The 138,754-nt window shown below is 53.0% G+C and overlaps 5 protein-coding genes across 8 annotated transcripts; 1 reads left to right on the top strand and 4 right to left on the bottom strand.

Moving 5' to 3' along the window:
- The first annotated feature begins 20,974 nt into the window (after positions 1–20,974).
- NPR2 (natriuretic peptide receptor 2) lies at positions 20,975–51,647 on the top strand. Of its 3 annotated transcripts, XM_063295945.1 has the most exons (22): positions 20,976–22,017; positions 35,868–36,070; positions 37,391–37,504; positions 41,861–41,996; positions 42,261–42,355; positions 42,546–42,672; positions 43,007–43,091; positions 43,589–43,709; positions 43,892–43,966; positions 44,060–44,137; positions 44,323–44,427; positions 44,539–44,610; positions 44,847–45,006; positions 45,169–45,330; positions 46,167–46,335; positions 47,313–47,459; positions 47,590–47,713; positions 48,710–48,778; positions 48,890–49,064; positions 49,168–49,266; positions 49,675–49,766; positions 49,915–51,647. In XM_063295945.1, exons 1-22 carry the CDS (start codon positions 21,264–21,266, stop codon positions 49,972–49,974), a joined length of 3,222 nt encoding a protein of 1,073 aa, XP_063152015.1. In that variant the 5' UTR covers positions 20,976–21,263; the 3' UTR covers positions 49,975–51,647. The 3 variants fall into 3 exon arrangements, with proteins under 3 accessions (XP_063152016.1, XP_063152015.1, XP_063152017.1); XM_063295946.1 differs by lacking the exon at positions 43,892–43,966 and having other exon boundaries at positions 20,975–22,017; XM_063295947.1 differs by lacking the exon at positions 37,391–37,504.
- On the bottom strand, positions 50,948–55,033 carry SPAG8 (sperm associated antigen 8). Its single transcript, XM_063295957.1, has 4 exons — positions 54,674–55,033; positions 54,128–54,302; positions 52,787–52,832; positions 50,948–51,242 (listed from the first exon to the last, which is right to left on the bottom strand). Exons 1-4 carry the CDS (start codon positions 55,013–55,015, stop codon positions 50,948–50,950), a joined length of 858 nt encoding a protein of 285 aa, XP_063152027.1. The 5' UTR covers positions 55,016–55,033.
- An 18,415-nt stretch (positions 55,034–73,448) lies between these two features.
- HINT2 (histidine triad nucleotide binding protein 2) lies at positions 73,449–75,455 on the bottom strand. The gene is made up of 5 exons (XM_063291146.1): positions 75,202–75,455; positions 74,837–74,971; positions 74,640–74,744; positions 74,210–74,282; positions 73,449–73,792 (listed from the first exon to the last, which is right to left on the bottom strand). Exons 1-5 carry the CDS (start codon positions 75,259–75,261, stop codon positions 73,701–73,703), a joined length of 465 nt encoding a protein of 154 aa, XP_063147216.1. The 5' UTR covers positions 75,262–75,455; the 3' UTR covers positions 73,449–73,700.
- A 108-nt stretch (positions 75,456–75,563) lies between these two features.
- TAF1C (TATA-box binding protein associated factor, RNA polymerase I subunit C) lies at positions 75,564–80,076 on the bottom strand. Of its 2 annotated transcripts, XM_063295923.1 has the most exons (12): positions 79,953–80,076; positions 79,605–79,700; positions 79,433–79,503; positions 78,971–79,224; positions 78,720–78,848; positions 78,522–78,639; positions 78,217–78,288; positions 77,690–77,825; positions 77,407–77,535; positions 77,109–77,286; positions 76,839–76,976; positions 75,564–76,658 (listed from the first exon to the last, which is right to left on the bottom strand). In XM_063295923.1, the coding sequence occupies exons 1-12, from the start codon at positions 80,061–80,063 to the stop codon at positions 75,628–75,630; spliced, it is 2,463 nt and encodes an 820-aa protein (XP_063151993.1). In that variant the 5' UTR covers positions 80,064–80,076; the 3' UTR covers positions 75,564–75,627. The 2 variants fall into 2 exon arrangements, with proteins under 2 accessions (XP_063151993.1, XP_063151994.1); XM_063295924.1 differs by lacking the exon at positions 79,605–79,700.
- Positions 80,077–96,699: 16,623 nt separating this feature from the next.
- On the bottom strand, positions 96,700–111,506 carry FAM221B (family with sequence similarity 221 member B). Its single transcript, XM_063293203.1, has 6 exons — positions 110,827–111,506; positions 110,233–110,399; positions 109,780–109,890; positions 105,804–106,007; positions 97,803–97,922; positions 96,700–96,985 (listed from the first exon to the last, which is right to left on the bottom strand). The coding sequence occupies exons 1-6, from the start codon at positions 111,504–111,506 to the stop codon at positions 96,786–96,788; spliced, it is 1,482 nt and encodes a 493-aa protein (XP_063149273.1). The 3' UTR covers positions 96,700–96,785.
- Positions 111,507–138,754: the final 27,248 nt, after the last annotated feature.

The following is a 138,754-nucleotide window of genomic DNA, read 5'->3' as shown; positions in this document are numbered from 1 at the left end:
AAAACAAAATTCTGCAGTTTTTCATCTAATTTTTGGTTCCAAGATTTAGCAGCCTGTTTTAATCCATAGATTGACTTTTGCAGTTCACAGACCAGATTCTCCCCTTTTTCATAACCAGGGGGCTGCTCCATGTATAATTTGTGGTCTAAATCACCATAGAGAAACGCAGTTTGAATGTCATAGTGATGAACTTTGAGTGCAGCAATTTTTAACAGTAATCAAATTGATTCACCTTTAGTAACTGGTGCAAAAGTCTTGTCAAAGTCTAAATCTTTCCTTTGATTGAACCCTTTTGCAACCAAAATCTCAGGTGGCAAAGCATTTACTTGTTCTAAGGACTCAGGTCCTGTGAATATGTGAAAAGCCTTTACTGTTTCAGCCTGAAAACATGATGGAGGAACACCTTTATTACTCCTCTGAGATCTGTGAGGTAATATAGGGCTTAAATTTTGACTCCTATCACTTTCTTGAGAAGAATCTGTCTCATCAGACAGATCTTCAGTTTGCTTTTCTGGTTTAATGTCCTCACTAGGCAAAAGATCACTATCAGCAAGTCCTTGCTGTTCTGTTGTGGTTAGATCAACTGGAGAGCTAGAATTTAATCTCCCCCAGTTTTGCTCAGCAAAAGTAGCGCTTTTGCTAATTATCAGTTTCTCTCCCATTATGAACCTGTAGCTCCTTTGGTTTTGTTCATAGCCAACAAAGGTGGCTTTCTTTGTTGTGGGGCCGCCTTTCCTTCTCTGCTGTTTTGGAATATAAACCCATGCAGTGCTACCAAACACTCTAAGGTGGTTTACCTTTGGTTTCACACCATAAAACAAATGGAATGGAGTGTCCTGGATCACAGAGTGGATCCCTTTTCCCCCTTTTCTCCATGCAGCCCTTATGTTAGAATAGAGACTGAGTTGGAGGATGAATGGGACAGCCGGGAAAAACAGCTAAGCCAAGCCGAGGAAAAAACTGAAGAAGACTCACAATTAAAGAAAAGCCTCGAGTGGGAAGAAGCAGAACAGCTGAAGGAGCGAGGAAGTGAATCGGGTTCGCCACCACCAATCAGCGCTCGAGAGCGGCATGCGGCAAGGAGGGCCGAGCAAGGAGAAGCCCAATTGGCTCCTATGCGAAAAAGGCGGGAAAGCCGAAGATATAAAGAGCGCCAGAAGCCAAAGCCAGTTATCGGAGACAATCGTTCCTCTCTGCAGCCTCACGAATTCTCCTCAGCGTGTTCAGAGCCGTCTTTGAATTCAGAAAGCACTCTTGATCTTGATAACCCCGATCCTCCTGTAGAGCCTGTCATTCTTCCACCTGCCTCTCCATTTGTCTTGGCTCCTAATTCCGCATTTCCTTAAGGACTTAATTACCTCAGCAGTCACTGCCCTTTCTCTGCCTTAGAATGCCTTGTGCAGTGGGGCTTCAACTGTCAGCCTCTGACACCATCATTCAACTGTCAGCTCCTGAATTCAGCCCTGTTGTAATTATATCTATGCCTTTCGCCCCAGCATTGTATACTTACCTTTGATTCCTTCAAAAAGCCACTGTCACCGCCTCACCTTAGTCTGTCTCAGTTCTCCAGTTCTACCATCGATTCATCTTGCTAAATACTCAGATCACCAGATTCCTCTGCCTCAGCTTCTGTGTTAATTCTACTCCCTCGGAACTGCCCTGTTTAACGCCTCAGAGTCAACGGCTTCCACAATCTTCAACCAATCAGTAAAATAGTACAGTGCAAACAATCCATTTACTCCTGAACTGTATTCTGTCTGTTGCCTGTGACTTTCTCTGTTTATACCTTAATTTTAAGAATCAATTTTCCTCAGAGTTAATTACCTTGTACGTAGAAGCCATTCTTTTCCTATTCAGAATTCCATACTGAATTCAGTTCCAAAAATTTAAATAATAAATTTCTGTTAATTATTATTAGACCTTCCATGAGGTAAAATTAGCTTAATAAAGAATTGTTATTAATTAATTCAGAGTCTATCGGTTAAACAGGACACCTTAGCAGCTATGAGGGCTAAGGGTGAACTAAATTTAGGGAAAAAGAAGAACAAAGATTTCATCCTTTCTGAACAGAAATGTAACTGAACCAAGAATAAAATCAGTAAGACTCTTTTTACTTTTAAACCTACTTTGTCTAAGCGTGTGATTCTTTATGCTTGGGAGGGCTGAGTGTGTAAGATCAATAACCTGTATTTCTCTGACATGCTCATTAAAGCTATTTAAGATAATATTCTTTTTCTATGCACAGCTTCTCCACTGTGTTAAGCTCTGCTCCATCCTGTGGTCATAGCAGGCCACTAATGGCTTCATAGTATAGTGATTCTTAAAACCTATGTTAACCTGATCATACTATAAAAAACCATGTCATCCAAGCCTGAGATTGTGCTTGTAAGGACTGACACCATTAGTCCCAATATTGGCCCAACTCATATGCAGATTTCAGGTTTATTGAGATTCAGTGTACGGATCAGGAAAAAAGCCACAATTGAACGCTTTCTCCCTAAACTAGCTTATTAAAACTTTCCAGTGCCCTGCTCCCCCTCCTGTCTCTTTCCCACCTAACGGTCAGCCATACCAGGCACAGATGTCTGTGGCGGTACGACCTGGAGTGTCCCCCCTCCAGCCCAAAGAGCAAAGGTCCACACTCCTTGCAATTCCCTCCTCCCCCCTTGTTCCTGACACGCGTTGACTCATCATGGCATACGAGCACGATCGGGTGATTCGGCAGTCACTTGGTCATGGAGTCTGACAGTGCTCCGCTAAAACTCTTGTATTTCTCAGCAAAACCCACTCTTTAATCCAAACCAAGCAGCAGGCTGCAAAATACAATTTCAAGTCAGGCAATCCCAAGCCTCCTCATTCCTTTGCATCTTGAAGTAATTTATATTTAACCCTTGCTTTTTTCCCCTTGCCATACAAACTCAGATATATCTTTCTGCCATTGCTTAAATGGTACATTTAACCCTTTTCCCAAATATGCCAGCGCCTCTCCATTTCAGAAAACTTATGGGAGAGATAGGCACAAGGCTTTAAAAGTCCAGCAGAATCTCTTTGCAATAAAATAGCCCCGATAGAAAAATCAGAAGCATCAACCTGAACAACAAAAGGCCGCTCAGGGTCAGGGTGGGATAAAATGGGCTCCGTTGTAAAAAGGGTTTTTAACTGATCAAAGGCAGCCTGACAGGCAGGAGTCCAATTGAGCACGGCCCCCGGGTTTTTTACTTTACGCATCTCCCCGACCCCTTTGGTGCGCAACAAATCAGTCAGGGGCAGAGCAAACTCCGCGAACCCCTGGACAAAGGATATGTAAAAGTTAGCAAACCCCAAAAAACTTTGAAGTTGGCGATGGGTGTGCGGGCACTCCCAGTTGTGAACCGCCTGAACCTTCACAGGATCCATTTCAATGCCTTGGTCAGAAACCCTGTAGCCCAAGTAATCTAAGTGAGACTTATGGAATTCACACTTAGAAAGTTTAGCGTAAAGCTTAGCTTTCCTGAGCTTGGTGAGAACCTGTGTAAGGAGCATTTCGTGCTCCTTCTCAGTTTTGGTATAGATAAGAACATCATCCAAATAAACCAAAACCCCCTTAAACAAATGTTCATGTAACACCTCATTGATCAGCTGCATGAAAACCCCTGGGGCACCTGCTAGGCCAAAAGGAAGAACCTTATATTGAAATGAACCCAAGGGGCAATTAAAAGCCATTTTCCATTCATCCCCCTCCCGGATGCGAATGCAATAGTATGCCTCGCGAAGGTCAAGCTTGGAAAAAATCCGACCAGTGGACAAATGAGCTAACATGTCTTTTACGAGAGGCAGAGGGTATTTGTTCGAAAGTGAGGCGGAATTTAACCCACGATAGTCCATTCACAGTCTTAGGGTGCCATCCTTTTTCTCATGGAATAAAACGGGAGCCCCAACTGGGGAGTTTGCTGGTTCAATGAAACCTCTAGCCAGGTTTTTATCAATGAACTCCTGTAACGCCTCTAGTTCCTTCTTGGTCATAGGATAAATCTTTGGCTTGGGCAAGGGAACGTCTGGAAGAAGCTCAATGGCACAGTCAGTCTTGCAATGGGGGGGTAACTGGTCAGCCTCTTCCTCCCCGAAGACGTCAGCAAAGTCCGAGTACCTTGCCGGCAGTCCTTCCATGGGGAGAGCAGGAGCTCGAGTGTTGACAATTTCAGCCCTCCCCGCAGCCAAAGTGAGGGATCTCCCCACAACGGGAGCCTGGTAGAACCCATCCTCAAATGTTAGAGTATGGGTTTTCCAATTAATGTATGGGTTGTGCCTGGTTAGCCAGGGAATCCCCCAAAACAACCAAAGGATTGCCCACTGGGGTAACTATGAACTGGATCAGTTCGATGTGCGTGCCCATATGCAACGTAACCTCCCCAGTAAACTGGGTGGCCAGACCCCCTCCCGCCGTGGAACCATCGAGCTGCTGAAAAACCAGCAGTTTTAGGAGAGGGAAGCAGGGCAAGTCCAAAGCAGCGACCAGGTCGGGATGGATTAAACATCTGGAACACCCTGAATCGACCAAAGCCCAGATGTCGACAGTCTTAGATCGCCAGGCCAACTGGATCTTTACAGCTAGGATGGGGCAATCAGCATTCACCATGTTGGTATCGTGCCCATTCTCCACCACCTGCCCAGCGGCGCTGTTTAAGGCAGGTGGAAGGCATTTCCCGCTGGCTGCTCCAGTGCGGCCAAAGCGTCTCCTGTAAAATATACATCATCCTCTTCATCCGCAGTTGCCAACGCTTCCGCCAGCCGGTGAGGAGGGTTAGGTGCCTTTTGTGGTATCTTTTGGGTTGGTTTAGAGGAGTGATCCGCCATCTTAGCTTTTTGACATTCCGCTGCGCGGTGACCCGGTTTGCCACACTTGATGCACTGGCCCCAGGCGAAACGGCGTTGCCTTTCCTCAGCCCAGCTGGAGTCAGACTGCATCCTCGGCCCCTTCCCACTGGAAGGCTGCTTGTCTCCCTTCGTAGCTTGCATAAAGGTGCGCTGGGCACACTCAGCCTTCCCGGCCAGACAGATCCAATCATGCAGTGAGTCTGGATCATCTCTGCACAGCGCCCACCACAACACCTCCCGATTGAGGCCATCCTTAAATCTGTCGATCAAGGTAGCCTCCGACCATTCGGGAACTTTCCCTGCCAAAACTTTGAATTCCAGGGCATAATCAGCCACCAACTTTTGTCCCTGAACCAGTTCCTTTAGGGCATCCTTAGCCCTTTCCTTAGCAAGGGGATCCTCAAAGTACTGTTTCAAAGCGGCTAGAAAGGTATTGAAGGCAGCCAGCACTGGGGCTCTTGATTCGGATAACTGTACATACCAGTCAGCAGCTCTGCTCTTCAGTTTTGTGGCAATGGCCGTGATTTTAGCCCCTTCTGAGGTAAAACAATGTCCATATTGTTGCATATAATTTGTCGCGTTGGTAAGGAAGAATGACAAGTTTGTGGGGTCGCCATCAAACTTCACTGAAAAGTCCTTAGCTACCCCGCCGCTCAGAGGCGCCCCAACTGGTGGACGAGCCGGGGTAACTACCACTGGAGTGGAACCACAGAGAGCCAGGGAAAAGTCCCGTGGCCGGCCCCTTCCCCTCGGAGCCGGCGATGGAGTTGGTGGAATGCTGGGACCCCCTGCTGCCCCCAGACCAGTAACGACCTTTACCAGGTCACTCACTGCGGTTGAAAGGGAGCGTAGCATGTACTCCATGGATTCAATTTTGGACTCAAGGACTCTGATCCTATCTGGCGTGGTGGAGTCCTCCAGCCCCGGCACTTCAGGTTGCTGACTCCCCGACACTTTTGTGGACTCTCTTTCGGGAGTCTGTGGGCATCGTAGTTTCCATGTGGTGCGAGACATCCCCAGCCGGGGGTCTGCCAGGGCATCCCACAGGAACTGTTGGTGTTCAGCGAGCCCATCATCCGTCGGTTCCCTCTCCTCCGGCTGGAGCTTGGATCTCTAGAATGGGGTGCGGGGTGGGATGGGAGGGGGCTCGAGTCCCTGCTCGGGAACGCCGTCTCCAAGAGCTGTCTGGTTGCCTCGCCAAACCCTGTTGACTCCTTCCCCAATTCTGCCATCGCTAACTTCTTCTCTCTCAAGAAAATTTCTTGGTAGAGACTAGCGAGGTTTGTTCGTGGAATGATTCTCAGCTTTGTGTAACGATCGCCCTATTCAAATAAAATGCTCAGACTCCAAATCTAAGTTTAAGGTCTGGTTTTATTTAGAATAAGGTGCAAACAGAGAGAAAGCTGAGAATGAGAAAAGCGCGCCTAAACTCAAACTAAATAGCTCCGTTTCCAACAACGACCCCCCCCTTTGCATACAGAACAATCCCATATTCCCAGGTGCTCCTAACGAGCTCTGCTGATCGATGGGCAAAAAGACCTTGACATTTAAGAGATAACCCAAACACATTCCTTCCTGGCACAGCCCCACACATCTCCCCGTACAAGGTTTATCAGCAGCACCCTCCCAGCCAGGAACACGCATCAACACTCTGGCATGCGAACCGTTACGATGGAGCGAACATCGCAACGGTGACCAGGACACAAACCAAGCAGCAGACTGCAAAATACAATTTCAAGTCAGGCAATCCCAAGCCTCCTCATTCCTTTGCATCTTGAAGTAATTTATATTTAACCCTTGCTTTTTTCCCCTTGCCATACAAACTCAGATATATCTTTCTGCCATTGCTTAAATGGTACATCAGTTGTCAGAATAAGCATTGTTTGAAACAAAAACATCATTCTTGGCAAAACATACATTTTTATGACAGAAATTCTCCCCAACTATGACAACTGTAATTTCTCCCATCTTAACATGTCCTTAATTTCATTCCATGTCTTAACATAATTATTCCTGGCCTTTCGGAAGGGAGTAAAAGCATGGCTATGCCACCTGGCCTGGGATAAGAGGGGGGACAGCCATTCATGGGGGCGGTTGGCCCCATGAGGGTGTCAAGATTAAGAGCTTCCCATGTTGAATTGTATATTTTATCAATCGAAGCAAATGTATATTTTATATGCTATATTTTATATTTTGTATTTGTATTTTTTATGTATTTATATGGAATTGTTTTAGTGATTTGCTACTTTTAGTAGTTGTAAGCCACCCAGGGTCATCGTGCGCGAGATGGGCAGCAGAGAAATTTAATAAATAAATAGATAACCATCACCATTTTTATATCTCCATGCATCTGTTGTTGTTTATTCGTTTAGTCGCTTCCGACTCTTCGTGACTTCATGGACCAGCCCACGCCAGAGCTTCCTGTCGGTCGTCAACATCCCCAGCTCCCCCAGGGACGAGTCCGTCACCTCTAGAATATCTCCATGCATCTACAAGCTCTAAATTGTCCATCATATTAAAAAAAAACTTTTGGTAATTTACCTTGCATCATTTTAATGTTTTTCTCAGAAGTTCTATCTTTCTGTGGACAAATTACTCCATTCCAGTCACCCATTAAACACCAACTTTCATATGGCAAATCCATTAGTTTATCTACAAGGCCTTTATAAAAAATATTACTTTAGCCTCATTTGGAGCATAAATTCCCATTATCAAAATCTTGGTTCCATGCAGAGTCGCTTCAACCCCCACATATCTGCCATAATCATCAGTCAATATCAGTTCTGGTTGTAATCGGGGGTTTATATACAAATCAACTCCATCTCTCTTTTTAAATCCTCCTGAAATAAATTCTTCACCCATTTTTGCAGATCAAATATTTTGTATCCTTTTTTTCCTAATGTGTGTTTCTTGTAAATAACTATATCTTGTTTTAGATTTTTTAAATAGTAAAATAATTTTCTTTTTTGAGGAGCATTTGCTCTATTTATATTCCATGTTAGGCATTTAAAATCCATATTTATGCCAAAACCTTAGAAAAGTCTTGTCCTCAGTTTGTTGTTGTGGTTGTTGCTTAGGGCCCTTTGTCACTTGCATTTGCATTTCTTCCAATTCCCCTTTAAACTTTTCTAGAAATTCTCTTGCTTTTTGAACTGAATTCATTCTGGACCTCTGCAGTTTAAAAGTGAAGATCACTCCTTCCAATTTATCCCACCAAAATGGTATCTTTTTCTGTTTGAACTTGTCAGTAAAAAAAAGTGTTCTTTTCATTTGTGCAGTATTCTGATCAGGATTTCTTTAAGTACAATCACATCCGCATTATTAATCTTCAGTCTGGTAGTTAAATGCTACTGCAAAACTTGAACTCTGGTCTTCTTTCTGACAAAGTGCACAAGAATATCCCTTGGTACATTTCTTAATTTTGCAAATCATGCATTAATTCTATAGGCTTTGTCAGCTTCTGCCTCCATATCATTTTCATCCCATTCCAAAAAGTTTCTTAAAGATTGAACAACCTTTTCTCTGGGGTCTTTTCCAGGATCCTCTGGAATTGCTCTCTCAAGCAGAATTATTTTCTTCTCAATTCCAGTAATGCCAAAGTCCTTTTCCATCTCTCTGTTTATTATTTCTGTTTTACTTTCTAAAATTTCCACTTTGTCATTAATTTGTTTAACATCTCCCAAAACTGTCCAGAGTCGCTTCGTGTGAGATGGGAGGTGACAAAATTTGAAAAATAAATAAATAAATAAGTCACCATATAGATTCTTCAATTTTTTCCATAACTTCTTTTATCTTTACAAACCTTCCTTCCATTCTCACTTCAGAAGCAAGCAGCTCACTTTTAACATTTGACAGATTCAGATACCTGCTTTCTCATCTCTTCAAACACGTTTTGCAATATTTCTGGAGTAGGTTGTTCTAACGATCCTCTCCTTCCCTCACCATACTTTGCAGCTTTTCTGGTAGTCGCCATTCTTTTATTTGTAATCCAAAAGTAGATACGCTAAGTTAATTACAGAAGTGGAAATGAAAGGCCAGCTTCTCCTCCCCCCGCCCCCACTTCATCTTCTCGATACCCTTAAGGCTTAGTCCAGCCTGTCTTTCCGTATTTTTAATGACACAGTCCATCCCATGTTACACTTATCACCCTGTTTTGTAAATTCCACCAATTATTTTTCCCTTTGATGCCAAACAATCAACATGCCCAGGAAGGTCTGGTCTGTTTATTTGTGTTGTTTATTCGTTTAGTCGCTTCCGACTCTTCGTGACTTCATGGACCAGCCCACGCCAGAGCTTCCTGTCGGTCGTCAACACCCCCAGCTCCCCCAGGGACAAGTCCGTCACCTCTAGAATATCATCCATCCATCTTGCCCTTGGTCGGCCCCTCTTCCTTTTGCCTTCCACTCTCCCTAGCATCAGCATCTTCTCCAGGGTGTCCTGTCTTCTCATTATGTGGCCAAAGTATTTCAGTTTTGCCTTTAATATCATTCCCTCAAGTGAGCAGTCTGGCTTTATTTCCTGGAGGATGGACTGGTTGGATCTTCTTGCAGTCCAAGGCACTCTCAGAATTTTCCTCCAACACCACAGTTCAAAAGCATCGATCTTCCTTCGCTCAGCCTTCCTTATGGTCCAGCTCTCGCTGCCATATGTTACTACAGGGAACACCATTGCTTTAACTATGCGGGCCTTTGTTGTCAGTGTGATGTCTCTGCTCTTAACTATTTTATCGAGATTTGTCATTGCTCTTCTTCCAAGGATTAAGCGTCTTCTGATTTCCTGACTGCAGTCAGCATCTGCAGTAATCTTTGCACCTAGGAATACAAAGTCTTTCACTGCTTCTACATTTTCTCCCTCTATTTGCCAGTTATCAATCAAGCTGGTTGCCATAATCTTGGTTTTTTTGAGGTTTAGCTGCAAACCAGCTTTTGCACTTTCTTCTTTCACCTTCATCATAAGGCTCCTCAGTTCCTCTTCACTTTCAGCCATCAAAGTGGTATCATCTGCATATCTGAGATTGTTAATGTTTCTTCCAGAGATTTTAACTCCAGCCTTGGATTCCTCAAGTCCAGCTTGTCGCATGATGTGTTCTGCATACAAGTTGAATAGGTAGGGTGAGAGTATACAGCCCTGCCGTACTCCTTTCCCAATCTTAAACCAGTCTGTTGTTCTGTGGTCTGTTCTTACTGTTGCTACTTGGTCGTTATACAGATTCTTCAGGAGGCATACAAGATGACTTGGTATCCCCATACCACTAAGAACTTGCCACAATTTGTTATGGTCCACACAGTCAAAGGCTTTAGAATAGTCAATAAAACAGAAATAGATGTTTTTCTGAAACTCCCTGGCTTTTTCCATTATCCAGCGGATGTTGGCAATTTGGTCTCTAGTTCCTCTGCCTTTTCTAAACCCAGCTTGTACGTCTGGCAATTCTCGCTCCATGAACTGCTGAAGTCTACCTTGCAGGATCTTGAGCATTACCTTACTGGCATGTGAAATGAGTGCCACTGTTCAATAGTTTGAACATTCTTTAGTGTTTCCCTTTTTTGGTATGGGGATATAAGTTGATTTTTTCCAGTCTGATGGCCATTCTTGTGTTTTCCAAATTTGCTGGCATATAGCATGCATTACCTTGACAGTATCATCTTGCAAGATTTTGAACAGTTCAGCTGGGATGCTGTCGTCTCCTGTTGCCTTGTTATTAGCAATGCTTCTTAAGGCCCACTCAACCTCACTCTTCAGGATGTCTGGCTCTAGCTCACTGACCACACTGTCAAAGCTATCCCCGATATTGTTATCCTTCCTATACAGGTTTTCTGTATATTCTTGCCACCTTTTCTTGATCTCTTCTTCTTCTGTTAGGTCCTTGCCATCTTTGTTTTTGATCATACCCATTTTTGCCTGGAATTTACCTCCAATGTTTCTAATTTTCTGGAAGAGGTCTCTTGTCCTTCCTATTCTATTGTCTTCTTTCACTTCCGCGCATTGCTTGTTTAAAAATAATTCCTTATCTCTTCTGGCTAACCTCTGGAATTTTGCATTTAATTGGGCATATCTCCCCCTATCACTGTTGCCTTTTGCTTTCCTTCTTTCTTGGGCTACTTCTAGTGTCTCAGCAGACAGCCATTTTGCCTTCTTGGTTTTCTCTTTCTTTGGGATGTATTTTGTTGCCGCCTCCTGAACAATGCTGCCAACTTCTGTCCAGAGTTCTTCCGGGACCCTATCTACTAAGTCCAGTCCCTTAAATCGATTCTTCACCTCCACTGCATATTCCTTAGGAATATTAGTGAGCTCATATCTAGCTGATCTGTGGGTCTTCCCTAATCTCTTTAGTCTGATCCTAAATTGTGCAAGAAGAAGTTCGTGATCTGAACTACAGTCAGCTCCAGGCCTTGTTTTTACCGACTGTACAGATGTCCGCCACCTTTGGCTGCAAAGGATGTAATCAATCTGATTTCGGTGTTGTCCATCTGGTGAAGTCCATGTATAAAGCCGTCTCTTAGGTTGTTGGAAGAGAGTGTTTGTTATGCAGAGTGAATTGTCTTGGCAAAATTCTATCAGCCTGTGTCCTGCTTCATTTTGTTCTCCCAGGCCATACTTACCTGTAATTCGAGGTGTCATTTGACTGCCCACCTTAGCATTCCAGTCTCCTGTGATGAAAATAACATCTCTTTTAGGCGTGTTGTCCAGTAGGTGCTGCAGATCCTCATAGAACTGTTCTACTTCAGCTTCTTCAGCATTTGTGGTTGGGGCGTATATTTGGATCACTGTGATGTTAGATGGCTTGCCCTGAATTCGAATTGAGATCATTCTATCATTTTTTGGGGTGTATCCAAGCACTGCTTTAGCCACTTTACTATTAATTATGAAGGCTACTCCATTTCTTCTGTGGTCCTCTTGTCCGCAGTAGTAGATCTGGTGGTCATTTGATGTGAAGTGGCCCATTCCAGTCCATTTCAGTTCACTGACGCCCAGAATGTCTATCTTTAATCTTGACATCTCACCAATAACCACATCCAATTTGCCCTGGCTCATAGATCTTACATTCCAGGTTCCGATGGTGTGTTGATCCTTAGAACATCGGATTCGCCGTTCACCATCAGCACCGTCGGCTGCTAGCCGTCCTTTCGGCTTTGAGCTAGCTGCGTCATCATGTCTGGGGCTAGTTGAGCTCATCCTCTGTTCCTCCCCAGTAGCATTTTGACCATCTTCTGACCTGGGGGTCTCATCTTCCGATGGTATACCGACATATCTCTGGTTGTACTGATCCATTTAGTTTTCACGGCAAGAATACTGAGGTGGGTTGCCATTACCTTCCCCAGGGATCGCATTTAGTCTGACCTCTCTGTCATGACCTTCCTGTCTTGGGTGGCCCTTCACGGTTTAGCTCATGGCATCATTGAGGTGCTCAAGCTCCAGCACCACGACAAGGTAACGTCCTTTGCTGAAGTCTGTTTATTTAATTAATCCCAAATAACACCAAAAGCACTTTCACCAAAATATTAATCTTTCAATCTATACAGTCCCCTTTACCTGCTTATAGCTTTCTTGGTCAAAATTTGTTAAGCTGTTTGTTGTTGTTTCAGAGTTTCTTAAAGGTGTTATTTTCCTCTTTGTTTTACTTTCAGTAATTCAGAAGGAAGGCTAAGTCACTGAGAAGTTGTTTTCTTTGTCCCGCCATTTTCAAAGATCTCTTTTCAACTGTAAATTGATTTTATCAAAAAGTGACTGAGAAAGTGAGGGTTTGGCCAAACTTAGTGTCCTTTGAAAGGCTGCGCATCGCTTGTGTGAATGTGCTGTTCCTCCCTTGTCCCCCAGCCTCCCAAGAAGACCGCAGGGCTTCCATCCTGCCATCTCCTTACAAGGAGCATCTGTCTGGGGTGGAGGTGGGTGACCTCTCGGTTTCTCCTTTATCCAAAAAGACTTTTGCGGTGCCGTCTCCGCTACTTTGGAGACGTCTAGTTTGCCATAGAACCTCACTCGAAAGCCAGGAATCGGAATTTTCCTGACACCACCCAGCGTGCTTACCTGCAAGGAGACTGCAAAACCAGGCACCCAGCTGGCCAGTAGGGAAGCCTGTATTATCTGGAAATCAGGAAAGCACCCTCCAACGATGAGGGACCCAACAGCAACCTCTAAGCTGGGAGCTGCTCTTAAAGCAGCAGCAAGAATGTATCAGTTAGTAGTCATGGTTTAGATCTAAAAAGCCAGGGGGCTGTCCTTCCCACAGAAAAATCTTAATATCAGCCTATCTAAAATCACCTAGAGCCCTCAGCATAGGAATCCCCCTCAGTTTATCAGTCTTTCTGCTTTTATTGGGTTACTCCCAAGGATTCTGTTGCATTCTCTAGCATACATCTTCACAGAACCGCAGTAATTAGCGCCAAAGATAAAATCCTAGGTGCGCACGGTAAGAAAATGGAGGAGTCTGCACTTGGTACAGCCTAACACATAGCACAGTAGAGATAAGAAATTGCTTGGTGCCCATTTTTCTAACATGCATGCTTATCTCACCATGAGTTTAACTGCATCGCAGTATGGAGTGCTTGACACCCAACTTCTAATTGGTAACCTGTTTGAAATCTGAGTCTCTTTGTTCCTGTATTTGGCGGAAGGAGGGGGTCTTTCACCTCGGGAGTGTTGTCCTTTGCGTAACTGGCCAGGCTGTGCAGGCCCTTATCAATAAACTATTTGGAGACTGAGCATTGGACTCGTGGTCTTGACGAGCAAACTGGCACAAACCTCTCTGTTACAGCAGGCAAGAAGGAAGAAGTTGCCGGGCTCCTCATGAGACTTCTCTCCAAGACTGCTCAACACATGCTTAAGCCCCCCACACCTGCTTAAATAGCCAAGTTTTCAAGCTCTCCCTGAATGCTCACAGTAAGGATGTTTCAGCACTTACCTGGAGGGGAGCTGGCTCCCCAGGCGAAAAGGCTGCATGGCCTGACAGAAATTCCCAAAGGACCACCCTCAGCGGCTCCCTCCCAAGCCATGCCAGGCGCTGTGGTCAGCAGCCCCTGGAGGCACCTCTCTGGCACCCAGCTTCTTCCACCTGCTGGGATGTGGGTGCTCCTAGCAGGTGAATGTTCAGCCCGGCTGGCGAGGCCAAGGGAGGGCAGGATTGGCTTAACCAGCAGCTGGGTCCGTGCTGGGCAGAAATGGGGCTGGGGAGCTTTCTTTGCTGGGCTGGATATTTGCCCAACACACTTATCCCATTTTCTGAGTTTGCACAATACAAAGGGCTTGCACGCTATGCCACAAAAACATGTCCCACAGCTGGTGTTTAGCAACCCTGAGATGCCTCCTGTGCTGCGAATTACACACACATGGCCAGCTGCTGCTACAAACCCAATATGTTGCAGTCATAAATCCTTAACCTCAGTAACAGAAGCACACTGCAATCTTCCTGCTTACAGAGTAAAAATGGGAAAGCTCACCTTTCAGGCGTTCAGAGAGACCAACACCCTGTCACAGGTTCTTTTTGAAATCACACCAGTTAGACTGACCCAGACTCAAGGCAGATGCAAAAGCCCTGGACCTGGAACCAGGGGGTTTATTTTATGTCTCCCTCTCATGGATGGAGGAGACTTTTTATTTTGTTAAACAAAGGTGTTTTATAGAAGTGGTGTGTAAAACTTAACTATGTACATATATATACATACAAGTGCTTCCTAGTATGCTTATACTATTCCTGTTACCTGTATACTTCATTCTACTCTATTGGTGCCACTTCTATACTCATTACCATTACAATCACCTCCAGTACTATACTCAGTACTCTGTGACATAGCACTCTGGGGCTACCTACTGTACATGGATGTTTTCTTACAGAGCCTGTTCTGTCTGTCTGTCTTTTTTCCCCCTCGCGGGATTTCTCCTACTTGTCCTGCTCTGTCATTGCTTTTAATGGCCAGCAGGTGGCGCTCTCGTACCTTTCCAAGTTGTGCTTTTCCTTGCTAGGCCTCTCCCCTTTCCTCTCCCTCTCAAGGAAAGAGGTCTTCTGGCCCTTTTCTGCAGGACTTCTCCGTTCAGGAGCTGCAGAGCCCCAAAAACCTCTCCCCTCTCCTTCTGTATCAGGGTTCTGGCTTTATGGCAATTCTGCCGGGCTGACCTGGGGAAAGGCTCAAATGGGAGGGTCGGGACAGTGCACAGGTGCCAGCTACCTACTCAGGCAGCCTGTTCTTCCACCTCCCTCTCCCCTTTCAGGAAAACAAAAACAAATCAACAGAGCCTTTGATTTCCTCCCACCCCACCCCCCACCCCCACCCCCCACCACCCACCATGGGGTTACCGGAATCGCAGTACCTTTGCCATACCAGGATAAGAAGTCAGCAGTGATGTTTTTTGGCCAGCTCAGTGTATGATATTTAATTGAGATGGCTCTAGTGTCAGATACCACCTGGTTAGATGTGAATTGCTGCCCTTCATTTGTCGCAGCCAAGTCAGCCATTGATGGTTGGTTATATTCTCAACCCCACTGATACATCCGGAGAGCATCTATTGTCCATTTTAGTGCTTATTTGTTTGTTTGTTTATCATATTTACATAGCCACCCATTTCACAGAAAAGTGACTTTGGCAGTGCACAAATAAAAAACAATCATAAAATCAAAATATTAAGACACCTGCAATTAAAAGACATCAACAATATTAACAAGATACTCAAGAAAATTGTTGTTAAAAACAACACAGCCATCTCCTTCAATTGCCATTTCCTTAAGATCCCCAAGCCTGCTGACACAGCCAGGTTTTGAGGGACTTCCTGAAGGACAAGGGCAATCTCACCTTGGGTGTGGGGGAGGGAATGATGTCCCACAGGGCGGGCCCCATGGCAGAAAAGGCCCATCTCCTGGGTCTCTCCAGATGAAACTCTTTCGCAGACGGGACCCACAGCATACCTCTTCTGCCGGACCTGATGGGAGGGGCAGGTGTAACTGGGTGGAGGCAGTCCCTCAGGTAACCAGGTCCCACACCATGGAGGGCTTTAAAGGTCAAAACCAGCACCTTGAATTGCACCTGGAAGCAAACTGGCAGCCAATGCAGCTCACAGAGCAGAGCTGTAACTTGTGTCCTTCTAGGTACACCCATAACTGAAGCGTCCGGATGCTCTTCAAGGGCAGCCCCATGCAGAGTGGGTCACAGTAGTCCATCCAGAGGTGACCAGGGCATGAGTGACCCATCTCAGTCTAGTGATTCTGGGCAGCTAACAGTACAAAATACATAAAATAACTGAAAATATGCAATGGGACCCCCCAAGATTCTGTCCAGGATCAGTACTCTTCACTGTATTATTGTTGGACTCAGACCATGGACTGAGAGTGATTTCTTGGCCAGGTCAGCTGGACGGCTGCCTGCCATCTTTCCCCAGATAGGAAGCAGGCTGTTCTCATGCAACTCTTTCAGTTTCCCTGGTGCCTCCCAGCCCTCTTCCTTTTGCTTCTGTTACACACACACGCTCCCAGGTTCGGCTTATGGTCAGTCACTCACAGACTCACAGCCTGTTGAGGCACACGGATATTGTCAGCCCCCCTGGCTTTCTGCCCGGGTTTTCCAGATAGCTGCAGCTTGAGCAGACAAGATCCACAGCCCTGGTCAACAGCCGGGAAGTAATTAGGGACACACACAAAGAACTGTCCACCAAACACTGAGGCACAACAGGTTCTTTGAAATACACAGAGACCCAGTGAATTTAAAGTAACAGCAAAACTTTACTGGTTGCAAGATACATAGCTCTTTCTCACACGCACACGCACACACACACTCATCCACACTTACCCAGTCCAACTAAGCTGCCAGGCACTAGCTAGAGGGACAGAAGCCGCCAAGTCTGGATCCAAAGAGTGGGTGGGCTTTGAGACCCCTTTTATCCCCAAAAGTCCTTGCTTTGTTGATTTCACAAATTTGGTAGCTGTAGATGGGATTGGGGGTGTGGTTCTCCATGTGCTCAGGCCCAACTTCCTTTGTCTGGTTCAGGTGACATTTTTCCTTTGTCTTCTTAACAATTTGCTTCCTTCTTATCTACCTCCCCGAAGGGATCTTTTAGACAAGTTTCCTGGCTTTTGTCCTCTCTGCCTACCTGCCTGCTCCATCTTTAGATAATGGCAGTTTCAGCAGAGTCTCACACTTCCATTCCAACAGGAGCCCACCCCCCACCCCCACCCCGCCTTGGCATGCCAGCCCTCCAGCAGCCCATGTCATTTGAGGAACTGCTAACAGGTCCCCTTCCAAGGTCGGCTGAGCAGGCTGAAGCCAGTGGGGAGGCAGCACCTTGACAAGGCGGGACCAGTGGCACATTGGCCAAGGCTTCTCTGCACCTGCACTTATGGCCTTTGTGCCCAGTGAAGAACCCCTCTGGATCTGCAGGCTGGACAGGATACCCAGCAGCTCTCGAGACAAGCTGCCACTGCCAGGGATGCTGCGGTCAAGGCAGCCATCATAACTGAGGGAGGGGGGGGGTCTTCAGGCTAGAGAAGCCAAACCGGTAAGCTGTCTGTAGATCTGGGCAGTCTTTCCTCTCTTTCCATGGGGGGCCTTGGGCCGCTCAGCTCCAGCTGGGAGGGGCTGTTCCAGGCTTGAGCTGGAGGGCAAGGGCCATGAGGGAGAGTCAGGTAGGGAATCTGCATTGGTCCCCCAGCCAGGAAGATGAGGAGAAGTCGCTGTGAGGTGCAAAGCTATCTGCATGTGGCTAGCCAAGGCCATAACCCCAGGGTCTTGGCACCTAAGACCAGCTCCTCTGCCCCCTTCCAGACAAGCCACTGTTTAAGCAGAGGGGTCTACATGGCCTTTGGAGAACCCAGAATGCTGGCCAGCCTTTGTCTGGATGGGGAATGGAGGAGGTGGCATGTGAGCAAAGGCACTTGTGTCCCAAACTGCTCCAACTGCTTCTCAGTGTGTCCAGCCAGAAGTGCAAGAGGTGAAGAGGCCTCATCATGTTTCAATCCAGGTTCCAGCTGCTTCCCCAGGACAGTAGTCACCCTTCCCCAGCAAAACTGCCCTTCTCTGCACCATTGCAGAGGCCTTTCTTCATGCACCCTCAGTTCTGGGAGATCCACTTTCACTCAGCCAAGAGACACCCCAGGCGGGATCCCCTTGACAGACGTCCTCAGGTCAAAGGGAGCAAAGGTGGGTTGGGAAGCTCCTCCGAAGGAAGGGAACAGTCGTGCAATGACATGTGACCATGGTGTTCTGGATTGCTCTGTGAGAATGGAGGATTCCCATTATCTGGACATCTAACTTTGCTAGGAGTCAGAAGCCCAAAAATTCTTGCCCTTTCCTGATGACAACTTCCTGTATCAAGAGGAGGAACAAGGGGTTTGCCATCCCACCGACAGAGAGAAGCTGAAGAAATGAAGGTGACTGGAGCCCTGGGAAAACATGGGTTATGCTAATTTGTGATACCTGGAGGAGGAGGGACCAAGGAGTCAGACCTCCAAACTAGGCATCCAAAAAGCAGATTGCAATGAACTTTGCAAAAGGGAGGTTGGACCCAGTGCTTTGACCCCACTGGAGGAGGAGGACAGGAAGTTCCACAAGCTGAGATGCTGAAGGTGCAATTGCTACAATCCCCACAAGAAGGGCAGACAGGAGGCCAGGCAGAGCTCTCTAAAATGCTGGAGAGGAAAGAATGCAAGGCCATCTCTAGAAACTGTAGGAAGTCTGTCAGAAAAGCTGAAGCTCAGAATGTGAAGAGGCTTGTGAGAGATATGAAAAGGGGCAATAACAGTTCTTGGGGTATGTTGGAAAGGAAGGATGTTGATCCAATGCAAGGTGAAAGTGGTTGAATCAGTGACAAGTGATATTCAAAACACAGAACTGCTGGAAGACTGGCGAGGTCCCAGAAGACCAGAGGAGAGCAAGTGGCATCCCCGTGTTCAAAAAGGGAAAGGAACAGGATGCAGCACTGACTCTCTAATTGTCATCTATGCTCAGCAAGTCCCTCAACAAACTATCAAGCAGTGGGGTTGTAAGCAAAGCACATTTTGCATGTTTGTAGAAGCCAGGATGGGTTTGTTACAACCAATCATGCCTGGCCGGCCTCATCTCCTTCTTTGGAAGAGTTGCTAGATCAGTGGATCGCCACTGTGTGCAGAGTCTCTTACGATATTCCCCTGGAATGGTGGAATATCTGCTGGAAGACCCCACAGTTCTGGTATCTACCCCAGCTCTTTCCCTACAAGGCTTTCTGCTCCTTCTTGCACGAGCCCACCGATGTTGCAGGACCTTTGGCGACTGATTCTCCACTGACCCAGAGGGCAGGACCAGAGTTAACTCTAAGGAAGGAGGTTCAGGCTAGACACCAGGAGGAACCCATTTATTTATTAACATTTATGAAACCTGCAGTATTTATGAGGCCTCCCGACTCCAGATGACTCTGGGCAGCAAAGAGAAGCGAACACAAGAAAGAAAACCAATCAATCAAGTGACAGAGACAGTGCTTAACACAGGAGAACCGCACAGTCCCTTACAGCCTGTGACAGTCCCAGTACCAGGATCTTAACCTAAGAAAATCTCCAGACAGTCCATTAGGAAGCTTAGAGAATTCATTTTTTAAAAATCCAATTACACAGGACAGTTTCAAAGCTCTGAATAGTGTTTTGGTGCCATAGCATTCAAAGTAATTCACTCCTTCTGACATCAACCCACTTCTCTGTCTTACAAACAAGATCTTTCTCACTCCTGATCTCCCCCTCCCAGCTCTTTAGACTTAATTAGAGTCCAAGTGTCTTATCAGCCCATCCTTGGCTCTAACGGCTTGTGAAGGAATGTGCTGAAGCATTCTCTTTGTCTGCAAAGCTGCAAAGCTGACATGGGTTTGTTCTCCCTCAGCTGATGAAGTAGCAGTGCTTTACGGCAGGCGTGCAAAGGGAGCCTGACACAGCTGTCATATCCTCCAGGAGTTGCCCCCCATCCTAGCCCAGAGCCTAAAAACTGGCCTTTCTTCAGGGTTTGTATAGAGGACGGCAGGATGGGGTCCATTCTGGCCTCTGGGGGATACTATTCCAGAGGGCAGGACAGGGGCAGAGGAGGCCCACCTCTTGGGGCCCAGCAGATGGCCCGGTTTCTGGATGGGACCCGGAGCGTCCCAGCTCTGCCTGACCACACAGGACAGGACAGGCAGCAACCATGGGAGATAGGCAGTCCCCCCAGCAGCTGGGCCCTGTCCCAGGCAGGGCCTGACAGGCAGAAACCAGCCCCTCGAACATCCTGGCCATATCAGCCATCAGCCCCCGGAACTGACTGCCGCAGGAGGCAGCGTGTCCTCCTTGATAGGAGTTCCTCAGAGAGAGGCGGGATGGGCCTCTGCAAGGGGCTGGAGGAGATGACCTCTGAGTCCATTCCAATTCTATGATTCACCCTTCCACTCTATCCAGAATATTCTGGGCACCCCATTGGCATTTTAGGAAGAACAGTGGCAAAGTGGAACAGGAAGCAGGAAGAACTTCTCAGGAGAAAGAGCTGTGGAACAGACTCCAGGGAGCAGACGGATGCTCTTTCCCTGGTGATGTGCAGGCAGAGGGGCTGCTGTGGAGGTAGCTGGGCCGGTGGTAGACTAGACTAGAAGATCCTCAAGGGCTTCCAGTCCGCACATTCTGTGATTCTGTGACCCCCAGAGGATGTGGGGAAGGCTCCCTTGCCTGTATGGTGGGGCTGAACCTAATGCCAGCAAGGTGGGCCACAAAGGAACAGGGCTCGGGTGGGGAAGTGGCCCCACTTTGCAAAGGCTGCTGAGGGGCTTCTGCACTGCAACAGCAAAGTCCTGATTTGGGCCTGACAGCTTCTGATGGCTGCAGCTGATTGGGTTGACAACCATCCTTTGCCCAGTTGGCTTTTTTGGGGAAGGCTGGGCACTACCATACCTGGATCCCAGGCACTGCCCTCTGTTGAAAGGCCACAGTGTGGCTGCCAGCGTTCTTCAGAGGCCTGTAGAGCACAGAACCAAATTCAGCCCTTTCCCTGGATCTAATGGAGGGGCGCAGAGTGCACCAGTTTGCCTATAGTACTCATCTCCTCCCCCTTCCATGAACCGGGGCCTGTTACCCATCCCGGGCCTGCAACCCTCTCAAGCACCCAAGCCTTCCAGGAGTCGGGGAACGCCGACCGACTCTCCGCCGCAGAACGAGGGCCGGCCGAGACGGAGGCCAAAAGGAAAGGCGCCGCGGACGGCCCGCCTAGCCCGGGGCTGCCGGTGCCCGCGGAAGCCGCGGGAGGCACCAGGGGGCGCTGCCTGCCCACCTCCTTGCGCGGGCAGCGCATCCGGAGGGAGGCGCGGGTGGGCAGCTGGGGCGGCCTCTCCAGAGGGAGTGCAGGGCGGCCCGCCCCGCAGAGGGATCCGGCGGCGGTCGGTGAGGAGCCGTGCCGCGCCGAGCGAGCGAGCGAGCGAACGCATTCCTTCAGCCGCTGCCGGCCACCCGCATGGCCTCGCCCCTGCTGCTGCTGCTGCTGCTGCCCGCCTTGGCGAGTCTCTCGCCGTGCGCAGCCCCGCCGCCCAGCCCGGCCGGAGCCAACGGCAGCGCACCGGCCCCGGCCGTCCTGACAGTGGCCATGGTGCTGCCCGAGCACAACCCCAACTACCCCTGGGCGCTGCCGCGCGTGGGCCCCGCCGTGGACCTGGCCTTGGAGGCGCTGGAGCCTGTGCTGCGGGCCGCCGGGCTGGCGGTGAAGAAGGTGTTCGCCACGTCCGAGCTGAACGGCGCCTGCTCCGAGTCGGTGGCGCCGCTCAAGGCCGTGGACCTGAAGCTTTACGACAACCCGGACGTGCTGCTGGGCCCGGGCTGCGTCTACCCGGCGGCCGCCGTGGGGCGCTTCGCCTCGCACTGGAGCCTGCCGCTGCTCACCGCCGGCGCCGTGGCCGCGGACTTCAGCCGCAAGCAGGAGCACTTCAGCACGCTGGTGCGCGTCGGTCCGTCCGCCCCCAAGCTGGGCGCCTTCGTGGCCCACCTCCACGGGCACTTCAACTGGAGCTCCCGCGCCGCCCTGATCTACGTGGACCGCAAGACCGACGACCGCCCCTTCTACTTCACCATCGAGGGCGTCTACGAGGAGCTGCGCCACGCCAGCCTGGCCGTCGGTTACCATATCTACGCTCCCCGCGACAACGGCAGCGCCGCCGGCGACGAAGCCGGAGGCCCGGACGCGGCCGTCCAATTCATCCGAGCTAATGGGCGAGGTGAGTCCCGGGACGGAAGGCGGGGTGGGGGTGGGGGACACCGGCGGCGACAACTTCCCCAGCCCCCGCGCTCGGAGCGCAGAACGATGGCGGCCGGGGATCCTGATTCCTCCTCCTCTGGAGAGCTGGAGCTAGCTCCCCGCCGCAGGGTTGGCTGGGGAGGGGCGTCAGTCCCTCCCTGCCGAAAGCCCGAACCTGCCTCCGACGGGGCTCGGGAGGCTCGGGACGGGGGCGCCAGCAGTGCAGGGGCTGCGGCGCGGGCCGGGGCCGGGGCCGGGGAGGGGCCGGGGCCGCCAGGAGCCGGATGGGGCCAACTTTTCCATGTGCGTCGCCGCCCGGCCCCGGGGGCACTTATCGATCCGCCGGCCTGCTGCAGCTGCGCCCCTCCATCTTGGCGGCTGCTGATGGAGCTGCTGTGTCATTGGGGCGGGCAGGAAGCCCGCCCGGGACGGCCCGATGGAAAACCTGGCCGCCGCGGCCGGCCGGCCGGCCCGCCCGCCCCCGTCTTTCCGGGAGGAGGAGCGGACGGGCTCGTCCGCCGGAGGACCTCGAGCCCAGTCCGGCGGGCCACCAGGACGGCCACCGGAAGGGCCACCGGGACGTGGTGGCGACGTCGGAGTCCCCGGAGGCCGGGTGGCCGTAGGGTCCCTTGGGGCTGCCAGCTGGCAAGCCGCCCGCGGGCGTAGACTCTGAGGCGTCGGGGATAAAACACCCCCTGAAAGGCTGGGGGGTGGGCAGGGAGGCACAGTTGGTGGCCCCTATGGCTCCAGAGAGCTTGGGGGGGGCAGTCAGACTGGAACATAGGCACACTCCTCCATCAGAAGCAGGAATCCCCGACAAAGCTGGATTGGGCCCACAATGACAAGTGGGGGCTGGACCCACGGAAGGTTGCCCAGCCCAGAAATGATGGCAGAGTGCACTGTGGAAGCCCTTGGCAGGAAAGAGGCTGGGGAATCAGAGGATGTGGAATTGCTGGGGGTGGGGAATAATAATTGGGGGAGATGGGCAGTAATTAAATTTAAATAACAAATTAATTAATTAATTAATTTTAAAAAACATTGCTAGGATTGGCTTCTGTACCAGGGTGAATCTCATCCGCCCTTGCACTGTGATGAGAATGCCGGGAAGGGCAAGACCACTCAGTAAAGAACACGAGACAGGAGAGAGGAATGGAACTGTTCAATTCAGTTTCCTGGAGCATCCTTCATCCAGCTGAAGCCTTGCAAATCCTTGCTTCCCCATGTCCATCTACCACTCTGTGGACAGACTTCTGTGCCTTGCACTTCTGGCTCTGCTCTTTTTTCTAGATTTCATCAGCTCCAGCCAGCCACAACTCTCTTGAGCCGTTCACTTGGTCTTCCTGGATTTGTTTGGAAATTTCGTCCTCTTGACGATACAACCCTTTCATATGGGTTGTATTTAATCCACATTCCTCTAGCAGTGCCCTTTTGTTCACTGTCTTCTTTCCCACACATACTTTTTAACCTCCACTGCCTTCACCTGACTTGCACAATTCCCCTGACATAGAGGAAGTCCTCGCTTAACAACCACAATTGGGACTGGAATTTTGGTTGCTAAAGTGGTCATTAAGTGAATCTAACCCAATTTTACGACCTTTTTTGTGGCAGATGTTAAGCAAATTACCATGGGCATTAAGCGAACCACATGGTTGTTAAATGAATCACATGGCTCCCCACTGCTTTTGCTTGCCAGAAGCCAGCTGGAAAGGTTGAAAATGGTGATCACATGACCACGGGATGCTGCTTTGGTCATAAATGCAAACCGGTTGCCAAGTGCTCAAATCATGATCACATGACCATGGGGGCACTGTGATGGTTGTAAGTGTGAGGACCGGTCGTAATCAGTTTTTTCAGCATCACTGTAAATCTGAACCATCACTAAACAAATAGTTGTTAAGCAAGGACTACCTGTACCCAACTTTCACTTCCAAATCTTCACTTCCAGACCAAGTGGGCAATCATTTCTGCTTCTTTCAACAGACCATGTAACACCTACTGCCTTTCTACTAGCATTTGCACATCTTAAAATTACTTTGTCCATTTTCCATCTTTACTAAAACTTTACCAAGGTACACAAATTCATCTACTTGCTGTAGTTTTTCGGCATTCATATATAATGTACAGCTGTTCACCCATTTTTTCCTGTCAAATAATTACCTTGGTCTTTGATATGTAAGTGTTCAGGTCCACAGTTCTTGTTGCATCATACAAATATAACATTTACTGCTAATTTTCACCCCAAAATATGGCATCATCTGCAAACAAAAGTACATTATGTCCCCAATTGAATGTACCAACATTTTACAACATCACAAGTGTTTGTCCCTAAGTACATTAAACAACCAAGGGGACATAACACATTTTCGTCTTCCTGCCTGCTTAATGTTGAATCATTTGCTAAGTCATTTTTTACTCTGTTTACTCCCATCAGATATCTCATTCAGCAATCAACCTTCAACTCTGCATTTGCATAAGGCAACCCATAACTTTAACATTGCAACCAAATACCCTTCTTCCCATTCCCCACTAGCATCACACCCCTTTGTTACCCTGTAACACAGGTCTTTTCACTGTAATCCAAGCAATTTCCACCCCCACTTTCCTTACATCCAACCTCCATTTATTTGGTTGGGAGAATATATCTTCCAACAGTTTTTCTTCTGGCGGCTGTTCCAGCGTGTCTACTACTTTCCACGTTAGTTTTCCCAAGATCCGTTCCTGACACTACAAAGAATGGGTTGTCCCACATTCATAACCTCTCACTGCCCTTCTATCCTTCACTAATTCTTTCAGTCTTCCATCAAAAACTCTAGAATCCATTGTGCTTTCAGACTTCTCTTCATTTGGCTGCCATGTACACAGATGAGCAGATATGTGCTTGAACTCCCTGTCTGAAACAAACAGCCCTTTCCCAACAGATGCTCACCAAACAGTCACCATCCTCGTTCATTCTTGGGTCTCCAAATGGCCCCCGCCCCTTTTCAGAATTTTCTTTTGCCTCGTCCCCACCCATCCATTCAAGTCATCTAGGAGAAAATTCTTTCCCCTGGATCAGATTCATGTAGGATGTTGCTCAATTTTTTCCCAGAATGAATTTCAGGTATTCAGTGATCAGTATGCACTGAAGCGTAACCATAACCATCTTAAGGATTCCTATTTTAATACATACCTGCAACATACATGACATCACTTCCTACTTTCTGACATGTTTTAGCCCTTTCAATTCCCTGCATATATTCATTTACTTCACAAGCTTCATTCAGACGTATTGCACCCTTCTCCTTCCTCATAGTTTCACGGACCCCCATTTCTATTTTCTTTCTTTGATATCATGGTTAATTCATGCTCTTTACCATCTACTCCCCTTATATTCCAAGTCTCTTGTCTTCCATATGCTTGTTACACCAGGGTCATCACCAGATGGTTCCATAAATATTGACTTCTGCTGCCCATCCTAGCTTCGGTCAGCCAGGCTTTTACATGGCACTTGTTAGTAATATACAGAAGGTGTAGGCTGGGCTACCAGCCTTAGTTGCACCCAGACCCCAGGCCATCATTTTGTCCAGTGTCACAAGCCTGCTTTTACCCCACGCACGCTCAAGTTATCCTAGGCAACCCAGGATCACTTTCCTCAGGGATGGGTGGCTATGCAAATGTGATAGATAAATAAATCAGTCTCTAACAAGAGACCACCTTACAAGCCAACATATTGTTCCAGTAGAAGAGAATCTCTGTAGCTCAGGGTTGAACTGCAGAGTCCTTGGGGCTCTCTGAGCACCAAGCACCTGAGCACCAAGCTCAGAGAGCCCCAAGGACTCCACAACATATTGTTGCCTGTATCTTAGCAGTTTGGAGGAAAATGCAGTTAAACTAAACTATACCAGATTGAAGCGGCCAACAGAAAGTAAAATTTGAGGAGATCCAGGAAATGACAGCTTAGCTTGACATCTCAGTCAGTTAAAGTCAGGGGAAGCATCCAGTACAGAACAAACAAGCAAGTGGAAAAAGGCTTCCTAAGGAATTGGCTGAGACTGCCTTGCACACTACGTGTTTAACCCAGTTTCTGAATTATCTCATTGTCTGGGTTGGCACAATACACTGAACCATAAATGGATTAGGCTGGGCTCATGTGCCACAACTAAGTCATGCCACTTCACAAAGCACTCAAGGAGAGAACGAAACAAGCTTAGCACAGGGTGCAAAGGCAGCTCCCAGCCTTTCACTGACTGGGCTAAGTGTGAAGTGGCCTTGTCCTCTCCGCCTGTGGCTTGGGGGACCTGGCTCCAGGCTTCCTTTGGCTTGGCCTGGCCTGGCCAGGGAGCAGACTGTAGGGGGAGAATGGCCTCTCCTCACCGTGGCGTTACGTCAAAGCCAGGCCCTCCCGAGGCCGACGGGGTTTGAACCTGCTCACGAATCCCTGGGAGCTGCAAGCAAGCAGTGAACTGAACTGGCTGGCAGCCCCAAATTATTTAGGGACGACAAACCAAACTGGGAGAGCTGGCTGTGACTGGCCGGGAAAGGCCTTTTGGAATCAGAGGGGAGTGTTAATGGAAACAGTGACCCAGTGTGTGGCTGTGGCGAAGAGACAACGCTGCCAACATCACACTGGGCTTTTATGCGATGCGTGGGGTGCCCTTGGAAGGCTGTGTGCAGTGCTGCTCCTCAGACAGCTGGAGAAACGCAGAAAGGCAAGGCCAGGAGCGACTAATTCCAGCAAGAAGTGGGGCCGCGGTTGGGGCTTCGGGGTCAGACAGAAGCTGAGAACGGGGTTCTGCCAACTCCTGGAGGAGGGGGATGAGGGACTTGTATTGCTGCTCAAAATGTCACAAACCGTGGTGGGGGGCGGGCAGTAATAGCAAAGACACGGGTGGGCAGGGCTGAACTCTGCAAGATGCCTTGGAAATGGCTTTCCCAAGGGGTCAGAGGAAGTCATGGTCCTCAAAGGCTCCTAGCTGCAGCTGCAGGGGTGCCCTGGCAGCCCTCCTTCACACTGCTGGCCTGATCCAGCCCTCTCCCTGCCCATTTCACCCAGGGAGCTGAGAACTTCTGGGGTGTCTGGCTCCTTGAGGATCAGCTGGAATGCTTGGTGTCTCCTGGGCTGGGAGCTGCTGAGCACCAAGACACTCACAACAGCAGCCACTCCCCCCCCCCACAGCCGCCTCCCATCTTCCAAATGGAGTGGGGGAGAAAGAGGACACGGTCTGGGAGCTGCCACACGCCCCTCTCTTCACTCTGCAAGCAGAACCCAGACTGAGGGCTGCGGGCCACGAGCTGGGCAGGAGCAGGCGGTGGGACCCTGACACCCCTTCCCAGCCACTAAGAGGGAGAGGGAGAGGGAGAGGGAGGCCGCAATTGTGCCTTTCAGCTCTGGGGTTCTTGTTTTGTGCCTTGGCTGAGGCACGGCTAGGCAGAATGGGGAATGGCCAACTGGAGCCCGTTCAGGGGAGGGCTACCCAGATGGAGAAGGGTCTAGAAACCGAGGCCCAAGAGGAACAGTTGAAGAATTCAGCCTGCAGAAGTGGGGATGGAAGGGGGCCTGATGGCGCTTCCTATATCTGAAGCGTTCTCACAAAGAAGAGGGAGAGGGCATATTCTCTATTGCCCAGAGGATAGACTGCACCAGAACCAGTGGGTTAAAACTACAAGGAAGAAGGTTCAAGCTAAACATCAGGAGGAACATACCAGGGGTTAGTAGCCAGGGGAACAGGCTGCCACATGATGTGGTGAGTTCTCCTTCATTAGGGGTCTTCAAACAGAGACTGGATGATGGTCATCTGTCAGATACACTCTGCTGGATCCTGACTGAGCAGTGGTTGGACCAGATGATCTCCAACTTGATGGTTCCAATCGAGGCAAATATTTGTAGCTCAGGGTTGAACTGTGGAGTCCTTGGTGCTCTCTGAGCCTGGTCGTTTTCTTGCAGACATTTCATTGCCAGGCTAGGCAACAGCTTCAGTGCGAAGAGGGAGAGGGCCTTGCTCTCAGTTTATACACCATGGCTTGCCCTGCTTGTGTTGTTCTCTACCAACCCAAGCAGGGCAAGCCACAGTATATAAACTGAGAGCAAGGCCCACTCCCTCTTTTCACTGAAGCTGTTGCCTAGCCTTGAAGGTTCCATTTCTGAGTTCTTCTAGGCAGTCTTTCAAGCAGCTGAGGTCAGGCATCGGAGCCCTTTCAGGCCCTGAAACTGAATCTCAGAGCTGAGAATTTGTCAGTAGAACAGCAGCTGAGCTTCCTTCAGGCCAACAGGGCTGCCTCTGGCACAGGAGTTACGGCAGGGGAGCAGAGCGACATTGGGTGGCCCAAGATAAGAATGGTAGCCCCGCCCCACCCCCGGCCCTGTGGAAGTGCTCTGAGGCACAAAAAGGTGGCCCAAAAGAGTTTATGGGAAAGACTAGCCTTGTAGGACCAGGCGGGAAGCAGGGGTAGGAATCCTGGACCCCAAGTTCCAGGCATTACAACAAATGGCTGAAGAGGGCTTTGAAGTTTTTCATTGATCTGTAACTACACAGGGTTCTTTCTCTTAAAGGAGGTGACAAAAGATTTACAGGCAGGTGAACAATTTATTATGTTGGTTTATACGCATTACATCACCTTTTCCTGCATACCTTATTAGGAACAAACAATGGTTGATTTAGGATAACATCCTTGTCCCTCCGTGACCACCCCTTATTACATCTGACTTGCCTCTTTCCCTGGGAATTTGTACAGTCGGGACCAAGGGGGCTTGTTTCCAACACTTCCACAGCCTGTGCTCCTTATTGCTGGTCTCCTTCTCTGCCAGCACAGCTTCTCTGCTGTTGTGATGGCTTCTAGCTTATTCTGCTATGCACCTTAAGGATGGCGTTGGTTACGTCTGCTAATGTTTACCGACTTAGGGGTCCTGCAGCGGCTAGCCTGGTTCAGCCCAGCCCACAGCTGCAACAAGGGCAGCCAGCCTGGCCACAAGCTTTTCCCAGACACATGATCTGCACAAGGGCAACCAAGATGGCCTAGTGGGGATGGTGCGATGGAGCCACCCGGCCTTGTCACTCTAGCAAGAACTCCCTTCCCAGACGAAGCTGGCTGGCTTCGTGCGTTCAGATGTCAGGGCTTAGAGATCCCCTAAGATGGCCCTCTCTGGGGCAGCCATTCAAAGTTCCTGGCTTCCATCCAGATCCCCTGTGGCTCAGACTTGACCTCTCGCCCTTCCTCCTGACAGCCATTTGACTCCCCCCCCCAACTGCTGTTCTGGCAGGCGCCTGGCTTGCTTTTCCTAAGATCTCTCTAATTGCGAGAGAGGCTGGCTGGCTCTCAGCCTGCTGGGCTCAGTTTACTAAGAAAGCAGCGCTCCCTGAGAGTGCACCAAGGGGGACTGCACATGCCTGGCTCCAAGGAAGTCCACAGCTCAAGCTGGATTTGGCTCAAGGCCCTTCCCTCGCCTTCCACAGGGGCCGCATTCGCCCATTGCATGACACCCTAATGTGGCTGGTTTGCTGCTGGCTTAGTTTATTGTGAGAATGTAGTCGTGCTTTGCAAGCCATTATTTTGAAACATGAAATGCAAACTAGGAAACTAGCTTCTTCAGATAACTGTGCTTAACAAAATTGGAGTTTAGTGCATGCCAAGTAGTTGTTAACTAAGTTCTCAGATTTCAGCCACAACTTTCTTATAGGTAGCTGCTGTAAGATGGGTTGCTTTCTAAATGGACATTTACTTCCACATTCAGATGTACTAAAGTGGGTGGCAAATGTTGCCCATGCATGCTGGGCTGCACGTTTCTGGGCAGCCTCCTTGCTAGAGCAGGGCTTCTCCCATGTCTTCAGATACGCCTCATGAGTGCCTTGCTGATCAGAAATGGTGCCTCCTTTGCTGAGAGCTTCCAGGCACAGCTGAGCTGCCCATGCGGCCCCATCTTCTCTTGTAACACGAAACCTGCCTCCCTGGGGTAGAGCCAGGCCCATGCCTGCACTCCGTGGACAAGGGCAGGCAACCATGTGGCCTCAGTGGCCAGATGGCAGGGCAGTTGTCCTCATCCCGATCTGTCCAGTCCTGTCAGTGCAAGGAGGAAAAGGAGGCTTAAAACAACCCCTCCCATACCATCCTCCTACATACAGATATGCACACATCTATTGGCACACTTTGTATTCTTAGAAGCATGCGGAACCAGGGTGAATCTGGGTCTAGGCCCAGACTTTTCCACCCTGCTGCCTCCAGAGGTCAGACTGCAGATCCCATCTCACCGCCAGGCTGGCTGTGGTTGGTGGTTGGGGTAGGAGTGCTGCTGGGAGCCGCAGGTATAAAAGTGCCGGGCTCTGGGCCAGGAGGGCGAGCGGAGCAAGAGAGGCTGGCTTCCACAAGGCCTTCCTTCCCCGGGAGGCTTGACAGCAAAGGAGCCTCAGTAGGGAAGGGCGGCTGGACTTCACCGGAGCAGGTGGGGCTTTAGCCAGCTCTGCTCTGAACTTCAGCCTTTCCAGCCACCCTTTGTGCTGACCAGCTGCAGGAGGTGCACCCCAGCGAAAGTGCAGCAGTGTCCCCAGCTTCCAACTGCAGACTGAAAGGCAGCGAGGGCAAAGGCCCACCCAAAACAGAGTTCTCTCCACCTGGGGCTGGAAAGCCAATACTGTTGTTGGCAGAAACAACACAAGAAGCGATGAGGGGGTGGGATTGCTCAGCATCGCATTCCCCTCCCTTCAGAACTAGTGTGGTTGAAAGTAACAAAGCATAACTTGTGTAAACATCAAGGTGCCAGCTATGTTTGCACACATTTGCGTTTCACGTGAAGTGCTCAAGGACTGGGCCCAGCTTTAACCCTGGTGAAATTTTGGTGGGAGCCTAGTCTGGGAGTCTCCCCGCCTTAAGGCCCCTGTATGGTGTAGTGTCTTGGGTGAGCTTAGGTAACCGGTTCAGTCATCGGTTTAAGGGTGCAGGCAGCGGGGGTTCCCACCAGAAGCAGGCCCAGACACACCTAAGCAGCCTATCTAGTGTCGCCTGAAACGCCATGAAGTGCACTATCACTTGGGGCTCCTGCACAGCAGGTCGGTCGTCTGAGCCCAGGCAGCCACCCGAACAGCCTTGCCACACTGATGCAGAGGGGAGCCCAAAGGACAGGGGAGCCCTCTCTTCTGATGGGCAGCACCGACAGAGGCCTGGAGCGCCTCGCCAAGGCCGAGCTACTCTGGGAACGCCATGTCATATTTCTCACTCCTGCCCCACGGCCACACGGAGGTGGTGCAGAGTGGCACGATTCTGAATTCTAGCCAGCTGAGCCAACGTGCACTAAAGAAAAAAGAGCAAGCAGGCACTGGCCAGGGCAGCCGCAGGGGAGCTCCTCGGCTGCACAGCGACAGCTGTCCTGTATTTGTCTGCTTTGGGGAGAGCAATTCTAACTGGAGTTCTTAAGAAAAGGGAGGAAAAGGGACCCTGTGACCTTCCACAGAGCCACGAAGGGCTGGCTTTTCTCCCATGGGCCAGGCCAGCAGCTGAGCCCATCCCACCAGCACAGGGGGCTTGTCATGTCTAGCCTTTTAAACCTTAGTATCCTCAGATGAAGACAATGCCATGCCTTGGCTGGTTTACGTAGCACGCTCCACCGGATAGCAAAAGGTGGGATATCGGGGTTGGAACAGGTGGCCGACCTAGGCTTGGCTGGTCGGTTGTTCTGGATCTCAGGGGTTGGCTCTTTGTTCTTGTGGGGAGGCTCGTGGTGTGGCACAGATCCAGCCAGCTGGATTACTTTCTGCAGTGGCCAAGTATTGTGTGAACTGTTGTGGCTACCAGACCTAAAAAGAGGAAGCAGAAGAGTATTGAAGGCCCAGAAAAAGGCATCCTGTGGAAGACAAGCCAAAGGCATTGTGGAAATGATGGAAAGGGATGCATTTTGCTCCATCTTTACTAACAGGAATCCAGTGGGCTTGTCCAGTGGACCTGTGTGATGGGTGAGGCCAGACAGAAAGGAAGGGCAGACTTCTTTCCGCTGCACGTGGTCAGTCTGTGGAATCTACCACCTCAGGACGTAGTGACCACCATCGCCTGGCTAGCTTCAGAAAGCTTGGAGAAGACTGCCAGTAGGGAGCTTCTGTCTCCTACGAGTTTGAGATTAGTCCTGTTAAACAGGAGTGGGAAGGGCATACAGCCCTGAGAGGCTTGGAGCTGGATCTCTCCCTCTCCCTAAACACCAACTGGCCCTAGAGGAAGAAGGAGAACCACTGCAACACCATGCTCCCTACTCCTGATATCTGAGCTGGTTCAGGAGGATACTGTGATCAATAGTATTGAAAGTTGCTGAGAGCCAGGATGGGTGGGCCACCCAGACCCACCACAGGTCATCCACAAGCACGATTGATCTGTCTCAGGACCATACCCTGAAATTGAAGGGAGTCCAGATAATCCACTTCCTCCAGAACTCTCTGAAGCAGCAACCCTAACACCTTCTCAAGAACCTTCCTCAAGAACGAAAGGGTGGAGACAAGACAAAAGTCCAATAACTTTGGGTCCAGTGATGGCCTCTTGAGTGGATGGACCTTCTCCCTCAAGGATGAATTCCAAGCCCTGGGACTGATTATTTATTTATTTATTTATTTATTTACTTATTTATCAAACTTTATCACTGCCCATCTCCCCCACATGGGGGGACTAGGCAGTTACAGAAATATTTTAATTTCTGTCTTCTTGAGCTTAGCTGATGTTTTCATAATGACTGCCACATACTTCGTTCAAGACTATCTCTGTACCTGGCCCCAGCACACATCATCTCCCAGGAAGCCTTAGCTAACCAGGAAGAATATTGATCTGATGCACAAGTGGCCATGGTCACAGCCCTGAGGACCCTGTCCACTTCCTCAGGATCAACAGGTTCAAACTCATCCCAGATAACCAAGACAGACCATGCCTTGGTTAACTCCACAGCACCTGCCCAGCCAAACTTCTACTTGGAGCACATTCCAGTGACTTTGTCTGAGAGGTGCCTAGCACGTTCCTCACAGCAGCCCTGCAGGTGGTCCTTCACTTCTCAGAAGGGACCAGGTCCCCTTGAACAGGGCTGCCAGTTGGCTTTCTGCAGACAAGATAAATAGTTATCACCATGAGGTAGTCCTCAGTAAAGGCTGCTACTAGTGTTCAGTCAGGTTCGCTCTTTGCCTTCCTTCATCAGCTTCCCAGGTGTTTCTGCTGTTTTGTCACCCAGAGTTTCTCCAAAACCCAAGGGAAGCCCTGGGATCCCCAGGCAGAGGCTGCCTAAGTGAGGGCATTCCTTTTATTCCAAGCAGTGACCGAGGCTGCCTCGGCTGAACTGTGCAGCATAGCAGAGCTTCAGGAACAATCCCCAGCAACCTCTGAAACCCAGCCATGTCCATCCAGTGCCTCTGGTGGACCAATCAAAGGGGCCATGCCTCCCTGAGGTGAGGAGTAGCACCAGAGCACTGCAAAGCAATTGGAAGTGATCTGACTATGACAAGGGAGTGGAGATAATCTCCCCCACATCCAGATCGCATCACCACTTCCCTGAGGCAAAGAACAGATCCAGCGTGTGACCTCCACTGTCTGTTGGGACTGCAATGACCTGGATCAGGTCTCTCCCTCTTGGCTTCTGCCTTCAAAGGAAGGTAGTGAATTGCTTGGTAGCTTAGCTGCTCTACCATTCCATGGTTTGCTATGCCCCTGCTTGCAATGAATGGCTTCTGCTATGTGCATCTTGTAAGCTGTAGCCAGTGTGCACTTATGGCTAAATTCTCCAAATTCTTCCATTGAAACTTAGCTGACAACCACTTGCAGTTAGCCAGCCTTGATCTCCTGTTGCGTCTTCTGGTCCTCTTCTTTCTTTGGATATCTGCACTGGGCAGGCAGATCCCACTGTCTTTCTCCTTGTCTAGCTGACTCCCCTGGAGTGATCTTGAATCACCCTGGAGATGCATCTCCAGGACCCCGAGACTGCCGAAATCATCCTTCTGTGCTTGCCCCTTTTCTTCTTTTCCTGCTGTGAGTCCCACTCTGGTGCTCCTGTTTTTGCCAGCTCCATAGCCCATTGCAACTTGCCGTCCTGGGGTGAGATACGCCTCATCTATTCCTTTTCAGCAATTCCCCTGACTCTGGTTATCGCCCCAACTGCGGTTTGTATGTTTGGGAATCACGGGACGGGACGGCCGATCACGTTTACCTTCTCCGTTCTGTTATGTGGTTTCCAGTGCTGCCAATCCAAAGACCTGGAGCGGCTCTGTCGTTTTTCCTTCTGGAACTGATCTGAGGGGTCTCCAAATGGGCCTTTATTCTGTAGGGGCCGTCTCGTGTTCTTAGGGGGAGCAGGATGAGGCAGGAGAGCTGCCCAAGAAGAGTATTTTCTGGAAGCCCCCAAACTGCAGATGCGAAAACAAAACCAAGAAGACAGCTTTGGGGAAACAGAAATCCCTTGACCAGGATTTGCCGAGATGAAGTCCATCTGCTGGTGGGTTGCGCCCTTACCTCAGTGTGAAGGATGACAGGTGGAGTCAGATTAATGCTCTGCTCTCCATACCCAAAGGGGGCCTTCCCTTTCCCTGGGGTGGGGCCCTTTGACCTTGGGGTCTTCCTGTGGGCTTGGCACAGGGCAAGGAGGACCCATTTGTAGCTGCAGGAGGTGGGGCTCTCCGTCGCATCCATTCTTGGAGAGGTCTGAGGGGCCGCTGTTATCCCTGTGTTGCCAACCTCCCTTGGGATGATTGCAGCGTGCACTATGTGGGGAAATACTCAGAAACTGTGGAGGCCAGGTTTCTCTTGGGGCTGCACCACGGGAACATGGGCCATCAGTTCTGAGCAAGCTAATCCACTCCAGTGCTGTAGCTCTGTAGAAATCCCTAAAAGGTTTGAGTCCTGCCTATCTGAAGGAATGGCTTTCCCCGTGCGCTGCGCCCAGTGAGCTGTGGTCTTTGGCTAAAGGTTTATTTGCACATGCTCGTCCGGGAAGAGGCCCACCTGGAGCCAAGCAAGGCCCAGTCTTCTTGACGGCAGTTTAGTAATACGGAGTTCCCTCCCCCTGAACATTCAGTCTGCCTCTTCTTTGGCTTCTTTCAAGAATTGGAAGACCCGTTTTTACACTCTGGTCTGTGTCGGTTTTTATGATAATGCTCAGTATTATACAATGTTGGGTTCTTTCATTTTAAAAAAAGTTTTATATTTGGTATTCCTACTTTTGTATTTATTGTTGCTGATTAGTGGATGTGGATCAGATTTCTTTGCTGCAGTATGAATGATAAATAACTCAATGAAATGTCTTTTGCCCCAGATGCATCAATGGGGCCAGGTGGGTTCATCTGGCTCCTACAACATCCCTTTTATCCTTCGGTTGGAATCAGGCTGGGGGTTTCACCATAGTACACAACCTGCTTTCTTGGAGCGGGGGCAATGTAGCAGTTGCAGAAGGGAGTCTCATAGTCACAGAGCAACCACAGAAGAGGCCCTGACTCGCATTCCTGCATGCTGCTCCATGGTGGCCATCGCTGGCTGCAGGCACTGCCTTCCTTCTGCAGCGCAAGATGCACAGCCTTCTCAGGCTGAGACTGTGTGTGGCCTTGGAGTGCAGGGGACTACGTTCAAACAAAAGGGTTGGGACAAAGGAATAAATGTGTTTTGTTTGATTTAAATGTAAGCCATATTTCACATTTACTAAATACAATTGCATTTGATACTTCCCATGTAACATACTCTCCCCTTTTCTAACCAGAAACTTGACAATGTGGTGGTAACCTTAGAGATATCTGGGAGCCATGTGTGATCTTGGGTCCTCCCCTGAGAGCTCCAGGGAGCCTTAAATCGGTCTCTGAGGAGACAAAAAGAGCAGCTGATCAGATTGGGGTTCTGTCCTTGCCTTTCTCTTGGCAGTCATCTACATCTGTGGTCCCCTGGAGATGCTGCACCAAGTCATGCGTCGAGCCCAGTATGAGAGCATGACCAGCGGTGACTATGTCTTCTTCTACTTGGATGTCTTTGGAGAAAGCCTGCAAGGGGAAGGGAGACAGGGAGCTGCCAAGCCCTGGCAGAACAAGGAGGGCCAGGACTCCAGCGCCCTTCGAGAGGCCTTCCAGGTCAGTCCAGAAGCATGCTGGGATGGGTGGGGGGAGAGAAGAAGGAAGCCCTGGACCCATGGACTGCTCAGGCTTGGGGTGAGCTAGAGGGGCTCAGCTGTGGCTGAAGCAAACCAGTAATGAAGCCAAGGCCTTTTCGGGAGACTGAAGGGACTCACCTCTGTCATTCAGCATCTGAAATCAGGTAGAGGAGTTCCTGGTTGGGAAAGGTGGAACCACACCTGCTGCTCTCCTAGAAACCTGATGCCTCCCCCTTCCATGCAACTGGGGGAGCATTTGCACCTTCTCTGCTCTCAGATTCTCTTCCTGTGCCAGCAGCTCTGGCCTCGGGCATCTCTTGCTTAAAGGGGAAGAACTTGTGGGTCAGCCCCTCTAAGGAGGGAGCTGTGCATGCCTTTTTTCTGCCAGGGAGCAAGCCTGGCAGAACCTCAACTGCTGAAAGAGCTGAGGTCCCCTGTGTGGTGTCAAGGAGGACGTGCCATGGGGCTTCACCACTTGCTACCACTGTCTGTGCATAAACCACTGCCAACCTTTTCCTGAGTCCCCTCCAGGGGTTGCAAGGGGAGAAGCAAGGATTCAGGAGCTCTTGTGCAAAAGGAGTTTAGAGAGGGATGGGGAAAGCTCCTTCTGAGACTGGGGGTCCAACAGAGGGGGTCCGAGGTGTTCAACCTTTTGCTGAAGGGCAGTGTGGGAAGCCAACCTGGCAGTGCTATGGGTGGGCAGAGCGGAAGCATCTGGAGGGCAGGCAACCTCAGATCTTATGCAGTGTTCACTTCTTTTACTCACTCAGTGCCTCTGGCTTTGAGCATTCAGCCAGACTTCTATCTGGCTGACATCTGCCAGGCCCAACTGCTTGCTTCAAAATGTGAGAGTTGTGATGAAGCCAAAACTCACTGGAAATGCAGACTTGCTTCTCTGCACCTTCATCTCAAATACTTCCAAAGGCAGATCTTGAGCCTTGACAATGGTCTTTGCCCCTCCCTTGCACACCCCACTAAAGAAGCCAGTGTTTTGCGGAAACATTCAGGAGCAGATGGGAAGGGTGAGAGGGAGGCCGGGTGAGTGCGGAGAGGCCAACGCCTTAGGCAAGGGGAGCCATATGCAGCCCTCCAGATGTTGAAATGCACCCACACGCACATTTGCCACACTGGCAAGGGCAGATGGGAGTCCTGTTGCAGCCTGGTGTGAGATTTCCAGACAGCTACATGCAGGAAGTGGGGTGGGGCCAGGGGGTGATTGCAGAGAAGGAGAAAGCAGGCACTTCAGCTTGCAAGGGCACATGGGGTCCTGCGTCCCTTCAGCCAACGGCTTTTGTTGCAGACGGTGCTGGTGATTACCTATCATGAGCCCCAAACTTCGGAGTACCAAAGCTTCCAGAATCAGCTGATCCTGCGGGCTCGGCAGGATTATCAGGTGGAGCTCAGTGGTTCACTGGTAAGCCCCTTCCCATCAAGGCACCCTTTCCCCCCTCTCTGCTTCTAACCAGGGCGAGAGGAGTCCTCCAAGGTCAAAGCTCCCTGGCTAGTTGGAGGCCCTTGGGAATTTTCCAAGCCTTTTACATAAAGGAAGGCTGCCTGAAGGGATGCCCAGGGTAGTGGCTGTGGGTAAACATCACCCGTGGCAGAGTTTGCATCACACATGGAGCCCAAGCCAGGGAGAATGAGATGTGTGCTGGGTCCACTGCTTAGCAGGCTTTGCACAGACCAATGAACCACCTGCTGCTTCATAGAATGAGAGGTGGTGGGGTTCCCACCCCTACTCTGGGGCCCTGTCTGCAGCAGAGTGGGTCTCTGTCACAGCTGCCTTGAGAGGAGCAGTCTCTGTCCCTTGTGGTCATCAGCCTGCTGGGCCTTTGGGTTGGGAGGTCCCCCTAGTGAGTAGCAGCTCCTTGTTTTACTTAAGGCTTGGGTCAGCTAAAGTCATTCCTGGAGATATGGACTCAGCCACTGTATTATCTGCCCCTGTCATCTTTAGATCCTTGCAGTAAAGTTGACACTATATGGGGCCAACTTTAAAGAGTGTCCTAGAAATAACTCCTGGCTCTATTTCCTGGTCTTGGCTGAAGAAAGCATAGAACATGGCTGTGGAGCACACTTCCTGGAGCGTTAAGGTAGCCATGCCCTTAATACTTGGGGCGGTGCAGCTGCTTTGAGGGCCTTCCCAGAGCACGTGCTCCATTGCTGCTGGCAGTGTCAGCAAAGCTGCTGGGCATGCCAGCACGTGCACTGACAACGGGCCAGGGGCCTTGAAGCAGCTGCACCAACCTTTGAGAGGACATGGCTGCTTCAGTGCATCAAGGACAGCCCTTCACGGATGCTGACTTGCTTTGCAGATTGCCCATGCTCATCCCAGCTGCACTAGTTACCAATTAAATGTTGGCTTTCCCCAGGAAGGGCTTCAGATTCAGCCAAACAATGTGGCTGCATTGCAACACTGAATCTGAAGCCTCGCATTTGCACAATGCACTAGCCACAAAACCCAACATTTCCAGGCTTAGCTTGTGTGAATTCTTGGGTCAGTCAAGACCTTTGTATGACCACAGCTAATGCACGATTAGTTGAAGGGAAGCAGAAGGTCAGGAAAGAACTCCTCGCACCAGACTGGGAGGCCTGGGGGTAGGGGTGATGCGCTGCTTCCTTATCTGTGAGTTGGCTCTGTTTTCCTCTTTCCCTGACCGCTGCGTGATGGGGGGTGGGGGCAGATGGGCCTCCCCTCTGATTGCAGGGAGCCTTGTGGCTGGGGCCCCTCCCAGAGGATTGGAGATACCTCCGAGCACTCACCCCTCCCCCTCCCCTGCGTTGGTGGAAGTCCCCTTGGAGGGGTCCTTCCTTTGCCTTCAACAAGCGGGTGCACGAAAGAGAAGAGCCTTGAATGGCACTGCAGTGCCTTGGATCCTTCTGCAGAGCCATCAGAGACAAGGGGAAAGCCTGAGGGGTCATTTCCATATCAAAAAACTTGTGGTGGGTGAAGATGGGCTGCTCCAATTTTAGGAAATTTGATGAAAGTACTTGCTTAAACAGCAATCTTCCAAACCATAGAGATTCTCTGTTTCGCTGCACTGTTGATTGAAAGGCTCTGAGCTGCTCGGCTCCCTTCACCCTCTGCAATACTGGTCAGAAGGCGGGAGGGGGGGTAGGGTCCCCAGATTGATGGACCCCAATTGGGGAAGCCCTGTTTGTAAATATCGCTCTTTACACACAAACACACACACACACAAGTCCCCTCTGCTAGTTGTCTAATCCTGTCAAAAACCCCACAAGCTGGTGCCTTTCAAGGAGTTTGTGCCAGATCCGCCAACCTATTTCTCATGGACTCAACATTTTCCTCTCCTGACAATTGCCCACTGTTTAGTTGAGAGAATTGCATCTATTGGGACCAGTGGGAGACACACAGGCGGTGTGTTTTAACAGGCCCAAAGTTGCAGGCGAGAATTTTCCAGATGGTCCAGTCAGACCCCAAGTCTGTGTCCGCCTCTGCCTTGGACCATGAAAGCCTGGAGCATGAGAGGGACCCTCCCCCACACCACCCGCCCTTTGGAGGTCATGATGGGCTCCTGCCTTGGGAGGGATCCAAAGAGTTTCAGCTCCCGATTTGATGGGGGGGGGGGCCTCTCGGGGTTCCTCTCTGGCCTTTGTGACACCGGCAGGGGAAGCCTCTCCCAGACCAGAGCGTCCTTGCTGGTTCTTGCTGGAGCAGCCAGGTGTCCCTGCGTGGTCTTGGGAGTGCGAGGGTGGGAGGGTCTTTCTTGGCCTCCAGAGCACCTGCTTGCAGCCTGCTGGGAGGGGCTGGTACTGTGAGGACTGCAAAAGCCATAAGCCTGTGCAGCACTTAGGAAGGGGAGCCACCCAGGTTTTGGCTGCCTATAGGAGGGCCCCTCTTCTGGACCCTCTTCAGCCGCCGGAGGCCAAAGCCTGACTCCAAAGTAGTGGGCTGGGGAGCAAATTACGTGTTGGTCCAGGCAGCCAGCAGCCTGAGGGGCCAGGTGGAAGGGGGGTGCGTGTGTATCACACCCATCCTCCCAGTCCAAGGGCAGGCAGGGGGGTATCTGCCCCAACTCCTGCCTGGTGATGGCACAGGAATTATTATGGATGGTCACCTATGCTGACAAAAGAGGCCAACCACGATCCTGTTCAAAAGCAGGGGGCGTGTCCAGGCTCTGCTCAGGTGGCTTTTCCCTACTGGGCATCTGGAGCTGGCCCCAAGACAAGCTTCACTGTGCCCATCCCAGTTGGCAGAGTCGGGGGGAGTGCTCTGTTTGAAAGAGCACTCAACCCAGGCCCACCTCTGCCCTCTCTACTACCTGCAGGGAGGCTGGCAGGAGGAGCTTGCCTGCCTCTGTCCCCCCCCCAGGTGATTGGCACCTCCTAGAGAGAGGTGTTTGGCCTGGACACCCTCTGGGAGAGCAGGTGGACAGCAAGGGCCAGCCCTGGCTGTGGGGGGGAGAACATTTTGAGATGGGGAGAGGAGTCAGGAGCATGTTGCTTGCCTTGCTGAACTGAGGCCTGGCATCTGGGGCAGGGAGGCCCCTTGGATTCTCTCTGTGTGCAGTGCCTTTTGTGGGGGGGGGGGCTGTACAGTCCCCCTCTCCAAGAGGTGGGTGTGAGTAATTAACCGTTTCCTTCCCAAGGCAGAAGAAGGAGCAGGACCCCCTCTCACCGGTCTGTGGAAGCAACTCTGGGTGCAGGCAGGAAACTGCCTCCTGCCCTCCCACACACATCCTGCCCCCTCCCCTCAGGGCTGCTCCTATTTTTAGGTCCCCTTCCCCTCCCCTCCTTCTTTGCAGATTCCCAGGAATCCACACGCACAAGATAGCCTTGGGGGTCCTGGGGGAACTCAAGGGGCTGCATTCACACCTCTCCCTTAAGAGTTTACTGGGCGGACCCATTTCCGGGGCTCTTGACACACGCTGAACACTGAGCAACACACTGGCTACCTGCTCGATGCTCCGACCCACAAGAGCAGTCCGCCGGGCATTCTGGCTGCATCCATTCCCTGAGAGGGAGGCCCGCACATCTTCCAGGAGGTTTTCTGGCCAGGGTGGCAGGCAAGCGAGAGCCTTGGAGCACCCAGTCCCATTTCAGCGTGGACTAGCCTGTTGTGTGAACCGGCCGGGGAGTGGCACTGATAGCTTGTTCTCCCACCCACTGTTGCCGTGGGGGGCAGAGAGGCGGAGGCATGGAAAGGCAGCAGGCTGATGACGCTCTTTGCATCTGGGCCGTGGCCCCATGGGCAAGAGCCAAGGCTGGCAGCTTGGAGCTGTTCCCGGGCTCCTTTGGGGAAGCTTGGAGATTTCCCTCTCCTGTCCAAAACAGTTGAATGTGCCATGTTCCTGTTTCCTGCCTTGAAATGGGGGTAAAGTCCCTCTGGCCAAAGAGCCTGTGGTCACGGGCTCCTCCTGGTGCAGGGGGTGCATCAGAGGAGGAGCCCCTCTTCCCTGGGTGCACACGGGCCCCTCCATGGCAGAACAGAGACGGGCTTCTCTGTTCCGGGCTTGGACGCGTCTCCTTGTAGTGGGAAGGGAGACCAAGGGGAGTTTGGTGGTCCAAAAGGAGTGCTCCAGCAGCCAGGAGCAGCCAGACTTTCTCTTCTTTGAAGGCATGGCTGAGGTCAGGCTAAATTAGCAGGGTGCCACACCACCCACCTGCTGCCAACCCAGAGAAGGGGATCCTCCTGAGGGTCCTCCCTTCAGCTGTGCAGGTCTCCCAGGTCCCAGGAGACGCTATGAGGCTGTGCCTCGGAGGGTGCAGGGCAATGCCCCCATTGCCCTTTCTTTTGCTGCTGCCCCAACAGAAAAACCTGGTGGCCGGCTGCTTCCATGATGGCCTGGTCCTCTACACCATGGCCCTCAACGAGACCATCAGCGAGGGCGGAACCAAGTGGAACACCAGCCTCATCCTGGAGAAGATGAAGGGGCGCAATTTCCAGGGTACTGGAGGCTGGGGAGCGGGCTGCAGACAGGGACGGGGCTCCTGGGGGGAGGCTGAAGGATCACCCAGGAGAGATTTTGGGAGATCTCCATCATTAGGCGGCCATGGGGACCCAGAATGGCTGAGGGGTGGTCCGGGTCTGTGGCCTGGGCCAGCTGGGTGGCCTGCTGTGGGGGGGTGGCGTGTCCCAGCTCCATCTGCAGAGGGGGGGCTGCTCCCAGAGGGCCTGACCCAAACGCCTGGCTGGGCTTTTGCTCCTCCAGGCGTCACTGGGACCGTGAGCATGGATCAGAACAACGACCGGAACACCGACTTCAACCTGTGGGCCATGGCGGATGTGAAGAGCGGCGAGTACCAGGTATGCTGGAGTCTGGGCCACCTGGGAAAGGTGGCCAAGGGGCACCCAGCCCTGCCTGGCTAGGGAACACGGGCACTGCTTCCCCGAGATGAAGTCGGTCTGGGGCAGACACCTCTGCTCCCCTGGCCAGAGGGCCAGAGAGCAGCAGCATCGAGACACACAAGCTGGCCATTGCCTCTTCTCCCCACAGGTGGTTGGGCACTACATCGGATCGGAGAAGCAGTTGAAGTGGCTGGGGCCCATCCACTGGGTGAAGGGGGAGCCGCCTCTCGATAACCCCCCCTGTTTCGACATGGACGACCCCTCCTGTGACAAAAGTGGGTGTCTGTGGAAGCAGTAGGGTCCCTGTCTTGCTGCCCAGGTGAAAGCTGGGGGAGAGACGGACTCCCTTCACCCTAGCAGAGCTTTGGAGGATCCATGAACCCCCCCCCCCAGCTCACTTCCTCGGATGCCTGCCTGCTGTGGGCAGCTGGCTCTCTTCTGCACTGCCCTCCCGCCTCCCAGCAAGGAGAAGTGGGCTCACCCCCTAGGCTCCCTCTCCAGCATGACCCACCCCAGTGGCATCCAGCTGCCTGGCTGTGCCCCTTCAGGGTGCCTACATGGGTGTGGCTGCAAGGCAGAGCTCCTCCCCGATTTGGTGTGTCCTTTCAGGCACGCTCAGCACCCTAGCAATCATGGCCCTGGGAGCCGGACTCACCTTCATCATGTTTGGGGTTTCCAGCTTCCTGATCTTCAGGTGCGTGAATCACAGAGCAAACTCTCTTGGCGGTGGGGCATGTGTAGAATGGGTGGGGGGCAGGTGGCTAGAAGGGATGATGCCCCGGCCAGGCAGGCAGCACGCAGCCCTGGAGGGTGAGGGATGGCTGCTGGGGCTGGCCACCCCAGAGCGGAGACCCAGGCTTAACCAAGTCAACTGAAATGCCTCCACACTTGGCCCTTCCTTAGAAGGAGCTTTTGCCTTCCCCCAGCATGCTTAACCAGGAGAAGAGAAGACCTGGCTGGTGCATTTGCACAACAATGTGCAAAGCTGTTTGGGGTTAACCGATGGGCTTTTCGTGGCCTGGTCTGGCACTTGGGCTGGGTGCTGTGGGGCGCCTTGTGTGAAAGCGGAGAAGGGGTGAATTCAGGGTCTTGTATTGCACAGACTTGGATTCAGTTCAGGACCGGAGGCGGGGAGGCTTGAGGGGCTGTAGCTGTTGCATGGAGCTCACAGCAGCAGCTCGCTCTCTCTAGGAAGCTGATGCTGGAGAAGGAGCTGGCCAGCATGCTGTGGCGGATCCGCTGGGACGAGCTGCAGTTTGGGAGCTCGGAGCGTTATCACAAGGGGGCAGGCAGTCGGCTCACGCTCTCGCTGGTGGGTAACCATGGGTCCCCTTGCAGGGTCCAGGGCCCTCCAGGTGCCACAGAAACCCCAGCCCCACCCCCGCACCTGCTCCAGCCCCTCGGCTTTGATGGCGGCCCTTTCCCCCACCCACTCCACTCCCGCCCAGCCACCCGGACACCTTTGTTGGCTGTGACTCTGCACCTTTTCTCCAGCGCGGGTCAAGTTACGGCTCCCTCATGACTGCCCACGGCAAATACCAGATCTTTGCCAACACGGGACTCTTCAAGGTGAGGCCTCTTCTCTCTCTCTGGCCCTGGCTGCATCTGGAGACCAGGCGCAGCCCGCTTCACCCCCCACCCCGTTCATCTGTTGTCCTCCAGGGAAACGTGGTGGCCATTAAGCACGTCAATAAGAAACGGATCGAGCTGACGAGGCAGGTGCTCTTCGAACTGAAACACGTAGGTACCGGGGGTGGGAGGCAAGGGGGCTGGCTCCTGGGGGTCTGGATGCTCCTTGCATGCTGTGGGGGTGGCAGCCTCTACTGCGGTGACTGACGGGCAGGAGGACACAGGCGATGGCTTCCCCCCTCCACTGGTCCATGCTTGTCCACGTTTGCGGGGTGCTGCTGTCTCTGCCCTGGCAGATGCGGGATATCCAGTTCAACCATCTGACACGGTTCATCGGGGCCTGTATTGACCCGCCCAACATCTGCATCGTGACGGAGTACTGCCCCCGCGGCAGCTTGCAGGTGAGGCAGCTGTCCTGGATGGGGGGGGGGGCGGTGCTGTTCTCCCCCTGCCAGGCTGCAGCCCTGGGGTCAGCCAAGGCAGGCAGTGACCTCTCCCTCAACCTACCCCAGGATATTCTGGAGAACGAGAGCATCAACCTGGACTGGATGTTTCGCTACTCCCTCATCAACGACATTGTCAAGGTAAGGAAAGCGGTTTGTGGTGTTCGGGTGGGCGGTCAGCATTATGGCCATTGGACTGCTGCACCGTTTCCCCATCCCAGAGCTCGTGAGGGCTGGAGTCTCTGCGAGCTTGCTTGCATCCTGGGGACCCCCAGCTCCCTCCTCCCTGGCTGGGGCTCAGCCTCCAGTGGGCCCCCCTCCTTCCCTTTCCCCTTGGTAGCTGGCTGTCCCCCTCTCTCCCCTCCTGCCACACGCAGGGCATGGCCTTCCTGCACGGCAGCATCATCGGCTACCACGGCAGCCTCAAGTCTTCCAACTGTGTGGTGGACAGCCGCTTTGTGCTCAAGATCACGGATTACGGCCTGGCCAGCTTCCGCCAGAGCCACGAGAGCGAGGGCAATCACGCGCTCTATGCCAGTGAGTGCCTCCGCGGCGAGCCCCCTGCACCCCGCTCTCTGGAACAGCAATGTGTTGGAGAGGCCTCCTGGGGCTTTGTGCCCTCTCCCCCATGCCATTTCCTGGGGAAGCCTGAGCCTCTGCTCCTCCCCTGACCCCCCACTCTCTGGCTCCTGCTCTCAGAGAAGCTGTGGACGGCACCAGAGCTGCTGCAGAAGGGGACCCTGCTCATGCCCCCTCCAGCAATGCAGAAGGCAGACGTATACAGCTTTGGGATCATTCTGCAGGAGATCGCGCTGCGCAACGGGGCCTTCTACGTGGAGGGCATAGATCCTAGTCCCAAGGGTGAGGAGGGAGGGGTTGGAGGGCCTGAGGGGAAGCCCATGGCCCGGGAGCTGTTCCTGGCAAAGCCGAGCCTCGCTTGCCTCCGGCCTGTGCTGATCAAGAGGCAGGCGGGTACTAATTTACAAGTCTTGCATCATCCCCCAGAGGCATCAGGAAATGTAAGCAGCAGAGGCCCTGCCTGCCTGCCTGCCTCCCGCCATGCCCTGCGCTGCATGGGCAGGAGACCTCTTGCAGCTGAGGAATTTCTCTGGCCTGGGTGGATTCAGCGGTGGTGGTCCAGCCATCAGAGCAGAGGAGGAGGAGGACACAATGGGTGTCCTTTACCTGTCATCTCCAGGTTCCCTGGAGAGGCGCTGCCTGGAGCTGCATCCCAACTGGTGGGCTGGGCCTCCATCTCCTGGGGCTCCCGTCCTCAGAGGCGGGCAAGGGCTCCTTGCTCTGGAGGCAGCCCCGGCTGGCCGGCCAGCATCCACCCTGTTCCCCCAGCTCACTTGGCGGGCCGGGCCGGGGGTGGAGGGGGGGGAGGGGAGGGGAGGGGATGGTGCTACCCAGATCCAAGGCTGGGTTTTCCACACCAGAAAGAGAAGGGTGAAGGGGAGATGCCGCTGGCTGTGCCAGTTGCTGGGTTTTGCTGCTTTTGACCACGCAGGTTTGACCTGTGACATCTGTCTCTCCAGTCCCCTCCACTGTCCTTCACCACCACCCCAGGACGCTCATGTTCGCCTTCCGTCTCATTGCCCCAGTGGCTGTCACGCCCCCCCCCCGAGTCAGCTGCGCCTCCATCCCATCGCCCACACATTCACTCCTGTGCATCCCGCCCCCCTCCTCCTCCCCAGAGATTGTGCAGAAGGTGTGCAACAGCCGGCCGCCCTACTTCCGGCCCACCATTGACACCCGCCTGCACAGCGAGGAGCTGGCTGTCCTGATGGAGCGCTGCTGGGCTCAGGACCCGGCTGAGCGCCCGGATTTCACCCAGATTAAAATCTTCATCCGACGGTTCAACAGGTAGGGCATCCCATTCCACCTCTGCTCTTCTCCCACTGTACGGGGTTGGCGTGCATGGGAGGCAGGGGTGGCAAGAGCCCCGGTTCACCTTCTGCCCCTCTGGGCACTTCCCACAAGGCCCCGCAGAACCGCCCCGAGGGGGCCCGGGCAAGGCGTCTGGCTGCAACCATCCCAAGGCTGCCTCTTTGTGGTGCCAGAGAGGCAGAAGCACCTCGGCAAGGTCCCTGCTGGCCCTGGGGAGGATCCCCCTCTTCTCCCACTGGCAGAAATGGGTCTGAACGTGAGCCCAGTGTCTCCATCAGGAGGCCCCAGAAGGCCTGTGGCTGCTTCTGCTGCAGCCCTGAGCCAGTGGAGTTGCAGGACAGAGCTGCCACAGGATCTGTCACAGTCCAAGGAAAACCACAGGCAGAGACAGTGCGTGGGTGTCAGTGACAGGCCCCCCATGGCAGCATCCGTCTCCAAGTGTGATGGCCCATGAATATGACTGTGGAAAGACGTGGGAGGCTCCCAGACTGGGTCCCCGCCCCCAAATCTAGCCAACTTTGACCACCTTTACACCACGGCCCCTCCCCTCAGGCATTTCTGCAGCTGGGGCCCATGGAGGGAGGACCCCCAGTGCACAGTGCCCCATGGAGCAGGCCCTCTTCACGCTGGCAGAACTCCAGGAGGGACGTGCCTGGCGGAGAGGCCGGGGGCTGGTGGGGAAGGAGGTCGACCCCGGTGGGGCAGATGCTCCCGTAGTCTCTCGGGGGAGGGCACAGTACCCAACCCACAGCGGCATTGCCCCCCCTCCAGAAGGACCGGACAAAGGCTTCCAAAGTGAGAGGTTCCTGGGCAGGGAACGTAATGCCTCTGTACCCAACACACCCAGTCCTGGAGCCCCTCCCCTCCCCTCCCCTCTCCTCTGGATGCTTCCCTCACCCTGGTTGTGCCAGCCAGCCACTGTGGACCCTGCTCCCTCCCTTTCTCTGCCTCAGGGAAGGGAGCACCAGCATCCTGGACAACCTGCTGTCGCGCATGGAGCAGTACGCCAACAACCTGGAGAAGCTGGTGGAGGAGCGCACACAGGCCTACTTGGAGGAGAAGCGCAAGGCAGAGAACCTGCTCTACCAGATCCTCCCCCAGTAAGTCCTGCCTCTGTCCGTGGGCATGGTGGCCTCCCACCCATGCCCCCAGTGTGAGGAGAGGGGCCTTCCTGCTTGCAAGGGTCATGGAGGCTGAGGGGTCAGCAGCTCAGTCCCTTCCTCCCTGCAGCTCAGTGGCTGAGCAGCTGAAGCGGGGCGAGACGGTACAGGCTGAAGCCTTTGACTGTGTCACCATCTACTTCAGCGACATTGTGGGGTTCACTTCCTTGTCAGCCGAGAGCACCCCCATGCAGGTAGGCCGCAGCAAGTGGGGGGTGCGGGTGGGCGGGCAGCTGCTGTGTCTCTGAAACAGATGTGGCTGTTCAGCTACAAACCAGCTACAAACCAAGGATGACCAGTGTCGAAGACCCTCTTCCTCCAGCCCACCAGCTGGAGCAGGTCCAAGGGCAGATTCCCACTGTCGGAGTTGGGCTTTGGCTTGTTTTCCCCACCCATTCTTGATGCAGAGCCATGTCCTACTTGCACGTGGTTCTGCGACCAAGAAATACGGTCTTGAATCTCTGGCTGGGTTCACAAATTGCACCAGGCCAGTACTTAACTACCGATTGCGGAACTGGAATGGCTGTGTTAACCATGGTCTAGGGTTACGACCATAGCCAATAGATCTCAGTGGCCATTTTCTTACAAAACCCATTGCAGTTAGGATGATGGTGGATCAGGCTGCTACTTTTAAGTTCTCCTGTGTGTCATTGGTTTGTGAATGCCATATTACATGAACGCAGCAATCACAGCAAAAACCTGGTACATGTTGTGCGAACAGAGCCACTGAGAAGCAGAGGAAAGGCAGAGCTTGCTCTGATAACTCAATTCTCAGTTATCACTTACTTCTACAGTGCTGTGCATAGTGCCCCAATTTTACCTCTTTGGGTAGCCTTTGCCTTCCCCTTCCACTTTAATTGGTCCCTCCTTGCTTTCCAAAAAACTCCTTTCCATCAGCCCCTTTGCTTCCAGAAGCACTTCTGTGCCTTAAGCCCGTTGGTGCCTGGGCAGCTGCCTGATCCGTGTCTTCCACCAGGGCTTGCCCCAGGACAACCATCTGCTCTTGATATAGATTATATAGATATAAATATAGTAGATGTAGATATTATAGATATATAGATACAAATACAGATTTCAAATTTAGTCACCACCCATCTCACTCAAAGAGTGACTCTGGGCGGTTACTAAATTAAGACTCCCCTCGCCAGCCCAGCCAGCTCACCTGTGTCTCTCCCCACCCCCCCAATCAGGTGGTGACACTCCTCAATGACCTCTACACTTGCTTTGATGCCATCATTGACAACTTTGATGTCTACAAGGTGAGCATTGCTGGGCCTGGAAGTTCTTCCTGGCTAACCACTGGGCCCCCCTCCCAACCCAGGGCTCAGAGCAGCCCCTGGCTCATCCTGCTCCTTGACCCCCGGCTGTAGGTGGAGACTATTGGCGATGCCTACATGGTAGTGTCTGGCTTGCCTGTTCGAAACGGCAAGCGTCATGCCCACGAGATCGTCCGCATGGCCCTCGCGCTTTTGGAGGCCGTGAAAACATTCCGCATCCGGCACCGGCCCAGCGAACAGCTGCGCCTGCGCATTGGCGTCCATTCTGGTGAGTCGGAGGTGGGTGAGCGCTTAGGCCAGGCCCTGGGCCCATCTCGTTTGGGGATGGACAGAGTGCCAGAAGCTAAGCCCCTTCCTCTGCCTCCCTCCAGGGCCGGTGTGCGCTGGAGTGGTGGGCCTCAAGATGCCGCGCTACTGCCTTTTTGGGGACACAGTCAACACAGCTTCACGCATGGAGTCCAACGGGCAGGGTGAGCTCCACTCTTCCTGCAGGACCCTCATCCCCGCGGAGCCTTCTGCCGGTTCTCCTGGTCCTGTGTTCTTTCCAGGGCCCACCCGGCTTCATCGTGAATTTCCTTTCCTTCTCTGTAGATGCTCCAATTGGATGCAACCCACCTGAACAGTGCCCCATTTCTGGGAGGCAAGGAGCTGAGGCCTGGAGGCCTTGCTTCTCCTTGGGGGCCCTGTCCTCTTAAAGGCAAGAGGGGCTCCAACAGGAACAGTTAGGGTTTAATTAGTTGATATTAACTTTATTGTGCTCATTTTATTGTGGTACTCTGGAATTGTGAACCCCCAAGGCTTGTAAGTGTGCCACTGGCCCTGTTTGGCAGTGGACTGGGGGCCACCGGTACCGACTCTCTACCACCGGTTCCTTTCAGCCTTGAAGATCCACATCTCTTCCACCACCAAGGAGATCCTGGATGAGTTTGGCTGCTTTGAGCTGGAGCTGCGGGGTGATGTGGAGATGAAGGTGGGTCTGGGAGGAGCACGCCAGGGCCCTGCGCAGTGGGGGGAGTGCAGAGTGTCAGCGCACATCTCACTGTCACTGCCTCAAGGGAGGTGCCTTGCAAGAACCCCCCAACCCTTGAGGTACCAGCCCTGTTTCTGCTTCCCGGCAGGGCAAAGGCAAGATGAGGACGTACTGGCTGCTGGGTGAGAAGAGCACAGCCGTCATCTGATGGGGCTGCTCCCTCCCCCTCTGGGTACTGGGCAGCGGCTCCTCCCACTAGGATGCCTGGGAATTCACCTTGCCGCAGAGCGCGGAGCGAGAAGGGGCCGGCCTGCGGGAGAGGATGGCCCCCAGCCACCAAGGGTCTTCCCCACCCAGCCTACAAACGCTGTGCAGCAGGTGCTCAAGAACCCATCTGCCTGAGCCCAGGCCACACGATGCCCTTTGCCCAGCGGGGGTTCCTGGCCCCGGCCAATGCCCCCTCCTGGTTCAGCTGGCTGAGCCATCCTTCCGCCCCTGCTGCTTACTTTTTTCCTCTGATTGTAAATACAGGAATCAGGCGAACGATTTTGTCAAAACAGAAAGAGGGAGGGGGAGACCAGAGCCCCCCCCCCCCCATTCAGCTGGAGAAAGGATGGCAGTCCAGCCCTGGCATGCTTTTTTGGCTGGGGAACAACAAGGAAGTTTCCTGGCAACAGCCCTGGAGTTGTTGGGGATTCAGCTCTTGCAGTAATTTAGGAGGGGAGTCGGCTGTTCAAGGAGGGGTCTTCATATCCCTCTCAGTTCCTGCCCCCACCTGCACTGGCTTGGTGCTTTCCCACTGGCCCAGATGGTGGCAAGGAATGTTTCTAGAGCTTGGGATAGTTCTCTGAGTCGTACGGCAAGGGCTGGTCAAGGTATTCGGGGACAGGGGTGGTGAACGTGGCACACTTCTTGAAAGGGGTGTCACCCGTCCGGATGCTGGAGGTGCCCTGCAGAGAGGGGGAAAGAGGCCTGAAGACCGTCCTCCTCGTGTGCGTCACCAGCCCCATGTTTTCTGGCTCAAGCTGCCCAGCCAGAACATACCCTCCACACGGGAACAACAGGTGCCCGGGCTGCCTGCCAGCCAGCCGTGTCCTTTTCAGCCTTTTCAAGGACGAGCCTCTGGGGGGAAGGGCAGTAGAGGGCTGCTGAGCACAGGTTGGCACAGGACAGGGTGGCACTCACCGGCACCTCTTGGGCATGTTCGAGCCAGAAGGTCTGTGGTTGCTCCAGCCGATAGTCGTGGGGCTGCAGAGAGGAGAGGAGAAGTCCCATGGCAGCCAGGAGCCTTCTGGGGGTGTCCAGTGAGGGAGGCGATGGACAGCCTGGCCGTTCTTCCAGCACAAAGGGGCCCTTACCTGAGTGGGGAGCGGGGGCATGGAAAGGACGCCCTCCTGATTATAGTCCCGGTGGGTGATGGAGGTGGACTCGAGGGGCTGGGGTGGTGGGTAGACGTCGTCCTCCAGGAGGCTCTTGCTGCAGACAAACAGCAAGGGCAGCTGAGCCAGGGGCAGTGCTTTGCCAAGGAAGGCCCTGCACGCAGCCAGGGCGCTGGCTGCAGAGCCGACTCTCTTGGCCCTCCCGGGGCAGAGACGGCCTCCGGGGTCAATGGGTGCTTCCGCTGTGCCGGCAAGCCTCACGGAGGGACCTCCAGCACTGTCTGCAGCGCCGACCCCGGGAGATCTTTTTCTATCACCAGCAATTTGGGAAACAAAAGGCTCGGGAGCCAATGCAGCCACAGGCACAATAGGAAACTCATCCCTCCAGTCAGTTTCCTGGACAGATTTTATATGTTCACTTTTTAGACAAAGACAGTGGACTGGTGAGGCTTCATTTTTCAATTTGTTGTCCAAACGTTTTAAGAATAAAATACAGCACCCACCACCGTGTACAGTCACTTCATTTGTTTCCTGAACAAAATGGCTTTCTGCAGGGAAACGGCAGGCTGGAAGGTTTCTCTAGGACCTCTGTAGGCTAATCTAAGAGAAAGCCATAGATTGCCACTCCCACTGGGTAAAAGGTTAGGTACAACACGGCACATACTTATCCGGCTGTTTCTTCCGCTGTGCTCAGGTTCTAACCTTGCTGCCCCCTTTGCTATCAAATCACAACAGCAGGTGAGACCACAGCCAGGGGGCGGGGTCTTCCGTTTGTGCACTAACACCCATCCCTGCAGTCGGGTAGAATGGCAGGGAAGGGCCTTCCAGCAGCAGCACCGCCATTTAGGGGAGTTCTGCCTGGCCCGAGAGCCCCCTTCCATTGCTGGTAAATAAGGGAACCCTGCTTGGGGGGCATCACAGTCATGCTTGGCACGGGAAGCCAGAATGTGGCCTTCAGCAGTCCTTGTGCAAATAGAGGGGGAGTGAGTTGCAACAGAAGGCTAGTCTGCACCCCATTGCACAGCCCAGCCTTCCAAACAGCTTTGCAGTTGGGACATACGATGCCTCCCGTGGCTGCTGCGGGCCCCCATGTGCGTTCTCGCACGTGTGCTGGCCTCCTGTGGCTGCTGCGGGCCCCTGCAGCCACCGCCCCCCCATTTTTTTTCAACGCAGGAAAACTCCTGGTCAAGCAGGAGGAGACGGGGCTTTGTGGGAACAGCTGCCTCCCTTTCCATAGCAGCTGGGCTGGCATTTCTTCCTCTTGCAGAAATATGCCCACCTTGGAAATGACACTCTCTCTACCCAAGTGACCCCTGTGCTGCTGCCCCTCTGCCCCGCCATCCTTCACTCTCCAATTTGATGATCTTTTCTCCAACATCCCACTGGGGAAGGACCGCAATGGTATTCCTTCCTCGATCAGTCTGCCCCGTTTCCCTTTGTCCCTTTCTCAGCTCCCAGGGTGACGCACTGAGGCCTCCCACCAGGCCTTTGGCAAGGCAGGAACCAGCGGCCTTCCCAGCTTTGCTGCTTTGCCACCTGCCTTTGCTTGGATCCCATACAAAAGGCCCTTCCCTTGACCTGGAGATGCCCCCACATTTGCTTCTGGCTGCCAAGGGGGTGGGAGACGGTCCTGATCCTTACCTGTGTTTCTGGTACAGAAGATGCTCCATCATAGCCTCTCGCTTCCCTGTGGATAGAAGGGCGCCATCCTCAGAGGAGCTAACTGGGAAAGGGCAAGCACAGGAGGACAGAGAGCAACTCCGGAAACCCCCGAAAGGAGGCAGGAGGGTGAGCTCTCAACCCTTCCCCAGGGAGGAAAACGGGAGGGAGCCACCCCACCAGCACTCACCCTGGTGTCTGGAACCGAGCCGGGTGTTACGCCAATTTTGACCAACCCCAACCCCCGCCTTCTGTTCAAGGGAGAGCTGGATCTGAGGACAAGCCACTGGAAGGCCACGGGGGGCGGTGGGTGGCAGTGGCTCGGGAAGGCTCCCCTTCCTGTTCTGAGGCAGGATTAGATGGCTCCCCAGCTGGCTCAGGGACCCCACTTGGCCTCCTCTAAGAGGCTCCGGCTGGGTTCCTGTCTGTTTAAACACGTGAGTATGATCCAGGCCTGCGCACCACATGGCCTGCCATTTTTTAAAAAGTAGTAAATTTACAGCCGCCGCCCTGAAAGACCTGCTGCCAAGCACCTCCAAGGCCCCCTGCAGCTGCCAGCTGATTAGCACGCCAGGCACTTCTTCGCGGCCCACCAGGATTTTTAATTTAGCAGCGTGGCTCTTTCCTGGTGTAATCCATCCCATAGTAAAACTACTCCAGGAAATACAGCCCTTCCTCGGAGCGGCTTCCTTCTCTCTGCTCAGTCCAGCAGAAGCCAAAATCCACCAGTCCCAAGGAAGGAGACGGCCTCATCAGGAATTGCAACTTGTCCCTCTATACTTTTTACAGCATCTTTAAAAACAAACCCTGGACGCTTTAGAGGAAAAAATGGGGGATAGAAGCCAAATCCTCTGGAGGAGCTGCTCTTCGGAGAAGCTGCTGCCCTGGGGGCTGTTTGGGGGGCAGAGGCCAAGAAGTGGGCAGGGCTGCAGCTGCACAGCAGGACTGCCTGTTTGCTGATCAGAAGCAGGAGCAAGAAAGGCCCTGGTGGCCCTGAGCAGCCAAACTCACCGACTCACGCTCGGGGTGCAAAGCATTGGGTTCTGGCTGTCAATGACAGCAGTGGCCTTGCGACGGCCGTCTGGGGAGCTGTTGGCCTTCTAATGCCAGTGGAAAACGGGGCCTCAAGTTGGGGGGCAGGGTTGACTCCACCTTAACTGGTTCTCTGGAGTAGCATCCCAGCAACCCACAGGCCTGATCCCTTCCTCTCTCCGCGCATTTGGGTGCTTGTTAAGCTCAGCCTCACCTCCTAGACCAGGCCTGCTGCCCACAGGCACATCTTGAGCCCCCTCCTGTGCACCCTCCCCCTGTCCTGCTGCCCACCTCGCATGGGGAGCCCTGTCTTCAGGGGCCAAAGGTAGGAGTCCTTCATAGTGGTGCTCTTGGCCACTCCAGCGAGAAATTCAAGGGTGAGAAGGCCAGGATGCCCATGCCGGTAGAAAAATCCCTCCGTGCCATACTCGGGCCTTGGCACTCGGTCCAGATCATTGGTGGCTCTCTGGGAGAAGCAACAGCAAAGAAGATTGCTCCCCCAGCCCTCCACCCCCTGCGGCATGGAGGGGCTCCCTGTCTCTCTCTCCCATTCCCACCAAGGAGGGCACACCTTGGGTGTGCTTCCCCCTTTGGCCCTGCGGGGCAGGAGTGGAGGGGGGCTACCCCTCAAGCCCCTTGTGAAGCTTCCCCACGCCCCAGTCCCAGGCTAGGCCCGCAGTGGGGGACGGACTGCAGAGGGCCAGTGGCAGGGCCTGGAGGAGAGCTGGCTAAAGGGCAGAATGGCTCTGGGTGCTGCCCTGACCTCTCCCTGCCAGAGCCAAGCCTGCCAATGGGCAGGAGAGCCAGAGCAGGACCTGACCCTGCCCACCGCCTCACCTCCTCCTGCCAGTTGTGCATCAGGCACTGCCCGCGAGGGGGAAGCTCCCGCGGCGGCTCCGGGGGACTGGGCGGGAGCGGCTGCAGATCAGCCGCCGGCAGCTCCCCGAGGTAGGGCCCCAGCAAGCCGTGGCAGGGCGGCAGCTCCACCGCGTGCGTGGCTGCTGCCTGCAGGCCTGCCTCGGGGCCCGGCAGCATCTCCGCCACGCAAGGGGCAGTCTCTGTCGGGCACAGCCGGGGCTCCTCAGCGCTGGCCGGGGCGGCGGCGGCGGCGGCGGCGGCGCCGGCTTCTCCGTGGCTGGGCGGCTGGGGTCTGGCGCAGGGAAGAGACGGGAAGAGCATCGGGTCACCGCGCGGGCAGCCGGGGCTGGGGAGCGGGAAGGGGGCGCAGTTGCTCCGGCGACCGACGGCCCTGCCTGGAGCGCCGCCGGTCCCAAGGGCCACCCCTCCACCCCGCCCCACGGAGCGGTCCCGCTCCCGGACAGTCAGAAGCCGAGGCGCGGGCAGCGGGAGAAGCGGGGGCGGCGACGCCGCGCTCCCGACTCACCCATCCGGCTCCATCCCAGGCCGCGGCCAGCCGGCGCTTGGCTGGTCTCCACGGCGACGGGGAACGCGGCGCGGGGCGGCACCGCCGGGCGGGACCAGGGAAGGGGGAGCGGCCGGCGCGACCGTTGCTTGAGCGAGGGGTGGGACGCCCCTCCCGGCGCAGGCGGGCGAGCGAGCGAGGACGGGCGGGGAGCCGAGCTCCTCAGTGCGCAGCCCGGGACGGGTCTCTCTGCGGGGCGCGACGGCGAAGCGGGGGAACCGAGAGCGGTTGCTCGAAGACCCGGCGGGCCGGGAGAGTCCCCGAAGAATGCGAGGCCGGCGGGGCCGAGTGGCCTTAGGGCAGGGCCGCCCCCCGCCGACTCGGAGGAAGCGACTGCCCCCTCCGGTCCCGGGAGGAGATGTCCCCCCCCCTCGCCGCAGATCAGACGTGTCCCCTGGCTCGGCCTCCCCCGGGGTCCCCGGTGAGTGGCTTCCGAGAAGGCGGGGAGGCCCAGTTCGCTCGTGCCAGCTTTTGCTGTTTGCCTGTTGCTATCCTGCAGGGTTTGACTGCGGTGGTCCAAAGCAATGGGCCAAATAGTTTCTTCTGAGTTTCATCAGTGCCCTAGTGCAGGCAAAGTATGTTGGCTTGTACAGGAGTTGCGAGATTCCCTGCTTTCTGTAAAATAGCACAGGTGTGTCTGCAGGGCATGGTCAAAAAAGTCAATATGGCAGCCGCAACAGTGCAATTAAAGCTCCACCCAGTGCTTAATGCACCACACATTGTCCAGGGCCCAGGAAGAGAGGTTGAACCCCCGGCTGACTGTGAGCGTGAGGGCCTGCAGCTACACCTCGGCCTCCTGCTCAGCTTGGTGGGTCATAACCTCAGAGAGTGGGCTGAACTCCGCAACTGGATGCCTTGGGGAGGACACAGAAATCTCCCAAGGCTGACCAGACCTACCCACTGAGGAGGGGGCCTCCTCCTTGCCCCACACCCACAGATGGCCCTCAGTCTGCCAGCCATCCCCAACTCGTGCTTGAGTGAATAGCAGGACTCTGAAGGGTGAAGAGCCTTACTGAGGGGGGGGGGCTCTTTGGACAGCCTTGTATAAAATGTGTGACTTGCTGTCCCAGCTGCTCTCAGAGCCACACAGCTGGAGGGCCTAGGGAGGCATCTCTGCCACAAAGCAGATGACCGCCATGGCAACAGGTGTTTCCCAGGCAGGGTTTCAACTCAGGACCCTGGGACACATGCAGGAAAGTCCATCGCATCCCTTAATCTCACGGGCGAGTGTGTTCATGTGTGTGCGCACATGCACGCATGCCCCAAGGGGAGAAGAGGTCCCTTCTGTCCAATGCCTATGGAACGGTTGAAAGTGGGCATGGGTATGTCTGTGTGCACACAATCCTGAGTGCCAAGGAGGGTCCTTATTGCCCTTTCACTCATCTGGAGGTAGAGAATCTGGGCTCCTATAATTGGTGTCATGGCTAACCCCAATCCGGCACTCTCATTTGGCCCAATGTGCACTAATTTGTTTGTTAACTCAGTGTCCTGCATGTCCCTGAAGTTGGCTGGCAACAATAAAGCTAGGAGAACAAGCAACACCAAGCCTAATGGGTGGCAGGGCCACCCTGGAGCGGGAGGAGGGTGGCTTAGGCAAGAGCACCAGGTCCCCCTCCTAGAGATCTGCCCTCCAATTTGGGTTCTGGTACCAGCCTCAGCCTACGGAAGGGAGGAGGCAGTTTGGAGACCTTGATGGACCCTCGCTGTGGCCTCCGAGGCCCTGCTCTGTAGCAGGTGGGTGGGAAGGCCCGTGTTGAAGTTTGGCCAAGGGCAGGTGAATGTTCTGCTTGGAGCCACCCGCCCTGCTGCCCAGCAGACGCCCTTCTGGAGCTGCTGGACAGTGTTGCCTGGGTTGTTGTTTATTCGTTCAGTCGCTTCCGACTCTTCGTGACTTCATGGACCAGCCCACGCCAGAGCTTCCTGTCGGTCGTCAACACCCCCAGCTCCCCCGGGGACGAGTCCGTCACCTCTAGAATATCATCCATCCATCTTGCCCTTGGTCAGCCCCTCTTCCTTTTGCCCTCCACTCTCCCTAGCATCAGCATCTTCTCCAGGGTGTCCTGTCTTCTCATTATGTGGCCAAAGTATTTCAGTTTTGCCTAATATTCCCTCAAGTGAGCAGTCTGGCTTTATTTCCTGGAGGATGGACTGGTTGGATCTTCTTGCAGTCCAAGGCACTCTCAGAATTTTCCTCCAGCACCACAGTTCCAGAGCATCCATCTTCCTTCTCTCAGCCTTCCTTATGGTCCAGCTCTCGCAGCCATATGTTACTACGGGGAACACCATTGCTTTAACTATGCGGACCTTTGTTATCAGTGTGATGTCTCTGCTCTTAACTATTTTATCGAGATTGGTCATTGCTCTTCTCCCAAGGATTAAGCGTCTTCTGATTTCCTGACTGCAGTCAGCATCTGCAGTAATCTTCGCACCTAGAAATACAAAGTCTTTCACTGCTTCTACATTTTCTCCCTCTATTTGCCAGTTATCAATCAAGCTGGTTGCCATAATCTTGGTTTTCTTGAGGTTTAGCTGCAAGCCAGCTTTTGCACTTTCTTTCACCTTCATCATAAGGCTCCTCAGTTCCTCTTCACTTTCAGCCATCAAAATGGTATCATCTGCATATCTGAGATTGTTAATGTTTCTTCCAGAGATTTTAACTCCAGCCTTGGATTCCTCAAGTCCAGCTTGTCGCATGATGTGTTCTGCATTCAAGTTGAATCGGTAGGGTGAGAGTATACAGCCCTGCCGTACTCCTTTCCCAATCTTAAACCAGTCCGTTGTTCCGTGGTCTGTTCTTACTGTTACTACTTGGTCGTTATACAGATTCCTCAGGAGGCATACAAGATGACTTGGTATCCCCATACCGCTAAGAACTTGCCACAATTTGTTATGGTCCACACAGTCAAAGGCTTTAGAATAGTCAATAAAACAGAAATAGATGTTTTTCTGAAACTCTCTGGCTTTCTCCATTATCCAGCGGATATTGGCAATTTGGTCCCTAGTTCCTCTGCCTTTTCTAAACCCAGCTTGTACATCTGGCAATTCTCGCTCCATGAACTGCTGAAGTCTCCCTTGCAGGATCTTGAGCATTACCTTCCTGGCATGTGAAATGAGTGCCACTGTTCGATAGTTTGGACATTCTTTAGTGTTCCCCTTTTTTGGTATGGCCTTCTGTGCTCATGGTGGGATATGGCAAGGCTCTGGAGGTCATGGTTTTCGTGGTGACCCTGGGCCTATCCTGGGCCTGACTCACATAGGCGGACACATGTTGGAGACCCTATTTTTGTTTCAGAGCAGTTGCTGGGTGGTGGGAGAGAAGAAGTAACTTTGACCAAGCCAGGTAAGAGGTCACGTTGGAGTATTCAGTGTGGCGCTAAGGGTGGTGAAGCATCTGGACTTCTCAAGCTTTGCTGGTCAGTCCAGTGACCCTGAGTGAGGCGGCCCCATTCTCAGTTGGGGAGGGATGTCTGCAGCTGGCTATTGCTAGGGGTCTGCCCAGCATTTGCCTGTAAAGTTGCTGAAATTCCCCTGAACACTGATGCTAGGGCGATGTCCGGGAATGCGATCTTGGATTCATTCCAGCCCATGGGCTCCTGTCCAGCATGACTCTGCCATAGGAGCCTTAGATCCACGCCCTTCCTGGCCTTGCCGGGGCGGGGCATGTGAGTAGCTGGATCCAGAAAGCCTTCTTTAGGGGGTGGAGGCTCACAGCAGACGGTGGGGCAGCCCTCCCGAAGAGGCTTTCCCTGGATCCAGCTATGTTCAATAACCATTCCATCCCAAATTTCCCCTTCTTAGAGAAGGTAATTGAGAAGGCAGTGGTGCTCCGCCTGCAGAGTACCCCAAAAGAAGTGGCTTCTCTGGACACTTCTCAATCAGGTTCACCATCATGGCATTGGCCACTCTGGGGATGACCTTGTCTGGACTGGGGAGGTGCATCCTTTCAAAATGGCATCAGTTGCTCCTCAGGGCCCCTGAAAGTTAGCGCTGCCCTTCGTTAGGTGGCCCTGTTTGGAATAATTATTGCTATTTATTTGTTTTTACTTCTTTGCGGTAATTGTACCAATGTTTTTAACTTTTTGTTTTTAATATTTTTTTAATGTAAACCACCATGAGCTGTAAGATGTGGTGATATACACATCAATACATAATTAAATGAAGACTATATTACAAAACCAATAGACAACCAAAGGGCCATCTCACAGAAGGCCTCATCGAAGGTGTCACCTGGTTTTCCGGTGTGCTGGCAGATGATCCTGAAAAAAGTCCGGAAGGTCAGTTAGGCGGAACTTCCTTTGCAGGAGCCATGCCCGTTTTCTCCCACGCGACTTGCCTTCCACACTTGCCTCTTTCATAATGCTTTGCTGCAGTTTATTCTCAACAGGCATTATGCTAACCAGCTTGTAGTTTCTGGATCAGCGCCTCTTTTCTAAACACTTGTGCTGTAGTAAGTACTTCCCGGGCTCTTGTACCAATGATCGTATTGTCCTGGTTGATATGAATTGCAGAACCCTAAGGTTGGAAGAGGCCATTTATACTAGGATTCCACTGAGGCAGAAGACTCTCGAAATAGGAGTGCACAGGAAGCCAACGTGCAAAGACAAGACAGAAGTCAAGGAAGCCTCTACCCAGTGGGACATGAGACAATACTGGATTTGTGGGGGAGGGTGCATTGCATCACATCAACCTCCATTCGTTCCAGGATGGCCGACTGTTTGTAACGGCTATCCTTTATCTTGGTGAGGTCACATTCATGAATAAGACTTAGTTCCCAGCTGAGTTGCTCAAATTTCTGGGAAGGTTCAAGTTCTTCTGTGTCAGCCCAAGGGAGCCTGACAATTTGGGCCGCTCAGTCCAACCCGTCACTCAGAGCAGGAATCCAGGTTGAAGCTGTAATGACTGTATTACTCAATCTGCCATCGAATTCGATCCATACATAATTATAGTAGAAATCTCTTTAAAGGAGTGTAGCATTCAGAACAGTGAAAAAGTTGTGAATGAAAGTTCCCGCGTTTTCCCCAAGTTAAACAGCCCAGTGAATTCAAATCCCCTCCTTTCTCAGGCGTGCAGCCCCCCTCTTCATGCCAGTCAGTTCAGCTCCATGAGGATGTCTTCCTTGGCAGCTTGACCTTGGATACCAGAGATAGTCCGAACAGGATGCTTTCACACTCCTGGCATGTTTCCCCTCCCAATTCTGGCAACTCACAAGTCCCAACACATGTTAACTCCATTCATGCATGCAAGTCCAATCAGATGTTCTGGGAACATTTGATCAGGGAGCATAACAGAAGCCTCCCCGAGAGAGGATGGGACTGCTGGGCCTTGTGTGCGCACCTCCGGGGAAGATGATCCCACCACCCGCCGTCAGCCCTTCGGGAAACAGACCTGCAAAAAATGCCAGGTTGAGAGGGGCTATGGCAGCAGGACCCTGAGGGCCCAGCAGCCATTCCCACTCCCTCCCTCTTATGCCAAAGACAGTCAAGGCAGGGCAGTCCTGCGTTTCCTTCTCCCACCTTCCTTTTTCTCCCAACAAGGCTATAGCCTTGCTTTTCCAAGGCCGCCTCTGTGCTCCTCTGCACCTACCTTGAGAATTGGCTCCTCTGTTGAACTGCTCTTACAGTTGGGACTTTCCCCCCCCCCCAAAAAAAAGTCAGAATCTCCCTTCCTGTAACTTACCGTTGTTCCAGATCCTGCACTCAGGAAGAAATGAGAAAAGTCCCTTCAACTAATTGAAAGAAGGTCCCCGGAAATACTCTTACATCTAGTTGAAGCCTATCATACCCCCCCTCGGTTCTCTCTCGCCAGAGCTCAGCTTTCCTAGTTCCTTCTCTCTCTGTTCGTAGACTTAGAAAATGTGTTACTGTCAACGCATTTTAAAAGTGCATTCGTCTTTTTTGCAGCCATGTCACACTTCCGCGTGTGTGTACTGTATCTTAAATTTTGTATTTGTGTTTTATCAGTCTGAAAATTACTACTACACTGCTATGTGCATATTCATTAGGTAATCAACTCCTGTTCCTAGATCTTTTACACAGGGACTATTGCTATCCATCCTAGAACTGCATTTCATTTCTGTTTCTGAAGTGAAGTGAAGCACTTCACACTCTTAAATGTCATTCTGTTATTCTCAGCCTGTTTCTCAGAACTATCAAAATGGTTTTGAATTATATTTCTACATTATAATGTCTCTCTCTTCTTTGGCATGACTTTATTTTTCACAAATTGATGTTCCTTTCTATTCTCATCTCAGCAGGATTTCCTCCTCCTAAATAAAGCTATTTTTCCCATTAAGGGCTTGCCAGCAGAGCTGGTAACTTCTTGGAAGCACTTTCCTGATCTGTGATAGCTGGGCCTCCATTGTTGTGGTTCTGAATAACTCTTAACCACTCAGGGAAAGACATGGCCTACTGATTTTCCACTTCTAAAGTTAGGTGCAACTGCTGTACTTCTACGGCAGTTCCTCCCTCTTAAATCAGTCTGAGGGCACCGTGATCAAAGCTCCCACAGGTTCACCGACACATCTGACACAGTGCTTGGCACCCCTTAGGCTCAGCTTCAGAGCAGCTCTCAGGGGCTTGTTCCTCATAAGGGGTAATGATGGTTCTCAAAATCTGTGCCTGTGTTCCTCCAGTGTGTGTGAGGAGTGACTGCGGCCCCCATTTCACCACGCTTCCTTCTTGCGAGGGGGGGGGGCTCTTGATATCACTACTCATCCTGAGGCCTCCTGAGCCAGTTGAACCAGGGACGTGTGTCCATGTGTTAAGCCCAGAGAGTCTGGCCCTTTCATGGTTTCTGTTTCCTTGCCCAAAAAAGGAGGTGGAAGGAACAGGCAAGCAGCCCAGAGTCACTTGTTGAGATGGGCAGCTATAGAAATTAAATAAATAACTAAATAAATAGTGGACGTACGTGCACAACCTGCTGAACCCTTTCAGTTAAAGAGGTAGGACCCTCATCTGCAAAACTGGCAAAGCTAGCTTATGTCTAATTTTCATTAGGGTTCTTTATTTTCCAGGCTGTTAGTGAATTGTGTGAACCCAGACATTTTGCCCTGCAACATTCGTACAATCCCCCCAGATGGCTTTGTCAGGCTCAGCCCAAGAACAACGAAGAGTCAGTCCATCCAAACTCCAGTTCTTTATTTGCTCACACCATCTAGACCAGGGGTGTCCAACCTTTTGGCTTCCCTGGGCCACACTGAGTGAAGAGGAATTGTCTTGGGCCACACATAAAATATATAATATAGTTAATGCATATAAGTAATAAAACTTCATTTATTTTTTATTTTTTATTATAAACTTAAAGAGGACAACATAAAACTAGTGGGATATTTGACCTTGTTTTTGTGAAACTAATGCATCGATGTCTGGTTTGATGAAAGTGGTTGCAATTCTCAGTGAGTTCTCAAGACGCTTGTCAGAAATTTTAATTCCAATTTTACTCTTCATGTGCTTCATCCTTGAAAATAGTTGCTCACAAATGTATGTGCTGCCAAAAAGCGATGTCATGAATAAGGCGTGACTGTGAAGCGAGGGATATTTTTCTCTGGGAAGATAGGTCTTATGAAAGTCCAGCAAAGAGACATGATCGAATTTTTCTTTGAGTTGAATATCTGATCGCAACTCTATGCATTCCATTTGAAAATTCAGAGGTAATGTAGTTACGTTGACTGAAAATGGAGTCAAAAATATACCAAAATATTGATTTTTCTGGAAATCTTGAAACCTGTTCTCAAATTCCTGCATCAAACTGAAAAGCAAGGCTGTGTATTTCTCGCTGTTAACAGGACTGTGTTTAGTCAACATATTAAAATGTATAGAATTATTTTCCATAACTTGAACTTGCCATACTTAAAGTTTCATTTCAAACGCTGTTATGGTTTGAAACATTGCAGTGATAAATTTGTTTTCACCTTGAAGATGCACGTTTAACTCATTTAAATGAACGGTCAAATCCACCAAAAATGCTAAATCCGTGAGCCATTTTTCATCTTCAAGGTCTGGCACAAATTTTCTTTTTGATTCCATAAATGACTTGATTTCGTTTTGCAAATCATAAAATCTTTTCAGCATTTTACCCCGACTTAGCCACCGTACTTCAGAAATGTAAATGATGTCCCCATAATCAGCATCCATACTTTTAAGGAACTCCTGGAATTGGTGATGATTCAATCTCTTGGCCCTTATGAAATTCATGGCTTTGATGACAATTTGCATGACGTTATCCATTTTTAAAGCTTTTGTGCATAAATTTTCTTGAAGTAGAATGCAGTGATACTTCATCAAACATGAGTTGCTGGTGGCACTTGCATCGTCTTCTATCAATTTTGTAAGTCCCTCACTTTTACCAGCCATCGCCGAGGTACCATCAGTAGATATACCAGACATGTTGACAATGGTTAAAGAAAATCACTTTAATGTCATTTTTACTGCTTCATACAGATCAATAGATTTAGTTGTGTCTTTTAATGGCACCAAAGAAGCCATTTCTTCAGTGACTTTATATCCGTTATCAATGCCTCTAATAAAAATGGCAAGTTGAGCCGTATCTGTAGCATCAGTACTTTCATCCATCGCCAAAGCATAAAATTTGAAATTAGCAGCTTTACTCTTCAATCCTCTTTCAATACATTTTATTTCTTCAATTCGCCTGGCTATAGTTTGGTGAGACAAACGGATTTTAGAAAATTTGTTTTTTTTTTATCAGGACAAATTATATCTGCCACACTTTCCATACATTGCTTAATAAACTCACCATCGGTAAATGGTTTTGATTTTTTTTGCAGTCAGATTTGCTACCAAATAACTAGCTTTTATAATAGAGTCCTTTTGAGTTGTGACTTTTAAAAAATTTTTTTGTTGACAACAGATCTTTTTTCAGTTCTGCTAATTTGTCTTTATGACAAATTCCTTGATAGGCTTCGAATTTGGCAGCATGTTTTTTCATATAATGCCTTTTCAAACTGTAGTCTTTGAAAACTGACACATTTCCCCTACAAATTAAGCATAGTGCCTTAGAATTTGTCTTGACAAAAAAATACTCATCTGTCCATTTTTCCTAGAATACTCTTCCTTCATCTGCGATTTTTCTTTTTTCTTTTCTTTTTTGGGTTCTGTTTCTGTTGAAGCAACGTTGAAGCCATGCTGGAATAAATTTATTTAGGAATATATATATATATTTTTAAGAAATAAGACAACAAGCCCATCGTAACTTGTTTTTTTGTTTATTCATTTAGTCGCTTCCAACTCTTCGTGACATCATGGACCAGCCCGTTCCAGAGCTTCCTGTCGGTCAACACCCCCAGCTCCCCCAAGGACGAGTCCGTCACCTCTAGAATGTCATCCATCCATCTTGCCCTTGGCCGGCCCCTCTTCCTTTTGCCCTCCACCCTCCCCAGCATCAGCATCTTCTCCAGGGTGTCCTGTCTTCTCATTATGCGGCCAAAGTATTTCAGTTTTGCCTTTAATATCATTCCCGCAAGTGAGCAGTCTGGCTTTATTTCCTGGAGGATGGACTGGTTTGATCTTCTTGCAGTCCAAGGCACTCTCAGAATTTTCCTCCAACACCACAAATAAACAAAGCAAAGTTTAATCAAATAAGAAAACTTACATGTCTACTTAATAATGATAACAATAAATGGCTGTCGTCACAGTGTTAAGGTGTTAAGGCACCAGGCTAGAAACCAGGAGACCGAGAGTTCCAGTCCCACCCTAGGCCTGAAAGCCAGCTGGGTGCCCTTGGGCCAGTCACTCCCTCTCAGCCCTATTCACCTTGCAGGATTATTGTTGTGGGGAAAACAGGAGGAGGAAGAGCATTAGGTATGTTCGCCGCCTTGAGTTATTTAGAAAAATAATAAAGGCGGGATAAAAATTAAATAAATAAATAAATAACAAGAGTGTTTCTCTCTTTCTTTTTTTAAGCAAGCAAGTCAAAGAAACGGCCACTTGTCATTTATTTGGTCTCCTAAAGACCAAGACCGCCTCCTGCACGAACTTCCTAGTCACGCTCCAAACTGCTCCCCACTTCTAGGGTTCTATGCAGAGCAGAAGCCGTGCCCTGCTGGGTGGGAGCCCTGCCCACCTAGTCCGGCAGTGGGTCCTCCCAGGGACCAACCAGCTGCACACGGAAGCCCACCCGCCTCCCAGCAGATGCCTCCAGAGGCGGTCCCACAGCCATCAACGCTAACGGCCACTGATCCCCAGGACTTCCGTGAATTCATTCAGCCCTTTTTTGAAGCCAGCACATTCCAAAGTTGCATTGCACCTCGCACAAAAAATATTTCCTTTTGTCTGTCCTGATTCCTCCAGGACTCACTTCCGTTGGTGACCTCTGGTCCCAGCATTTCTCCTTGCCCACTTGTTCCACACCACGCGTCACTCTGCACACCCCCACCTGGTCCCCTCTCGCTCACCTCCTTTCTGGACTCAAAAGCCCCCAGCGCCACAACCTTTCCTCCTGGGGAAGCCGCTCCGGCCCCCGGATCCTCTTCCTTGCCCTCCCCTGAATCTTCTCCCGCTCCCCTATTTCCTTTGTGAGGTGCAAAGACCAGGACTGCACACCACATTCCAGATGCGGTCGCACCACTGACTACCACATGGCCGTCCCAATGCTGGCACCTCTGTCTTCAGTGCCGTTTCTTCTTATTGCCCTTGGCCTTTTTCACGGTGGGCGTGCGCCGTGTAGACACCTTCCCCGAACTGCCTCCCATTCCTCCAAGATCTTCTTTCCTCATCGATTGCTGCTAGTGCTGATCCCCTGCATTTGTATGAGCAGCTGGGACTTCTGGCACTGTGTGCTTCAGTGCGCCTCTCCCGAGGGTGAAGAACCAGACTCCATACAAACCAGCATTTCCACAGAATGAAGGGACACGGGCTTACAGGGCGTGCTCAGAAATCAACGGTGGCTGTCCAAGAGGGTCACAAGCAGCGCACCACCTTCAGTTCAGGCACTCGCATACACCTGTCAAAAAATTAGGAGCCCTGGAAGCACCTTTTCCAACTAACAGCTTTTATTAGAAGTAGCCTCTGGTGGGCCAGGGTCCAGCTCCCCTTTCCCCCTGCAGGGCCACGTCACTTCCAAGAGCAGCGAAGAGCCGTTTCTGTGCCGCATCAAGAAAGACTCCTTTCAACAGTCCAGACCCCACCGGCGGCCCAGTGGGTGACCGGGGACAGGAGTGGCAGGCATCCAGAGGGCACCAGGTGGAGAAACGTGGGGCCCGGTCCCAACCCAACGTTCCCACCTTATACTTCGCATCCCCCTGCCCTTGGCTGCGCTACCTTCAACGGGCCGCCCTCCCCACCCCCTGCGCAAAGATGCTCACGGCACTCTCAATGTTGGCTTCCGCATCTGGCAAAACATGTTCCGATCACAAACGCCTGGGTCCCAGCTGGGGGACGTCCCTGGACGCCTGCCGGTGGGGCAGCGAGAAACCGCCTCCCTCGAAGAAGCGGTTCTGCGGGATCCTGGCCAGAGCGCACGCGCAGCGGAAGCAGCAGGCGGCCCGGGCCGCGACAGCGGGAGGGAAAGCGTGGGGGCAGCTCGGCAGTGCCAGGACGGCTTCCCGAGGACCCGGCCGGACAGCCGTGCGGACGGCAGCCTGCGGCCGGACCAGCGATGGGGCCTCACTCCCCAGAACCAGAGGGCGGAGGGAGGCGGCCTTCCCCTCCGCTTCCCTCCACGCCGCACTGCAGCATTCGGCGGGCTCTTCTGCCGTCGCCGTGGGCCAGCACTCCCCGCCCACTTCGGGCTTAGTTCGGACGGGGCCGACGCGAGCCGGGAGGGCGCCTGCCAGCGCGGCGGCGGCGGCGCGCGCAGGCGAGGCTATTCTTAGCCGGGCGGACGCCCCTAATTGGCGGCTAACGAGGCGCACCTGCCGTTGCCGATGGCACGTCCGCAACGCTCCCGGCCGGGCAGGTTCTCTGCCGCCGGCGGCGCCCCTCCAGAGGCTTTCCCTTCCCCGGGCCTGGGGAACCGCGGGGGCCCAGAGGGGGCTTTCCGGCGGGTTCCGTTTCCGCCTGGCTCTTCATTTGATCCGGCTGGCCGTTCGGCGTGGGGTCTCCACGTTGCCTATCGGTCAAAGCGAAGACCCCGCTCCAGGCGAGCCCGACGCCGGGACTCCTGGGAGGGAGGGGGCCCGCGTGGCCTTCTCCCCCCGGATTCCCTCCGGGGTCGTCCGCAGACGGGATCCCTCGCGCCCGCCGCTGCCTGGCCAAGCCGAGCCAGCTGCTTCCAGGTGGCGAGACGGTGGTGCAGCTTGCAAGCCGCCTCCTACGCCTTTGGCGGGACACCTGGAAGGCAGCATTAAAGCGTTGCCGCCCCCGCCCCTTCTGCCGAGGAGCCAGCTCTGGAGACCAAGGCTGCGGGGCGGGGGGCACGGACTCCTACCTAAAGCCGCGTGAGCTGTGGGCTCCTCCGGCGCGGCTCTGGCTCGCTATCGGCGATTTGAGTGGTCTCAGGCGGAGCCCCTGTCGGAATCTTGGGACCCCACGTCTTCTACCTCCCCCCAGCCCCGGTCTAACGATGGCTCCGCGCTTCCACGAGAGCCGCAGAACGCGTCCCGGCGAAAATGCGGGGCCAACCTGACCCCCCCTCACTCCGAGGCGCCGGCCAGAACGGCCCTCCCCTGCGGGGGGCGGGGCCAGGGGGCCGGGCTCGTGCCACTTCCCTGGCAGGGCAGCAGCGCCCCCTGGCGGCCGCCCCGCGCACGGCTCGGCCCGGGAGAACAAGAGGAGCTTTCATCCAGCCTGAGAAGCCGCCTTCCTCCCGCTGCTCCCCGCGGGGCTCGGAGTCTCGCCTCGCCGGCCTTCCTCCAGCAGCGAGGCTTCGAGCCCAACGGGCTAAATTTAGACGGGGCTGGGGCGGAGCAAACGGCCTCCCGGTGGGCTGCTTAGGGAAAGGGAACCGACGGGCGCCGGGCGCGACCCTGACGCAGTCCAGGCTGGGGCGCGGCGGGGAAGGGGTGCGGGAGTGGCCTTTCCCCTGCAGCCGCGGGAGCCGAGCTCGCCCCCTCCTCGCCCCAGAGAGGCCAGGAATGAAGGAAGGCCCAGGGCCACAACTGGTGGGGGGGAGGGGCAAGCGGGGCATGTGCCCCGGACGCCGCGCTGGGGGGGGGACGCCAAAATGGGCGTGGAATCCATGTTTGCCCCGGGTGACCCAGACCCTAGTGGCGGCCTTGGGAAGGCCTTTCCTCCTGCAGGGCCCCCACAGACCGGTGGGTCCTCTCACCTCCCTCGCCCTCTGCCCGCGGCGGCCGTGTTCGTGCCACTCAGAAGCCCGGTCCTTGAATTCACATACGTTTTGGGGGAGATGGCGGTGGCTAAATTTGAAAAATAAATAAAATACCGGGTTCGAGCCATGCATTTAGCCCATTGCAACGGCTACTTTTTTTCTTTTAATTTTTGTTTATTATAAACAAAGTTTCAAGAGATAATATCAGTACATAAGTGGAGAATTACCATACAAGTGATGCTCAATGGAACTTAATAAACGATAAGCCATACCAAAGTACACCGAGTGTTTATGTTATAAAGAGGTATAAATACTTTAACTTAGCGCCAGAATTTCCACTATATTATTATAAATAGTAAAAAGAAGAAAAAAAAATCAAGGAACACCCACTACTAAAATAGCATAGACAAGTATTTCATGTCTGACATCCCCCTTCTTCACATTCCAGCAGATTTATGGTTGCCCAGCTGGTTTGATCTGGCAGGGGCGGCGCACTCCAGGTTCCATCAATTAAACGATGCCACCTACTGGGGCACCAGAAATGCTCCTTCCCTGCAGCAGTGCCTGCCCTCTGAAATGAGCCCCCCCCCCAAGTTTGAACAGCTCCCACCCTACAGGGATTTCGAAAGGCCCTGAAGACCCAGCTCTTCGCCCAGGCCTTCAGAGGATGATCGACTGCCCTTCCTCCCTTTCTGTCCCCCTCTGGATTTGTTTTCTTTGCTATTGTTGTTCTTGTGCTGTGTTTGTGTTTTATATTGTTCTTTGTTTTAAAATGCTTTAAGTACTGTAAACTGCTGGAGTTGCTGGGAGCACATAAATTTTGTAATATTTTTTTAACATAAACTATAGAAACCATAGTTTGTATCTGCCTTGCCATTCTTGCTTAAATTCTGATAAATTTCTATTATATATAAATTTCATTTTGCTATTGCTGCATATTCTCCAGGTTTAAGTTCCCAATCAGATATTGTCAGTACTTTGCATTTTCTCCCAAGTTGTGCAAAGGTTGTCCTCGCAACCATGAGCATCTATCTTGAATGGGTGGCCATTAAGCTAGGATTACCTGTACTAAAAAGAAATGTGCTTTCATTTTGAAGCTATGTTTTTACTGGATCTGGTTAAGCATGTTATGTAAACCCAGCTGGCATGTGCTGAGCCCCATCTACTCTTGCACCCAAACATTATCCAGGGTCATCAGTCAGAAAAGTTTGTTGGCACAAGCCTTTGCCTGGTCACGATCCTGGAAGGAAACCATCCTGGGGATACAGGATGCTGGCATTTCAGTTCCTATACGAACACCGCCCCTTGCTCATTTCTCCGATTGGCATCTGCTTTGAAGTTCTGCATCGATGCAGAATGGCAGGCCAGCGCAGTCCAGGTCTGCCAGTGGATTCTTGGACTCTGCTGCCACCCTCTCCAGAGTTGTGCCCTCCTCCAACCCTTCGGCTCTCAGGGTGCTTCCAGCGGCTCTCCAGGGCCTTGTGATCCAGGGCAGGTGAGTCATAGGTAAGGAGGAGCACTGAGAAGATGCAGTGGTTCTCAGGTGGGAGGAGCCAACAGGTGGATATAGGCGCTCTGCTTGATGGCACCTGGCACTGAGAGGTTGGAACAAGACCGCTTGGTGCTGCTGGGGGTGCTGCCTTGTATGGCCAAGGCATTCTACAGCATGGGGGCTCCCGCATTTCCTTTGGGTCTCCAATTGGGTCCACTGGAAGGGAGGGTGGGCTGCAAAGATCAGGTTCAGGATATCTGAACGGCTGTGCTTCCACTATCGGCTCTTAAGCCTTTAAGCAGAGATGTGTGCATGTGTGCGTACACACTGCCTGTGCTTCTGCAGCAGCAGAGCGCAGGGTGTGGGAATGGCTGTCCTGGTCAGCCTCCTCCTGACACATCTTGGGGCCTCAGTGCTGCCATCTGCCCTTGAGTCCTGAGGGGAGATGCCCGCAAGCAGCTTTCCCAACCCGGGGGGCACATTTGCCAGAAACCGCAGCTGTCCCAGGAATCACATCAGAGGCCTCTGGAGAAGCCCGATTTAGTGCCCTACTGCTGCTCAGCTTGTGGAGACCTCTGCATGGCTGCTACAGGAAGAGGACGCTGACCTGACCGGCCTTGGGCCTGATCCAGCTCCCGGGCCCACCTTGTATCAGAAACCCACGCACAGGTGGGAAATGGCCCGATGGCTGCCAGAGGTCACACGCCTCACCTGCTCTCTCAGGGCAGCTGCAACAGAATCTGAAGATGGAGGAAGTTAACATCTGTCCTTTGTCACAGATCACGCTGATTGCTTTTCTGTTTGCTAGTGCCACTTCCCCCTCCCTGCAGGGAGATGGGCCTGTTGGATCAGTCTGCCCCAGGTGCTCAACAGGACCCCGAAGGGTTTCAGAGGGCACTCGGGATGTTCTCCAAGGATCTGGTGGGCACCTAAAAGAAAGCCATAGTTGCCACCTGGAATAGGTGGGCAAGGAGGGCCTTGGACGCAGCCTTTCGCAGCTGGTTGTTCCTGAGGACCCCCTGGTTTCCCAAGAGGCTCCAGGAGATGAAACAGCGGAAGAGATGCCTGGATCAAAATGGAGGAAAGCTATGGGTAAATCCGACCAGAGATGCGTGAGCACCATATTATGGCTTACATTGTGGCAATACGAGCACCAAAACGTAATGATTTCTCCACTCGCATCACGTACGTGCAGTCCACCAGCAGCCCTTTTGGGGGGAGGGCTGAGCCTTAAGAGCATCTGTTGGGCTGCTGTGAGGAATTCCGTAGGCATCTAGCAGAGGAAGTTGCTTGGATTCAGCTGGACTCTGATCTGATCCGGTTGAGGGGCAGAGGTACCCTTGCTGGAAGCGTTTTTGCTGTAACTCCTGGGGAAGTGCCCAGGCTGCTTGGCACACTCGATTCCTGTCCCTCCTGGCTGGTCAAGGTTGCCAGTCCATGCAGTGGGGGCAACCCATGGGGGGGGGGTCCGCCGGACCCGAAGGAGGCAGTGCACACCCTCTCATCGAGGCCCTTCCCTGCAGCCAGTGTTAAATCACCTCCTTGGGCCATGGCCTCTTCGAGGGAAGGCTGTGGAGAAGCTGGCCGGGTCAGTTAGAGGGACCCAGAAAAAGCAGATCAGCAGATCCTTTCGAGTCGGGTTTCAGGCCAGAGCATAGTACGGAGACAGCACTGATCACGCTTGTGGATAACCTGTGGTGCAGCCTCCCTCTCTGTCTGTCTGTGTGTGCGCGCGCGTACACCCAACCATTCTGGTTCTCAGCAGCTTGTGATACCGTCAGTCATTCTATCCCTCTGAACCAACTGTGGTGAAGGGGAGTGGGAAGCATGGGGTTAGGGTGGCTTCCCTTTCTCCACAGTCAGCTCGTCAGTATTGGCAAGAGACCGCCAGGCTCAATGCTCCTGATGGGTAGGGTGCCTCAGGGCTCAGTGCTCGGCTCCCCCATTTAATTCCTACAGGAAGCCACCACGTTGGCTCAGTTTAAAGTCAGGTACCCTCATTACTCTGAGCCGCCCAGGGGACGTGGTGGCGCTGCGGGTTAAACCGCTGAGCTTGCCGATCGGAAAGTCGGTGGTTCGAATCCGCGTGACGGGGTGAGCTCCCGTTGCTAGTCCCAGCTCCTGCCAACCTAGCAGTTCAAAAACATGCCAATGTGAGTAGATTAATAGGTACCGCTTCGGCGGGCAGGTAACGGCGTTCCGTTCAGTCATGCCGGCCGCATGACCACAGAGGAAGTGTCTACGGACAAACGCCGGCTCTTCGGCTTTGAAACGGAGATGAGCACCGCCCCCTAGAGTCAGACACGACTGGACTTAATGTCAAGGGAAACCTTTACCTTTACCTTATCCTCATTACTCTGAGCTGCCCAGAGTTTGGTACAAGATGAGCAGCTATATAGGTTACCTATCTATCAAGCCAGCCAGCCAGTGGATGCTGCTGAAGGCGCGTCCCAGTGCTTGGAGACTGTGAGGGTTTGGTTGGGGGGAACAAGTTCAGGCTCAACCCTAGGGCAGTGGGTGTCTGGGCCCCCAAGTGCTGGGGATCTTCCACCTTTGGCTCCAAACGTAATCCCATTGCCCAGTTTGGATCTGGTGCACAATCCAGGGGTCCTTCTGGACTTGCAGCTCCTGCTTAAAGAGCAGGTAGCAGCCCCAGCCAGAAAGGGCTTAGCACGGTTATCTTGTATACCAGTTGCATCTTTTCCTGTACCAGGAGACCCTTGTTATATCCCTCATGCCTTGGTCACCTTGTGAATGGACTACTACAATGTGCTCTACACAGGGCTGCCCTTGAAGACCATTTGGAAACTGCAGCTGGTCTGGAATGCAGTGGCATGAGTAGTAAGGGGCAGGCCGTGCAATGACACATACTACCCACAATTTGTGAGCTGTGCTGGTTATTGCGTGGCTTCCAGATACAATCCAAGTAATGCTGTCACCGTTAAAGCTCTACGTGGCATAGAGCCAGGTTATCTATTAGAGTTGGCTCCCTTTTGGCCCCGCTGATTAAGCAATGCCATCTAGCAGGACTCAGGGAGTGGGCCTTCTCTGGTGCTGCCCCTCCCCTCTCAAACAGCAGCAGCAGCACCACCGCCCCCGAAATTAGTATCCCCCCACCCCTGCTTGAGGGTCTTCAAGAGAGCACTGAAAACTTTGCCCTTTCCCCAGGCCCTGTTCCCTTTCTGCAGGAGAGCCCAGTTGCTCCTCCTTGTCCATTGGGTTTTATTCATGATTTTATAGTTCTTATATCTCAAACCACACACAGCTGCTTAGAACCTGTCAGTCTAGAAACCTGATTAATAAGCAAACTGTGGTGACTGGGGAGAAAGGGTATCACCTCCCTCATCAGCCAATTCCACAGTGCACACGTCCAGTTCAGAGTCCAGCCTCCCACTCCAGCCCAGGGGGTCATCTGGCCAAGCCCCAGAAGATGCTGCACAAAGCAGACGGAGGAAGTCAGCTTCCAGTCAAGCTTGACTCCTGAGCACTCTGCATTTTGTTCACCGCTATTCAGCGTGGTTCATCTGCTCTTCCAGATTTTTCAGCTTCCCAATCTAACAAAAGCCCTGACGCCTCCTGGTGGACCGCCACCCAAGTACTAACCGAATCCAGTGCTGTATCTGCCAAAGTCAGAAGAACGATGCCCACGCAGACCCCATGCCTTGCTGCGCCCTGGCGCAGGCATTTATTTTACGTAGAACAGTTTCTGCGCAGCGCAGCTTTATTCAGCCTGGCGGCCAGCCCATTTGGCGCCCCCCCAGCACATGGAGGTGGAGGTGGTAGACGGACTGTGCCCCGTGCTTGCCATCGTTGACGACTGCAAGAGGAGGAAGGTGGGCACGTGTCAGGAGGGGCGCTGGGGAGGGCAGGTCAGGGGCCGGGACCCTGCTGCAGCAGCAGGGAGAACCAGCCCCTCCCGCTTGCTCTGCAGCAGAGGAGGCTACAGTGGGGCTTCCTGCTCAGGGCTGTCTGGGGGAGGGAGAACGCGGCTCTTTCCAGGCAGGGAACGGCCTGAAAGCCTGTCCTGCAGCGTCCACGTTTCCTCTCAATTCGGAGGACCAAGGTAGGCACGTCTTTTGAGGGAAGCGCAGGAGAGGGTGCCCCTTGGTGCACGCTCTCTCTTTCATCGTGCGCACGCCCCATCTCCCCTCACTGGGCAGGGGTCTCAGAAATATCTAGTGAGACGCGCACCCCCGGCCACATCTCCTGCTGAGATGGGCTGCCTTCTACTCACCCACTCGATAGCCCTCCGACAGGCCTTCTGCCTTTGCAGTCTGGCTGGCGACCACCAGTAAGTGTCCCAGGAGCTGGGGAGGGAGAAGAGGAGATCAAGTCGTGGCTTAGTGGCCCCCTCCCTCCCCACCTTCCCACTCAGTGCCACAGCCTCACGACAGAGGCCTGAGAACCCTCTCTTTCTACGGTGCAGAAAAGATTAAGATCCTGCAACAAGACAGAAACAAGGAAAGACAGAGGCAGAGCCCCGGAGCCCCAATGCTTTGCCAGAGGTGTGGGGGGCAGGTCCCCGTCAATGACCCCCGATACGTAGGGCCCACGTTTTGCTATGACCGGGCCGTGTCCCACCGACTCCCCTGCCAGGCAGGGCCACGGGCAGCCTGATCCCGGCCGAGCACGCGCATCCCGCCCCGGCGCCCATCCCTGCTCACCTGGGCATCGCTCTCGGCCACGCGGCTGATGCGCGCGATGGGGCGGCGCGGGACCACCAAGAAGTGCACGGGGGCCTGCGGCGCCGCGTCCCGAAAGGCGATGCACTGGCGAGACATCGCGGCTAAGAGTCCTGCGCCGGGGAGGGCCCCGCCGGCAGCAGCAGCCCCCGCCGCCCCCTTCCCTGCCCGCCGCCCACCTGGTCATCCTGGTGGAGCACGTGGGCCGGGAGAGAGCCGTCCAGGATCCTGCCGAAGACGGTGGGGCCGGGCTCTTCGGCTGCCCGCTGCGCCTGCTCCACTTCCTCGCCCGGCCCTTGCGCCGCCAAGGCCCGCTGCCGGACAGACCGGGCCGATGAGCCACGCTGCGGCCGAGGTCGCCGACCCAGGAGGAAGGCAACCGCGGGCCCCCAGCCTGCAGCAGGGACGCGCGCTGCGCCCCCCACCCATAGCGGCCGGAAGTTCCGCAGGCCAGCCCTAGAGGAAGCACCACCCGCGGCAACCCGAGGCCTGGGGTCGCCGGCCCCCCGCTTCTCCCTCCGCCAGCGGCCCCCGACAGCCCTACCTGCCCGGGGCGCCCCCAGCCGCGGGCCAGCAGCCCCCTCCTTGCCGCCGCCAACGCCATGCTGGCTGCTGGCACTGCCGCTCCGCCCACGCAAGGCGCGCCTCCCTCTTCGGCCGCGCGCAGGCGCGCTCCCGCGGCAGCACCACCCGGCGGCCCGCCGAGGAACTGCAAGGCCAGCAGTCCCCGAAAGGGGCGGCGGTCCCCCTCCACCCGCACGAGTCCAGGTGTCACCCGCAACCCCGCAGCTCCGCACGCAAACGCATGAGCCAGAAGGGTGCCCGGTGGGGACAGCGACTCTTGCCAGACACCCTGCAGCGCACTCCCCTCCCCCCCCCCAAAATCAGCAAGGCAGTTAGCCCAGCTCAAAACAGAGGTCCTTTATTCACAATCAGCATCACATGCGCCGGTCCCCAGACAGCCGCCCCCTCAGAAGCCCATGCGGGCTCGTTTCAGTTGGGGGCCTTGGGAGGACAGGGGGCCACGCTGGCTGCTGCCCAGGGCTGACAACTGGCTGGCGGGCAGGTCGCCCTCGGGCAGTGGCTCAGGGGGCTCGTCCAGCACAGCCAGGTACCTGCGCAGGGTCTGGCGGCGCTCCCGGGGGATGCCACGAGCGCGCAGGGTCTGCGAGGAGAGCAGCTCCGAGTTCTCCTGGGACACCGGCTGGGGCGTGGGGGGAGCATGGAGGGTGGGCTCTGCGGGTAAGGCCAGAGGGGACCCAGGGGCAGGGTGTTTGCCACCCCCCGACCGGTCACTGAGGTCTGACTGGTAGCTGGTGGAGGAGGTGAAGCTGCCGGAAAGGCTGCGGGTCCCCCTACGCCGCTTTGCCCGCTGCCGCCGCTCCCTCAGCACCTGCTGCTGCCGGGCCTTCGTGGCACCCAGCTTCTCCAGCCACCAGCCCTGCCAGTTGCCAGCCCAGGCAGCTGCAAGTCTCTGGCCAAGCTCACCTGGGGGGGACGGGGGGGCAGGGGGCACGAGGGCCCTGCTCTCATCCCCCCAGGAGCAGAGGAGTCGCTGTTCCTGCATGGCTTCGCGCAGATGGTGGGTGGGCTGTGGAGGAGGGGGGACGCCCCCTGCCGGCTCCCCCATCTCTTGGTGGGTGAAGAGGCAGCTCTGGCTGATCGTAGCAGGAGGGCATGGCTGGCCCTGGGCAAGCGCAGGGAGCCGCTTCCAAGTCCTGAGAAAGGCCCTCAGCCAGCGCCGATAGAGGGCTGTGGCCGCGGGAGTACAAGCTGTCCTCGGAGATGCTCCGCCTGGTCGAACAGAGTCCTGGCGTGGCCCGTCCACTGCAGCAACTCCAAAGCTGGCCTCTGGGGCTGAGCCAGTGGGTGCCTGCCCCCCGGCTTCCTCCCTGCTGGCCTGTGAGAACAGTGGCTGGTAGAAGAGGTCTCCGGCCTCGGAAAGCTGGAAGACAAGCAGCGTCTGGGTGCGGTCCTGCTGGCCGAGGGCTGCTGCGATACCTGGTTTGGGGGAAGAGGAAGGATGAGGCAGACGGGCAGGGCAGCCACTTCTCCAGAGCTCAAGGTGGCTCCTCGGCCACAGAGCAGTCGCGTGGGCTGGGCTCCCCAGAGCTGCAGAGAGGTGAACCAGACTCCCCAGGTGCAAAGCTCTCAGCCCCACCTCTCACGCCCAGCCCCTACCTGCTGTGGGGACTGAGAGACGCTGGCTGAGGGCACTCTGCCTGACAGGCACTTGTGCTGGAAAGCAGGGCAGGCTCTCCTTGGTGGATGGCAGCTTCTGGGGCGCGCCTTGTAGCTGGCAAGGGAGGCCATGGCCGCCTGTGGAAACAGCCCAGAAACTTTGGAGTCCCACAGCACCCAGGCTGCCCACCGAGCCACTTGGCAAAACAACCCCCCCTCTTGTATTCCAAGAGATGCTTGGAGGTGGAGGGGGCTGCTTCCCATCCCCACCTGAGTACTGTAGCAGGAGCAGCTCCTGGGAACGGTGGGTGCCCAGGAGCACCTTGTGGCTGTGCTGCGGAGCCCCTGCGGGCGTGAGGTGGGCGTAGATGGGCGGCTGCTGCATCATGTGCTCCCAGCGCAGGACAGGCACCAGGGGGAAGCGTTCGTCCAGCACGAAGACTGAAAACTGAGGAAGGGCACTGGAGGGGTGAGAGGGTCCCCGGCACAGGGACCATCCATCCACAGGGACCCCGTCTCTGGCGGAAAAGCCCACAACCGGCCCCAGCTCCCAACGTCCCCTGGTTACCTGTGTGGCCACTAAGTGGTGGAAGGGCTCTGAATGGCCCAGGTGCTTGGAGAGGACCAGGCGCTCCCCACGCTGGCAATCTGCTTCACCCCTGACCTTGAAGAGCTCCAAGTGGCCACCAGAGGGCACCTGGGGACAGCATGTGGGGGTCAGCAGCCAAGGCAGGCCTCCCCCAGCCCACCTGCCTTTCTGAGCAGCCCCAGCACGCAAGGGAGAAGGACCGGGCAGCCAGCAGCTCTTCTCAGGCATGCACGCCCACGGGCCGTCCTGCCCAAAGCCTCACCCTCTGGTCAAGACCCTTCAGGCCCGTGCGGTCAGCAAATGTGAGCACGCGTGGGTGGGCAGAGAACTCGCTCCAGCGCCAAGGGGAAGGGTCACGGAAGAACATGCCGTCGCCCTCCTGGTGCAGCCGTCGAAGCCTGATTGGAAAGGCAGTCAGTCCCCGCCCCTTTGCAAGGGCCGACCGCAAACCGCCCGGCCATCCCCTCCTGGCCCTGCTGCAATTCCGAGAATGTCAGATCCTGCAGAAGCGAGGAGGAGGGAAGCCTCAGAGGCCCCCAGGGCAGTTAGCCAGAGACCCCCTGCTGACGGCCGGCGAATGAATGCTGTTTCTGGGTCACTGGTGCTCCTTAGCTGGCCGGGGAGAGAGCAGCACCCCACTTTCAGACTGTGAGGGGCAGGGTTAGGGGCAGGATCCCTCCCACAAAAGAGCTAAGAAGAAAACGTCCCCTGAGGGTGCAGATATGCCCAGTTTCGGGTCCCGGCTGGGTTTGATTCCCAGAGGAAGGCGATCAGCCCAGCCCTGCTCACCCCATCTCAACGTGCCACAGGTACAGTGCTCCTCCCAGGGTGCAAAAGGACAGCTCACCAGGCAGATGGGGGCTGCAAGGAGAAAGCAGAGCTGGGGAACGCTCCTCCATTCCCTCTGGCCAGAAGCCCCTTGCCCCACTCAAGCAGCAGGGGCAGCCGCACGACGTCCCCTTGTCCCACCAGCAGGCAGACGTCTGTCCCTCACAGCAAGGGCTGAGGAGTGGCTGAGTGAGCCCCCCACCCTAGCCTGCAGGGGTGTTGGAGCCAGAGGACCCCGACCCTCCCTCCCAAAAGAGGTGACGTACCTGACTGCAATGGAAGAACAGGGGGCGTCTGTGCAAACCACCTGCAAAGGGACGGGGGCCCTTCCACGCTGCCGCCTCCATGCCACACAGAAATGGCCTGAGCGAACCCCCAGGAAGTCTGGGATGGAGCAGAAAAGCCACGCTCAACACTGGAACAGCAGCTGGCCAGATGCCCCTCCCGGCCACTGTCGTACCCACCACTGCCCTCCAGGTGCACGGCTGCAACTTGCTGGACTGCCCCATTCAGCTCAAATTGTGCGGGGCAGCCCCGGGCTTGAGGTCGCAGGGAGCTGTGGGCCGCTGGCCTCAAGACCACATCCTGGAAGCCTGGAGCAACAGCTAAGGAAGGCCATGCTGCAGGGGAGCAAGAGCTCCAACAGGAGGGCACGTGCCCCACGGCCCCAAGAGCATCTCTTGCTCGCCACGCCCTGGCTCGTCCTAGAGGATACAGAGCTGGTTCATGGCCTCCCCAGCAGGGAACACCAGGCAGCCTCGGGGCGTGGGCTCTCCGCAGGCGGTGGCGTCGGGCAGCCACGCCAAGGCCCCGCCGGTGGGGGTCTCGTCGAAGGAAAGGCGCCTCCACCGCTCAGCCAGATCCTCGTGGAGCCACTCCGCTACTAGCTTCAGGGGCAGCTCAAACAGCCAGTCGCGGCACAGGGAGGCGACGCTGGAGAGGGGCCGCCTGGCACTGAAAGCGGGACGGCTGCGGGCAGACAGGAGAATGGCCGGTGGTCCAGCCCAGCAGGCGGCCGGGTCATGCGCAGCACCCCGTTCCCGACGGCCGCAGCGGGGGACCCCTAAAAGCGGGCTGGATCGGCCGGCCGTCTTTCCGGGGCCAAACCCTCACCCCCGAGGGCCGGCTTAGGGCCAGCCAGCACGTCCCGGGGTCCCCGCCAGCGCGAGGCACTCACCCGCCGGCTGCCGTCCGGTCTTCCAGGGCGCGGAGAAGGCGGGTCATGCCACAGACGCCTCCGGCTCTCCTCTGCGGAAGACCGAGGCCCGGAGGGGTCAGGAGGGGCCGCCGCACGGGTGGCGGGGTCCCCACCACGCAGCAGACCGCCCCACCCCCCCGCGAGGGCTCACCCGGCCCGGCGAGTCTCCCAAGTAGACGTGCTCGTGCAGCAGGCGGGCCGTGGCGCCGAACGCGGCCTCCGGGTGGTCCAGGAAGAGCCCCCCCAACTGCGGGCAGAGGGCGCTCAGTGCCGGGCCAACGGGCGTTCGCCGGCTCCCCCCGTCTACCTGCCCGGCGAAGTCCAGCGCCGTGGCGCCGAGCAGGTCCCACGGAGCCGCCCCGGGGGCGCGCGGGCTGGCGTCGGGGGGCTTCAACGGCAGCGGGGCGGGCTCGGCGGGCACCCAGCTTTCCCAAGTCCTCCGGCGGCGGCGGGGCACGAAGCGCGGCGGCGACCCCCGCCCGCCCGGCGCGACGCCCACCTGCCCACACTGGCCCCAGCCGGCCGCCCTCAGGCCGCCCCCGGGGCCGTCTCGCCTGGGCGGCCCCGCGTGGAACGGGCCGGGAAGGAGCGGGCTTGGGAAGGCCGCCATCGCCGCGCGGCGTGCGGACGGCCCGACTGCGCATGCCCGGAGCTGGCGTCCCCTGGCGGCCGGAGGCCCGCGCCAGCGGAGATCTCCTCGAGGGCGAGGGGAGGGCGGCAGAGCGGCCTCCCCTCCTGGCGGCGGACGCCGGACGCCGTTCCTTCCCGTGGGAGTCTGAGCGCCGGGCGGGCGGAGAGGCGACTCGTCCCGCAGAGGAGAGCACCGGGGAGCGACCTAAGCCTCGACCCACCCCTCACCCTCTGAAGCCACGAATCCCCAACTGCGCGTTCCTTTCCCCCTCCCCAGTCAGAACTCTCAGCACGACCCCCTTAAGGCAGACCTCCACGTACCCCTATGCACCTTCGCTTGTGTCCATGAGGTGCTGGCTCAGTAGAAACCCTAAGCCATATGTTGCTATACTGATCCCTATATAAGGACTCTAGACAGACCCTTATACATCCAATTTTGAAGAAATTTCCTGGTAGGGAGTGTGATTTCTATTTAATGCTACTTTTTCAGAGGACTCGAAAATATCCTCCCAGGTTGCCCAGTTTTGTGCTACCATCTGCACAATATGCCACACCATTACTTAGGTTTAGAATTTCTTAAAATAGTGTTTTATTTTGATTTATTTTAGTATTTTTATTCTTAATTAATTTCAGACTCTATTATACTTGTTTTTCCGATGTATGTATGTATGTATGTATGTGTATATATGTGTCTGTGTGTGCACGCGCGCAATACTGTTAATATTAGATAGCTTAATTGTATCTGGCCTTAGGGCTCTAATAAACTTGATTGATTGATTGATTGATCTCCAGGCAATCCCACGCTTACACATTGTTGTCTTTCCTTTGCGCTTTCCTATGTGGGTTGCTTGAGGTACATAAAACTCAGGGGTAGGTCTAGATGATCTCCAAGCTCCTCTCCAAACTTATATTTAGCAAGTTTAAGCTGAACACAAGTACACAATTTAGGATTCAGAGAAAGAAAAACAGTCAGGTGGGTGCCAAGCCCTAAGAGAGTGAAAAACCAGTGCCTGCAGGAAATTGACCAAGAGATTTTTTTAAAAATCAAAACATTGAGGAAACCTTGTAAGGGAAATGGTCTAATTGAGAGAAATATTAAAAAGTTTAGCTGCTCCCTTTGCCCTGTAGCCTGTTGGCTGAACAACCAAAAGGTTTCTTTCAAAAAATGGAAAAGCGCTGCGACTTTACCTGCCTTGCAATGTGTGTAATGGAAGCAAACATGTGTGCATTCACTCTTGGCATTTCCAGCTTGCCAAATAAAGCAGAGCGAAACACGCACGGAACACCCCCCCATTAACGTGAACTCCTCCAGAACGAAGGGTTTTTAAAAGGCCGGCTGCACCTGGACAGGCCTGTAGCTCTCTCCTCCGGTCATGGCTTAGCCCCGTCTTTCCACCTGGCACCCCCATCAACCCATCCAATCGAAATCAGCAGCAACTCTGACAAGCAGCTCAACCCACAAGTCTCAGAACCAGTCGAGTGGCAGTGCTCAGAACAACCAGAACGATCTCTCTCGGAATTTCACTTTTAGCCAAGCCAAGTGTACTTTCTTCATGCCCTGAAGGCAATTCCCAAGGCCGACTGGAGCAGTCCAGGCAGCAGGACCCCTAGGATGGAAAGCGGAAGCCCTCCGAGGCTTCACACCCAGCCCCAGCCCCTGCTCTGGGGAGCGACCTGGCCATTCCTGCCACCCCCAAGCTTCCGGGGAGTGCCTGACCGGGTTCCCACCCACTGGCCCATGCACGTGGGAGAGTCTGGGCTGGCACAGCCTGCATCGCCTTTCTGGGGATTAAAAGGCCGAAAAGCAAGAAGCGAACTTGTCTCTGGAGGGCCCCATTAGGCAGAGGTGTGGGTGCGGCTCCTGTTTTCTCTTTTAGGAGATTAACCAATCTCACAAGAGAGAAACAAAATCAAGCATTTATTTTAATATATATATATAAATGCAAACATTCATTGCTGAAGAAGATAAATTACAGAACCTACCTCACAAGAAAAAACAGCTGGTAATCCAGGCAAACAGAAATCTAAAAGAAAACGTATGTTCCTGGGAGACCACAAGACAGTGAGGGTATGACACAATTCACTCCAGAGTGCCCATCAGAAGACCAGGCAGAGAATGCTGGCAGGCTGTGCAGAAACACTGTAATGTCACGAGCCCAGCCTGGAGGCCAAGGTTGCACCCCAGTCGCACAGCTGAGAGCAGGAGGGAATTAGACGTGGGAGCATGCAGCCAGCAAAGCCAGAATCGAGTGAGGAACCCTTTCTACAGAAGAGGAGGAGGCCTGGAAAAGACGTCTCTGTGCCGGTTACCTGGTCCTGCTCTAGCTTAGGGGGGTGGGGAGCCCCGCTTCCCTGGGAGGCCGCTCCCCCCTGGCTACGCCTGGCCCTTTGTTCTGAACAGGGCCCAAACTTCTCCATGGTGGGAGGGGCTGGGGTGATTGACTCTGCATGTGACAAAGAGCCCCCTCTCCTTCAAGAGGAGCATGTTCTCTCTGCAGGAGGGCTGGCAGGCAGGCTGCGCTCACAACACCCACGCTCTGTTCCGCACTAGGAAATGGGATATATTTTGTGGAAATACTTCGCACATCCTTGATCCCAGCGTAAATCTATCCTCACCCAGTTGGGTTTGCGTGTGTGGCAGGCACAAAGTCCCACGCTAGTTACAGAAGAGGAACGAGCGTTGGGGTGGGATTTGCCACCCGAGAGGGCTGTGTGGCCTTAGAGGATGCTCTGGCTTGAAGGAGGTGCAAGCCAGCCACCCAGCCCAGTAAAAGGAAACAGCAGTGCCCCTGCCAACCCAGGAGGGAATGCCCCAATGCCCCAGAACCACCGCCTCGACCCCGCCCCCGTGGGAGAGGTGCAGTTCTGCCGGGCACTGACACTGCCCGGGCCGCTCCCAGCCGGAGCAAGTGACCAGCCAGATGAAGCCAGCCAAAGGGAAGGGCCAGGAGACAGCCTGTCATGTTCACTGTTTCAATGCGCACTGTACATCGTAACGTTTCACATGCCATGGCGCTGACACGCGTTGCTGTTGGGAGGGAGCTGCTGGGGGACCTTGTGCCAAGCTCTGCATCTATGTTCGTTTCAATGGAACGTGTTTGGGTTATGTGCTCGGCTCAAGGACTTTTCCACCGCATCATCAGAAGCCGTTGGGAGCACCTGGGATTGTGAGCCTGGGAAGATTCTACCGGGGGAGGGATCTTGTTTGTACTGAGGGGTTTTTAGTTTGCATTTGGCATGCTTTTCCCATTCTCAGCTTTCTTTGTACTTGCATACTATTCTTAAATAAACCAGATTTTATTAAGCTCTTGCTTGTGAGTCTGAGAGTATTTTAGGATAGGCAACCATTACATAAAGCTGAGAATCTCCAAAGTACACCGCTAGCTCCTACTGAGATCAATTATTGTGAGGGAAGCAGTTAGCGATGGCAGAGTCGAAACTAGCGTCCGGGGAGCTTGAGGAGTCGACTAACCCATTACCCGAGTTGACAATTCGGAGTAGAGAGCCGAGCCCCCCCCCCCCCGAACTTTCATATTACCCGAGGGATTCGAGTTCCAGCCCTGAGCTGGGGGGATCTAGCGATGGGGGAGAGCCAGAGCAACCGGCACCGCGTGGATCACCCGTGGAGCTGATCACCTGGGATACGATGGGAGAGCCCCAGCCGGGGACGTCCCAGGCATCGTGGAAGCACCATTTCCCGCTGACCCCAGAGGTGGAATCTACCACGGTAGCAACGGGGAGGCAGCCTGGCGTGTGACAGAGGGAGGAATCTCAAACCCCTGAGAGGCTGAGAGTACTGGAGGCAAAAATGGAATTGGTGGAGTATCTGCTAAAAAACCTGTCTTTGGCGATGGGCGGCCAGGCAAGATACGATGGAAGTCCTAGCTTCATGCAACCATCACCCATCCCCCCCGAACCGCCGGCGGAGCAGGGCCACAGACGACTCCGGGATGGATCTCCGCCCCGAAGAGGGACCACTACCGTGACCTGGGGTCCCACCACTCGACCTGCCGCCAGTTCCGCTCCAGCAGGAGGGGCGGTGAAGGACTTTTCTGTCAAATTTGATGGGGATCCCACCAAGCTATCCTTTTTCCTAACTAATGCGAAGAGCTACATGGAGCAATTCGGGCCATGCTTCCCTTCCGAAAAGACTAAGATAACAGCAGTGGCCACTAAGCTAAAAGGCAGAGTGGCGGACTGGTATGTCCAATTAACAGAGGCTGACGCCCCTGATCTTGAGTCCTTTGAAGACTTCTTGTTGGCATTAAAGCTGCATTTTGAGGATCCTCTGGCCAAGGCAAGAGCTAAGGAGGTGCTAAAGGATCTCATCCAGGGCCCCAGGTTGGTAGCCGACTATGCCCTGGAATTTAAAGCCTTGGCAGGCAAGGTCCCCGATTGGTCTCAGTCAACCTTAGTAGAAAGGTTTAAAGACGGACTCAATTGGGACATCCTAAAATGGGCACTATGCAGAGATGACCCAGAGTCGTTGCACGACTGGATCTGTCTGGCCGGGAAGGCAGAGCATGCTCAGCGCACCTACATGCAAGCCAGAAGGCACGAGAGACCACCAACCGCGATGCGAGGACCCCGAACCAGGGCAACGGCTACCCCATCAGGCTACCGAACGTGGGACGAGGAGAGGCAGCGATGCTACACGCGAGGCCAGTGTACCCGATGTGGAAAGGTTGGACATCGAGCCGCAGACTGCCCAAAAACCAGGGCTGGAGATCGAGCGACTAAAGTGCTGACCAAATCGCCCCCCCCCCATCGCGACAGATGACAGCGGCCAAGGGGGCTACGGACGTCGAAGAAGAGATTTACTTCTCAGGAGAGGCTGATGTTGCCTCTACGGAGCCAGTGGGAAACACCAGCCACCTGCCCTGAAAAGCGCCTGCGGGCAGGTGGAGGAGGATGGGCGTGAAGACGCTATGGTGAGTGCTGACTGCCCCACTCTAGCAGTGAAAGTGAAGTTGGGCTCTGTCATGTGCTGCCTGCCTCTGAATAAGGCTCAGACACTGGTTCGATGGATCAGGCTCTGATTTATTCACAGCGCAGTTACAGCGTCGGAAGAAAAAAGCTGAGAGTGACAGGAGCGCGCCGGTGCGGGGTTTAAATACCCCGCGCCGGTCAGCGCCCCCTCACTCGCGGTCACGTCATCCCCCTTTGTCCAATTCGTTGCCCTGCCGGTGGGTGAGGGGTTGTGAGGCCCCGCTGGCGTTCCGGGATCGCCCATCATCGGGTTTTCTATTCATCCGGTGATTGCTGTCAGCTGGGCGATCTCCGTTGTATTGGCGCTGATGCCTTGGGTGTGCTCCGTGATCCGTTTAGTTATTGTCTGTTGGCCGTTAGTCGTTGTGAGTTGATGGCTACTTATCTTGAGCCCCTTCTCCTGTTTCCTTGCTATTGTCATGTGTGCCATTGCGCTGATGACTTCAGCTCAACGGCACTCATGACATACTGCCCCCTGTCCGAATAGTGCTCCCCCCCGGTTTTCTGGTGTTTTTTTTTTTTTTTTTTTCGGTGGAGCTGTCAAACGGCACTTTTTTTTTTTTTTTTTCGAAATTCCCGCCGGAGTAGTTGTCGCCCCTCCCTTTACTCCTCCCTCTACCACGTGCCTTCCCAGGGTGTGTCCATAGTGCGCATGCCCGGGTCACGTCCTGGCGTGCGCATGCTCCAGCCACACCCTGTTTGTTTGGCTCAGTTCGGCGAGGAGAGAGGCGTGGCTGGTCGGGTGCTTATCAGCTCCAGGTAGGGCCCTTCTTTTTTTTTATTTAAAGTGCGTCGCCTTTGTTATAGCTCCTGGGCGTTGCCCCCAGGTTGCCCTGTTGACTTGCTTGCCACTCCCCCGCGGCCGGGGGGTGGGGGGAGGGTGCTGGCGAACGCTTGTCACCGCCTCGTGGGCCCGGGGCGGGGGGAGTGAGTCCCGGGGGGGGGAGGTCCACCCAAGTTGCGGGCTTGGGGGGGCCCTTTCCCTTGGGGCACGGGAGGCGGGGGGGTCCTGCGGGGGGGGGTTTGCAGGGGACGGCTTGCTGACCTTGGTTGTGGCTTGTCGGGGTATGCCCGGTGAAATGCTCTGGTCAGGTCAGGTGCGTTAACGTTGTGCGCCGCCACCCATTCCGGGTGGGGGAAGTGTTTCCACCTGACCAGATAGTGTAGAGTTCCTCGTTGCTTGCGGGAGTCGAGTATGTCCCTTATCTCGAAGTGGTGTTGCCCGTCGATCATCACCGGTGAGGGCTGTGGCGTGCTTGGGTGCCATCGAGAGGTGGTTGCCGGTTTCAGGAGGCTGGTGTGGAACACCGGGTGGAGTCTCCGTAGGTTGTGTGGCAGATCCAAGCGTATTGCTACCGGGTTCACTATTTGGGTGACTCGGAACGGCCCGATGTACTTAGGCCCCAGTTTTTTCGAGGGTTGGGGTGACTTTAGGAACTTGGTGGATAGGTAGGCCATATCCCCCGCTTGGAACGTCGGTTGTTGGCGCCGGTGCTTGTCGGCCTGCTCTTTGTAGGCTGCCTGTGCATCCTTCAGCGCCGCCGTGATTATTGGCCATGATTCCGCGATCTTCCGTCCCCAGTTGCTAGCGTCCATCTGGGGTTCTGGGGGTTGAGGTAGCTCCGGTATGGGGACGAAGTCGCGCCCCGAGACTACTTCGAACGGAGTTTTCCCCGTGCTCGTGTGGACGGCGTTGTTGTATGCGACTTCGGCGAACGGGAGCAGTTCAGCCCAGTCGTCTTGGTGATAGTTAGTATATGAGCGTATGAATTGCTCTAAGGTGGCATTAAGAACCTCTGTGGCTCCGTCCGTCTGGGGGTGCCAGGCCGTAGATAGGGCCTGTTGGGTCCCCGTCAGCTTTAGGAAGGCCCGCCAGAATTTGGAGGTGAACTGTGTGCCCCTGTCGGTCACCACACGTGCGGGACATCCGTGTAGCCTGTACACGTGGATGAGGAAGAGTTTGGCTAGCTGTTGTGCGGATGGGACCGACGTGCAGGGGATGAAGTGGGCCTGCTTTGAGAAGTAGTCCTTCACCACCCAAATGGCCGTTTTCTTCTGGCTGGGTGGGAGGTCCACTATAAAATCCATAGAGATTTCCTCCCATGGGCGGGAGGGTTCTGCCACCCGTTGTAATAGCCCCGCGGGTTTGCCTGGTGCTCGTTTGGCCCTAGCGCACGTTGGGCAGGACGCTACGTATGCTTTTACGTCTCGCCTGAGCGCGGGCCACCAGAATTGACACCGTGTTAGGTGTAGGGTCTTGAGGAACCCAAAGTGTCCCGCTTGTTTGGCGTCGTGTGACCTATGCAAGATCGCCTGGCGTTGCGAGTCCGGGACATAGATTCTGCCTTCCCCCCATGCCAGGTCTTGTGCCATCGTTACCTTGTCGGGGTTTGCCAGGAACCAGGGGTCGGTTTTGAGGGCGGCGGCAAGGTCCGTGCGCATTCCCCCTGGTAGTTGCGGTTGGCTTCTTCCGGTCGCAGGTTGTCCCGCCGTCGGCTGCGCCGTAGAGTCGAGCTGCCTCCGAGCGCCGCTTCGGGTGGTCACGGCCATCCCCAGTTGCGAGGCGGATAGGACCGTCCCAATGGTGTCTGGGGTGGGCTCTTCGTCTTGGGGCAGTCGGGAGAGGGCGTCGGCCAGGAAGTTCTTTTTGCCCGGCATGAACTTCAGCTGGAAATTAAAGCGGCTGAAGAATTGGGCCCATCGGACCTGTTTTGGGCTAAGGCGTCTGGGCGTTCGTAGGGCCTCGAGGTTCCGGTGGTTGGTCCAGACCTCGAATGGTTGGGTGGCTCCCTCGAGTAGGTGTCGCCATGTCTCTAGCGCTGATTTTACCGCGAAGGCTTCTTTCTCCCAGACGTGCCATCGCCTTTCTGTCTCGGAGAACTTCCTTGACAGGTAGGCGCATGGTTTCAGGAGTCCCGTGGGGTCTTTTTGGAGCAGGATGGCCCCCAGGGAGAAGTCTGAGGCGTCGGCTTGGACCACGAACGGCCGTTCTGGGTCTGGGTGCGCGAGGATTGGCTCCGTGGTGAACAGCGCTTTCAGCTTGTTGAATGCGGTCTGGCACGCGGGAGTCCAATTCAACACTGTGCCCGGGTTCTTGGCGCGTCGGGTGTCCCCCACCCCTTTGGTTTTGAGGAGGTCCGTTAGGGGGAGGGCTATCTCTGCGAACCCCCGGGCGAATGACCTGTAAAAATTCGCGAATCCGAGGAAGCTCTGGAGTTGGCGTCTGTTGCGGGGGCGCTCCCAGTTTAGCACCGCCTCGACTTTTGCGGGGTCCATTTCTATGCTGTCCCCGGAGATTCGGTACCCCAGGTAGTCTAGGCGCGCTTTGTGAAACTCGCACTTTGTAGGCTTGGCATAGAGCTGCGCCCTTCTGAGTTTGTCGAGGACTTGCCTGACTAGGGTCACATGTTCCTCGTGCGTTTTTGTGTAAATAAGGACGTCGTCGATGTAGACCAGGACCCCTTTGAACAGAAGTTCATGTAGTACCTCATTGATGAGCTGCATGAACACCCCAGGGGCCCCCGTGAGTCCGAAGGGCAGCACTTTGTACTGGAAGGCGCCTAGGGGGCAGTTGAACGCAGTCTTCCATTCGTCCCCCTCCCTGATTCGGATGCGATAGTACGCCTCGCGAAGGTCCAGTTTGGAAAAGACTTTGCCCGTGGACAGGTGGGCGAGCATGTCCTTCACCAGGGGTAAGGGGTATTTGTTGGACAGGGAAGCCGCGTTTAGGCCCCGGTAGTCGGTGCAGAGCCGTAGGGTGCCGTCTTTCTTCTCCCGGAATAAGACGGGGGCTCCGACCGGTGAGCATGCTGGCTCTATGAATCCCCTGTCTAGGTTTTTATCGATGAACTCCCGGAGGGTTGCCATCTCCTTCAGGGTCATCGAGTAGATCTTTGGTCTAGGTAAGGGGACGTCGGGCAGTAGTTCGATCCGGCAATCCGTCTTGCGGTGGGGGGGTAGTTGGTCAGCTTCTGCCTCTCCGAAGACCTCGGAGAAGTCGGCGTATTGTTCCGGTAAGTCTGCTGTGGTAGCGGCGTTGTCCTGTGTAGTCGCCTCCGCTCGTCCTACAGTGGGGTTGGTTCTGCCCGCTGGAACTGGTGCCCGATACTCGCCGTCGCCGAATGTGAAGGTGCGGGTCTCCCAGTTGATGCGCGGGTTGTTTGTCGCGAGCCATGGCATCCCCAGGACTGCAATGGGCCATCCGATGTGAGTGACGACGAACGATGTGCGTTCGGTGTGAGTGCCCATTTGCAGGGTGACCGGCTCAGTTTGCAGCGTGGCTGGTTTCCCTCCCGCTGTAGAGCCGTCCAGCTGGTGGAATGCCAGCGGCGTGGGGAGGGGGAAGCAGCGGAGGTCGAGTTTGGCGACTAGGTCGGGGTGGATGAGGTTTTTTGAGCACCCCGAGTCCACTAGTGCCGCGGCCGTGGTGGCTCCGTTGCCGCCAGAGAGTTTGATTGCCGCCATTATTACGGGGCTTTCGCCGTTCCGTCGAGGTGGTCCGCGCTGCTGTCCCACCGCCTGCCTCGCAACGCGTTTCAGGGCAGGCGGGGAGCTTTTCCCGCCGGCTGGTCGGGGTCTACGTTATCCTCTTCCCCCCAGTAGGCGTCCCAGCCTTCCTCTGGTGTCGCTGTGGCCACGGTCATTCGGCGGTGAGGGGGCGGCCCCAGGTTGGGTGGTTTGGGGCTAATTTTCGGGGTGGGTTTAGGCGCACTGGTCGGCGGTCGGTTGGCGAAGCAATCCACCATCTTGTGCCCTAGTTTGCCACACTTTCCGCAGGGCTCCCGATTGAATTTCTTTTTTGGGTATATGGGGCCGGCCATCCCCACGTGTGGTGCGGGTACCTTTTTGCCGGCATAGTTTGTGTCTTCCGTGGTTGTCATGAGGAAGGTGTGGTGCGCGTGTTCGGCTTTCCCCGCGAGGTGGATCCACCCGTGTAGCGTTTCTGGGTCGTCGCGGTAGAGGGCCCATTGGAGAACGTCGCGATTGAGCCCCCTTTTGAACATTTCCAGCAGGGTGGTCTCGGACCAGTCGCTGACCTTCCCCGCGAGGGCTTTGAACTCCAGGGCGTAGTCTGGGACCGTGCGTGTGCCCTGTTTAAGTCTTTGGAGTGCGCTTTTCGCCCTTACTTTGGCTAGGGGGTCTTCGAAGTAGTTTTTCATCTCATTGATGAAGGCAGGGAAGGTGGCGAGGGCGGGGGAGCTGGACTCGTACAGTTGGACGTACCAGTCCGCCGCCCTGTCTTGTAGTTTGATCGCCACGGCGGCGATCTTGTCGGCTTCGGAGTCGTAGGAGTGTCCGTGCCTCCCCATGAACTCCCTGGCGTTCGTTACGAAGAACGAGAGTTTCGTGGGGTTCCCATCGAAGAAGATGGGGAAGTCCTTTGGGGCCCGGGCGTTTTGCGCGGCCCTGCCTCTCGCTTCCCGGCCTGTGGTGTCGTCCGCCTGGGCCGTCTGCTGACCCTCCGTTGGCCCGTGGGGGTTCGGTGCTTCGCTCGGGGTGTGGGCCTGTGCGGGGACGTCGTTGGGTGGCGCGGGGGGCATAAGCGACTGGAGCATGGTCCGGAGTTCCGTCAGCTGGGCCCGCATGGCCGCGAGTTCAGCTCGTGCCTCCTCGTCCACGGCCCGCGCCGCCGCTGGGGCCGGTTCCGTCGGTGCATCGGCGGGGGTGGGTTGCCGGCGGGGTTCATCCTCCCTCTGCCGCTGGTCCGCTTCCTCCGTCGTCTGCTGGGTGTCTCCATCGTCCTCCTCCGTGTTGACCGCTGTTGGGCTGTCGCTCCACGCCCGTTGCTGGGGTGCGATGTGGGGCGCGGGGTCCTCCGCTGGTTTCGGAAGGCATGTTGCTCCCTCCCGCGGTTGGGTTGCCTCCGTCGCCATCTCCCCTTGGGGTTGGAGCTGAGGCTCGGGTCGGGTGGGGTGGGCGTCCATGGCTCCGGGAGTCCGCGGTGCCTCTGGCCTTGGTCGGTCCTCCTCTGTCTCCTGCCGTGCGGCTCGCCCTCCTTGCCCGCGTTGCTCCGGCTTCATCTTGCTGGTCTTCTCGCCGTCTATTCCTCCCGCGGCTCGTTGTCATCCGGTGGGGCTCGGCGAGGCTGAGTTTATGACTCTCAGCTTTATGTCATGCGCTGCCTGCCTCTGAATAAGGCTCAGACACTGGTTCGATGGATCAGGCTCTGATTTATTCACAGCGCAGTTACAGCGTCGGAAGAAAAAAGCTGAGAGTGACAGGAGCGCGCCGGTGCGGGGTTTAAATACCCCGCGCCGGTCAGCGCCCCCTCACTCGCGGTCACGTCACCCCCCTTTGTCCAATTCGTTGCCCTGCCGGTGGGTGAGGGGTTGTGAGGCCCCGCTGGCGTTCCAGGATCGCCCATCATCGGGTTTTCTATTCATCCGGTGATTGCTGTCAGCTGGGCGATCTCCGTTGTATTGGCGCTGATGGCTTGGGTGTGCTCCGTGATCCGTTTAGTTATTGTCTGTTGGCCGTTAGTCGTTGTGAGTTGATGGCTACTTATCTTGAGCCCCTTCTCCTGTTTCCTTGCTATTGTCATGTGTGCCATTGCGCTGATGACTTCAGCTCAACGGCACTCATGACAGGCTCCCACACTAGGACTACGGAAGTCTGGGCTCTCACTGACTCTGGGTGTTCAAGGTGTCTCATCCACCCTGATCTGGTTGTTGCATTGGACTTGCCTAGCTTTCCCCTCCAGCAGCCTTTGATCTTCACCCAGCTAGACGGGTCAACGGTGGGTGGGGGTCTGGCAACTCATTTCACTGGAAATGTAGTGATGCAAATGGGCAGCCACAAGGAGGCTTTAAAATTTATCATGGTGCCTGTTGGCAATCCCATGGTAATTCTGGGAATTCCCTGGTTGACTTGGCACAGCCCATATATAAATTGGGAGCACCGGACTGTCACTTTTAAGGATGGGTTTTACCAAGCTCCTACAGCGGAGAGACCTTTATGTGTGCGGGTGGGAAGAGCTGCGATCGCCATGCCATGCCCCAGCTTACCACACTTAGAAGGCTTGCCCGACCTATACCGAGACTTTGCAGACGTCTTTGGGGAAGTGGAAGCAGACCAGCTGCCCCCCCATTGAAAGACTGACTGTGCAATAGAGTTGGTCCCCAACGCTCAATTGCCCAAGCCAAAAATCTACCCAATGACCCAGAAGGAGCTAGCAGCATTGCAGGACTTTATTGACAAAAATCTGTCAAGGGGGTTTGTTGAACCTGCAAATTCCCCGGTTGGGGCCCGTCCTTTTCCAGGAAAAGAAGGATGGCACGCTTAGACTTTGTACGGACTATCGGGGGTCAAATTCCATCTCGGTCTGCAACAAATATCCCCTGCCTCTAATGAAAGACATGTTAGCCCATCTGTCAACGGGTAAAATTTTCTCCAAGCTCGACCTTCATGAAGCTTACTTTCGCATCTGCATACGAGCTGGGGACGAGTGGAAAATTGCTTTTAATTGCCCATTGGGGTCATTTCAGTACAAAATCCTCCCTTTTGGGTTAGCCGGGGCGCCAGGAGTCTTCATGCAATTTATTAATGAAGTGTTACATGATCATTTATTTAAAGGGGTCCTGGTTTACTTAGACGATGTTCTCATTTACACTGAAACTGAGGAGGAGCACGAACGCCTCCTCAAACAGGTGTTAAGCAAGCTTAGAGATGCTAAACTCTACACAAAGCACTTTTAAATGTGAATTTCACAAAGCACGTCTTGACTATCTAGGCTATAGGGTATCTGACAAGGGCATTGAGATGGACTCTGAAAAAATTCAGGCGATTTTAAATTGGGAACGCCCTCACACCCAGTGGCAACTACAAAGTTTTTTAGGGTTCAGTAACTATTATTGCCACTTTATCCAGGGGTTTGCTGAGATTGCTCTACCACTCACTGACTTGCTACGCACCAAGGGTTTGGGGGAGACACACAAGGTGAAAAATCCTGGGGCAGTACTGAATTGGACACCTGAATGCCAGACAGCATTTGAGAGGTTAAAAACCCTCTTCACTGCTGAGCCTATTTTACAGCACCCTGATCCTGAATGCCCCTTTGTAGTCCAAGTTGATGCTTCTGACTTTTCAATTGGGGCTATATTATTACAAAGAGATTCCGACAATCACCTAAAACCCTGCACGTATCTGTCCAGAAAATTTTCTGAAACTGAATGCGGGTGGCATGTTTGGGAGAAGGAGGCTTTTGCTGTAAAAGCCACTTTGGAAGCCTGGCGTCACCTCCTAGAAGGTGCTAAACGCCCTTTCAAAGCGTGGACAGATCACAGGAATTTGGAAGCCCTCCGCACCCCCTGGCATCTCAGTCCTAACCAAATTCGCTGGGCTCAATTTTTCAGTCACTTTAACTTCCTATTAGTTTATTCCGGGGAAGAAAAACTTTCTGGCCGATGCTTTGTCACATCTCCCTCAGGACTCTGAACATGTGTCAGATATAGTGGGGACAGTTCTCACTGAACCACAACTAGGCTTGGTTGCCGTTACCCGGAGACAGACCCGTGCGCAAGCAACCCCGCCCCCAGCCCCGCCTGGGAAGCGGAAAGTGCAAGTTCCTTGTCAGTTACAGAAGGACTTTCTCCAGGCGCTGAAATCTGACACTTGGTTGCTAGCTAATAGAGACAATGTTTCTTTTGAGAATGGTCTGGTGGGGGTGGAACACCGCCTTTATGTGCCTGAAGCTTTGAGGGCTGATGTTTTGCAGCGTTCCCATGATGACAAACTTGCTGGACACTTTGGTTTCATCAAGACCTTGCATTTGGTTAGGCGTCAATTTTGGTGGCCGACCTTAAGGCGTGACGTGAAAGACTATGTTGCTGCCTGTCCTGTTTGTGCCATGTCAAAACATAAAGGGGGTAAACCACAGGGGCTTCTGCAGCCAGTGGCCAGCCCATCCCGTCCCTGGGAGGAGATTTCTATGGATTTTATCGTGGACCTACCACCCAGTCAGAAAAAAACTGTCATCTGGGTTGTAAAAGATTTTTTCTCCAAACAAGCCCATTTCATTCCCTGTGCTTCCATCCCGTCAGCCCAATTGGCCCACCTGTTTCTCGTCCACATCTACCGTCTCCACGGTTGCCCCTCTCGTTTGGTGACCGACCGCAGGACACAGTTCACTTCCCAGTTCTGGAAGTCATTTTTAAAACTGATTGGCACCAAACAGGCGTTGTCCACATCATTGCATCCCCAGACTGACGGATCTACAGAGGTTTTGAACTCTACACTTGAACAATTCCTTAGAGCGTACATAAATTACCATCAGGACAATTGGGTTGATTTGTTGCCCTTCGCTGAGGTGGCTTACAACAATGCTGTCCATCAGAGCACTGGACAGACCCCTTTTCTCATAGTTTCTGGGCACGACTTTGTTCCCATCCCTGAGCTACCACAAGCCCCTCCCCAGTCTTGTTCTGTCTCTGACTGGGCTGTTCAGCTTGCTGATTCCTGGCCGGTGATTAAGCAGGCTTTGGCTGATGCCCAGGCTGCTTACAAGTTCCAAGCCGATAAACACGGTCTGTGCAACATGATTTCAAAATTGGGGATCAGGTTTACCTTTCTACCAAATTCATAAAGTCCCCACAACCCTCCAAAAAACTTGCTCCCAAATTCATTGGTCCTTTCCTGTCATGTTCATCGTTCCAATGGTCTGGATACATCGTAATGTTTCGCATGTCAATTTCCTGATCCATGTCTGTCATTTGCTGGGAGGAGAATTTCAGCCCTGCCGGGCTGTAACCTCCTTACTGTTACTGTGGAATGTATGTTTGGGTTATGGCATGTGTTCAAGGTTACTTTCCCAGGCCGATGTGTAACGGTTACCAACACCTGGGAGGGGGTGGTTGCTATGGTGGGGCGAGGGGCGGGATCGGGTTTGAAGCGAGGGTTTGTAGTTTGTATTTGGCGCGCTTTTGGTCATTCTCAGCTTTCTTTGTATTTGCACACTATTCTTTCAATAAATCAGTTTTCATTAAGAACCTGCTTGTGAGGCTGAGTATGTCAGAATAAGGCAACCACTACATTCCCCATTGTTGGTCTTGTTAACCCAGTTACTGTTAAGTTGGATTTGCCTCACAATTTGAAACGCTTGCACCCTGTTTTTCATTGCAGCCTGCTCAAGCCTGTCCACCACTCTTCACAGTGGCATCCCCAACCTCCTCCTCCTGCTCCTATCATGATTGACGGGCAACAACACTTTGAAGTCAAGGAGGTTGTTGATTCTCACAAGCTTCAAGGCACTCTCCACTATCTTATCCACTGGAAACACTTTCCCCACGCTGAGCGGGTGCCTGCTCGCCACGTTAATGCTCCTGATTTAGTAAACCGTTTCCACTTAGCTTACCCTTTGAAGCCTTTTGCTTAGAATTTTTTTTTGGGGGGGTGGTATGTCATGTTCACTGTTTCAATGCACACTGTACATCGTAACATTGCACATGCAATGGTGCTGACGTGCATTGCTGTTGGGAGGGAGCTGCTGAAAGACCTTGTGCCAAGCTCTGCATCTATGTTTGTTTCAATGGAATGTGTTTGGGTTATGTGCTCGGCTCAAGGACTTTTACACCGCATCATCAGAAGCCGTTGGGAGCACCTGGGATTGTGAGCCTGGGAAGATTCTACCGGGGGAGGGATCTTGTTTGTACCGAGGGGTTTTTAGTTTGCATTTGGCACGCTTTTCCCATTCTCAGCTTTCTTTGTACTTGCATACTATTCTTAAATAAACCAGATTTTATTAAGCTCTTGCTTGTGAATCTGAGAGTATTTTAGGATAGTTAACCATTACACAGCCAGGCTCTTCTTCAGCAAACTGGGATTTGTTCTGTGCTATTTGGCTGCCTGACTGGAACAGAACCACAGTTCAGGATGGCAGAGGGAGGTGCCCAGCCCTGTGCCTTCCAGGCTCACCCCACCGGTCCAACTCCCTTCCCAACTGCGGGGGAGGCCCCTTCTGAGGTGGGACAGGAGCAACGGGGCTCCAGCAGCAAGGCCTTGCCCTGACCGAGTGGACAGACGAACGCAAGCCATGCTGGCATCCCTCCGCTGGAGAAAGAAAGGCCTTTCTAGCTCAGACCGTTACTGTTCATCCTCGGCACGCTTGGATGCCCTCCTGGAGGGAGGGGAGTGTCCAGCTAGGTTGCTGTCCTCCGATGCTGCCAGCTGCACTCTCCCGGCCAGGCAGGGGCCTTCTCCCTGCAGTCAGAAAGAGGCGGCCAGAGTGCAGTGGCTCTCCATCCAGGGTGCACTGCAAACTCTCCTGGGGCTGCACAAAAGCAGGGGCGCCTGGACTTCAGTGAAGCCAAGGGCCCAAGGGACTCCAGGGAGGTCTAGGGATGGAATGGGAATCCAGCTCCAGGGGAGTTCAGGCCTGCCACGGCCTACCAGTCCCGGAGGCTGGGTTCTGGTGGCCAGGACAGGGCATTGAGAGGGTGGGGATATTTTCTAAAAGGGAGGGCACTTGCTTTTCCCTTAAAGTAGGGCTGGCAGCTTGGTCAGGGGACAACCACACCCCGCTGGGCCCAGAAGGGGATCCTACCAGCCAGCCACCCACCCAGGGGAGCCAAAAGACCGTCTCCTGCCCTTGGCCTGGAGCCTCTGCCAGGTCCCACACCCATCCCCTCGGGGCTTGGAAGACACGGCCACAGACACGCCCACCGAGCAAGCTCCCTTTATTGCCTCCCAGGGCACACCAGGACACATGGCGAGGCCACCCTCAGGCCTTCTTGTCGTCTTTCTGCACGAGCCGCCGTGGGCCTGGGGGGGGAAGAGGCAGAGCCCGTGAGCCGGAGGGGGCGGGCAGGGCCTGGCAGGCCTGGCCCGGCAGAGCCCAAGAGGCGGAAGGCTCCTCGCAGTGCCCCTTCAGCACGGCGTTGCGCAGCTCAGGCAGCTCAGCAAAGGGCAGGTAAGCTTCTCCTGGGGAAAGAGAGGCCACAGGTATGGGACACGCACCCGAGGTCCCATGGGGGCAGCAGTGGGGACACGACCCCTGGGGGAGGGAAAGGCCTGTGTCAGGAGCTAAGACAGAGGGAAATGGGGCAACCCCTGGCTTGGCTGCCACATTGCCTATGTCCAAAAACACATGGCCTGTGGGGTTTCCGCTTTGCATTATAAGCCCACCACTCATCCAGCTGCGGTTGATGCCCCAAAGCGTGATCTGGCCTTGTTGACTAGTGGCAAGGCTAGGCCCCTCCTTGGGTGGTCCTTGGATGCTGCTGGGCTGGGGACAGTTCTGAGGCCCACATAAAGGGCCCCCCATCCCAGCCAGGCTCCACAAAGCCCAAGGCACCAGCTGGCTTTGCACCTTCACCGGAGCAGCTTGGGATGGGGTCAACAAGGGGGACGAGCAGGGAGGAATTCCCCCCTTGGCAACCTCAGGGCTAGAGCCCGGCAAGGCACTGTCCTTGGGACAGCCCTGGATGACAGTCACCATGTCAGCGGAGGCGAGTCCTGCTGAACAGGTGCGGAGTGAGGAGTTGGCCTTCGGCGAGAGCCAGAGGGCTCTGCAGCCTTTCTCTGTGGAGGGAGAGGAAGGTGCTGTGCTGCCGGACAGCCCACCAGCCCTGGAGGCCTTGCATGAACAGCTCCTGGGGTTCTGGGCGGTCTTCGCTTCGCCCCAGAAGGGCTTTGAGGAGGCACCTGCGGCCGCGACTGACAGCGGGAAAATGGGCAAGGGGGGAGCTGAACTTTCCGTGGGGAGGGGCTGCCACCCTCCCTGCCACCCCCCCCATACCGCACGGCCGGCCACCTTTGCGGCGCGTCTCCTCCGACTCAAAGAAGGTTTCGTGCTCCTCCCAGCGGCGATCGCAAGCTGCGCACAGGAAGCTGGACGTGAAGGCCACGCAAGAGCAGCCTGGAGGGACAGAGCAGCAGTGTCGGGGCTGGCAGAGCCAGAAATGGGGCAGAGCCCCGCGCCAGAAGCTGCAGTGGTGGTGGAGGCCCAGCCCTTTGGAGGGTGCACAGGGGGCGGGGAAGAGGGCTTTGCGTCCTGCCCTGAAGCTGCAGAGTCGCTCTGAAGACTGCCTGGGGACCCCCCCGCATAATGGCTTTATGGGAATGATCTCGGGAGATGGGAGGGGTTGTGGGTGGGATTACTTTCCACCTTGCAAGATTCTGTTAACGGAACCTTAGAATAAAGACAGCGCTAGGCTTCTCATCTGGACTACCTCGCAGGGCTAGTATCAACCTTGCAAGGCTGAAAGTATTTCTCCCCTCCTCTCCTTCTGAGATGCTTCCCACACCCTCCCTCCACTTGTGTGCTGAGATGTCTTTTTTGTGCCAGTTGTCCCATCTGCGGCTCACCCTCCTATCTCCCAAGGTCATTCCCACATGCCATTACCCCCCCTCCCAAGAGCCCCCTGGCCAGAATTCAGGGAGGGATGCTTGACCTCTTCCTGGTCAAGCTTTGGACAGATGCTGTTTTAGCCATCAGAAGAAATGCTCCCCGCATCTCCCAGCCCAAGAACCTGCTGCCCGATTGGGAAAGAGGGCAGTTGAGCGGAGAAAAGAGACCCCTGTGCTGTCAGGCACGGGCTGATGCTTTCTCCCAGCCTCCCCACAGCCACCACGGGCCAGCTGCTGTTCGGGCCAATCCAGGTCCCTGAGACTTGTTAAAGGTAGCCGGTCTGAAATACCCAGAGTCTCCCACTGCCCAGACTGAAATGGTCCTGGGGAGAGTGCCCACACCAGCCTAGAGTGGCCAGGGCAGAGGGGGCCTCCTTAGCTGTGACAGCCCAGGGAGATGGTGCTGGCTTGGAACTGGTGGGCAGCCAGGGCCAGGGAAGATGAGTGAGCGTTGTTTGGTGGGGGGCTCTGCAGAGGCCGCCATATTCCACCAAGAGTGTTGGTCATTGGAAGAGGCTCAGATTTGCCCGGGGCACTGTCTTCTGCTGGTCTGGCCGGTGTTCCCGGACTTGCCCTCGGTGAGAGAGGGGATCATGATGGGTAACCCCTGGAACAAGACAATGGAGTGATGGGGCTTGCAGCAAGGAGCACCAGGCTGGGGCATACTGGCCTGGTAAGATGGCAGAGCTGATAGGAGCCAAGAGGGTGCCTTGATGGACAGAGGGAAGATCCATTACCAGAGCAATAGTCAAATAAAGGTGCCTTCAACCCAGACCAAGAGGTTTAGGGAAACACCTTGGACAGAGCCCCCACCCAATTCACTGTATTTGTTTCAATTCAAATGCAGTTTCAATTCAACTGTATTTATCTGTTTGTTTATTTATGTGACAATAAAAGAGGGAGGAGGCCCTACCCAGCATCTGTTTCTCAATCAGGCCTACCTGATAGGGGTGACAAGATGTGTGAGTGTGGTAGGCCAGCAGCAGCCCTGGCTGGACATCTGGTCCACCTTTGGTGGGGGGGAGGAGCAAGTGTTCAGGGGTCTGGGGATCACTTGGGTCTCCAGAGGGGTCTCAGTGGTTATACTGGTTAGGCAGCAGGTGTGCTGTGGAGTCCTATGGGAGGAGGGATGGACAGGACAATTCTGGTGGAGATGGGTCAGGAGAGGAATGGTGGGGGGCCCTGGACAACTGCTTCAGGGCAGAGGGAGCAGAAATCCTAGCCCTAACCCTGGATCTAACCATGTTGGGCAACTTCTGCCCCATCTCCAACCTTCCCTTTCCAGGGAAGGTGGTGAGACGTAAGTTACAGAGCGCTCTTTTTGTTGTTGTTGTTTATTCGTTTAGTCGCTTCCGACTCTTCATGACTTCATGGACCAGCCCACGCCAGAGCTTCCTGTCGGTCGTCAACACCCCCAGCTCCCCCAGGGACGAGTCCGTCACCTCTAGAATATCATCCATCCATCTTGCCCTTGGTCGGCCCCTCTTCCTTTTGCCCTCCACTCTCCCTAGCATCAGCATCTTCTCCAGGGTGTCCTGTCTTCTCATTATGTGGCCAAAGTATTTCAGTTTTGCCTTTAATATCATTCCCTCAAGTGAGCAGTCTGGCTTTATTTCCTGGAGGATGGACTGGTTTGATCTTCTTGCAGTCCAAGGCACTCTCAGAATTTTCCTCCAACACCACAGTTCAAAAGCATCGATCTTCCTTCGCTCAGCCTTCCTTATGGTCCAGCTCTCGCAGCCATATGTTACTACAGGGAACACCATTGCTTTAACTATGCGGGCCTTTGTTGTCAGTGTGATGTCTCTGCTCTTCACTATTTTATCGAGATTTGTCATTGCTCTTCTTCCAAGGATTAAGCGTCTTCTGATTTCCTGACTGCAGTCAGCATCTGCAGTAATCTTTGCACCTAGGAATACAAAGTCTTTCACTGCTTCTACATTTTCTCCCTCTATTTGCCAGTTATCAATCAAGCTGGTTGCCATAATCTTGGTTTTTTTGAGGTTTAGCTGCAAGCCAGCTTTTGCACTTTCTTCTTTCACCTTCATCATAAGGCTCCTCAGTTCCTCTTCACTTTCAGCCATCAAAGTGGTATCATCTGCATATCTGAGATTGTTAATGTTTCTTCCAGAGATTTTAACTCCAGCCTTGGATTCCTCAAGGCCAGCTTGTCGCATGATGTATTCTGCATACAAGTTGAATAGGTAGGGTGAGAGTATACAGCCCTGCCGTACTCCTTTCCCAATCTTAAACCAGTCCGTTGTTCCGTGGTCTGTTCTTACTGTTGCTACTTGGTCGTTATACAGATTCTTCAGGAGGCAGACAAGATGACTTGGTATCCCCATACCACTAAGAACTTGCCACAATTTGTTATGGTCCACACAGTCAAAGGCTTTAGAATAGTCAATAAAACAGAAATAGATGTTTTTCTGAAACTCCCTGGCTTTTTCCATTATCCAGCGGATATTGGCAATTTGGTCTCTAGTTCCTCTGCCTTTTCTAAACCCAGCTTGTACATCTGGCAATTCTCGCTCCATGAATTGCTGAAGTCTACCTTGCAGGATCTTGAGCATTACCTTACTGGCATGTGAAATGAGTGCCACTGTTCGATAGTTTGAACATTCTTTAGTGTTTCCCTTTTTTGGTATGGGGATATAAGTTGATTTTTTCCAGTCTGATGGCCATTCTTGTGTTTTCCAAATTTGCTGGCATATAGCATGCATTACCTTGACAGCATCATCTTGCAAGATTTTGAACAGTTCAGCTGGGATGCCGTCGTCTCCTGTTGCCTTGTTATTAGCAATGCTTCTTAAGGCCCACTCAACCTCACTCTTCAGGATGTCTGGCTCTAGCTCACCGACCACACCGTCAAAGCTATCCCCGATATTGTTATCCTTCCTATACAGGTCTTCTGTATATTCTTGCCACCTTTTCTTGATCTCTTCTTCTTCTGTTAGGTCCTTGCCATCTTTGTTTTTGATCATACCCATTTTGGCCTGGAATTTACCTCCAATGTTTCTAATTTTCTGGAAGAGGTCTCTTGTCCTTCCTATTCTATTGTCTTCTTCCACTTCCGCGCATTGCTTGTTTAAAAATAATTCCTTATCTCTTCTGGCTAACCTCTGGAATTTTGCATTTAATTGGGCATATCTCCCCCTATCACTGTTGCCTTTTGCTTTCCTTCTTTCTTGGGCTACTTCTAGTGTCTCAGCAGACAGCCATTTTGCCTTCTTGGTTTTCTCTTTCTTTGGGATGTATTTTGTTGCCGCCTCCTGAACAATGCTGCCAACTTCTGTCCAGAGTTCTTCCGGGACCCTATCTACTAAGTCCAGTCCCTTAAATCGATTCTTCACCTCCACTGCATATTCCTTAGGAATATTAGTGAGCTCATATCTAGCTGATCTGTGGGTCTTCCCTAATCTCTTTAGTCTGATCCTAAATTGTGCAAGAAGAAGTTCGTGATCTGAACTACAGTCAGCTCCAGGCCTTGTTTTTACCGACTGTACAGATGTCCGCCACCTTTGGCTGCAAAGGATGTAATCAATCTGATTTCGGTGTTGTCCATCTGGTGAAGTCCATGTATAAAGCCGTCTCTTAGGTTGCTGGAAGAGAGTGTTTGTTATGCAGAGTGAATTGTCTTGGCAAAATTCTATCAGCCTGTGTCCTGCTTCGTTTTGTTCTCCCAGGCCATACTTACCTGTAATTCGAGGTGTCATTTGACTGCCCACCTTAGCATTCCAGTCTCCTGTGATGAAAATAACATCTCTTTTAGGCGTGTTGTCCAGTAGTTGCTGCAGATCCTCATAGAACTGCTCTACTTCAGCTTCTTCAGCATTTGTGGTTGGGGCGTATATTTGGATCACTGTGATGTTAGATGGCTTGCCCTGAATTCGAATTGAGATCATTCTGTCATTTTTTGGGTTGTATCCAAGCACTGCTTTAGCCACTTTACTATTAATTATGAAGGCTACTCCATTTCTTCTGTGGTCCTCTTGTCCGCAGTAGTAGATCTGGTGGTCATTTGATGTGAAGTGGCCCATTCCAGTCCATTTCAGTTCACTGACGCCCAGAATGTCTATCTTTAATCTTGACATCTCACCAATAACCACATCCAATTTGCCCTGGCTCATAGATCTTACATTCCAGGTTCCGATGGTGTGTTGATCCTTAGAACATCGGATTCGCCGTTCACCACCAGCACCGTCGGCCGCTAGCCGTCCTTTCGGCTTTGAGCTAGCTGCGTCATCACGTCTGGGGCTAGTTGAGCTCATCCTCTGTTCCTCCCCAGTAGCATTTTGACCATCTTCCGACCTGGGGGTCTCATCTTCCGATGGTATACCGACATATCTCTGGTTGTACTGATCCATTTAGTTTTCACGGCAAGAATACTGAGGTGGGTTGCCATTACCTTCCCCAGGGATCGCATTTAGTCTGACCTCTCTGTCATGACCTTCCCGTCTTGGGTGGCCCTTCACGGTTTAGCTCATGGCATCATTGAGGTGCTCAAGCTCCAGCACCACGACAAGGTAACGATCCTTTGCTGAAGACAGAGCGCTCTGGAAGGAGTGAATTATCTTAACCCTTGCATCAGCTCTGACGTCTGGTGTTGGGACAGAAACCACACTGTGCATATTTTTGTTAATTTGTTATTTGTTACGGTATTGCTTTACCTTTTATTAGGTTGTGTTTTATTGTTTTTAAAACTGGAGGGAGTAATACTTGGAATACAACAGTATCTAAATGCTGTAAATAAACAAATAAATACAGTTGCAGGCAAAAATGTAGGCAGTTCCAGTCCAATTGTATGTTTTAAGGAATTCCTAAATAAATAGAAGCCAACACAACTTTTACATGGTACAATATTTCTGCAATTTTGAATGCATACTTACAGTACTATTTATGTGCAGTTTTTTACCAATTCAAAATAAGAAAACAATGAATATTTGAACACCCTTTTAGTCACTACTTGGTACCATGTCCTTTGGCAGCAATAAGCTTCCAATATCATCCATAGCCAGCTAAAGGTCCTTCTATTCCTGCTTGTGGATTTTTTCCCCACTCTTCCTTGCAGAACTCTTCTAGCTGAGAAATATTCTTAGGTCTCCTTTGCAGGCACCCCATGGTTGAGATCACGTATTTTCATGTCTGTGGACTATGAAGGCCGTTCCAAAACCTTTATCCTTCTTTTCTATAAATGCTTCATGGCTGATTTGGAAGTAAATTTTGGATCTTGTCTTGCTGAACTATCTAGTCTCATTTCACCATCAGTTTCTTCACTGCTGGGAAACTTTAGCTTCTAGGATGTTTGATATTTACTTGAATCCATTCTTCCTTCCACTCTCCCAGTATATCCTGTGCCACTGGCTGTCACGCAATCTCAGGGTGTAAGAGAGCTGTCCCCATCCCCCGCTTAATGGTGGCAAGGTGTTCTTTTCTGCAAATATTTCACCCTCTTTTCTCCAAGTGTGTCTTGTGTGGCTTGGGCTGAAGAGTTAATCATCTGTCTCATCAGTCCAAAGCAATTTGTTCCAGAGTGTTTCGGGTTCATTGAGGTTTTCTCTGGCATACTTTAGGCAGTGACTTGGTTTCCCTCTGACCATGATCCCACGCTGGTCATTGCCATCCAAGCAACGCTGTACTGTGGAGCGTGGACCACTCCTCTAGTGTCAGCTCAACTTTTCAGCCAGTCATTTGCAGTCATCTGTGCTTCTGTTCTGCAGATCTGAACCGTTCTAGCAGAGGTTGTTCCTGGCCTTCCAGATGTTGCCTTCTCTTCAACGGTCCCACCTAAGTTCTATTTCTTAACAATGTTCCTCCCAGTCGGAATGGCTAGCTGGAAGCCCTTGTAAGTGGACTTCATTGTAAAGTGCTCCGGCTGCTGCTTCGAGGCGCCCATGGTGGTTGAAAGTAGAGAGAACAGCGATCACAACCTGAGAGTTAGAAGGATCAGAGTGTTTGTTCACCTGTGGAATTGCCTCCTCCTGGCTAACTGTAGGACCCATGAGTCAGTTGCTTTTTTGCATCTTATTACAGTTAAATGAAAAAGTAACACTGAATCAACTGGGTAGGTGTCAAACTTCTGCATCTGTCATATTCACCATTTCTTATTTTAAATCTGAGAATAACTGCTCATAAATAGTACATTTATGCATTCAATTCTGTAGGAAGATGGCATCACATGAACATACAAACAAGCAGAGCAGGCTGCGGCTGCACTGCTGTAAATGCTAATTTGTTTGCTTTGACCACACACACACACACACACTTCACAGATGCTGCTGGATGTTGTGTTTACACCATGCAGAGGTTGTGCTGGCTTCTGTTCACTGAGGGATCTTTAATTCAGGGTTGCAATAAAGTTGGGGAAGTTTATTCACTGGTGCAGTGCAAAGAAGCTGGTGCAAAGAAGTAGGGATTTGCCTTGAGAAGCAAGGAGATAACTTAGACATTAGGAATCTGGGTACAGGAAAGAGGACAAAACAAGGGAGAAACACAGTAATCAGGTCCCAGGAGGAGAAAAATGGCAGATGGCAGAAGGAAACCAAACTCAGGGTTTGGACAAGATATAAAAGGTGTGGTGGTGTGGGCACAAGAAGGGCACACTGTCACTAACAGGGTCGGTGAGGGGCATCCAAGTGCACCCAAAGAAACAGCTTTGGGGGAAAACAGAGCTGGAACCCTTGGAGAACTTTCAGCTGCCTCAGGTATGGCCTGGGACAGAAGGGGCACCCTCTCAGGATGGCCTCGCCTAGGCTGCAGTGCAGGCAGGTGGGAAGGCCCTGGAAGACGGCCTTTGGGGCAGATGCGTCTTGTTCTTTCACTTAGGTGCTACAGAGGGGAAGTTACACCCTCCAGCTTTGGGCCTCTTTGCATTTCTCCTAATCGGGTGTGTGTGTGTGTGCACAGATCGCCCATGACACACTCCTGATTGATCTGCTTGCTTCACACCATTCCGCCCCAAGGTGCCCAAGTGCCCCAGGGCTTCTGCCAGCCATGCAACCTTCTCTTGAAGGGGGAGATCCAAACTATCCCAGCAAACACGGTGACTCCTTGAGGAGCTTTGGACTATGGTCCCCAAAGGATAAGGGCATAAATTCCTTCCCTCCTGGACTGATGTGAGCTGGGTGTGGTTGGAGCTCTTAGACCGAGGCAGAAGATCCCCAGCAGTCCCTTGGCAGGCAAAGGGATCCTTTCTGCCCAAGTCCCAGACAGGAGCATGAGGGAATCTCCTTTTGCAAGAGGAAACCCGACACGTGCACACACGTGCTCAGCAGCTCTGTGCGTGAGGCCCATCCTCCCTGCTCTGGCGCAGAAGCAAGGCCTGCTCGCTAAGAGCAGGAAGGTACCCAAGGGTCAGCAGCCTTGGAGTGGCAGACGCACAGACCCTCACCTCGGACACAGCATCCACGTGCTCCGATTGGCATGTGATCCTCATGCGTGTGCTTGCACCGGCATTTTGCTCGCCAGGCTGCCACATCAAAACCAGTTCTTCGCCGAAGCCAGAATTCACCCACCTCCTCTGGGCACGAGGGAATGAACACAAATCCCTGGCATCTGCAGTCTGCAACAGTGCAGGGCACGGTGGCTCGTTTCTCTGAAACACAGAGTATGCCGTCAGGAGGGGGATAGTGGAAGCAACGATAGCCGGGTCTCCAGAATGGTGGGGGAGGGTGGACTCTGGCAAAGCAAGTTGGAAGCCTGGGCACCCAAAGCCCCCAGCCCCCGGGGAGGAGGGAACCATGAGGGGCAGCCGGCAGAAGAGCCCACAAGCAGGAAGTCAGAGGAACCTCGAGTTCTCCTGCCCTTGTTCTTGCATCTGGCTCTGTTTTATACAAGATGCAGCACTTTATACTTGATGGATTTAAGGAAAAAAGGCAGTGTGTGAAGTCCTCTTAAAAGTCCCCAAGCCCTCAGGATGGAATGTTAATTAAGGGAATTGTTGGGTGCTTCTTTTTAAGGGTCCAGAATGTTTGGACTGGGGAATATATACGTAATGGCAGCAAACAAATTAATGAAATGGGGTGCCCTCTAGAGCCCCACTGGAAGCCAGTCTCTCAAGCATGCATCAGTAAAACTGATCTTGGGGAAAGCTGGAAAGCAGGCCAGGACACCCATGTCCCACCAGTGAACAGAAATGCTCAGATAGTCCTGAAAACACAGGCCAGCCTTCCAGTGATTAGGCCCCAAATCAAGCATTTGTAAAAGGCAAAACCGGACCCCAAAATACACCTGACTCCCTGGAATGGAAACCGCCTCAAATGACCCATCCATCAACAGCTGAAAGGAGGAAGACAGGTTCTGCTTCAAAGTCATCACCAAAGGCAGCTCTGCATTCAGCCCATTTCGGAAAGAGGCAGGCAGAGTACCTGAGGCCAAATCTGCTGTCTCTGGCATTAAGCCTTGGGGCACATACTGGCATCAAGCTCCACTTTTACCTGGATGAAACTTATTATTGGAATTCCTTCCATTTGATAACAGGCCTGGGTTTGAGGCATAAATTTATTTATTTAAAGATTTATCTGGCCACCGATCTTGCGGCACACAACTCTGGGTGCCTAACAACAGGGATGAAAACACAAACAGCAAAAACAAGGCAACAAAAAATCAAGCAAAACCAGGTGCCCAACCCATCAATTGCGCCTGTTCATCTATACAGTCCCCCAGGCTCCAACCTTACTGTCCCAGCCTCTGGGGGGAAAGCCAGCTCTTCCGGCTTTGTGGAACATTAAGAGGGTGGGGGGCTCTGGATCTCAAGAGAAGGGGGTTCCACAGGGCAGGGGCTGCTATGGGAAAGGGACGCAACTTAGGTCACACTAGAGAGCAGTACTTAAGGGAAGGGCACTGGAGCATGCCCACTGTAGCCAATCTAGTGGAATCCTCAGGGAGAGGCGGCCCTGCCAATAACCTGGCCCTGGGCCACGCAGGGCTTTAAACAAGATAAGCAGCACCTTCAGTTGCACTCAGAAAGAAACTGGGGGCCAGTGCAGCTTGTGCACCAACAGTACAACATGGGCAAACTGGGTGGCGCCCAGTACCGCGTGAGCTATCATGTTCTGGACCAGCTGTAACTTTCGGATGGTCTTCAAAGGCAGCCTCATGTACGGCATGTTGCATAGTCCAACCAGGACGTGACAAAGACCCGAGTGACCTTCAGCAATGGCTCCCGGTCCAGGAACGGGCGCACCTGGTGCACAAGACATATCTATCCCCTAGCCACACCTGCCACCTGCTCCTTGAGCAGAAGCTGTGAGCCCAGGAGGACCGCCACAGTATGCTCCAGCCAGGGCCACAACTAGGGTCTGTGTCACCCAGAGCAAACATGGGTTCCATGCCCATTTTGGCACCCCCCCCCAGTGCAGCGCCCAGGGCACATGCCCTGCTTGCCCCCCCCCCCCCAGTTGAGGCCCTGGCTCTAGCTCCGTATGGGGTAGTGCTGCCCCATCAAGAGTCACAGATAACCCATCACCAGACTGAGGACCCCCCAACCACTCCATCTTGCTGGGGTTGAGTTTGAGCTGGTTCCTCCCCATCCAGTCCCTCATGGCCTCTGGGCACTGAGCCAGCACTGAAACAGTGCCACCTGCCCAGCCAGGGGTGGAGATGCTTTACTGAGTATCATGTGCCATCAGATGACTTCATCCAGTGGTTTTTTGCAGAGGTTACACAGGAGTGGCAAGAGACCTGAACCCTGTGGTGCCCCACCACCACCCGGGACTGGGGCTGAAGCGGGAGGAGAGCCGCCGCAGAGCAGCACCTCAAGGCCGGTTCAGGATATCATGGCGGGTGGTCTCAAAAGCCGCCGGGCTGGCCAGGCAGTCCAGGAGGGCCCGGACACTTGCACCACCTCCACCCCGAGCCCACCAATGACCAGGGATGTCTCCACATTGTAACCCAGCCTGAGCCCTGCCTGAAAAGGCCCCAGGTAATCCACTTCATCCAGGATCCTCTGCAGCCAAAAGCAACCACCCTCCCAACACCCTTCCCCAGACAGGGAAGGTTAGAGGCTGGGCAAAAGTCACCCCATACTTTCAGGTGCAAAGTAGCCTTAACCGCCTGGGCAGGCGATTTATGCCAGGAGGCAGGCAGAGCACTCCTGTCCTTGGCAGGCGCACCAGGCTTCTCAGTCAACTTTCATGCCACCTGGTCTGCTGGCCCTGTGGAAGCCAGGGCAAGTTTCCCAGGGTCCCTCCCTATCTGGCAACACATGCCAGTCTCCTGCTTGGGCCAGTGGCCTGGTGACTTTCTTGGGACTGTCTCCAGCCTGCTGGTTTCACGTGAGGCTGGGGAGGGCACCCGATCCTGCAAGAGAGCTGGCAGAGAGCAGTCACCCTCTCTAGGAATGGCCCATAATGTGCAGGGGTCCCAGGAGCTGGTCTGAGGGTCCTTTTGGACCACAGCTTCCTAACCACGGACTCCCCTTTGGCTCTGCTCAGAATGGGATGAACTAGCACCATCCTCCTCACGGGGCATTATGGCTCTCTGGCAGTAGCTGGCTTGAGGACTCCCTTACTGGCTTTGAAATGGGGCTGTGCCCAAGATTCCCGGAAGAGAGAGGACAGGCTTATCACTGAAAGGCAGAATGGAAGAGAATGAAAGAGCACACGTAACAAAGGAATCTTCTGCTGAAAACAAACTAAAACAAACAGGATGGGGATTCAAATATTTGTGCAATTTAAGTTGGCCAGAGACTGAGAGAGAGAACCGATTGTGCGTGAATTTTGCCTGTTATTCCAAATGGCACCTTACTTTTCTGACCTAGTAAGTCCTCTGAATGTGACCAGTGTGAAAGGACATCAAAACAGACGCTGTAGGAGTACAGCCTTGTTAATCTATGTTGGCCAAAGATCAAGATCTTGAAAAGGCACTCCCAGATTTCTCCTGACTTTCTGCTCTTTTGGTGGTGGCTGCTTCCCTGCATTTATTTATTTATTTATTTATTATTTAATTTTCACCCTGCCTTTCCCCTTCTAAACCCATAAAATAAGTGCCAGCTAAATTGTGCAGTCCAGGAACCCTCCTCCCTCACTTCTTCAGCTGAGGAAGGCAACCGAGGAAGCAGGAGCCACTGGGGTGGGCAAAGGGCTCTTGAGAGGATGGAGGCCTTCTTGGCAGGAGCCACAGGTGGCAGCTCTGATGCTGACAGAGGGTGCGGCGATCCCACTGCTTCCAGGGTGCTTTTGCCAAGGGTCCTGGAAGACTCCTCTTTCCCCCAGTCCATGGAACCAGGTCATCCTCCATCGGCCACGATGCTCAGAGGCAGGCAACTCCTTTCCAGGCATGAGAAAGCAGCTCTCACCCTCCGCAGGATGACCAGGTGCTGCCCTCAGCTGGACCCAGTCATGCCCATCTTCTGCTCTGCTACTCACCCACATACACCTGATGCAGCTTCAGGAGGTGCCCACAGAAGCACCTGGACTCATCGCCTACCCGGAAACAATCCCACAGGTATTCAGGGCAGCGCCAACCTATGTAGAGACCTGCAGAAGAGAGGTGGGGCGCACTCAGTAGGAGGGCTTGCAGAGGCTGGGGAGGCTCTGAGTAGCCAGCGGGGGGGGGGCACTCTCACCAGGCAGCTCAAATCCCACCCAGCAGCCTCACACGCCTTCTCTCTTGCCAGGGGAGGGGAGGCATCTCAGGTGCCAGACTGGGAAATGCCTCAGCATCATCACTGGAGGGAGGCCAAACAAATGGGAGGCTGCTCAGAACTTGCAACACACTCCTCTCCAGAATTTTGTGCAGAGTCCACACAAGGCATGTAGCTGGCATCACGGAGGTGCTTGGGGCCTCCCCCTTGTCTCCTTGGGGCGGCTCCCACCCACCTGTCTGGATGGACTTGAGGGCTGCCTCCTTCTCCAGGTGGAAGAGCTCCTTGACGTTCTTGGCAAACTTCTCATGGTGCATGGCCTTGGCCACCGACACCAGTTCCTCCTTCTCAGCTGGCACAATGGCCCTCACTGTGTAGCCTGTGGGGAGAGGAGCCTGGCCTCAGAAGCTGGCCCTCCTGCCCCCAGCTCTTGGGTGACTGGAGAGGGGCTGTTACTTTAGGTGCACTGACTTCCATGTTGGGGTCAAGGTCCTCTGTCCCAAGCTGCCTGGGCCTGCCTGGTGCTTCAACTGATGGCTTCAGGCTGGTGTCCCCGGTGGAGGGGTGGGAGGGAGGGCCGGGGAGGTCCCTCCCCTCCCCCGTCCCAGAAGCTTCCTGCCTGGGCCACGGGGCGCCCTTTTCTCCCCGGCCACGAGCCCCAGGACAAAGGGCATCAGCAGGGACAGACCTCTAGTGCTAGGCAGCAACCGCAGCCCGGGGAGGCCCTCGACAGCCCTGCCCGCGAGGAGACCACCCGCTTCGCCGCCGGGCTTCCTCTCCCGCCACCGACCAGGTTTCCCCGCCCTCTGCAGCCAGAGCTCAGCCCAACCCAACGGGCCCTCTGCGGCCGGCGAGCAGGAGCTCGGCAAGGACCCCGCGGCCCCAGCGCTCTCTCCTTCCCCGCCAGCAGTCCCCTGGCCTGGTCCCGTCTCCGCTTCCTGGCGGCCCGCTCCCCTGGCCCAGCGGTCCTGGCCGGCCGGCCGACTGACTTGGCGCGCCCTTCTTGGCCGGCGGGCCCTTCTTCTTCGCTTTCTTCTGCTGGGCCTGCCCGCCTGGGCTCAACCCGGCCCGGGCGCCGGCTTGCTCCCCGCGGCCTTCCTCCTCCTCTTCCAGCAGCTGCTGCAGCCGGTGGCAGGACGCCTTCCAGGAGAGCGGCGAGGTCGAGGGCGAGGCCAAGGGCGAGGAGAAGGCGGGCGAGGAGCTCCCGGGCGGCGCGGAGGATGGATCGCTGGGGCTCGGGCCCGGCGGATCCGGCGACTCGGAGGAGGGGGGCAGGGAAGTCTCCGGGAGGTCCTCCGCCTCGAAGGAGGTCGACCGCGGCAAGATCGTGTCCTCCTCGCTACCCAGGGAGGTGGAGGCGGGCAGGATGATCTCTTCCTCCACCTCGCCGGCCGTGGGCGACGTCCTAGCGGGCTCCGCCGCCTCCTCGTCCTCCGTTTCCCGCCCCGAGGACTGGGACGAGCGCACCCAAGGCAGCGACGACGACTCTTCCGCGGATTCCGCTTCCATGCTGGCTCTGCTGGTGTACAAGCACGACAGGCAATCGGGCAGGGCGTGTGCCCGGTCAGGCCCTCGGGGCGGAGCCGAGGGCGGGCAATGTGCGGGGAGGGCTCGTCCGAAGGGAACCGGCGGGGGTCAACACGGCTCTGGCCAGAAGTCCCCGGGTGCCGGGTTTCCCCGACGGGCGAGTGGAGGGAACCCGCTCCCTTTGGCTGTTTCACGTCCAGCAGATTGTGCAGAGCCCGCCGATGGGGTTTCTGCTGCCGGGTTGCGCGTCTGGTGGTGCAAATACGAGACCCGCCTTGCTAGAGACAAGCGCCGGCCCGCCGACGCCCGCGATCTGCCAGCCGGCGGGTCGGGGAAGCTCTTTCCCGGCCCCCGGCGCCCCCGAGGTCCTTTTTGTGCGGATGCGGAGAAGGGGGCAGGGAGAATTGGGGAGCGAGGAGGGGCGCGGGGCGGGCTGGAGCAGCCGGGTATGGGGGGGATGAGGAGGAGCTCCTCGGCAGTTCCCCTACCTCCGTGGGACTCCCGGTCGGGCAGAAGAGCAGCGGCGGCTTGGCGGCCTGGAGTCCCGGGCGTGGGGAGGAAGCGTTTCCCGGGCAACAGAAGCCTTGTTTTATTGGCACAGCAGCAGCCCGCTGGTTCCTGTGCTACCGCTCGGCTCGGCTCCTCCCGGTTCCGTTGGGGCTGCAGGGTCCTGGACCTTACCTCTCCCAAGCCAGCGCCCTGCTGGGGCAGAGCGCGCACCCTTATGAAGGAGGGAGGCCTGTGCGGAGGGGCCTCTTGGGACCAGCCACCCTTCCCCCCACAGCAGTTCTGTGAAACCTTGGGGGAAGGGAGGCCCAGCCTCCGGAGACTTCTGACTTCCCGGAGCAGGTGCGACAGTGGCCTCCCCCTCCTCGGCCCTCTTCTTCTGGCTCAGAGCTCCTGGGTCTGAAGCTCTCTTTGGCAAAAGGTGCTAAACTTGGCCGTGGGGTGACTCTTGGTTAGTTTTTGTTCTCTTGCCTGTTGCACCACTGTAGCCTGCTCAAATAGGCCCCAGTTCAAAATTCAGTGCAAACCCAGAGCAGGAGTTCATTGGCCATCCTTCTTTCCTCTGGGGAGGGTCTGGTCCAGGATGGCAGTTCCCCTTGCTCTTTCATCCACTTTCTGACAAGTGAAGTTGGCAGCAAGAGAGGACCAGGCTGTGTTGGGCTTCTGACTTGGCAGAGTCAGATTCTCAGCAGATGTCAGGATAATTGAACCCCCCCCCCCATCACTCTTGCATGCCTCTCTGAAAGCCTGGTCATCTGATGCAGAAAGACCTCATCTGTATCTTCTGCCTGCCCAGGTGGTCTATAATAGCCTCCCACAGCAGCATTGTTTCTCTTTCTCTCTCCTTTTAATGCTACCCAAATGCTTTCAACAGGGTTCCAGGCTCCAATCCCTGAATGTAAGTGCAAGTATATGTTTTTCTATATGTGCAGTGCAACATTTTCTTTGGCATTAATTGTTGGTTTAGCTTGTGATCCACCAAAACACCCAGATTCTTTTCACAGCTACTACTGCCATCCTGCATTAATGCCTAATTACCGGAGCTCAACAAGTGTGTACTTCCTTCACATATTATGTCTTTTGTTTGACAAAATGTATAACTTGTCTCAATGCACATGGATTTGGGGCAGCAAACAACAGAACAGAAATCACAAAGTATGCAAGAATAAATCTGATGCAATCAACCTCCTAGCTAGCATCCACAATCACTTTGGGCCAAAGGCATGATAAAATATGACTGCTCTAACTTGCTTGCTTAATGCAGTGAGGGCTGGGGCTGCACATAATTCCAGGACAGAGATTTCCACCCAGTGGGAGCTACCACAGAGAAGGCCTATTGTCTGGTCCTTGATCCATAAATCTTGTAAGGAAGGGGGACTCTTAATTGGTTCTCTCCGAATGACTGGACCAGATGGACAGATTCAATTCTGGTAATGCACTACCTGTAATACCCTGGTGCTGCGCTGGATGGGGCTTTAAGGGCAATGACCAACACTTTGAACTGGGCTTGGAAGCCAACTGATTTTTATTTATTTATTTATTACTCAAATTTAGCCACCGCCCATCTCCCCCAGAAGAGGGACTCTGGGCGGTTTACAATGAAATCCCACATAAAGCATAAACATTAAAATCACCTAAAACAATTATGATAAAACACAATAAATAAATAAAATCCCAGAGAAATGTAAAATCCAGGCTGGTGGGAGGGACTCTAGGGTGCGAGCCATCCCCAAGAATGATTATTCACTTTCCCGCCCCAGGCGAGATGGCAAAACCAGGTCTTCAGGGCCTTCCGGAAGGTCAGGAGTGAAGGGGCCTGCCTCACCTCTGGAGGCAAGATATTCCAGAGAGCAGGGGCCACCACAGAGAAGGCCCGCTTCCTGGACCCCGCCAGATGAAATTCTCTTATGGACAGGGTCCATAATATGCCCTCTCTGGATGATCGGGTGGGGCGGGCCAATGTAATGGGGATGAGACGGTCCCTCAGGTAACCTGGCCCCATGCCATGTAGGGCTTTAAAGGTAATAACCAACACCTTGAATTGGACCTGGAAGCAAACTGGCACCCACTGCAGCTCACGCAGCAACGGTGTTATATGTGCGCACCTAGGTGCACCAAAAATAGCCCGCGCAGCTGCATTTTGGACCAGCTGAAGTTTCCGGATACTCTTCAGGGGTAGCCCCAAGTAGAGCGCGTTGCAGTAGTCTATGTAATGATTGCCTATTCTGACATACTCAGCCTCACAAGCAGGTTCTTAATGAAAACTGATTTATTGAAAGAATAGTGTGCAAATACAAAGAAAGCTGAGAATGACCAAAAGCGCGCCAAATACAAACTAAAAACCCTCGCTTCACTCCCGATCCCGCCCCTCGCCCCAGCATAGCAACCACCCCCTCCCAGGTGTTGGTAACCGTTACACATCGGCCTGGGAAAGTAACCTTGAACACATGCAATAACCCAAACATACATTCCACAGTAACAGTAAGGAGATTACAGCCCGGCAGGGCTGAAATTCCCCTCCTGCAAATGACAGACACGGATCAGGAAAATTGACATGCGAAACGTTACGATGGATCCAGACTATTGGAACGATGAACATGACATACCGCCCCCCTTAAACAAACTAAACTAAGGAACAGGCTTAGCAGGATAGGCAGTATGAAAATGAGTAATTAAAACAGGGGAGTGAACATCGCGGGCAGCAACCCACTCAGGATGAGGAAAATGTTTCCAACGGACAAGATATTGCAGGGTAGAACGAAGTCGTCTAGAATCAAGAATTTCCTTCACTTCAAAGTGCTGCTGACCATCAATCATAATGGATGCAGGGGGTGAAGGCTGTGGGTGCCAGCGATCCGATTGGTGGAAAGGCTTGAGCAGGCTGCAATGAAAAACAGGGTGCAAACGTTTAAGATTATGAGGTAAATCCAATTTGAATGTAACAGGATTAATTTGGCCCACAGTAGGAAAAGGGCCCATGAACTTGGGTGCCAACTTCTTAGAGGGTTGAGGGGATTTGATAAACTTGGTGGAGAGATAGACTTTATCCCCGACTTTGAAAGCTGGCTGTGGCGCCCACTTGTTGTCGGCATGGCGCTTGTAGGCAGCCTGGGCATCTGCAAGAGCCTGTTGGATTTTGGGCCAGGAGTCCCCCAGATGTGTTGCCCAATCCGTAGGGGACGAGGGGGGAGATGTTGGTTGAGGCAGCTCAGGAATGGGAACAAAATCCTGGCCAAAGACGGTACGGAAAGGGACTTGCCTGGTGCTTTGATGCACGGTGTTGTTGTAGGCGACCTCAGCAAAGGGAAGGAGATTGACCCAATTGTCCTGCTGATAATTAACAAAAGCACGCAAATACTGCTCCAGTGTGGAATTAAGTGCCTCTGTAGATCCGTCAGTCTCAGGATGCGACGCAGTGGACAATGCCTGTTTAGTGCCCACCAATTTCATAAAAGCCCGCCAAAACTGGGAAGTAAATTGTGTGCCCCTGTCAGTCACCAAACGGCCTGTACACGTGTACAAGGAAGAGGCGGGCCAGCTGTTGAGCAGAGGGAATAGAAGTGCACGGAATGAAATGGGCTTGTTTCGAGAAATAGTCTTTTACAACCCAAATCACAGTTTTCCTCTGGCTCGGAGGTAAATCCACGATAAAATCCATAGAAATTTCCTCCCAGGGGTGAGAGGGACTGGCCACTGGTTGCAATAAGCCTTGGGGCTTACCAACCTTCCTTTTGAACCCGGCGCACACTGGGCAGGAGGCAACGTAGTTTTTGACATCACGCCTCAGCGTGGGCCACCAGAACTGGTGCCGAACCAAGTGGAGAGTTTTCACAAACCCAAAGTGACCAGCCACTTTATCATCATGGGAATGGAGCAAAATGTCTTTGCGCAAATCGTCAGGGACATAGAGACAATCGTGCTTCCAAGCAAAGCCCCGGTCAAAAGTAACATTGTTCCTATTTGCTTGCAACCAAGTGTCAGATTTCAATTTGGAGAGAAACTGTTGTTGCAAGTTAGAGGGAATTGGGAAACTTCCTGCACGGGGTGAAAGTGAAATGGGTTGCTGCGCACGAGTCTGGCTGCGAGTCACAGCTGCCATGCCCAATTGGGGTTCAGTCCACAATGTACCCACCACGTCAGGAACAGAGCTTGAATCCTGAGGCAAGCGGGAAAGGGCATCGGCTAGAAAGTTTTTCTTTCCCGGAATAAACTTTAACTTGAAATCAAAACGGCTGAAGAATTGAGCCCATCTGATTTGCTTTGGGCTGAGCTTCCTAGGCGCACTGAGTTCTTGTGATCAGTCCAAACCTCGAAAGGGTAGGTAGCCCCCTCCAGTAAGTGCCAAGTGTCTAAAGCAGCTTTAACTGCAAAAGCCTCTTTTTCCCAAACGTGCCACCGCCTTTCTGTTTCAGAAAATTTATGGGATAGATAAGCGCAGGGCTTTAGACACCCCGACTCATTTGCCTGCAGCAGGAGTGCTCCAATGGAAAAGTCAGAGGCATCCACTTGAACCACAAAAGGTTTGGTTGGATCGGGATGTTGCAGAATGGGTTCAGCAGTGAATAGCTGTTTAAGTTTGTCAAAAGCCACCTGGCATGCAGGCGTCCATTTAAGCAATGCCCCAGGGTTCTTTACCCTTCGGGTATCCCCCAACCCTTTTGTTTTGAGTAACTCAGTGAGGGGCAACGCTATCTCAGCGAACCCCTGGATAAATTGCCGATAATAGTTAGCGAACCCCAGGAAACTCTGGAGCTGCCTACACGTACGTGGCCGCTCCCATTCCAGGATGGCTTGAATCTTAGCTGGATCCATCTCAATACCCTTGTTCGAAATTCTGTAGCCCAGATAGTCAATTTGAGACTTATGAAATGCACATTTAGATAGTTTAGCATACAGTTTAGCTTTTCTCAGCTTGCTGAGCACTTGTCTCACCAGTTTTTCATGTTCCTCCATTGTTTCAGTATAAATCAACACATCATCCAAATACACCAAGACCCCTTTGAATAAATGGTCATGCAAGATCTCATTGATCAATTGCATAAAGACCCCAGGCGCTCCCGCCAACCCAAAAGGTAACACTTTATACTGGAAAGAGCCCAGAGGGCAATTGAAAGCAGTTTTCCATTCATCCCCCTCCCGTATGCGAATACGGAAATATGCCTCCTGCAGATCTAACTTGGAGAATATTTTCCCCTTCGCCAGATGTGTTAACATGTCTTTGATTAACGGTACGGGATATTTATTTAATATTGATACTGCATTTAATCCCCGGAAATCTGTACATAGTCGCAAAGTTCCATCTTTCTTTGGTCTGAAGAGAACAGGAGCACCTACCGGGGAATTGGTGGGTTCAATAAAACCCCTAGCCAGATTTTTGTCAACAAACTCTCGTAGGGTTGCCAGTTCCTTCTGGGTCATAGCATAAATTTTTGGCTTAGGCAATTGTGCATTAGGGATAAACTCTATGGCACAGTCAGTTTTGCAATGCGGCGGCAGCTGATCCGCCTCCTTTTCGCCAAACACATCTGCAAAGTCTTGGTATTGTTCCGGCAGCCCGTCTAGCAGACTGGTGAGGAAATGTGGAGTTGCTGCTGCTGCCCTCCCCACAGTTGTCCACGTCATCCCCCTCAGGGGCTTTCTAGAACCCATCTGCAAAAGTCACAGTCCTATGCATCCAATTTATCTATGGGTTCTGTTGGATGAACCAAGGCATCCCCAAAATGACAAACGGACCCCCCACAGGTGCCACCACAAAAGGAAGTTTCTCCCAGTGGCTGCCCATTTGCAATGCCACCATCCCTGTGGACTGAGTCACCGGTTTCCCCCCCGCTGTAGATCCATCCAATTGGGTGAAGATCATGGGCCGTTTCAACGGGGATGTGGGTAGCTCTAACGCAGCCACCACGTCAGGGTGCATTAAACACTGCGAGCACCCCAAATCGACCATTGCCCATACTTCAACAGTTCGTGTACGGGACCCCAATTTCACCTTCACTGTCAGGGTAGGGAAATTTCCACTCACCGAAGCGTGGTCGCGCCCTTCTTCTACCACCTGCCCAGCGGCGCCTCTTAGAGCAGGTGGCTGGCATTTTCCGCCGGCTGAGACAGCTCGGGCTCCCCTTCGTCCCCATAGAAAGGGGCGTTCTCAGCCTCGGTTTCAGCCATCACTGCCTTCATTTTCCTGGGCACGGAGGGGGATTTCCCTGATGGCTTTGCCTGACGCTCCTTGGTCTTCCTCTGTGGGCACGCCGCTGCTCAGTGCCCCTCCTTCCCACATTGGAGGCATTGCCCTTTCACAAAACGGCTCGCCCTCTCCTCTTGCCAGGCCGTACGTCCCGCTGTGCCAGTGGTGCCCGGTGGCTTGGCCGTCCTCGTCATGGCCATTTGCTTGGGGCCCTTCCTGGTTTGTGCGAACTTAGCCTGGGCTTGCTTGACATTCCCCGCTAGTTGAATCCAGTCATATAGGGTGATCGGATCTGCTCTTCCTAACGCCCATCTCAGTAACTTGGGTCTCAGTCCATCTTTGAACATCTCTATTAGGGTAGTTGGTGACCAATCGTCGACCTTTGCTGCTAGGGCTTGGAATTCTAGGGCATAATCGGCCACGGACTTTGATCCTTGGATCACTTCCCTCAGAGCCACCTTGGCTTTCTCCTTTGCTACCGGGTCAGCAAAATGCATTTTAGCGCCCACAGAAAGTCTCTGAAATCATCCAACTCCATGGCATCCATCTTGGTTAATTGGACAAACCAATCAGCTGCCCTCCCCTCCAGTTGAGTAGCTACCGCGTTTATCTTTGCCCTTTCCGAAGGAAACAGCCTCCCAAACTCCTCCATATAGCTTTTTGCATTAGCTAGGAAGAATGACAGCTTCATGGGATCCCCATCAAACTTGACAGTGAAATCCCTATACCTGGCCCTTTGTGGGCTGCTCTTCCTCTCCTTCCGCCCAGCCCTCCTCCTGGGCTCTGGAGACCTTTCGTCTCGAGGGGGGGGGGAATTTGCAACCCCGACTTTGGGACTTCTCTTCCGATCTCTGCTTCGTCCCCTCCGTCCTCAGCCCACCGTGGGGGTGATGGAGATGCCCGCCGGGGACTGCGTGGTGGCAATCCCCCCCAGTATGTCCTCTGGTCTTTCCTCCTCACACTCGGGGGGGGGGGAGGGAGAAACAGATGGGAACGACCGTCTGAAATGATGTTCCCTTCTTCCTCTGTCCTGGCTGCCCCTCGCAAATGACATCCTCGCCATCATGTCTTCTAAAGACTTTACCCTGGCTTCCAACCTCTGTGATTTCTCAGTGGCCTCGGAGACGTCCGACCCACTCTTCTCCAGTATGGCCACACATGGGGACAGCGGATACCTTGGCCTCACAGGTGCCGGGGCCGTTCTGGACAGGGTTCCCTCTGCCTTCCTGACCACCTTGGACTTTATCACTTTCGCAGTAGCTGAGCTGGTGTCCGAGGTCTCCGACAGTTCCTCCGATTCCGGAGTGAGGGTCCTTTCCCTTCTTTGTCCCATGGAATCCGTTTCCCCTACGCTGGAATCCTCACTCTCTCCCGAGCGGGAAGTAGGTTCAGCCATCACTAACTTTATTTTCTCACAGTAACACTGGTAGGATGTTAGTGGTAAGAGTTTTAAGGATTCTCAGCTTTATGTAATGATTGCCTATTCTGACATACTCAGCCTCACAAGCAGGTTCTTAATGAAAACTGATTTATTGAAAGAATAGTGTGCAAATACAAAGAAAGCTGAGAATGACCAAAAGCGCGCCAAATACAAACTACAAACCCTCGCTTCACTCCCGATCCCGCCCCTCGCCCCAGCATAGCAACCACCCCCTCCCAGGTGTTGGTAACCGTTACACATCGGCCTGGGAAAGTAACCTTGAACACATGCAATAACCCAAACATACATTCCACAGTAACAGTAAGGAGATTACAGCCCGGCAGGGCTGAATTTCCCCTCCCCGCAAATGACAGACACGGATCAGGAAAATTGACATGCGAAACGTTACGATGGATCCAGACCATTGGAACGATGAACATGACAGTCTATATGGGAGATAACCAGGGTGTGAGTGACTGTTTGGAGGGCTTCACAATCCAGGAACGGGCGTAACTGGCGCACAACCCAAAGTTGCGCAAAGGCCCTCCTGGCCATGACTGCCACCTGTCTTCGAGCAGGAGTTGTGAGTCCAGGAGAACCCCCAGATTACGCATTGAGTCTGTCTGGGGCAGTGCCACACTATCCAGAACTAAAGATGACAGTTTCCCAGAAGATGAAGCCCCATCAACCCACAGCCACTCCGTCTTACCAGGGTTCAATTGAAGCCTGTTGTACCCCATCCAGACCCCCACAGCCCCCAGGCACCAAGAAAGGGCAGTCACTGCATCACTTACCTCACCTGGGATAGAGATGTATAATTGGGTATCATCAGCATACTGATGATACCTCAACCCGTGGTGACGGAAGATCTTACCCAGTGGTTTCATGTAGATGTTAAACAAGAGAGGAGAGAGAACTGAACCCTGCGGCACCCCACAATGGAGGGGTCGAGGGTCAGATCTCTCCTCTCTATCACCACCTATCACCACCGATTGGGACCAGCCCTGGAGGAAGGAGGTGAACCAGCGCAGAACTACACTGCCCACCCCCAAGTCCCTGAGCCATCCCAAAAGGATACCATGGTCGATGGTATCAAAAGCCACTGAGAGGTCAAGGAGAGCAAGGATGGATGCACTGCCTCCATCCCGCTCCCGCCAGAGATCATCCATAAGTGCGACCAATGCAGTTTCTGTCCCATATCCTGGCCTGAAACCTGACTGAAAGGGGTCCAGATAATCTGTTTCCTCCAGGACCCTCTGGAGTTGTAATGACACCACCTTCTCAACCACCTTCCCTAAAAAGGGGAGGTGGGAGACTGGACGAAAATTGTCCAGCACAGTTGGGTCCAGAGGTGGCTTCTTGAGGAGGGGGTGCAACAGTGCCTCCTTAAAGGTGACCGGGAACACCCCCTCACTCAAGGATGTTGTAATGGTTGCCTATTCTAAAACACCATCAGTGTCATGTTCATCGTTTCAATGTTAAAGTGCATCGTAACGTTTTGCATGTTATTTGGCTGATGCGTGTTTTGGTTGGGAGGGGAGGAGGTCTCTGTCTCCTGGGATGTTATCTGTATTCAGCAGGATTGGAATGTGTTTGGGTTATCTTGTGTGTTCAAGGTTTTCTTCCCAGGACATCAGCAGAAATTGTTACCAGCACCTGGGGTGGGGAATTTGAAACGGTTGGGCGAGGGGAGGGATTACGTTTGTGCCGAGGGTTTTTAGTTTGTATTTGGTGCGCTTTTCCTCATTCTCAGCTTTCTTTGTATTTGCATACTATTCTTTAATAAATCAGATATCATTAAGCTTCTACTAGTGAGTCTGGTTTTGTTAGGGTAGGCAATCATTACAATCAGACTCATGAGTGTGAATTCAAAGATATCTGATTTATTAAAGAATAGTGTACAGGATCACAGAGAAAGCTGAGAATGATGAAAGTGTGCCAAATTCAAACTAAAAACCCTCGGTGCAAATGAAATCCCTCCACCCAGAGAATCGTCTCATGTTCACAATCCCAGGTGCTCCTAACGGTTTCTGAGGGTCTGCGGGAAAAGTCCTTGAACAGATAACATAACCCAAACACATTCCATTGTACTGATTTCACATACAGAGCTTGCTACAAGGTCTCTGTCATGTTCATTGTTCCAATGCTTTGCCTACATCATAACGTTTCGCATGTCATGTTTCTGACCTGTGTCTATCACCTGCGGGGTGGGGAATTCCAGCCCTGCCAGGCTGTTATCTTTGTGTTACCCTGAAGGAATGTGTGTTTGGGTTATGACATGTATTCAAGGTTATTTTCCCAGGCAGATGTGTGACGCTTGCCAATGCTGGGAGGGGGTGGTTGCGATGTTGGGGTGGGGGGCGGGATCGGCTTGGAGGCGAGGGTTTTTAGTTTGTATTTGGCGCGCTTTTGCTTATTCTCAGCTTTCTTCGTATTTGCATACTATCCTTTCAATAAATCAGTTTTATTCACTAAACTCTGGTGAGACTGACTTCGTTGGGATAAGGCAATCATTACATAAAGCTGAGAATCATCAAAGAACTTTACCCCGCTAGCCCCTAGCCAGGTTACCTGTGACGGGGAGTGCTAGCGATGTCTGTACTACGAGAAGCCGAGTGGATTGAGGAGGAGCCAGACACCACGATGGTGCGGGTGGCCCGGAGCGCCCGCGCGGAGAGGGCAGCTCGCCAAGAGCAGCTGGGGCTACAACCCGGCGAGCAGTTGGTAACGTCGGAAACGACGGGCACATCAGGGGCCGAATATAGAACAGGGGACGAGGACGAGGACTCCGCTGTAGGGGACACCCAAGAGGTCCGGAAACCAGGACCTCCTTTGTCACCTACAGTGGTAGTGGTAACCAGTGCGGCCGAAGAATCGGTCACCCCCACGCGAATGAAGGCTTTAGAGGAGAAGTTGGAGTCTTTGGCGGTGATGCTAAAGGAAAGCCGTGGGAAGTCGGGGTCGGCTGAGGGAAGACGAAAGGGCTCTAGGGAGCAAAGCGCTTACCCGGAGTCACCACCCCCATCCCCGCGGAGAAGAGGTCGGACTCGATTCCGACAGTCAGCGACAGGGAGGAGGACCCTAGATGTGACTGGGAAAGCCGAACGGCTGGAGGCGGCGAGACCCCCCCCTTTCCTGTGAAGTTTGACGGCGATCCTACGAAGCTGTCTTTCTTCATTACTAATGCTAATAGCTACATGGAGGATTGGGAGCAGAGCTTCCGCTCCGAGAGGGGGAAAATCAATGCCATTGCAAATAGGCTGAAGGGGAGGGTGGCGGATTGGTACGTCCAGCTGTGTCAGGCAGAGGCCCCAGAGCTAGAAGACTTCGAGGAGTTCCTGTGGGTGCTAAAACAACACTTTGAGGACCCTCTGGCACAAGAGAGGGCGAAACGGGCTCTGAAGAATCTGGCCCAAGGGTCGCTTTCAGTGGCAGACTATGCGTTAGAATTCAAAGCACTGGCCGGAAAAGTTGAGGATTGGTCCCAGTCCACCCTAGTAGAGCTGTTTAAAGATGGGCTGGAAACTGAGGTCCTTCGGTGGGCTCTGGGGCGTGATGACCCAAAGACTTTGTATGGGTGGATTCAACTAGCTGGCAGCACTGAAAACGCCCTGGAAACCTTCGCCCATCGTAAGGCAGTGAAGCAAGGCAAAACCATCAAAAGCGCCCGCACTCCGATCTCTTCAGGACAACCCAGCCAGCGGGCGTGGGAAGAGGAGAGGGAGCATCGCTTTGCTAAGGGACAATGTCTGCGCTGCAGGAAGGAAGGGCACCGGGCGGCGGCATGCCCAAAAAGATGAGCCGAAGATCACCCAGCTAAACCGGCTGGGAAATCGCCATCCCTACCAAGGAAGATGAAAGCCGCCCTGGCCGAGGCAGAACCCGAAGGCATCCCCTTCTTTGGAGAAGAGAGGGGACAGGAGACCGAGTAGCTGGCAGGAAACGCCAGCCACCTGCTTCGAAGGGCGCCGTGGGGCAGGTGGAAGAAGAAGAAGATGGGCGCGACCATGTCTCGGTGAGTGGGGATTTCCCTACCCTGACCATTAGAGTGAAGTTGGGGTCTAGCACCTGAACCATAGAACTGTGGGCCATGGTTGATTCAGGGTGTTCACGGTCCTTGATGCACCCCGACGTGGTTACTGCGTTGGGGTTACCCACATTCCCTTTAAAGAGGCCGATGATCTTTACCCAGTTGGACAGGACCATGGCAGGGGGGAAACCAGTTACCCACTCTACCGGGATGGTTGCCTTACAAATGGGCAGCCATTGGGAAAAATTACCGTTTATTGTGGCACCGGTAGGGGGACCTTTGGTCATCTTGGGGATGCCCTGGTTTGTACGGCAAAATCCCTTCATAAACTGGGTGCATCGAACGGTGACGTTCGCAGATGGATTTTATAAAGCCCCTGCGAAAGACCAACTAGACGACAACGAGGTGGGACAGGCAGCAACCACTTCTCTGCAAGTCCTCGAGCTGCTGGAAGGGCTGCCGGAGCAATACCAGGACTTTACAGATGTGTTTGGTGAAAAGGAGGCGGATCGGCTGCCGCCTCATCGCAAAACTGACTGTGCCATAGAATTTGTTCCTAATGTGAAACTGCCTAGTCCGAAAATTTATTCTATGACCCAGAAGGAGCTGGCAACACTACAAGAGTTCATTGACAAAAATCTAGCTAGGGGTTTCATTGAACCGGCCAGCTCTCCAGTAGGCGCACCTGTACTGTTTCGACCAAAGAAGGATGGCACTTTGAGACTGTGTACAGATTTCCGTGGGCTCAATGCAGTATCGATATTAAATAAATATCCTTTGCCCCTGATAAAGGACATGCTAACACATCTGGCAAAGGGGAAAATATTCTCTAAGCTGGACTTGAGGGAGGCATATTTCCGTATTCGCATACGGGAGGGGGATGAATGGAAAACTGCGTTTAATTGTCCTTTGGGTGCTTTTCAATATAAAGTGCTACCATTTGGATTGGCGGGGGCGCCAGGGGTTTTTATGCAACTTATCAATGAGGTCTTGCATGACCACCTATTTAAAGGGGTATTGGTGTATTTAGATGATGTTTTAATATATACTGAAACAATGGAGGAACATATATATCTAGTCAGACAAGTTCTGAGCAAACTGAGAAAGGCGGAATTGTATGCTAAACTGTCAAAATGTGCATTTCATAAGTCACAAATTGATTATCTGGGCTATAGGATTTCCGATAAGGGAATTGAAATGGATCCCGCTAAAATTGAAGCCATTTTGGCATGGGAGCCGCCACGCATGCGTAAGCAGCTCCAAAGTCTCCTTGGATTCACGAATTTTTATCGGCCCTTCATCCAGGGGTTCGCGGAAATTGCGCTACCCCTCACTGAGTTGCTCAAAACTAAAGGTTTGGGGGACACACGGAGGGTGAAAAATCCAGGAGCGCTGCTAAAATGGACACCCGCATGCCAGAAGGCTTTTCAGACCCTTAAACAGCTGTTTACGTCCGAACCCATTCTGCAGCATCCTGATCCTGACAAACCATTTGTGGTACAGGTGGACGCTTCTGATTTCTCAATTGGAGCTCTGTTAATGCAAAAGGACAACCTGGGACAGTTAAAGCCATGTGCCTACCTCTCCCGTAAATTTTCAGAGACAGAAAGGAGATGGCACATTTGGGAGAAAGAGGCTTTTGCAGTTAAAGCTGCTTTGGAAAGCTGGCGTCACTTATTGGAGGGGGCTACCCACCCTTTCAAGGTTTGGACTGATCATAAAAACCTGGAAGCACTGACTGCGTCTCACAAACTGAGCCCAAAACAAATTAGGTGGGCTCAATTCTTTAGTCGTTTTGACTTTAAACTGAAATTTATCCCTGGGAAAACCAACTTCCTGGCTGACGCACTTTCGCGCCAGCCTCAGGATACCAGTACGGTACCAGATGTAGTGGGAACTCTCTGGACAGAGCCCCAAATGAGTCTGGCAGCTGTAACTCGCAGCCAAACCCGAGCGCAGCGTACAGATGCTTCAGTTTCACCTCACTTGCCTGTACCCTCAGACTTGCAACAAAGGTTTCTTTCCGAGCTGAAAATTGACACTTGGTTACAAGCAAACCTCAACGAGGTTACTTTTAAACAAGATTTTGCATGGAAGCATGATCGTCTCTATGTACCTGAGACGTTGCGCAAAACCATTCTGTCACGATCCCATGATGACAGAATGGCTGGGCATTTTGGGTTTGGTAAGACCCTTCATCTGGTTAGACATCAATTCTGGTGGCCAACGCTCCGGCGCGACATCAAAGAATATGTCAATTCCTGCCCAGTATGTGCTGCTTCTAAACGAAAAGTGGGAAAGCCCCAGGGCTTGTTACAACCAGTGGCAAATCCTTCCTGCCCTTGGGAGGAGATCTCTATGGACTTCATTGTTGATTTACCTCCTAGCCAGAGGAAAACTGTCATTTGGGTGGTGAAAGATTTTTTCTCTAAACAAGCCCATTTCATCCCATGTACCACCATCCCATCTGCACAACAGCTGGCCCGCCTCTTCATTGTACACGTGTACAAAATTCATGGATGCCCCACCCGCTTGGTGACGGACAGAGGCACACAATTCACATCCAAGTTTTGGCGGGAATTTATGAAATTACTGGGTACTAACCAAGCATTGTCAACTGTGTCGCATCCGCAGACTGACGGAAATACGGAGGCGGTCAATTCTACCCTTGAACAATATCTGCGTGCTTTTGTCAATTATCAGCAAGATGATTGGGTCGACCTCCTACCATTTGCTGAAGTTGCCTACAACAATGCTGTTCATCAAAGCACTGGCCAGGTGCCATTCCATACCATTTTTGGCCGTGACTTTGTCCCGATCCCAGAACTGCCTCAGCCACCCTCCCCCCCATCTTCACCTGCTGATTGGGCTACACGTCTGGCAGCTGCCTGGCCAACAATACAACGGGCGCTTGCTGATGCTCAAGCCACTTACAAACGACATGCAGATTCCAAACGTTCCACCTCGCCACCTTTCCAACTGGGTGATAAGGTGTATCTTTCCACCAAGTTCATCAAGTCTACACAACCTTCAAAAAAGTTGGCACCGAAGTTTATTGGTCCTTTTCCTATTATTGCTCAAATTAATCCTGTTACTTTTAAATTAGATTTGCCTGCAAATCTTAAACGCTTACACCCTGTCTTTCATTGCAGCCTGCTTAAGTCTTTCCACGAATCAGCCCACTGGCATCCACAGCCTCCACCCCCTGCACCTATCATGATTGATGGTCAACAACACTTTGAAGTCCGAGAAATCCTGGATTCCCAACGATGTCGTTCTGTCTTACAATACTTAGTTCGCTGGAAACATTTCCCTCATCCTGAGTGGGTGGCCGCCCACGATGTTCACTCCCCTATTCTAGTTACCCATTTCCACGCGGCTTATCCCACTAAGCCTGCTCCGTGAGGTCATTTCCTTTCTTTAAGGGGGGCGATATGTCATGTTCATCGTTCCAATGCTTTGCCTACATCGTAACGTTTCGCATGTCATGTTTCTGACCCGTGTCTATCACCTGCGGGGTGGGGAATTCCAGCCCTGCCAGGCTGTTATCTTTGTGTTACCCTGAAGGAATGTGTGTTTGGGTTATGACATGTATTCAAGGTTATTTTCCCAGGCAGATGTGTGACGCTTGCCAATGCTGGGAGGGGGTGGTTGCAATGTTGGGGTGGGGGGCGGGATCGGCTTGGAGGCGAGGGTTTTTAGTTTGTATTTGGCGTGCTTTTGCTTATTCTCAGCTTTCTTCGTATTTGCATACTATCCTTTCAATAAATCAGTTTTATTCACTAAACTCTGGTGAGACTGACTTCGTTGGGATAAGGCAATCATTACAGTCTCACAGCAGCTCCCTCCCAAACAGAAACGCTTGTCAGCGCCATGGCATGTGAAACATTACAATGTATAAACTACATTGAATCAGTGAACGTGACATACTGCCCCCCCAAAACAAAGAATACATTAAGCAGCAGGCTTCAAAGGATAAGCAAGGTAGAAACGGTTAACTAAATGAGAAGCATTAACATGGTGGGCAGACACCCATTCAGAATGAGGAAAGTGTTTCCATTGGACCAGGTACTGCAGGGTGCCATGAAGCTTGCGAGAATCAATGATGTCCTTGACTTCAAAGTGTTGTTGGCCATCAATCATAACTGGAGCAGGAGGAGGAGGTTGAGGGTGCCAATGCAGTGAGTGGTGCACAGGCTTAAGCAAGCTGCAATGGAAAACAGGGTGCAAGCGCTTCAAATTGTGAGGCAGGTCCAATTTAACAGTAACTGGATTGACAAGATGAACAACAGGAAAAGGACCAATGAATTTGGGAGCAAGTTTTTTAGAGGGTTGAGGTGATTTGATAAATTTAGTAGATAGATACACCTGATCCCCAACTTTGAAGTCGTGTTGTAAAGAATGATGCTTATCAGCTTGAGACTTGTAAGCAGCCTGGGCATCAGCCAAAGCTTGTTGAATTACCGGCCAGGAATCAGACAGTTTAACAGCCCAGTCAGATGCAGAACATGTTTGGGAGGGGGGCTGTGGCAGTTCAGGGATGGGAACAAAGTCAGAAGCAGAAACCACGCGAAAAGGGGTTTGTCCGGTACTTTGATGCACAGCATTGTTGTAAGCAACTTCAGCAAAAGGTGACAACTCCACCCAATCATCCTGATGGTAGTTAATGTATGCTCTAAGAAAATGTTCAAGAGTGGCATTTAAAATCTCAGTAGAACCGTCAGTCTGTGGATGGGACGATGTGGATGGCTTGTTTAGTGCCAATCAATTTTAAAAATGATTTCCAAAATTGGGAAGAAAACTGTGTGCTGCGGTCAGAAATTAAATGGGAGGGGCTACCGTGGAGATGGTAGATGTGGAGAAAAAGGCATGCCAATTGCGGGGCTGACGGGATGGAAGCACATGGAATGAAATGAGCTTGTTTAGAGAAAATATCCTTTACAACCCAAATGACAGTTTTCTTCTGACTGGGAGGGAGGTCCACAATTAAATCCATAGAAATCTCTTCCCAGGGGTGGGATGGGCTGGCCACTGGCTGTAAAAGCCCCTGTGGTTTCCCCCCTTTTCGTTTTGACATGGCACGAACAGGACAGGAAGCAACAGAGTCTTTTACATCACGTCTTAAGGTTGGCCACCAAAATTGACGGCGAACCAAATGCAAGGTTTTGACAAAACCAAAGTGTCCAGCAAGTTTATCATCATGGGAATGCTGCAAAATGGCAGCCCGTAAAGTTTCAGGCACATAAAGGCGGTGTTCCACCCACGCCAGACCGTTTTCAAAAGAAACATTATCTCTATTAGCTAGCAACCAAGTGTCAGATTTCAGCGCCTGGAGAAAGTCCTTCTGTAACTGACAAGGAACTGGCACTTTCCGCTTCCCGGGCTGGGCTGGGGGCGGGGTTGCCTGCGCACGGGTCTGTCTCCGGGTAACGGCAACCAAGCCCAGTTGTGGTTCAGTGAGAACAGTCCCAACCACATCTGCCACCTGGTCAAGGTCCTGAGGTAAACATGACAAAGCATTGGCCAGAAAGTTTTTCTTTCTCGGAATAAATTTCAACTGGAAGTTAAAGTGACTGAAAAACTGAGCCCAGCAAATCTGTTTAGGGCTGAGATGTCGTGGGGTGTGGAGGGCTTCTAAATTCCTGTGATCGGTCCAGACCTCAAAAGTGCATTTAGCGCTTTCAAGGAGATGGTGCCAGGTTTCTAAAGCTGCTTTTACAGCAAACGCCTCCTTTTCCCAAACATGCCAATGGTGCTCTGTCTCAGAAAATTTTCTGGATAGATAAGCGCAGGGTTTTAAGTGATTTTCTGAATCCCTTTGTAACAAAATGGCCCCAATAGAGGAGTCAGAAGCATCAACTTGGACCACAAAGGGGCCCTCAGGATCAGGGTGCTGTAGAATAGGTTCAGCAGTGAAAAGAGTTTTTAATTTCTCAAATGCTGCCTGGCATTCAGGCATCCAATTCAGCACTGCCCCAGGGTATTTTACTTTGCGCATCTCCCCCAAGCCCTTGGTACGGAGCAAATCAGTGAGGGGCAGAGCAATCTCAGTGAACCCCTGGATAAATTGCCAATAGAAATTACTGAACCCTAGGAAACTTTGTAATTGCCTCCAGGTGCAGGGCCGTTCCCAACTTAGAATCGCCTGAATTTTTGCTGGGTCCATTTCTATACCCCGGTCACTCGATAGCCCAGATAGTCAAGTTGGGTTTTGTGAAACTCACATTTGGACAGTTTGACATAGAGTCTGGCACCCCTAAGCTTGCGTAACACCTGTCTGAGGAGGCGTTCGTGTTCCTCCTCAGTTTCAGTGTAAATGAGGACATCATCTAAATAAACCAGAACCCCTTTAAACAAATAATCATGTAATACTTCATTAATCAATTTCATGAAGACTCCGGGTGCCCCCGCCAACCCAAAAGGAAGGACTTTGTATTGAAACGACCCTAGTGGGCAATTAAAAGCAGTTTTCCACTCATCCCCAGCTTTTATGTGAATGCGGAAGTAGGCTTCAAGAAGATTGAGCTTGGATCAAATCTTGCCCTTTGACAAATGAGCTAACATGTCCTTCATGAGGGGCAGAGGGTACTTGTTGACAATAGAGATGGAATTTAACCCTCAATAGTCTGTACAGAGTCAAAGCATGCCATCTTTCTTTTCCTGGAATAACACAGGAGCCCCAACTGGGGAATTAGCAGGTTCAATAAACCCCCTTGACAGATTTTTGTCAATGAAGTCCCGTAATGCCTCAAGCTCCTTCTGAGTCATTGGATAAATTTTTGGCTTGGGCAATTGAGTGTTGGGGACCAACTCTATTGCACAGTCAGTTTTCCGGTGGGGGGGTAGCTGATCTGATTCCATCTCCCCAAATATGTCTGCAAATTCTTGGTATTGACCAGGCAAGCCTTCTAAATGTGGCAAGTCAGGGTGCGACGTGGCGATCGCTGCCCTTCCAACCCCCGCTCGGGCAATTATCTCTGCTGTAGGAGCTTGGTAAAATCCATCTGCAAAAGTCACAGTTCTGTGCTCCCAGTTTATATAGGGGCTTTGATAGGTCAACCATGGGATCCCCAGGATTACCAAGGGATTGCCAACAGGTGCTACTACGAATTTCAAAGTCTCATGGTGACTGCCCATTTGCATTGCCACAGTTCCAGTGAAATGGGTTGCCGCCGCCCTCCCCCCCCCCCCCGTTGAACCATCCAACTGTGTGAAGATCAAAGGATGCTGGAGGGGGAAGCTAGGCAGTTCCAAAGCAGCAACCAGATCAGGGTGAATTAAACACCTGGAGCACCCAGAGTCAACTAAAGCCCAGACCTCTGTAGTCTTTGTGCGGGAACCCAATTTCACTTTTACTGCTAAAGTGGGACAGTCAGCACTCACCATAGCATCTTCACGCCCATCCTCTTCCACCTGCCCACTGGCGCCCTTCATGGCAGGTGACTGGCATTTCCTGCTGGCTCCTTAGAGTTGTCTTCAGCCTCTCCTGAGAAGTATATTACTTCTTCAGCATCAGCTGTCCCTTTGGCTGCTGTCATTCGCCATGGGGGGGGGGCGATTTGGCCGGCAGCTTCCCCGCTCGATCTCCAGCCTTGGCTTTTGGGCAATCAGCTGCTCGATGGCCCTCCTTTCTGCATCAGAGACACTGACCCCTTGTGTAGCGCCGATCTCTCTCATCCCAGGCTCTATAGCTTGGCCGGGCAGCAGTCGCAGCACTTCGGGTTCCCTTCATGGTGGCGGGTGGTTTTTCAGTTTTTCTAGTTTGCATGAAGGTATGCTGAGTGTGCTCAGCCTTTCCTGCCAGACAGATCCAGTCGTACAATGACTCAGGGTAATCTCTACACAACGCCCAACGTGAGATGTCTTGGTTGAGTCCCTCTTTAAAACGCTCTATTAGAGTGGACTCAGACCAGTCAGTGATTTTCCCAGCCAGAGCTTTAAACTCTAGGGCATAATCAGCTACTGACATTTGGCCCTGGGTAAGATCCTTCAGCGCCTTCTTAGCTCTTGCCTTGGCCAGAGGATCTTCAAAATGCAGCTTTAACGCCCACATGAAATCATCGAAATAATCAAGTGCAGGAGAGTCAGCATCACTTAATTGAACATACCAGTCAGCCGCTCGACCCTTCAACTTGGTGGCAATGGCAGTTATCTTAGCCTCTTTGGAAGGGAAGCATGCCCCAAACTGCCTCATATAACTTTTAGCATTAGTTAAGAAAAAAGATAACTTTGTCGGATCCCCATAAAATTTGACAGAAAAGTCTCCCACTCCACCTCCAGTTGGAGTGTGACCATCAGGCACTTGTGTGGTTTGGCCCCAGGTTACAGTAGCTTTCCCCTTACAGGGTGGGGATACTGATGGCCAGGCTCTGCAGGGTGGAGATTCATCCCGGAGCCATCTCTGGCCCCGCTCCGCCGGCAGTCTGGATGGGAGGATGGGGGATGGTTGCAGGAAGCTGGGATCTCCTCCGTGTCTCCCCTGCCCCTCCAGTGACAAAGACAGGTATTTCAACATGTACTCCATCTATTCTATTTTGGCTTCCACCACTCTTAGTCTCTCAGGGGTTCGAGAGTCCCCTCTCCTTTCCACGCCCGGTTTCCTCTCAGTTGACACTGTAGTAGATTCTTTGTCTGGGGTTAGCGGGAACCGATACTTCCAGGACGTCCCCAATGTCCCTGGTTGGGGTTCCCCCACCTCATCCAAGGTGATCAACTCTGCGAGCAATTCACTGGGTGCCGGTTGCTTTGGCTCTTCCCCATTGTCAGATTCCTCTGCATCAGAATTGGAATTCGATTTATCCCTTGACAGGTCTCAGGATTCTGAAGGTTCTGGGGTGGGATTCAGTTCTCCGCTCTTGACCGTCAACTCGGGCCTCACGCTAGCCGTCTCCTCGAGTCCCCCAGTCATGGATTTTGACTCAGCCATCGTTAACTATTTTCCCTCACAAGAAATTGATCTTGGTAGGTGCTAACAGTACAACTTTGGGATTCTCAGCTTTATGTAATGGTTGCCTATTCTAAAACACCATCAGACTCATGAGTGTGAATTCAAAGATATCTGATTTATTAAAGAATAGTGTACAGGATCACAGAGAAAGCTGAGAATGATGAAAGCGCACCAAATTCAAACTAAAAACCCTCGGTGCAAATGAAATCCCTCCCCCCACAGAGTCTTCTCAAGTTCACAATCCCAGGTGCTCCTAACGGTTTCTGATGGTCTGTGGGAAAAGTCCTTGAACAGATAACGTAACCCAAACACATTCCATCGTACTGATTTCACGTACAGAGCTTGGTACAAGGTCTTACAGCAGCTCCCTCCCAAACAGAAATGCGTGTCAGCGCCATGGCATGTGAAACGTTACGATGTATAAACTACATTGAATCAGTGAACATGACATCTGGACTCTCTTCTGGGCATATATGTCTCCAGGTATAGTCGAACTTATGATTCACAACTTTATGTGATGACTGCCCTACTCAGCTTCCCATTAAATTCAATTCATACATGGTAAAAGTAGAAATCTCTTTAATGGAATGTAGTATGCAGTACCTTCAGCAAAGGATCGTTACCTTGTCGTGGTGCTGGAGCTTGAGCACCTCAATGATGCCATGAGCTAAACGGTGAAGGGCCACCCAAGATGGGAAGGTCATGACAGAGAGGTCAGACTAAATGCGATCCCTGGGGAAGGTAATGGCAACCCACCCCAGTATTCTTGCCGTGAAAACTAAATGGATCAGTACAACCAGAGATATGTCGGTATACCATCGGAAGATGAGACCCCCAGGTCGGAAGATGGTCAAAATGCTACTGGGGAGGAACAGAGGATGAGTTCAACTAGCCCCAGACGTGATGATGCAGCTAGCTCAAAGCCGAAAGGACAGCTAGCAGCCAACGGTGCTGGTGGTGAACGGCGAATCCGATGCTCTAAGGATCAACACACCATTGGAACCTGGAATGTAAGATCTATGAGCCAGGGCAAATTGGATGTGGTTATTGGTGAGATGTCAAGATTAAAGATAGACATTCTGGGCGTCAGTGAACTGAAATGGACTGGAATGGGCCACTTCACATCAAATGACCACCAGATTTACTACTGTGGACAAGAGGACCACAGAAGAAATGGAGTAGCCTTCATAATTAATAGTAAAGTGGCTAAAGCAGTGCTTGGATACAACCCAAAAAACGACAGAATGATCTCAATTCGAATTCAGGGAAAGCCATCTAACATCACAGTGATCCAAATATACGCCCCAACCACAAATGCTGAAGAAGCTGAAGTAGAGCAGTTCTATGAGGATCTGCAGCACCTACTGGACAACACGCCTAAAAGAGATGTTATTTTCATCACAGGAGACTGGAATGCTAAGGTGGGCAGTCAAATGACACCTGGAATTACAGGTAAGCATGGCCTGGGAGAACAAAATGAAGCAGGACATAGGCTGATAGAATTTTGCCAAGACAATTCACTCTGCATAACAAACACTCTCTTCCAACAATCTAAGAGACGGCTTTATACATGGACTTCACCAGATGGACAACACCAAAATCAGATTGATTACATCCTTTGCAGCCAAAGGTGGCGGACATCTGTACAGTCGGTAAAAACAAGGCCTGGAGCTGACTGTAGTTCAGATCACGAACTTCTTCTTGCACAATTTAGGATCAGACTAAAGAGATTAGGGAAGACCCACAGATCAGCTAGATATGAGCTCACTCATATTCCTAAGGAAAATGCAGTGGAGGTGAAGAATCGATTTAAGGGACTGGACTTAGTAGATAGGGTCCCGGAAGAACTCTGGACAGAAGTTCGCAGCGTTGTTCAGGAGGCGGCAACAAAATACATCCCAAAGAAAGAGAAAACCAAGAAGGCAAAATGGCTGTCTGCTGAGACATTAGAAGTAGCCCAAGAAAGAAGGAAAGCAAAAGGCAACAGTGATAGGGGGAGATATGCCCAATTAAATGCAAAATTCCAGAGGTTAGCCAGAAGGGATAAGGAATTATTTTTAAACAAGCAATGCGCGGAAGTGGAAGAAGACAATAGAATAGGAAGGACAAGAGACCTCTTCCAGAAAATTAGAAACATTGGAGGTAAATTCCATGCAAAAATGGGTATGATCAAAAACAAAGATGGCAAGGACCTAGCAGAAGAAGAAGAGATCAAGAAAAGGTGGCAAGAATATACAGAAGACCTGTATAGGAAGGATAACAATATCGGGGATAGCTTTGACGGTGTGGTCAGTGAGCTAGAGCCAGACATCCTGAGGAGTGAGGTTGAATGGGCCTTAAGAAGCATTGCTAATAACAAGGCAGCAGGAGACGACGGCATCCCAGCTGAACTGTTCAAAATCTTGCAAGATGATGCTGTCAAGGTAATGCATGCTATATGCCAGCAAATTTGGAAAACACAAGAATGGCCATCAGATTGGAAAAAATCAACTTATATCCCCATACCAAAAAAGGGAAACACTAAAGAATGTTCAAACTATCAAACAGTGGCACTCATTTCACATGCCAGTAAGGTAATGCTCAAGATCCTGCAAGGTAGACTTCAGCAGTTCATGGAGCGAGAATTGCCAGAGGTACAAGCTGGGTTTAGAAAAGGCAGAGGAACTAGGGACCAAATTGCCAATATCCACTGGATAATGGAAAAAGCCAGGGAGTTTCAGAAAAACATCTATTTCTGTTTTATTGACTATTCTAAAGCCTTTGACTGTGTGGACCATAACAAATTGTGGCAAGTTCTTAGTGGTATGGGGATACCAAGTCATCTTGTATGCCTCCTGAAGAATCTGTATAACGACCAAGTAGCAACAGTAAGAACAGACCACGGAACAACGGACTGGTTTAAGATTGGGAAAGGAGTACGGCAGGGCTGTATACTCTCACCCTACCTATTCAACTTGTATGCAGAACACATCATGCGACAAGCTGGGCTTGAGGAATCCAAGGCTGGAGTTAAAATCTCTGGAAGAAACATTAACAATCTCAGATATGCAGATGATACCACTTTGATGGCTGAAAGCGAAGAGGAACTGAGGAGCCTTATGATGAAGGTGAAAGAAGAAAGTGCAAAAGCTGGTTTGCAGCTAAACCTCAAAAAAACCAAGATTATGGCAACCAGCTTGATTGATAACTGGCAAATAGAGGGAGAAAATGTAGAAGCAGTGAAAGACTTTGTATTCCTAGGTGCGAAGATTACTGCAGATGCTGACTGCAGTCAGGAAATCAGAAGACGCTTAATCCTTGGGAGAAGAGCAATGACAAATCTCGATAAAATAGTTAAGAGCAGAGCCATCACACTGACAACAAAGGCCCGCATAGTTAAAGCAATGGTGTTCCCTGTAGTAACGTATGGCTGCGAGAGCTGGACCATAAGGAAGGCTGAGCGAAGGAAGATCGATGCTTTGGAACTGTGGTGTTGGAGGAAAATTCTGAGAGTGCCTTGGACTGCAAGAAGATCCAACCAGTCCATCCTCCAGGAAATAAAGCCAGACTGCTCACTTGAGGGAATGATATTAAAGGCAAAACTGAAATACTTTGGCCACCTAATGAGAAGACAGGATACCCTGGAGAAGATGCTGATGCTAGGGAGAGTGGAGGGCAAAAGGAAGAGGGGCCGACCAAGGGCAAGGTGGATGGATGATATTCTAGAGGTGACGGACTTGTCCCTGGGGGAGCTGGGGGTGTTGACGACCGACAGGAAGCTCTGCCGTGGGCTGGTCCATGAAGTCACGAAGAGTCGGAAGCGACTAAACAAATAAACAACAAACAAAGTATGCAGTACAGTGAAAAAGTTGCAAATAGAAATTCCTGCACTTTCCCCAGGGTAAACAGTCCAATGCAACCAACCCCTCCTCCTTTTGGTATGCAATCCCCTCTTCTAGTGCCAGTTCATTCAGCTCTGTGCAGATGTCTCCAATGGCTTTTGGCAGCCTGACCTTGAATGCCAGAGATAGTCCAAACAAGTTGGCTTCACACTCCTGGCTCGCCCCCTCCCACTTCAAGTGACTTGCAGGATTCGGCATGTGTTGATTCCATTCATGCATGTGAGTTCAATCAGATGCTCTGGAAATGTTTGATCGGGGAGCATGACACAGTCTTATAATCCAGTCCAATCTGGTCAATTTGACAGATCTTTTAATTTAGGTCTACAAGGATGTTCAGCTCTCTGCAGCAGGTTGTCACACTGATGACCCTTTCACTTTGGAGCCTTCATCTCTGGAGGAGGAAGGAAGAGAGGTCTCCCTTTAAGGCACCAACAAGGACCATCTCCTACTGACAGTCAGGGTGAGTCCCTTGAAAGCTGGGTTGAGTTCCACCTCGTTGTCCTTGTGGCTCCATTAGTGATGGTGGCCATGGCATGCCTTCTTCACCTTCCAGGCTACCGGAGGTTCCACCAATTACACTGGCATCCCGTTAGCCACCCAGTCCCTCTCTGGGGACAGAAGGGTCTTTTTGGCAACTTCTCAGCTGGTGCAATAACAAATCCAGTACTGGTGCAATTGGCTTTCTCCAGGCTCCTCCCCCTCCTCCCCCCCTCCTCCGCTCTTCCTTGCCTCTACTGTCATTCAGACTCCATTACAATTTGCCACTCACATCATACTGCCTCTGTCTCTCACACACACACACACACACACCCCACCCCCACTCCCTGAGGGACCAGAGGAGACAGGGGGCCAGTTGCAGGGGGCCAATGTCTGGTGGACAAGGAAAGGGTGCACCCCTCTGCCAATACCTCCTAGCTTCAGGGTTTCTGCCTGCATAGACTCTCCTGGTCCTAGTCACAGCTTTAGGGCAGTGGGCAATGAAGCCACCCAAGTCAAGGTCAAGCTCCAGTGAAAGGTCCACGTAGCTTCCCAGGCAAAGATACAAGATATTTTGCCAGTGCCATTCAGGGGTCTTTTGACTGCCAGGGTAAATGGACTCAGCCCTCTGTGGAGTGCATTCAGTGCCCTCTGAGTAAGGCTGGTGCTCCTCCCAGCTGACATGGGCTGCCTGAGGGGAGGAACCATTAAGGGCATGGTGCTGAGCTCATTCATTCAGAGAAAGGGCAATGCTGCCAGGCTCTGGGAGGAGCCTTTGGCCATCTGCTTCAGGGGGTCAGGAGGAGGGGGCCAAGGGAGCCAGGTGGGGACTAGAAGAGCCTTCTCAGGAGAGGCCCCCTCACTCTGGAGGGGCATGGCCGGGAGTCAAGGTGGCCTTTCCCTGCTCTTGTGGGGTGGGAAGGGGCCTTCAGGGAGGCAGATCCTCAGGCGATGGCACAGTGGGAACAGAACTGGGGATTGTTGTTTTCAATGTCCTGCAGCAACAGGGGGCATGCAATGGTTGTAGGAAATAAATGAATAAGTAAGTTCAAAGTCAGCCACACTCCCCCGTCTGCCTTTTTCTGGACTTTTCACCAGCCTCTCTGACAGTTCTTTGAACCCAGAAAGCTTGCACTGTTATTGCCCTTAGATATTACACAGACATTTGCCCTTGCTGTTCCTGCTCCCAAGCCTCTGCCTCAAAGTGCTGGGCCATCTTGGCATGTTCTGGCATCGTGGCCTTGGGCTGCCTCCCCTTCTGCCCTTTGGAGGCTTCCCTCCCTAGACAGGGAAGGCTGTGCTGATGGAACAGGAGAGTTTTTCTTGCCAGCTCAAGGGAATCCGTCTTTCTCTGCCATCCCACCAAGGCACTGTGATCAATGGTACCATGGCCTGGCCTTACATCACACCTTGTGCTAAATCATACAGTGGTTTGTGGTCAGTGGGGGTCATGAAGAAAACGGCTGTGCCTCCCCGCACCAGCTTGGTGAGTGTGAAGGCGGAACCCAGCCAAGGGAGTTCTCCTCCTGCTTGGCAGCTGAGACCTCCAGGAAAAGTCCTGCTGTGAGGGCACCTCGTTTCTGGATGCCGCGTTTTAAGCCACAAGGTACCAATGGCCAACTCCGGGCAGATACTACCCAGACCTGCTCCGCCCCGCTGTGATCGGAGCGGGCCCCTCTCCGGTGGCAGGCTTCCCTGCGGGGGCCCCCCGGAGGCCGGAATGCAACGGTTACGGTCCTCGGCCGGCCTGCTTCTTACTCTGGGGCGCGGACACTTCGGGCGCC

Source organism: Candoia aspera, chromosome 2 (genome assembly GCF_035149785.1).
Source record: "Candoia aspera isolate rCanAsp1 chromosome 2, rCanAsp1.hap2, whole genome shotgun sequence".
NCBI lineage: Eukaryota > Metazoa > Chordata > Lepidosauria > Squamata > Boidae > Candoia > Candoia aspera.
The sequence above is the reverse complement of the archived record's forward strand: the minus strand, read 5'-3'. Positions and strand labels throughout refer to the sequence as shown.

Excerpts from the sequence above, each read along its gene's own strand:
- NPR2 (XM_063295945.1), top strand. The coding sequence starts at position 21,264 with ATGGCCTCGCCCCTGCTGCTGCTGCTGCTGCTGCCCGCCTTGGCGAGT. Across the intron at positions 44,138-44,322 it reads TGCTCTTCGAACTGAAACAC|ATGCGGGATATCCAGTTCAA; the intron begins GTAGGTACCGGG and ends CTGCCCTGGCAG. Across the intron at positions 49,065-49,167 it reads GCGCATTGGCGTCCATTCTG|GGCCGGTGTGCGCTGGAGTG; the intron begins GTGAGTCGGAGG and ends GCCTCCCTCCAG.
- SPAG8 (XM_063295957.1), bottom strand. The coding sequence starts at position 55,015 with ATGCTCTTCCCGTCTCTTCCCTGCGCCAGACCCCAGCCGCCCAGCCAC. Across the intron at positions 52,833-54,127 it reads GACAGGGCTCCCCATGCGAG|GGAAGCGAGAGGCTATGATG; the intron begins GTGGGCAGCAGG and ends TTCTATCCACAG. Across the intron at positions 51,243-52,786 it reads CTTCTGTACCAGAAACACAG|CAAGAGCCTCCTGGAGGACG; the intron begins GTAAGGATCAGG and ends GTTTGTCTGCAG.
- HINT2 (XM_063291146.1), bottom strand. The coding sequence starts at position 75,261 with ATGGCGTTGGCGGCGGCAAGGAGGGGGCTGCTGGCCCGCGGCTGGGGG. Across the intron at positions 74,745-74,836 it reads TGCTCCACCAGGATGACCAG|TGCATCGCCTTTCGGGACGC; the intron begins GTGGGCGGCGGG and ends ATGTCTCGCCAG. Across the intron at positions 73,793-74,209 it reads GTCGGAGGGCTATCGAGTGG|TCGTCAACGATGGCAAGCAC; the intron begins GTGAGTAGAAGG and ends CTCCTCTTGCAG.
- TAF1C (XM_063295923.1), bottom strand. The coding sequence starts at position 80,063 with ATGGCGGCCTTCCCAAGCCCGCTCCTTCCCGGCCCGTTCCACGCGGGG. Across the intron at positions 79,701-79,952 it reads GCTGGGGCCAGTGTGGGCAG|TTGGGGGGGCTCTTCCTGGA; the intron begins GTGGGCGTCGCG and ends CTCTGCCCGCAG. Across the intron at positions 77,826-78,216 it reads CTGTGGCACGTTGAGATGGG|GCTTCGACGGCTGCACCAGG; the intron begins GTGAGCAGGGCT and ends CTTTCCAATCAG.
- FAM221B (XM_063293203.1), bottom strand. The coding sequence starts at position 111,506 with ATGGAAGCGGAATCCGCGGAAGAGTCGTCGTCGCTGCCTTGGGTGCGC. Across the intron at positions 106,008-109,779 it reads GCTGCATCAGGTGTATGTGG|AGAAACGAGCCACCGTGCCC; the intron begins GTGAGTAGCAGA and ends TCTGTGTTTCAG. Across the intron at positions 97,923-105,803 it reads ACGTGGATGCTGTGTCCGAG|GCTGCTCTTGCGTGGCCTTC; the intron begins GTGAGGGTCTGT and ends CTGTCCCTCCAG.